At 36.3% G+C, this 143441-nt stretch overlaps 10 protein-coding genes, 1 long non-coding RNA gene and 1 pseudogene across 15 annotated transcripts; 7 read left to right on the forward strand and 5 right to left on the reverse strand.

Annotated features, from left to right (window-relative positions):
- Positions 1-5266: 5266 nt before the first annotated feature.
- On the forward strand, positions 5267-8664 carry LOC126702519 (uncharacterized). The gene is made up of 2 exons (XR_007647769.1): positions 5267-6485; positions 8209-8664. It is a non-coding gene; the product is annotated as an uncharacterized LOC126702519 (long non-coding RNA).
- Positions 8665-20817: 12153 nt separating this feature from the next.
- Positions 20818-21815, reverse strand: LOC126703394 (ethylene-responsive transcription factor ERF112-like). Its single transcript, XM_050402350.1, has one exon. It carries the CDS (start codon positions 21748-21750, stop codon positions 21043-21045), a length of 708 nt encoding a protein of 235 aa, XP_050258307.1. The 5' UTR covers positions 21751-21815; the 3' UTR covers positions 20818-21042.
- An 18181-nt stretch (positions 21816-39996) lies between these two features.
- Positions 39997-40776, forward strand: LOC126704100 (transcription elongation factor TFIIS-like). The gene has a single exon (XM_050403133.1). The coding sequence runs from the start codon at positions 39997-39999 to the stop codon at positions 40774-40776; it is 780 nt and encodes a 259-aa protein (XP_050259090.1).
- Positions 40777-42958: 2182 nt separating this feature from the next.
- Positions 42959-49044, reverse strand: LOC126702432 (uncharacterized). Of its 2 annotated transcripts, XM_050401128.1 has the most exons (8): positions 48810-49040; positions 46311-46460; positions 45399-45575; positions 44712-44800; positions 44563-44627; positions 44299-44401; positions 43322-43432; positions 42959-43238 (listed from the first exon to the last, which is right to left on the reverse strand). In XM_050401128.1, exons 1-8 carry the CDS (start codon positions 48919-48921, stop codon positions 43113-43115), a joined length of 933 nt encoding a protein of 310 aa, XP_050257085.1. In that variant the 5' UTR covers positions 48922-49040; the 3' UTR covers positions 42959-43112. The 2 variants fall into 2 exon arrangements, with proteins under 2 accessions (XP_050257085.1, XP_050257086.1); XM_050401129.1 differs by lacking the exon at positions 43322-43432 and having other exon boundaries at positions 48810-49044.
- A 6125-nt stretch (positions 49045-55169) lies between these two features.
- Positions 55170-59968, reverse strand: LOC126701400 (pentatricopeptide repeat-containing protein At4g20090). The gene is made up of 3 exons (XM_050399479.1): positions 57713-59968; positions 57502-57618; positions 55170-57159 (listed from the first exon to the last, which is right to left on the reverse strand). The coding sequence occupies exon 1, from the start codon at positions 59692-59694 to the stop codon at positions 57721-57723; it is 1974 nt and encodes a 657-aa protein (XP_050255436.1). The 5' UTR covers positions 59695-59968; the 3' UTR covers positions 55170-57159; positions 57502-57618; positions 57713-57720.
- Positions 55304-57072, forward strand: LOC126701402 (cationic amino acid transporter 5-like; annotated as a pseudogene).
- A 2606-nt stretch (positions 59969-62574) lies between the features above and the next one.
- Positions 62575-66058, forward strand: LOC126701401 (calcium sensing receptor, chloroplastic). Its single transcript, XM_050399480.1, has 6 exons — positions 62575-62916; positions 63298-63543; positions 64450-64642; positions 64810-64951; positions 65383-65514; positions 65671-66058. Exons 1-6 carry the CDS (start codon positions 62689-62691, stop codon positions 65909-65911), a joined length of 1182 nt encoding a protein of 393 aa, XP_050255437.1. The 5' UTR covers positions 62575-62688; the 3' UTR covers positions 65912-66058.
- Positions 66059-74589: 8531 nt separating this feature from the next.
- On the forward strand, positions 74590-84823 carry LOC126701465 (probable acyl-activating enzyme 17, peroxisomal). Its single transcript, XM_050399578.1, has 14 exons — positions 74590-74958; positions 76552-76681; positions 76792-77060; positions 78225-78429; positions 78840-78880; positions 78973-79098; positions 79683-79756; positions 80973-81193; positions 82438-82532; positions 82680-82896; positions 83032-83157; positions 83233-83331; positions 84231-84443; positions 84538-84823. Exons 1-14 carry the CDS (start codon positions 74696-74698, stop codon positions 84646-84648), a joined length of 2190 nt encoding a protein of 729 aa, XP_050255535.1. The 5' UTR covers positions 74590-74695; the 3' UTR covers positions 84649-84823.
- A 1228-nt stretch (positions 84824-86051) lies between these two features.
- On the forward strand, positions 86052-89506 carry LOC126702495 (protein CHAPERONE-LIKE PROTEIN OF POR1, chloroplastic). The gene is made up of 5 exons (XM_050401199.1): positions 86052-86318; positions 86397-86482; positions 87548-87930; positions 89071-89147; positions 89248-89506. Exons 1-5 carry the CDS (start codon positions 86248-86250, stop codon positions 89396-89398), a joined length of 768 nt encoding a protein of 255 aa, XP_050257156.1. The 5' UTR covers positions 86052-86247; the 3' UTR covers positions 89399-89506.
- Positions 89507-91327: 1821 nt separating this feature from the next.
- LOC126703338 (tetraspanin-11) lies at positions 91328-92988 on the reverse strand. Its single transcript, XM_050402306.1, has 2 exons — positions 92341-92988; positions 91328-91872 (listed from the first exon to the last, which is right to left on the reverse strand). Exons 1-2 carry the CDS (start codon positions 92848-92850, stop codon positions 91552-91554), a joined length of 831 nt encoding a protein of 276 aa, XP_050258263.1. The 5' UTR covers positions 92851-92988; the 3' UTR covers positions 91328-91551.
- Positions 92989-104890: 11902 nt separating this feature from the next.
- Positions 104891-109022, forward strand: LOC126701926 (enolase 1, chloroplastic). Its single transcript, XM_050400378.1, has 7 exons — positions 104891-105429; positions 106259-106566; positions 106893-107047; positions 107124-107441; positions 107735-107881; positions 107971-108021; positions 108593-109022. The coding sequence occupies exons 1-7, from the start codon at positions 105035-105037 to the stop codon at positions 108656-108658; spliced, it is 1440 nt and encodes a 479-aa protein (XP_050256335.1). The 5' UTR covers positions 104891-105034; the 3' UTR covers positions 108659-109022.
- A 21856-nt stretch (positions 109023-130878) lies between these two features.
- Positions 130879-136492, reverse strand: LOC126701740 (plant cysteine oxidase 3-like). 4 transcript variants are annotated; one of them, XM_050400084.1, is made up of 6 exons: positions 136343-136492; positions 135052-135242; positions 134376-134527; positions 133848-134010; positions 132581-132781; positions 130879-131290 (listed from the first exon to the last, which is right to left on the reverse strand). In XM_050400084.1, the coding sequence occupies exons 2-6, from the start codon at positions 135161-135163 to the stop codon at positions 131157-131159; spliced, it is 762 nt and encodes a 253-aa protein (XP_050256041.1). In that variant the 5' UTR covers positions 135164-135242; positions 136343-136492; the 3' UTR covers positions 130879-131156. The 4 variants fall into 4 exon arrangements, with proteins under 4 accessions (XP_050256041.1, XP_050256042.1, XP_050256043.1 ...); XM_050400085.1 differs by having other exon boundaries at positions 130879-131287; positions 135052-135775; positions 136343-136486; XM_050400086.1 differs by having other exon boundaries at positions 134424-134527; positions 135052-135775; positions 136343-136481.
- Positions 136493-143441: the final 6949 nt, after the last annotated feature.

A 143441-nucleotide genomic window follows, 5' to 3' on the forward strand; every position in this document is an offset into this window, starting at 1 on the left:
TGTCCCGAGGACAATTTTTTTTTTGGTTTAAACCAATTTACCTACATTTTCTTGTCATCTGGATCCACTTTACTTGTTATCCAACTCACTAAAGCCCGGTTTTCCAACCCACTCTCTACAAATTCATTGTATTGAGTTTTTTGGGCCTAAGTTCATTCATCATTTGGGCTAGGAACTCCAACCTGGCAAAATTGCAAACTACACTCCTAAAATTTAGGAGTTTTTGAATTTTACATCTTGAAATTTTAGAATTTAGATTTTACTTCCTGAAATTTGGGGATGATGTTTGAATTTTACACCCTGAAGTTTCAAAATCCAAACACCCCCAAACTTTAGGAGGTAAAATCTAAATTCTGAAATTTTAGAGTATAAAATCTAAACATCCCAAACTTTAATGCTATGTTTGGAAGTTTGAGAGAGAGGATAGTAGAGGGGATGAGAGTAGTGGGGAGGGGAGTAGAGGGGAATGGTTATTCTCCATCTCATTTGGATGTTTTTAAAATTAAGTAAGGGGGAGAGGAATAATTAGTCATTCCTCTTATTTGAAAGTTTTAAAAATTAAGATGGGAAGAAGAGGAAATGATTAAATATATTTAAATAGACAAATTTACTCTTATTTGAAAATGGACTTGCAACATTGGCCTACGATTAATGTAGGGATGAAAGGCCCGAGTAAGGATATTGGGCCGTGGGCCGCACCCAAGGACATCAAAGAGCCTGAGGACAGATAGGTACTAGTGAAGGCAAGTAGATTATTGGGCCGAGGAAGAGGTATGATCATAATAAACAGGTGACGTTGTCCGAGAAGCCACTCTTCCTCAGCCAACAAAGTGGAAGCCCGAAGTCCGACCACCTATCAAGTACTGGGCAGTGGGCAATCGTGCTTGGAAGGATAAGCTTTAGAGAAAGGTGAATCAACAGGAAATTGATAAATATCTGGGAAGAAAGCTGCTACCACTGTATTGAATGCTCTACACCTAACCAACTGATCACATTAATGTGGAAGTGATACTTGAACAATGACTTCTAACCTTTTAGATACCCACAAAGACTTCAAGATGGTGCTGATGGAAAAAGTATCAAAGAAATTAGCAATCTGATCTATATGTGGAAGGCTAAGATGAAAGAAGGGAAGAGAGTATAAAAGGGGAAGGATTCCATTATAGAGGGGATCATCAAAAAACCAAAAAAGAAACCACTGTGTAACCAAGAACTTGAATATTTGTATAAGTCTGAGAAATATCTATAAGAATGTACCATCCTTGGGCATGACTGAGGAGTCTTTTTCTTTTCAACTTGTTCATTCTAGCCATACCAGCACTAATTAACCTACTGTGGCTTATATCTAACTCATTGAACATTCAGTGACAAACTCACTCTCTAATAAATCTATTGTTGTGAGCCTATTGGGCTATTGTCCGAATCTTTTGTACTGTGGACCAAATTGGGTCCTTACAATTAATATAATTAATTTGATAGATTAAATAATTATATGCCTTAGCACAGTGTTAAAAATTGTTTTGTAAAAGGGTCTTTAATTTTTAACATTAATTTTTTGATGCATGTCATTGGTGCAGCATTAAAAAAAAATTTGGTGCATGTCACTAATTTTTAACATTAAAAATTGTTTTGTAAAAATATAATTTGTAACGTTACAAAGAATTTATACGCAGTGAATAATTTTTTGGTGCATGCCATTGGTGTAGCATTAAAAAAAATGTTTACTTTACAAATTACCCTTCACTAATGCTCCTTGCGACTCTTTTACAAATTAATTTAATACCAGTTTGTAATTTTGTTAATATAATAATGGTAAATTGGTCAATTCATTTGGTTAAGAATTTCTATATTCTAATCTCCCTCCAAATCTTTCCAATTTGGGAGAATTAAAAATGAGGGGTTAAAAGTAGTTAGAACCCCTCCAAATTCCTCCTCCTCCTCCTCCCTTAAAAAAACATTCAAATTTAACTTACTTTCCTTCTCTTTACTATACTCCCCTCTATTCCCTTTCAATCTAAACAAAACATAAGTGTGTACTTTGCAATTCATCCTAATAACAACATTTGGGTTGAAGTTAACTTAACTTGTTAAATCTATTGTCAATAAAAATGGAAAAAGACATGTCTTTAAAAGTTTCAAATCTTATCCCCTCTCTCTCTCTCTCTCTCTCTCTCTCACATGACAATTAAATAATGATTAGTGATCACATCATCAAAGTAATAATGCAATATATGTCATTACCATCTTAATCATCTTCTTTTGTTACTCAATGTTATTTTTACTTAATTACCATATTGACCATCCAAACCATCATGTGAGATTATTTTTGAATAGCACTAGATAGCAAAAGAATCTATAAAAATCCAACTGCAACTTACAATGATATTTTCTATTTGCAACAAAAAGAAGTGACGAGAAGTAGTTTATTAAAAATTAAAGTACTAAAATGATTAAGTTTATTGACTTTTCTTCTCCTTCCTCTAATAATTAACTTAAAAAAAGTTAAAATAAAAAACAGTTGAAATGAATACATCAAGGAAATTTAATGGTTTAAATTCATCATGTGCTTCATGACCTTACCGACTGATTGGTCCTGCCAAAGTAAGAGTCACCAAACACGTGTACGGGTACACCAGTTCTTTTGTACGTGAACCAGAGTTAAAAACAAGCACAAAAACAAATAAGTAAAAGCACCAGTACAGTAAAATAATAATAATAGAGATAACGTCAGCTCAATCAGTAAAAATATGTTATCAATAAGAGATTTGATGCTTCTGCCAGTGTTTCTTAGTTAATGATATTTTCATATTTACCAAAAAAAAAAAAAAAAAAAAAAAAGAGATCTGAGAATAATAGATATGAGGTTGGAACTTGTGTATATTTAAGTCTCACTTGCTACATCCATTTAAATATATATTTTTAATTTTTAAATAATATTATATTTTTATCTGTATATACTTTCACACATATTTTCAAACAATAAAATATATATTTTTAAGTGTATGTACTAAACACTCTCCAAATTCTGTGAAGTTTGAACCACGAATAAGGAATTAGTGTTTTAACTTGATTATAAGGATAATTATTATGGAATAAATATTATAGATGAAATTCTACTATGAGTCTATTTGAGATTCACTTATTTTGTTGAAACTAAAATTTTTTTGCTGAAAGTATTGTAGATAAAGGTAAAAGTTAGCTGAAATAGTACAGTGGAACTCGTAAATATCAAAAAGTGCAGTAGAGCTCATGAATAGTAGGAATGACAATGGGTCAGGTTCGGGCTTGGTTTTTGCATACCCGGACCTGACCCACGGGCCAAGACTCGCGGTCCGGACCCGGCCCGCTTACTAAACAGATTTTTTTCCCGAGGTTCGGACCCGCTCCCATGTTAAGCACAAGCAGAAAGGAAGCTTTTTTGAAACAAGCCCCAAACTCAATATCAAACCCACGGCTAACAACCAATCCCAAAAATCCCTTCTTTTCAAATCTCCACAGCCACACCCAAATAAAAAATAAATAAAAAATCTCATTTTTCAATCCTCAAACCCAGAAATAACCAAACCAACAGAGGAGATTTCGGATCAAACAAAAAATAAATATAAAGAAGAAGATAAAAATAGAAATGGAGAGAGAAGAGAGTCTTGGCCCTGAGTTGGAGATCAGAGAGAGAGAGCTTGAGGTCTTCGGCCTTGGGTTTTAGATCTAGAGATAGAGGGAAGAGTGCTTAGGTAACAAGCAGATCATGACCCAAAACCAATTCAAGAGGAAAGTGCTTGAGAGCGAGTGAGTGCCTGTGTGAGCTATGAGATTGAGTGTGAGTGACTTAGAGTGAGGCGGAGGAGTGACTCAGAGTGAGGTCGAGGCATGGTTGCGTGCTATTGTGCGTGGCAGCATGCTCTTGTGCGTGGCGGCATGCTCTTGTGCGTGGCTGCGTGAGTGACAAAGAGATTGAGGGTTAGGGTGAGGGCGTGAGTGACAGAGAGATTGAGGGTTAGGGAGAGGCAGATGGGTATTGGGTTATTGACTTAGGGTTTACAACTACACACACACACACACACACACACACATATATATATAAGGGGGGTTTTTAGTAATTTGACTAATTTCATGGTAACCGAGTCTTATCTGGGTTGAGTTTCAGGCCGGGTCTCGGATTTTTTTGATAAAACCTGGACCCGACCCGGACCCGTTTCGGGTTTTTTTTTTTAAAAACTCATACCCAACCCTATTCTTTATCGAGCTGGGTAAAATCCGACCCATTAAGATCAGGTTGGGCCGGGTATTCGCAAGTCGGATCTAAATTGCCATCCCTAATAAATAGTAGTAAAAATATGCTGAATAGTAAAATAAGTTGGCTTTTTAATTTGAAGTGAAACTCACACTATATTTATATGGATCTGATTAATGTATTTTTTTAGGGCATACATAAATCATTTATTTTAGAAAAATTTTTATGAAAAATTGAAAAATTGTCAAATTTTTTTACAACTTTTTTCAATTTTTCATAAATTTTTTTCTAAAATAGTTTACCAATTCATATCCTAAGAGGTTATGTTAGTAAAATCTTATTTATATAAATCAAATAGATGAGCGCTACATTTACAATATTTTCATAATAAATCCTAGGTTTTTTTTTTTTTTTTTTTTAATTTTTTTAAGAGAGTTTCAATCTATGACGTCTGCTCCTGATAATAATTTTTTATTATCAAACCAAGGCACCAATCGGTTTTTGACGTATGCGAAGATTGAATCTCAAATCTCTTATTCAACTATCATAGACTTTACTAGTTGAGCTAACTGAAACCCACTAATAAATCCTAGGTGGTTCTAATTTAAATTATTTTTTGGCCATCAATAATAATTCGTAACAATTTATCACTTAAGATTTATTGTGAATAATATTGTCAATATAACATTTTTCCAATAAATAAGAAGATTGCGTCTATAACATTTTCAAAATAAATTGTTATAATTATAATTTAAATTCAAAATATATATATTTTCACAGGTTACGGTCACTTTTAAAATTTATGGAGAAAGTGTTATGTTTTTGTTTTTTTCCTAAAAAAAAAAAGGACACGCTATGGACCATTGTACCATCCCAATCATAAGACGACACGCTACTTCGTCCATTTCCTATCAACGAGCCGAAGAAAACATAATAGTCAATTCGATTTAGTTTAAACAGTGGCAATAAGGTAATTCCATAATACATAAAAATAGTAGTAATACTAAAAATATCGTAAATTCAAAAGCTAACCTTAAAAAGTCACTCTGTGTCACTCTCTCAGCAAAGCAAAGAGAGAGAGAGAGAGAGAGAGAGAGAGATTCCAAGTTTCCAACAAAAAGAAGAGAGAAAAGAGAGAGAGAGATGATGGGGCTGGGGGAGAGAGAGAGAGAGAGAGAGGAGTTTGAGAGAGATTGTACGGTAATGGTGACTCTTCAGATTCCTCAGTTTAATCGGTTTTTCTCTCTCTTAAACTAACTTTCTCTCTTTATAAATAAACTAGTACCATATTATGCTATTTATGATTATCGTTGTAAAAGGACAATTTTTTTTTTCCTTCTACTTCTCTATGTAATCAGTTTTTTAGTGTTCAGATCTGTGTTGTTTGATACCATTTGGTTATTGGGTTTTGTAAAAATTTGTACTTGAATATATGTTTGATCTAACAATTTTACTCATTTCATGAATGTTTTTAGTTTTTTAAGTTTTTTTGACTTTGTTGTCAGAAAAAAAATAAAGAGAGATTTTTTTTTTTTTTTTTTTTTCTCTGTTGGGTTAGTTAAGCTTATGGGGTAGTTGTGGTAGTTGAGCGTGAAGTCACTGGAGGCAGCGGTTCATCGATCTCTTCCTGGGAATTTGTTGTGACACTAAAACAAACATGAATCGGTCGATAAACCTCTGCATCCAGCGCTCACCTCTCTCTTTCTTCTTTGTGTCATCTTTTGGCATTTATGGAATCATGTATTTTTGTGTTTTGTTGCTGAAAAATTTGAAGTGAGGCAACAGAAAATGATATAGTTTGGTCTTTTTTACTAGTTGGGATGCAAATGAAGAAAGATAAAAGGGGAATCTTTGCTTAATTGAGCCTTCTAGTCTGGTTTTTTTTGTATTTACTTCACTTGGGAATTATAAAGATCATCAAAACACTAAATGGGTACCTTCTCTCTTTTATAAAAAAGCAAGGGAAGGTTGAATTTTGTTGATGGGGCTCAAGACCCTCCTGCTGCATGTATTACTTACTAAGAAAAAAGAAAAGAAAAAAGAAGAGTATAAAACATCTGGGTTCAAATACTAGTTTTCTGGAATATGCCTCTATTTTTTTCCTTTCCTTTTAATTTTTGCACCACTAATACTTTTTAGTGCATTGTTTTGTGTTATGAGCTTATGATATATTGTTGAGTAATTTGCAGGTTATGAGATGAATAAATTTTGAACCGGCCGGTTTTGAGGAAAGTTGCCTTTGCCTTCAAAGATTGTATGTGCCTTTTTTTTCTACTCTTTTGGTGGAAACAGACTATATATGTCATGAAAATCGTTAACATTATGATGATGACGATGATGAACACTATTTTTAACATCATAATGATGAATACTATGATGCTGATGACAGTGGTGATGATATGATAAACACAAAGATATGTTTAGCTGAATGATTCTTAATCTAGCATTCCTTTTTAAGTACATCTGCATGTAATTTGTGGCCAAATTCATTTCACAAAATTAATGAATCTGTGAATTTCTTATTGTTGGTTCTTTTCAATTGACACGTCTCTTTTTTTGCCTCATCAAGTTCAACTTATTATGTGGATAGATCCCTCCCATTGAATTCTCCAATTCTCACTAATTTTTATTTAGACGTAAGACGTGTCATTCAAAAAACAAATAAATGCCATGTGACTCACATCCAGCCAAAAAAATGAAGGGAATTGGAGAATTCAATGTGAGATCTGAATCCTTTCCCGGGTAATTCTTGTTTGATGCTTGCTGGTTTGGAAACTTCAAGTTTTTCTTGTTTTACATATTTTGTTACCCTCAAGTCCTGTACTTGATGTGCAGTCAACTTGTTAAGCTCTCTAAAAAATGGCTATTTCTTTTTTATTTGTGTTTCACCTTGCGTGAAGTAGCTTTTCTGGTTTTTTTTTTTTTTTTTTTCTCTGCTGAATACTGTTCTTAGATAAGGTGAAAAGTCATCATGGCTATTTCAATGTCACTTGTGTTTTGTTTCTTTTGTGCTAAAGTTATATCTTATTTGACAGTTTGCTGTGTTTCCAAACTCAATGATATATGCTTATTGCATCTACATAACATTTTCACTGTGGAGTCAACTTGGTGTCTCATGTAGTCATGTTTTCCATATTCACCTAGAGCGTTTTCTCTGATCAATCATTCTCTTGTTTTTGGCTCCTAGTAAATTAATGAAGCAAAGATGGGTAGAAAGTACATCAGCATTTTTTTTGTAAAAGCTGGTACACATTTATTTTGGAAAAATTCTGTTTGTGCCACGATTTGCCCATGTGACGAGTTGTGGTTAGTGGAGGTGGTGACAGTAGGTCTATGTGGTACATCTCTCCACCAACCACAACTCGCCCATGTGGCGAGTTATGGCACAACTTGGCACCAAAACTACTCTTTATTTTGCCTATTCAAAGAGCAATGCTCTCTCCTTTTACATGAGGGGTGGGTTTCACGCGTGGGTCCCATCTTGAGGCCCACTTCTCATGTGAGAGAGAAGGGAGCATCGTTCCCGGAGCATGTAAGAATTACCCTCAAATTAGTGTGGCACTATGTCAGTGGTTTGGAATCTTTCCAGAAGTTTCATTATTCACTGTATTCCTTAGATAATAATTTGAGACTCATGGTGCCAACTTCCTTAAGAGGCCCTTTTGGTTTGTCTAGGTAGATGTGAAGACTGTTGAATGAATTTATATATATATATATATATCCTGATAAATAAGGTGATATTTACAGCAGCTTCTTCTTCTTCTTCTTCTTCTTCTTATTCTAATAAAAAAAAAAAAAAAAAAAATTATTTTACCATCCTTGTCTCAATTTTTTCATGATATTTATTAGAATTAACCAATGAGTGGATCAAATGGCCCCCTCCATATTGTTAGAGCAAAGTTTAACTTACCAATAAAAATAAAAAGAGAATTATCGGAATGAATTTTATGCCAATTATGTGTCATTTTCTTGAGCAGGTGGTTGTAAAGTTACTACTTGTTTCTTTCTTTCTCTGATACGGGGAAAGGTATCTTTGAAATAAAGTTTGAAGTGGGAGACATAATATCGTCATTGCTATGTGAAAGTGTGGGAAAATCACAATCGAGTACAAGTTGGCAGAGTATCCTCTATGCAGATGCTCACTAGTAGAATCTGGTATCAAATTCCTTGTACCAAGCTTAGAATGGAAATCAATAAAAGTAGAAATGACTCTACTATACAAAGCAAAACTCTTTTTAAGTTTTTGGTTCAAGTAACACATGTATCAGCTAGAAAAGTAAGGGAGGAAATGAAACTAACGCAAGCTGTCAATATTCCATCATTTTGGTTCCTTATGCTGATTCATTTTGTTGAAAAACCTGCCATGGTGAAATCATCCTAATATCATGGCATAAGAAAAAAATTTCATTTTCATTCGTTCTCTTCTTCCAAAACTTTCTTTCGGGCCAAAGGATCTATCCTTATCCAATGTTTAAATCGAGGGAGATGGAGAAGGGAGGGATATAATATGGAAGTGACAAGAATATACTAAATTTTAGTAATATCTCGGCCAACTTTCTCACTCTCTCGATCCTCTATTCTCGAGAGCGAGATTTGTAAATCAAAGCATATAAACAAATTTAAGGCCATGGATGTAAATCAAAGCATATTGTAAATATAGTTTTAGGATATGAGAACAACTGGATATCGTTTGATTGTTTAGTGCACAAAAATTACATCAGCGGATTCCCTGTTTCAAAGGTATGGGTCCCAAAACAGAATGTAGAGCATGTAATTTGTGCTTCTTTCTAGTTATAGTTTGACTGATGAGCCACAAAAATTGATATTCTTAGGTTTAAACTTTTCCCAAATAGTTGAAAGGCAAATTCATTATGAGACTTGCCCAAGAAAAAAGATCTACTGAGGGTGATCATGAATCACCTAGTCCCTATCAAAAATATTGAAATATGCCAATAATTCTGCAGATAATGAGAATGACATTGATGATGGCAATGAAATCATGGTGATAGCGGTGGTGGTGGCAGCGTGGACTAGTGTCAGGCCTACGAAAATGACCACCATGACATTTACATGTGAGGACAAAGGCCATCTTGTCATGTATAGGATGGTGATAATTGGGCACTTAAATTGCACTATTTTAACTCTACGGACTGTTGGGCTTTCACCCCACAAAATGGTCATTTAAACCAAAAACAAAAAAAAAAAAAATCTCTCCTTATCAAGTGATCAAATCTATTTTTAACCACTCATTTGTTTTTTTTATTTTTAATTTTTTTTATTGTGCCGCTAAGAGTATATTGGTGGACCAGAAAAAAATAAAATTCGGCACTTGCTAAAAGCCAAAAAAATAATATCTATGATCTTTTGGGATTCCTCATTCCTCAGGGTAAGTTAAACATAGATGTCAGTTCAAGGAAAATTTTGGTCCACTAGAAGCAAGTGCGATCTTCGGCAATCATAGTGGTCGTTGGATGGTAGGGTTTTTTTTTTTTTTTTTTTTTAAATTATAATTCTTACCACGGAGAGAATATTTGAATCTTGAACATTTTTATTAAAAATACTAAAAAGTAATAATTGAGATATAATGTAAGATGTATAAATAGATATCTTACTAAATAATGGTCGGTTAGAGAAGTGTTTAGTTTGGATATCGGACTTCTTAGATGTTATCTTGGTAGTAGATTCTATCACTGTTTTTTAATTTTATCGTGCTTAACATTTTGATTCCTCCTTGCTATTCAAATTTGGTATTGGATTGCAATATGTTGCTCTTTTGAGTTTTGGGGACTTCTGTATGACATATATGCGATTCTAAAATTAAAAAAGAAAACGTTAGCTGTGGATGGTTGCCAACAACTTTTTTGTGTGTTTTGCTCTTGCTTGATATGATATATATAATCTTTTGTGAGATGTGATCTTGGTGTAATTTTTTTGTTAATATACAATTCAATAACTTTTTATTGACTTAATATTTTAAAACTTCTATGGATAGATTATATATTATCAATTCTTTATAATATGTATGGGGTTAGAGAATTTATGATCCTGGCCCATTTTTATATTAAGGTCCAAGGCCCGAGCCGAGGTGGTATACAGCCGAGGACATATAATAAAAGTTCAAGTAACTTTGAGACATAGCCGAGGATGACTCTATCCTCGGCATCCCTAAGGTCTTATTGGAAGAAAGGGCGAGAACGGTATAGAAACGGTTTTGGGAGAAACCTAAAATATCTGCGTTGATAGACAAAGGACCCTTGGACAATATGGCGACAAAGGACGAAGGGAAAGCTATCATTACTGCCATTGAATACTCTGCACCTGACAGAGCCATGCTCTTCAGCTTTTACAACCACCCCCAACCACTTTGGGTATGGGCTGATGGGACAAGTATCAATCCTGGAAAATCGAACCTACACGTGGACGTAGGATAAGGGATACAGGCTAATATAAAAGGAGAAGCAAGCAATCCGGAGAAATGGCTGGGAAAAAAGGCTAAGAATCAGAGCCTCCCAGGCCGAACCGGGGAGAAAAACCTCTCGAGCATGCATAGTTTATTTCCGTATGAATACCTTAACAAACCACCGTCTGGTAACCAAGGCCTAGCCTTTCAAACCCACGCTCTACAAATTATATTGTTTGGGCCCTAAACGTGCGAACCCAATACTATCTTGGAGCCGTCACAAATCGAGTCCTTACAATATGCACACCAAATTTCATTTAAATTTGATATTATTTATTATTTGATCCATAAATTAATGTTTTGTGTATAAATTTAAGTTATTTTTGTTTAAAAAAAAAAAAAAACCTTGATTTTTAAACATTTTATGGATGAAATAGTTATTGATCTCTAATTATTTTGATATTTTGTAAGCATGAAAAGTATAAAGAGACAATGTGATCAAATAGTAGATTTGTCAAAATACATATATAGTAAAAAATTATTCAATGGTTGATGTATGGGCCCGAAAATACACTAAGCCCACTTAGGATGATAGAGTTAGGTCATTAGGCCCAATACCATTAATTTGTTTAGAGTAATGGGTTTCCGAGGTCACTTTTAATGCAATCTTATGATCTAAATCTTGTGTTTGAAATAAAAATAACTCAATAAATCATTCGTATAAGACCAAATTGGGAATTAACACTTCCTCGGATTTGGCCGAGGAGCCAATATTAGTATTGAGTTCAAGTTTTTCAGATACAGAGTTTCCCTACACAGTTCTTCTGTTTTCTTACAATTTCTCGTCCCCCAATTTGGAGGGGTTTCCTTTCTTTATATAGTCCTTTGGATTGCATCCTAGTCCTCCACTTGTATAGTTAGGGGCCTTCCTTTGGATACTTGTCCCATCAGGGCTGTGCTGGAGGTAGTAAACTGTGTTGCAAGCTGTGAGGCTACTGTTTAAGGATCATTCCTTTATTAATGCAGCCATTTAAGTTGGTACAGTGCATTAAATGCGGAGGTGATGCCAACTTTATCTAGATATTTCCTTTCTTCTTTGCTCACACGTTTCTTCCACCTTCCTCAGTTTCTTGTCTTCTGGTTCTATCGACTTGCTTGGTAATTCTCGAGGAATGCTTGCTCCTCGGGCTCCTTGGGAGGTCGGCCTCTTCATCTCCTCAGGCTCTAATCCACGGGTTGGGCTAGGATTGATGTGTGGGTGGGCCTTTTTCCCTCCTTGGGCTAGGCCCACAGTTTCTATTTTGTACTCGGCCTCACCCCTCCTACAGTTAAAAATGGTTAAAAGTTATATAATGTATAACTTGAACTCAACCTCTATATCTGTATGTGTGTGTTGGGGGGAGGGGGGTCATCCATTTTTCTTCTTCCTATATTTTTTCCTTGGTATGTTGGTATTATGCATACTTCAAGTTGGACTCTAAATAGGTCAAGTTAACTTAATTGGTAAAGTCTTTGATGATTGAATAAGATATTTGAGATTCAGTCCCCATCTACACCAACAACTAATTAGTGTCTTGATTTGATGATAAAGAGTGCAATTATTAGAATTAGACACCATAAGTTGAAACTCTATGTATTAAAAAAAAAAAGGTCAAGTTTCATTTAATGGGTCATCTAATAAGTTAAGTTGGACTCTACTAAGTTTCATTTTGATAAGGCAAAGCTTAAGTACAACTCTTTAAGTGTAGTACATTAGGTTTATGCAATTAATTTCATACACATGTTTGCATCGACCAATGAAGGACAAACAATGTTCTTTTCCAATCTCATATATATATATATATATATATATCCGAAATTGAGAGAAAATCCAATTAAATTCTAAATGGATCTCAATTGAAGTATAATTTTCCACAATGTGTCAAATTGAGGAGATTGGTAGTTTTATATGACACTACTTTCAATACAAATGATTTCTTTTTAAAATATAATAATTCTATAGAAAATTAAATTTTTAGTTTTAAAAAATTTCATTTATTTAAAAAAAATTAGACAACTCCTTAAAAAGAATTATTTCTTTTTTTAAATATAAGAATTTTACAGCAAATATAATTGAATAAGATAATTCAAGAATATATAAATTTTCTAAAGCTATAATTAAAAAACTTAAATTATAATTATAATTAACATAATCGATATTTTATAATATAACAATCAAAAGCATACTTTATAATACTGACTCTAAAACATAACACAAAGATCAAAGTCATAAAGTAGACATAATAAAAGAAAAAAAAAATGCTACTACAATTAAGGCCAATTATAGTGGTCCAAAAAAAAAAAAAAAAAAGCAAGCAACAAACCAAATAAAATGCAAATTTTTTTATATAAAAAAAAATTGAAATAGTAATACAAATAAACTACAACTATATAGCTAAAGTTAGAGCTACGTGATATCAAATGTGAGATGCCGACAAAATAATAGACGAGTAATTTGTTGTTAAGTGTCCCAATATTTTAGATGGGCTTCAATTGTGCTAAGCGTCATTCCATCTGTAAAATTTTAAATGTGTAATAATGCTTCCAACTATTTAAAACTATTTTTAGTCAATTTAAAATTACTCCTAGCTCATTCTATTTAGACCCCATTTAAAATTGCTTCCATTCTATTTAAAACCTAGATTTTCTTATAAAAACTTATTATTAGTCAAATATAAAGTCAAATGACAAAGTATACTGTGCTCTAAAAATAGGTTGTTCATATCTTAATTGAAAAATGCACGCATGAAATAAATTTATTATATTGCAACAACATAAATAAGTTAAGAAGTAACATTTTTTTTTCCTTAAATAAAATAAACAAGCACAAAATTTGCATTTTCTACCCAATAATAATCTTAAAATGTGGGTTTTTTTTTTTTTTTTTTTTGTAAGAGTTGACAAAATATAATATTGACGATATTTAATTATGTAGGAATTATACTATGCATCTAAGCATATTTTAAAAAGTACCCATGGATATGCATTGAGTTACAAGGTAGTAATAATTAAATTCAATGCAATTGTGTGTAAAAATTTAATTGGAGAACCTAATAAGAAACTGTACCTATGTTTTACATTTTCTGCTAAATCCCAAGCTGCCTAATAAAGGAACCAAGAAGCCAAGAAGTATCAAATTTTCTGATTAAATTTTGTTTAGTATAATATACTAAAGTTAAACGAAATAAACTAGTAGAAAATCTTTACTAAAGGCAAAATGCTATATGAGTGATTGACTGAACCTTAGTCATGCATTAAGGCGTACATTTTGATGGATTAGTCCAATTATATAAGATATTAAAAATTGAAATTAAATTTGAGTTCAAATCCACCTCTCCATCCCCTTATCTATTTATCAATAAAAATTGATATTAAATTTCTTTTTTCCTTTTTCTTTTAATTTTTTTATTATATGTGTAGGGGTAAAATCCCCAGATCAAACAATGGGCCTTGGGCTCCATATAGAGTTCAATCACATCCGAGGAGAAAGTGTGGGCGCCAAAAGGGCTCCCGGCCCGATTTTTATGAGCCCAAACTTATTTAAAAGGCGGTCCGAGGATGAGTGTCTCCTCGGACGTGCCAAGTATGGCTCAAACGTGCATTCTACCAACAATAAAGAATCACTCCAACGAGTATTAGTAGTAGGAACAAGTCCCACAAGCCCGGGAGAGGGAAGAGAGTATCAAATGTCAAGGGAGAGACTACAGCTGTCACATTAATACAGGGCAGCTACTTTTTTGGCAGCATTAATGTGGAGAGGACAAGTGAATAGTGTTACCTTGACCACTACAACTTACAGAAAGATAGGGGAGATGTCCGATGGGACGGGTACTCAAGTGAAGGTCCAGATGATCAACAAGTGTAAGGTTCTGATGACTTCAAGGGGGCTATATAAGAGAAAGGAATCCCCATGAAGAAGGGGGTGGAAGGAAAAAGGAGGAAACAAGAGTAAAAGAAAGAGAAAAAGACCATAGCCTTTGATCAAGAACAGAGGTGCCCCCATGCGTCTCCTCAGACCGAATACCCAGTGGACTTGAAGGGGATATTCTTATGCTCAATTGTTGTATGGCCCAGAGTTAACTAACATTTACTTCGTTAGGGCCTAGTTCTGTAACCCGCTCTCTATAAATTCATTGTCTAGGACTCCTTGGGCCAGAACCACCTACCTTTTGGGCCTGGGCCCCAAAACGAGGCCCTACAGTATGCTTATGGGATATATTTTGAATTTTTGAGAGACAACTATTTTGATTCATTTAAAGCAACCTCCCGCCTTATTGTTAGATGGTAAAATTTTCTCTCAAAATTTTCTGCCTTTTGATGCCACTAAGTTGTTCACTTAGTCTCAAGACTCTCAACCAACATCGAACACACACAAGTATGCACAATAAGCACACATCACATACAGGAAAATTCTCAACCTATTTTTGCTTTATCTCAAAAAATAATACCACTCGCCCTTTGAACCCAAAAGCTTCTCAAAAAGTATGCTGTCATTGGAAAAAAAAAAATTAGAAATGAACATTTATTCCTCCGTATAGGCTGGTCAATTCCAAATTTAAAATTGTGAGTGAGATGAGCTGGTTGAGATCAACATGCCCCAAAAATTGAAGTCATGTGGTTGAGTGACATGCTATAAGGAAAAAAAAAATTGTTTGTTACAATAAAAAAATCATTATAATAAGGAAAAAGTTTGTAGTCAAACTTGGTTATAGTCTAAAGTTATAACTTTACTTAGTATATATATATATATATATATATATTTTTTTTTTATTGAATATGAATTTTGACAAAACTACTATTAGACTACAATTTCTTTTTATATCCTCTATGCTTGCAAAATTTCTAAAAGGCCAAAAGTCAATAGTTATGTCATTAATCAATTGTTTAAATTGCAAGTTTTTGTAGTTTAAAATTTTGCATAAAAAATAAGTTTATGGTTCATATAATAAATAACATCTAATTGGCACAAAATTTGACATGTGTTTTAAGAATGTAGAAGACATGTAATCTAATGATTGGATTTTCAAAATATGAAGTAGTGTTCATTTTTTTTAAAAGGTAGTTATAAGTTATAGCCATAGACTACAACCAAGTTTGTAGCCAAACTATGTTCTTACAATAATATCATAATTGTTGCAATAATGTCAAAGTCATTACAATATGTTGCTATTTCGTCAATTTAATAGTTGATGCAAGGGTGTTGAAATAAAAACCATGGTAATAGGTTTATGCAACAAAAAAATTTCATTGCAATAAACTTTTAGATATTTCAACAAACAATTTGTTGCATTGAATATTTTGTAACAATAGGCTATTACTACACAAGTTTTGTTGCAATAGATTCCAAATTAATTGACAGAAAAAATTTGACTCATTATTGCAATAAAATCTTTGTTGTAATAGATTATTGCTTCAAGAATGACTCCCTCAAACAAACATTCCCATTAGCAAAAACTAACCGCTTTTGTCACTAGCCAATCCCATCCCCTCCATCATCATCACCTCCTTCAAGTCCACCACTCCTTTCCCCTCCATCACAGGTGCCTCCTCCATGTCCACTCTCATCCCCTCTATCACTAATGTGTCCTCCATGTCCACCACTCCCTTCCCCTCCATCAAGGGTGCCTCTCCATGTCCACCATTCCCCTCCCCTCCATTACAAGTGCCTCCTCCTTGTCCACCAATCTCATTCCCTCCATCCATGTCGCCTCCTCCTAGTGGCGGAGCTAGGAATTTATATTTTTGGGGGGGGGGGGGGGGAAACATAAAATTAGACAATTAATTATTTCTGTGTATATATTTATTATATATGTAAGGGATAGATTTGGAGGCCCAAACCCAGCAAGCGAGCGATTCTGGCCCAAAAGACCCTCAACAATGAATTTGTAGAGAGTGGATCGTAGAATTAGGTCTTGACAGAGTAAACGTAATTGTCAGTAAGCCATGCAGCCATTTGAACGTGGGAATACTTCATTAAATTTCCTGGGATTACAGTTCGTGGGGCTGTACCCCAAAGTTTCGTTTACAGAATTCCTTTCTTTCTCTCTCTTCCTTTCCTTACTTTTTTGCTCTCCAACTTCCGATCCCCTGATCATGGGGGTTTTCTTCTCTTATATAGCATCCTTCGAATGATAATGACCCTACACTTGTTGATCATCTGGGCCTCTACTTGAGTGCTTGTCCCATAGGACATCCTCCTCCTTTTCTGTGAGTTGCACTAGCCAAGATAATACTGTTCCCCTGTCCTCTCCACATTAATGCGGCTGGAAAAGTAGCTTCCCTGCATTTAATGCGGCAGTTGTGGTTGCCCCCTGAACGTCTAGCATTTTCCTTTGATTTTGAATGACCTTTCACCATGTAAAGAGTGTGAATTGGACTCCCGTTTGGTGTGTCTGAGGAGGCACTCCTCCTCGGACGCCCCTTAAACAAGCCCGGCCCAACATGGTTGGGCTGGGGGTCCTCTGTCCGTGTTTTCGCTTCCTATTATGATTGGGCTTTGTACGGGTACCATGGCCTACAGTTTACTGGCAAACTTTACCCCCACAATATCCATATAAAAATATGAGAAAGTGAGAGTAGCCTACACAGCTACACACCTGCTTTTGCAGGAAGTATTTTAACCACACACATAGTTATGTAGTGGAGGAAAATTATTTAAGTGTTACCTTTACAATATTTTTATAACAATTTCACAATAAATCCTAAATGGTAAGTTGTTATTAGTTCTAATTTTAATCCACAACTAAATAACCTTTTTGCACACACATAACAGCCAATAATAACTTGCCACTTAAGATTTATTGTAAAAATATTGTGAATATGACATTTTTTTATTAAAATAATTAACTTTACTATATATATATACTAATTTTTTCAAATATTTTTGGGGGGCCAAGGCCCCCTTGGGTCCCAATGTGGCTCTGCCACTGCCTCCTCCATGTCCACAACTCCCATCCCTTCCATCACTGTCACCTCCTCCATGTCCACCACTCATATCCCCTCCATATCATTGATGCGTCCTTCATGTCCACCACTCCTCTCCCCTCCATCATAGGCACCTCTTCCATAGTTCCATGTCCACCTATTCCACCACTACTGCTAGTGCCAACACTTGAGTTCAATGCCCAAGTGCTAGCAAGATTTCTCTGCACAAGGCGCTCATGCATGACTCTATTCAACTTGTGATCACAATAGCTTATTGCTTCATGCTTGCTATAAGGTTATTACAAAAATATTTTCGATATAATAGGCTACCATTTCAAAAATTTCATTGCAATAAATTGAAAAAATAATTGATATTGGGTTATTGAAACTCTATTTTTATTTTAAATTATTGCAACAAATTTTCCTAATGCAATAATGTGTTAAGGCCTCTACTACAACAAAAATATATAAGTTATTGCAACAAATTATTGTCAATGCAATAGTTTACCACTTTTTAAGTTACTATTGCAACAACTTTATAACTTTTAGTGCAAAACTGTGTCTAACCGCTTTATTGTTTTTTGTTGCATTAACACCTTATACAATAGACATATTTTATTATAGTGACATGTATGTAATCCTCATTTGAGGATATGTATGTGTGAAACTGACATGATCGCAAGTTTAAATGGTGATTGAGAGTTTCACAAAGAAATTGATAATGGTGATTTGTTTTTTCAAAAATTGATTTAATCATTGAGAGAGAAAATAGTAAATTTGGATTGCTTAATTATTATCATTGGGACTCAAGTGATAGCCTAGTAGTAATGATATATTTTGTAGTACTCCATATCTGTAGTGTGTGTATATATATATATATATATATATATATAAAGACTTTTATAGGTTTACACCGTACTAGCAATGTAAACTTACATTATAGACACACAAAAGACAAAACTTAGGTACAGTACTTTAGGTTCTTTATTTAAAATTTTGACACTTGTCCATTTTAACAAACTAAGTAAACGGCGTTAAAACTAAAATATCTTTTTTTTTTTTTTTTTTTTTCCTTCCTTGTTCCTTCTTTTAGTTGCAAATGTCTTCTCTTCCAAACCCAAAACCTATATTTCCTTCTTCCTTCTTTTTCCTGTACCTGCAATCGGCTTCTCTTCCAAACCCAAAACCTTTCTCTTCCAAACCACCCATGACCCTTCTCTTCCAAACCCAAAAAAGAAAAAAGAAAAAAAAATTCATGTCTCTCTCTCTCGGTGTGTGTAAGTATGTGTATCTGTTTCCTTTCTTCTTTTCTGATCTATTATTCTTTCTTTTCTGATCTATGACTCTTTCTTCTTTTCTGATCTATGATTCTTTCCTTCTTTCTCTCTCTCTCTCTCTCGGTGTGTGTGTGTGTGTGTGTGTATGTATGTGTATCTGTTTCCTTTCTTCTCAATCGGCTTCTCTTCCAAACCCAAAACCTTTCTCTTCCAAACCACCCATGACCCTTCTCTTCAAAACCCAAAAAAGAAAAAAGAAAAAAAAAACTCATATCTCTCTCTCTCGGTGTGTGTAAGTATGTGTATCTGTTTCCTTTCTTCTTTTCTGATCTATTATTCTTTCTTTTCTGATCTATGACTCTTTCTTCTTTTCTGATCTATGATTCTTTCCTTCTCTCTCTCTCTCTCTCTCTCTCTCTCTCTCTCTCTCTCTCTCTCTCTCTCTCTCTCTCTCTCTCTCTCTCTCTCTCTCTCTCTCGGTGTGTGTGTTTATGTATGTGTATCTGTTTCCTTTCTTCTTTTCTGATCTATGATTTTTTTTCTTCTTTTTTGATCTATGATTTTGTGGAATCTAAACGGATCAAATCTGATTGGTACTGATCATAGCTTCAAGTTTAGGTGCCGTTTTTTGGTTTGAAACCCAGTAAATCTGGCTTTTATTTTTTGATCTTTCTTGTTTGGTTATTGAGAAAATGAGGAAGAAGGATCCCTTTTTTTTATTTGAAACCTGGTAGAAAATGAGGCAACTGGAGATTTGAAGCCGTGGGTTCTTGCAGTACAGGAAAAAAAGGAATAAGGAAAAAAGAAAAAATTATAAGTCGTGGGTTAACGCCCTTTTTTTGGGAGGCCAAATTGGACAGGTGTCAAAATTTTAAATAGGGAACCTAAGGTACTGTATTTAAGTTTTGTTTACATATAAAATGTGTACAATGCTAATGCATTTGTAAAAAGTGTACAATATTGTACATTTTTGTGTGTCTACAATGGAGTGCTCTAACATGCCCTAAAATTTGAAAGCTTGGCTTTCATGAATTATTTATAAGCATTTCTTGATTGTTTAATGTTTATGAGTTTGTTTGTTATAATTTAAAATCTCAACCATTTTTTTAACCCTTTGTTTACGTACATCTTTTTAAAGTCTTAATTTTTTTTTTATAGGTACAATTGTATTTTTACACAATGTATATTTTACACAATAAAATAATGAAAATAAGTTCACCCATACACAGATAGTTTAATTTTTAACTTTTTGGATTAGCATTTGTTTTTTAAGCAAATTTATATGTTTAGGGAATAATTATAAGCTAATTTTTTTACTTATTTTTATATATTGTTTGCGGGTTCCGTATTAGTTTTTGTCTCAACTTTATTTTAAATAATTTAATTTTTAACTTTTTATCTTACCTTTGTACAAATAAACTACATGTCATTTTCAAACAGTAAACGATAACTATCAAGTTTACTCATTGTTATTTTATTCTTCTTTTCTTGTTTCTTTATCCAAGATTTTTTTAATTTTTGAGTCTACTTTAATAGTGTCTGCACGGCTGCTAACATCGAAAACAGGAATTTCAAAATTTTGAAATAAAATATGTATGTATACGCAGTATAGCAGAAATTAGTAATTTTCTTTATTTTTTAAATTTGATAAAGAGAACTATATGACTGCAACGCTATGTTAACTACTCTAGCGACATGTAAATTGCAAAACTAGCAAATTTCTCTTTATCTATCAAATCATTTATTCTGAAACAGACCAATGATCCATTGACAATTTCGGTAGAGAAAGTTATTAAGGATCTGATTCTCAAATAGAAATTATATTTCATATTTTGGATTTTCCACACTAAATATATATATATATATAAGTAGCAAATAACGCCTGGATAGAGCATTCAGTGCAAAGTCAAAGGAAGCAATTGACATTGGACTAAATGAGGCTAAAGTTAAGTTCACGCATAAAAAACTAGTATTACCTTTGTTTGCTAGAAAACTTCCACATCTATTTGACATTCATGTAGACAATCTCTATGTAATTTCGACCAAAGACAAATAGCTTATAAGCTTGGAGGAGAACATCTAATCAATAACTGAAAACAACATGAAAAATAATTTACAAGAAAGAGTACTGGCCACTCTTTGACAGTATATAGAATGAGATATTGAAGTGACTAAGCCTCTTGGCTATTCTTTTGATCTTCTCTTACTTGACATAGAGAAGAACTGAAAGAAGGAGCTACAAAAACAGAAGAATAAACCTTGGAACTACCAAATGAGAGCTGTGAAAGCATATTTCTATCATGATCAAAACCACAGCTTCCAGCTGATTCAGAGTTTGATGAACAAACTATAGTTTCTTCAACAAGCGTATCAAAATGGTTTGAATCCACTTTGTCACCTGTTATATGATCATTCCATGGAATTACCTCATCAGGGAAAAGAGATGGGGATCTTGCATGGTTCTTTGTGATTGCATGCTGAAGAATTTGAAACAGCCTCGGATTCTTTCCCAATAAGCTGCTACTTTCTTCATGTGAGTTCATGTTTCCATGACATGGGAAGTTTGTCTTGGCATTCCTTCCCCTTAGAAGCCTGGCAGCACTGTCATAAGCTCGAGCAGCCTCTTCGTCACTGTCGAAAGTCCCTAACCAAAGCCTCAGCTTCTGAGATGAGTCTTTGATTTCAGCAACCCATCTTCCTGAGGGCCTTTGTCTCACCCCTAGAAACCTTCTTCCATTGCTGTTCACTCTTTTAGGAAACTTCATGCTTCTTTTTTCTTCATTTTCATGGACTTCTTCTCCTTCAAGCGGTGTTTGGGTATAATTTTTGCATAAATTTTGAGGCTCAAAAGGGATTCCTGAGATCTCTAGGCTGTCCATGAGAGTATAGGACGTTTGTTAGCAAATATGGGAGGTACGCATTGATAGTACTATTATAAAACAAATATGACCAAAGAATGATGGTGGGGATGATGTCAAGTTGATTGTCTGGTTTCAGGTTTGTTTTTTACAAAACTAATAACATATATATATATATATATATACGATTAGAATTATATAGTACCTGGGAAACAGTATTTATATTGTAACCTAGGGCAAAACTTCTGAAGTGGTCCTCAAATGTATGGGCCGGGGTTAGTGAAAGCAATTGGGGAGATGTTGATGAAAATTAAACAATTAATTGTTTTAAAACATTGACAGTAGTACTATGGATAGGCACGATGAATGGTGTATTAGGTATCAGCTACTTCATTCATTTAAATAAGAGAGGCATCATCTACTTTTGGTACAATGTATGTTATTGGTATCCTGTACTGGTTTAACTAGAAGCCTAGTAGTTGTTCCTCAAACAAAAAAAAAAAAAAAAAAAGCCTAGTAGTAGTTAAGAGAATATATGAGAAGAACCAAATTTTGCATATTAGAATGATACCCTGAAAGAATGTGGACATGTACTAAGAACTTTTAATTATTTGTTTTGAAAATATATACGTCAAAAATGCTTATTCTTCAATTTGCTTTCACTATCTACATTAATTTTATCATTGTGCATAACAAAATATTTTAAAATAATGAAAAAAAAAAAAAGGTGGTTTGGGACTTAAAACTAAAAAGAACAACTCCTTTGAGCAGCTTATCCCAGCGTCCAAAGGCTGTACACTGTTCAATATATTGAATCTGCTCAAATGTATGTCCATAATTGTATATAGTCCGCCAGAATTTGCAACACACTTTCTCCTTTGATGACTACAATTTGCCAATGATATCTTTTTAGTAAATGGTCAGTTGGATTAAAATGAGAACATAAAGATGATGATCCAAGTAAGTTCAGGTTTTTGCGAGAACTGAGGTTAATTTTTTGTTAAAACTTAGCATAGCTCTTAAATCAGTCTCTTTCAGGTCTCATATAAGGTTGCAGTGACAACCTGTTAAACCTTCCTAACCAATGATAATGACATTACTTAGCAAAAAAAAAAAAAACACATTAATGGCATAATTAGTTGTTAAGTGCTCTGCTAAAAGACTCAAATCATTGGATTCTCCATTGTATTAGGCTGTCCCCAACAATTGGTCAGTAGGTCAAAATTTTACTAACAATATATGTTCATGACATTAGCAGAGGTGGTACCTAGTCTAAACGTTATATACAACATTGTAATAGGGTACCGCCCCTGTGCCTAACGAAACAAAAAATGTCTCTCTCTCTCTCTCTCTCTCTTTAAAATCAAAAATAAAGAACATGGGTCCAAGCTTCAAGCAAAAGCAGGGTAGATTAGTAATGTGACATCCTGCCAAAGTACCCAGATGTTGATTTAAGGTGGAATGTGCATTAGCTCAAGTGGGTTGCAGAAAAAGCCATAGCAATGAAGTGACATAAGCAACGTTTATTGTGATTAGTGAATAGTTTAGTGTTTAAAAAACCATTATTAAGGCTAATTAGTTCCAGACATGACATACATCCAACAACCTACAAACAAAGTCACACCTCAAAAGCTCAAAAACAAACCAGAACGCCCCACGTTTATTTTCTAAACTTCGTCAGGCTCTTAATCCTAAAAAACTAATGTATGACATTTGTCACATTATGGGTGTCTTTGTTATTCCCTCTTAGAACGTGCTACCCCATTCTTTGGCTCACTTATTATTTTTAAAATTTTTTTAAATTATACCTACAATTCCTGTGCACTGCAAAATCCTCAGGCGAACTTTTAGCTTTCATATTTGTTGGATTCTTCATGTACTTTTCTCTCACATTTCTATCTTAATTAAACTCCCACTTCCCCTTTGTGTTAGGTTTGCTTTGTAGTGTTGTAGTTCTGAGGGGCTAAGATCATCGATTCTTCATCATTGCAAGCTGTTAGCTATCTTGTCGGATCCTTCATCCTCTTTCTTCTTTGACAACTACTTCATTAAGTTTTTTTGCACAACCTTACAGGTACTAAACTTTAATGGTTGTAGTATATATATATATATATATACACACAAATGTAGATTGAAATATTTTTAAGTGGTCTTATTTTATGGGGTAAAAGATTGTAGAGAAAGACTTGCAGTTAAAATTGAAAATTTTAAAGACTTGCTCAAGCGTGGCCATTGTGCAAGCAACAGTGCAATAGGCACAAATAGAGTATCAATACTTATAAAGTGCTGAATGACACTTAGCCAAGCCTGCTCAAGCGAGCATCGGGCTAAGGTCAAGCTAAGTACACACGGGATAAGAGAACACGATTTCAATTATAATTGTAAATGATGTACTTTTTCAATTGTGTGGGGGTTGTTAAACATAATCAAATAACATTCCTTTTTTATTTAGTAAAAAAAAAAAAAAAAAAAAAAACTTTTTTGAAAGTGAAACACACGAATAAAACAGTTGGAAATCCTAAACATGATATGGGTCAAAGGATATTTTTATTGTATACATTTATTTTGAACTAGGTTAGAAATACTACATAAATATCCCTGCTCTCCTTCCCCGGGCTTGAATCGAGGTTCCCACATTTCCTCATGAACTTAAAGCATGGCCAGAAAAGTACAATCAGGCACAACTCACTGAATGGCATATTTGTATTGTATATTAAATTGTAATTAAATCGTAAATGAGATGCGTATAAGCACACAATAATAATATTGTAAAAAATAATACTCCGTAAAGAGCGATGTACAAGTAGCAAATAAAGTAGTAGTGTAAAATGGACCTAGACTTTGATAGCCCCTATTGACTAATACTCCAATAATGATAACTAACATTACCCAAAATATTTGGTTTTTTCCAGTAATATTATACCTTTTCTGTCTCATGTATCTTGGTCACACAAGTGACAATTACCATGTCCCACACGTTATGATTTGTGAAGTAAAAAATAAAATGTAAAAAATTTGTTTTGCAAGTATATCTAATTTTTTCTGTTGCCAGTAAATATGGTAAAGAAGATTGATACGAAATAGACTACAGCAGAAGCAGCTATTATTATAATTTTTTGATCTGCTGCAGAAGCAGCTATTAATCGTAGTCATTTGCATTTGCAAGCCACTGGCAAGATGTTCCAAGATGTAATGCTTTGTCCCATTGGAAAAGGTGCGTAGCATGCAACAAGCACATTGGACCAAAACCTGAATAATTGGACAGGACCATAACAATCAGTTTCTGAGGCCTTTCTTATTATAATATTTTTGGCAGAGGCCTATAGATACTAGGTGCCAGTTTGGATCCAACTTCTCGCGTCCACGTTTTGCTTCTTCCGCATTTTTCCTTTTTTATTTTTAGCCCGCATTTGTTGACTTTTTCATGGTGAACAGTCCAACCGTGTACTGTTTACGGACCCACAAATTCCACTTTTTAACAACTTTTTCATTAAAAATGGGTCTCACGGCACTATTTACACATTTAAAAATTATTTTGCTATAATGTTTTCAGTTTCATTAAAATAAGTTCTATCCAAACAGACCCTAGATGTAATCATCTTTCTCCTGAGGTTTGTATTTTATAAGGTTGGTTTAAATGAGATTTGTAACTCAATTGACAACAACAACAACAACAACAACAACAAATTGATGATTTTGGTAGGCACTTGAATACAAAAATCGTTTTTGGAGTGAGGGGATAAACATGAGGGCAAAATATTGTTATTACATACAAATGTGTATAGAACGTGTATTGTATCAGTCGAAGTCATGTTTTCAAAATGTGATTTTAGTCAAATTATAAAACACAATTTCATGATTTTAAAATTATAATTGATATCGCGTTTTCAAAATGCAATTTCCAAAACTATGCCTACGGGTATGGGCAATTAGTTGTATGTAACAAACATTAATGAAGTTAGAAGTATTTCTACACCTTTGGGTAATTTTTTACACTAACTCCGTAGTTTCAATCTAATGTGTTTAGGAACGACCAAATTGATCCTTCCGTCTTACTCTAGTGAGTTTTATAAACGGGAAACTTCATCACTTGTGCAGTGCATGGACCCATTGTTGGGGTTGTAATTCTCATAAAGAAAATTTCTTAGTTCCAAAAGTCCTGTTCAAAGCATGAGTATTTTTATGAAAAGCTGCTATCTGACAATCTCATCAGGTCAGTTGACTAACTTGTTTGCATTTATTTGAGCATTAGAGGCTGTTTTCATCACCCGTAACTCTGTTTTTATCACCCATAACTCAAAATATGTGAATCCCATGGCTGAATGGTTTGTTTGGGGATGTTTTCAATTTTTGTTTCCATCACTCAATTCTCTAATTTTTGAGTGATCAGTTATGGAAACTAAAAACACATTTTAGGTGTTTTCAGTTTCCAAAACTCAGTTTCCATGGTATTTTCATAATTAAACACACATGTATGGGACCCACTGTCAGTGCAAAGTCACACCAGGGGCTGCTTTTGACAAACCCACCAATGGCTCTTTCTCAGTCTTCACACCAAAAATCAACCCACACAAAAATATCCCACATCCAACCTTAGGGCTCCTCTCACACACACCCTTAGCCCAGCCACGCCTACCGAGCAGCCCCACCTTAGCCAACCCGCGCCAACCCGAGCTTAGACAGGCGAACGAATGCCCAGAAAACCCAGATTTAGTACCAAATAGAAACAAACAAAACCCACTAAAATTAAACTTAGAAATCTAAACATATAAGTTCAAGATCAACTCAAAATTTAACATCAAAATCCATAATCAATATTAAAACATGATTTTTACTAGGTTTAGGGATACAAATCTAGAAGAAAAAAAAAATTCAAGTGCTGAAAAAACAAAAAGGGGAAATTAGAAACATTTATGGGATAATGATAATTAGAAAATATCTTCCACAGTTATTGAAATTCATCTTCTCGTCTTTTCCCCACTGTGCCGGTGGCTTTGAGCTCACCATCAGAGCAAACGGAGACCAAGCTGAAGAAGAAGAAGCCGTAGAAGATGAAGATAAAGAAGAAGAAGATCCTTCACTGGGTTTGTTAAGGGTCTTGGGAGAATATATGGGTTGAAGGGGAAAAATAAAGTGAAATAGCCCCTTAAGTCCTAATATGTTACGCGAGTAGGCTAACCGTGGCCTGACATTGTGCTCAGGTATGGATCCCACAAAAAAGTAGAAAAATTGAGTGATGAGTGAAAAAGTGTGCCAAACGGGTGGGTATAGGAAATTAGGGTATTTTAAGTGATGAGTGATGAGTGACGAAAATTGAGTGAGGAATGATGAGTTATAAAATAAAATATATAAATAAATAAAAAATTACATCCTTAAATACTATTTTATCTATTTTACCAACCTATTTTATAATTTATTCTACATCTTAGTTTTTATTTTTACATACAACCCAATAAAATAATATAAAATACCTAATAAAATAATAAAAATTACTATTCTCTCTCTTTTTCCTCTCACTCTCTTTTTCTCTTCACACACAATTACAAGATTAAAATAATATTTTTTTTTTAATAACTTCAAGGGTTAGAATTCAAGTCTCTAGGAGGAAACTTCACACACACATATACACTTAAATTAGGTTAAAGTAGAATTTCTATCTTGCATAAAAAAAATAATAATAATAGAGGTAAAGCTTCATGAATTTTTTTTTTTTTTTTTTCCCCTAAATTCTACCTGTGGGCCAGAAAATTCATGGCCCAGGCCCGCCCTATATCAAGGCCCAAGGCCTGATCTGAGGAGACCTATTGTCAAGGAAGAGTTTAATGCACGGATAGGATAAGTGAAAAGACTACTCATACTGTAGTAGAGAACTCTGTGCCTGACAAGTCCCTATTCTTGACCAAGCTATTCAACCTTTACGTCTACTCCCAACCACTGGAGGTATGGGCGGATAGGACAAGTCTTCTGCCTGAAGAAAAAGCTCACACGTGGACCCTAAAGAGAGGGAGGAATACGAGTATAAAAGGGAACGAAAGCCAGAAGAAAATGGGAGAAGGGGAAGAACTTAATGCTCCTCGGACTAAGTCCGAGGAGTCCAACCCCTCAGGCTACGAAGCTGTAGGGCTTGGATGTTCAGGTTGAACCCCTTTTTTACATGAGTTCCCCTAAAATCAGGACCGGACCATCGCCCCGTGATCAAAGGCAAGCCTTTTAAGCCCATTCTCTACAACTCATATTGTGAGGGATCTTTCATGTGCGAGCCCAACGTCATTCTTGGGCCGTTAAATAATCGTGTCCCTACAATTGGTGCCATCTGTGGGAAGGCTTGCGCGTTGGCGCAGGTGGCGTTTGAGTCAACCTCTAGCAAGCAGAGATTCGCGGATTTTCCCCCATCTCCGGTGACATGCAGTTGTTGTTCCGACATAAACTTCTGCCAGGGGCTACGTCCTGCAGTGCCAACCGCACGGGCAGCTCTAGGGGCTTCCGGCCTCAAGCCAACTCTCCCCGCCATGGTCAAGGGGCTAACCTGCGAAAAAGCAAATAAGTACGAAAAAGTACTCAAAAGAAAAAGCAGCAGTTTTGGACAGAACCAAAGCCTTGCATGGTCCTCGGACTCAAGCCTATGGGGAAACCAAGTACTCAAAAAAGTTTTGGACAGAACCAAGGCCTTGCATGGTCCTCGGACTCAAGCCTATGAGGAAACCAAGTACTCAAAAAAAGTTTTGGACAGAACCAAGGCCTTGCATGGTCCTCGGACTCAAGCCTATGGGGAAACCAAGTACTCAATTAAAAGTTTTGGACAGAACCAAGGCCTTGCATGGTCCTCGGACTCAAGCCTATGGGGAAACCAAGTACTCAAAAAAAGTTTTGGACAGTACCAAGGCCTTGCATGGTCCTTGGACTCAAGCCTAGGGGGAAACCAAGTACTCAAAAAAGTTTTTGACAGAACCAAGGCCTTGCATGGTCCTCGGACTCAAGCCTATGGGGGAAACCAAGTACTCAAAAAAAGTTTTGGACAGAACCAAGGCCTTGCATGGTCTTCGGACTCAAGCCTAGGGGGAAACCAAGTACTCAAAAAAGTTTTGGACAGAACCAAGGCCTTGCATGGTCCTCGGACTCAAGCCTAGGGGGAAACCAAGTACTCAAAAAAGTTTTGGACAGAACCAAGGCCTTGCATGGTCCTCGGACTCAAGCCTATGGGGAAACCAAGTACTCAAGAAAAATTTTTGGACAGAACCAAGGCCTTGCATGGTCCTCGGACTCAAGCCTATGGGGAAACCAAGAAAAATTTTTGGACAGAACCAAGGCCTTGCATGGTCCTCGGACTCAAGCCTATGGGGAAACCAAGAAAAATTTTTGGACAGAACCAAGGCCTTGCATGGTCCTCGGACTCAAGCCTATAGGGAAACCAAGTACTCAAAAAAGTTTTAGACAGAGCCAAGGCCTTGCATGGTCCTCGGACTCAAGCCTATGGGGAAACCAAGTACTCAAGAAAAAGACAAGTTTTGGACAGAACCAAGGCCTTGCATGGTCCTCGGACTCAAGCCTAGGGGGAAACCAACTACTTCAAAGAAAAAACTACATTGCATGGACCTTAAAATCCCTCCGAGGAGAACTCTCCATCAACAATGGGGTTAACTCCTAAACTGCATGGATTCTCAAGTCTACTCTCGGATCCTCAGTACCAAAGGGACTGATGCAATATAGAGCAATATGTTACCAAAAACACAACCGGAGTCCCTTACTGCTCGATTACCCCCTTGGATGAATTATTTAGAGTTTATCGTTCTCGGATGGTCTCCTTGCACTTATTACAGAATATTCAGCTGTTATCTCGGTTAGTTCCTAAGTTTAATTTACTGTGAATTATCGTTATTATGCCTGGTAATGTCGGTAAATTAAAATTAGTTAGATTCTGTTTTAAAGTTTTCCTGCCCTAAGTATCATCGAAGAAAAAACACACATGGAGCACACCCATTCACAAAGTAATATTGCAAGAAAGAAAAATATTCAAAACAAATAAATAAATTTCCCTTTTTATTAAAACAAAGAAATAGTACAGCTTACAATGAAAAGCTGGGGTCAGCTTATATTAAAGCTAAGTACATAATCGAAAAGAAAGATACAAGAGAATAAGATAAAGCCGAGGAGGTAGTACAGATGAGAGGTTGGCTGCTGCTTCAAGACTTTGTTCTTCCTCAACACTTTTACATACCCATAACTCAGGCAGCAAAAGAACCCAGCATGGGACCTGCACCGTTGAAGAAAAGGTGCAGAGAGCGCCCAGCTTTGGGCTAGCGTAGCCGAAGAAAAGGTGCAAGGAGCCCAACTTAAGGCCCACACCGTTGAAGAGAAGGTGCCGGGAACCGGAAGTTGAGGAGCCTACACCAAAATTTGCCTGCAACAAGGTAGACGGCGCTGATGGCAGAAAATCTTTCTTCTGACACACCAAAAATCTGGCGTGACCAGAACCTGCTTCGGATTTTGACTAAAAGAGGGGACAATACCGTCCCCACCATGTCTAAGCGGGAAGACACCTTAAATCTGTGCCTCCCCTGCCCAGGCCACATCACTTTGCGTCTCGGAAAGGTCCGGCGTCTCTGTGGCGGGTGAAGTTCCTCCATCTCCACCCAAGCCTCAAACATACGGCGCAAAGAGAAGATGACACCGGAGGAGGGAACTAGATATGGACAAAGGGTTATGATTCTGAAGAGAGCGGAAGGGTTTATATGCCAGGAGAACAACCACTTGTTCTACTTATATAAAGGGTAAGGAGGGGCCATTTAGTTTAATTTGAGCAGATTCCCAAGACGCTCTGCAGACAAGGCAGCTCTGGCTCAATTTCCCACACCATCCACAACCGTAGGATCTTAAGATCCTCGGGAAGACGCGCTTCAATTGCTGAAACTTCAAGGTACTCGCGAACGAAGGGATGACTCTTGATTTGGCACGTCTCCCATGCAGAATTTGAACGAGTCGTGATGTGGGCCCAAAGTCACCAAAACCCTCCTCCCCAACTAAAAGTCGGGCAGCAGGATTTTGAGGGGTTATTGTGGGCCAGAAAATTCATGGCCCAGGCCCACCCTATATCAAGGCCCAAGGCCTGATCTGAGGAGACCTATTGTCAAGGAAGAGTTTAATGCACGGATAGGATAAGTGAAAAGACTACTCATACTGTAGTAGAGAACTCTGTGCCTGACAAGCCCCTATTCTTGACCAAGCTATTCAACCTTTACATCTACTCCCAACCACTGGAGGTATGGGCGGATAGGACAAGTTTTCTGCCTGAAGAAAAAGCTCACACGTGGACCCTAAAGAGAGGGAGGAATACGAGTATAAAAGGGAACGAAAGCCAGAAGAAAATGGGAGAAGGGGAAGAACTTAATGCTCCTCGGACTAAGTCCGAGGAGTCCAACCCCTCAGGCTATGAAGCTGTAGGGCTTGGATGTTCAGGTTGAACCCCTTTTTTACATGAGTTCCCCTAAAATCAGGACCGGACCATCGCCCCGTGATCAAAGGCAAGCCTTTTAAGCCCATTCTCTACAACTCATATTGTGAGGGATCTTTCATGTGCGAGCCCAACGTCATTCTTGGGCCGTTAAATAATCGTGTCCCTACACTACCCATTCATTTTTAAAAGAGTTAATTGGATTTTGTAATATCAACAATATTTACAAATTGTTAACTATGGTATTATCTATTTAAATTATTGATGAGTAACAAAATCTACAAAACCTTATCTACTTATTTAAAAATGGATGGATATAATTTTAGTAACTTCATTATCCTAAAAACTCAAGAGGATCTTAATACTTAGTCCATAAAATAGATTTTTCCCAAATGCCACCATTTCTCTTATATTTATCTTGTATCAATAATAATAATAATAATAATGGTCACAGATAAAGTCTCATAAAGTTTTTTTTTTTTTTTTTAAATTCTATCCATTCATTTTTAAAAGAGTTAACTAGATTTTGTAATATCATCAATATTTAAATATTGTTAACTGTGGTATTATCTATTTAAATGATTGACAAGTAACAAATCTACAAAATCTTATCTACTTATTTAAAAATGGATGGATATAATATTAGTAACTTCATTATCCTAAAAACTCAAGAAGATCTTAATACTTAATCCATAAAATAGATTATTCCCAAATGCCACAATTTCTCTTACATGTTTTGAATTTCATGATAAAATAAGGATTTAGAATACACAATTGTTTAGAGTTTTTTTGGTAAGAGAATTTAAATACAATTTTTTGTTTACAAAATCAAAAATTAATGGTAGGTCCCACACTTAAATCTATTGTTTGACTAACGTTTTCAGAAAATTGTTTCCTATTCAAAATAGGATTTTGAGAATAGCTTAAGGTTGTTTCCAAGATACGAAAAATGTTTTTAATGGCATAGTTGTAAATAAATTGGAAACAATGAACTCCATAGATTTATCCAAATGCTTCTATCTTTTAAATTAAGGAGCTTATTTTTATCACAATAAAATTCTCATGCTTCAAATTCGAAGCTTATCATTAAAATAAAATATATAAAAAAGTTGCATAAGCTCTATTCTCTTATCATTATCCCAAAAAAATTTAAAAACAAAATTCAATATTTTGAAAATCAATAACAATATATATAAAAGCAAAGACCTCGTGATGGAGAGTATGAGGTTGAGCCATGTGGCGCATTTCTTAAAATTTTCTTTATTTTCTTTATGTTTTTTGGAATAGGACAACATCCTCACAATTCATTAAATAGAAGCAGAATCAAAATACAAAGCTTCCATAGCTGGGGGAGGTGAATCTTCAATCCATACAACATCCTCTACTAGGTCCTTAGCATATCTAACTAGAACATGGGCCGCTTCTTTATTTAGTTTTCCACTTCAACAAAGTTTGCATTTATATTAAAGTATTAGTTCATTGAATTAGCCAATAGAGTAAATGCATATATTAATTATCTATTGTTGTGCATTAATTATTTCTATTAAATGAATTTATATGATTATTTTTAGGAACTCTATATAGAAAATAATTTTTAGTTGGAATAATAATAATAAATTTAAAATATGACATTCTTACTCATGTTCAGTTGTTTTGACAACAATTGTCACAAAAGCCATAAAAAAATAAATATTTTTTTGAATTCATTAAAATTAATCTTAATTCTTTAAATTTCCTAACTCCTTTGTGTGTGTGCGTGTGTGAGCTCGCGCGTGTATGTATGTGTGTGGAAATAACATTGTAGCATGTATTCTATGTAATTAGAAAGATTACTAATATAACAAATAAGTTTATTTTGTTATATTAATTATTTAAAGCTTAATGAAATTTTAATGTCATTTTTCGAAGATTTATATGAGAAACAATTGGTTTTTTTTTTTTATGTGAGAATGATTTGAAATATGGCATTTTTACTCAAATTTAGTTTTTTTTTTTGAAACAATTGAAACCATGTCCAACAAAAAGGGGAAAATTATTTTAGTAACACACAATCAAGAATGTAAAAAAATAATAATAATTAAAGGATATATGCATTTTTTAGTAGGCATGAAACATGCCTATCTATATTACTACTCTTAGTATATTTCTATTTTATTTATATATAAAATAACTAAAGATTACAATATTTTACAATGAAATTTATTGAAATATCTTTTTTTATACATCGATAGTTGTGGGGTGGAGATCTAAATCCTGAATATTTCTATTGGAAATTGAAGTGTCAATCAATTAAGTTACAAGATTTTTGGTACAACTAAATGAAATATTGAAGAAAACTAATAATAAGTTGCATCGCACTTCGTGCGGAAATTTAGCTAGTTGATCTTAAAAGTGAGAGCCAAACATGTATAGTGTAAAAATTATTATTTAAAAAATAATTCCAATTCCAATTTAATTTTTAAAATTGTTTTCATACTACTATTTTGAAAACAAAACAATAATTATCCTACCAAACAACCCTTATACTCCCAATCTCTTTTATTTCAAAGTAGTGACTAAGCATTTCATAGCTTCAAGTTTCATGGTCATCTCTTGTTGTGAGATGAAGTAGATAAGAGCAAGAGAGATTTGGAGAAAGAGAAAGGAAATAAGGTGAAAAAGATTAAAGAGAGGAGAGAAGAATGAAGAAGAAAAGCCAAGAATGGTAGAGAAAGAAGGTGGTGAAAATGAAGAGTTTTTGGATACATAAGAATTTTGGACCCTTGAACAAAAATGAGTCAACTCATACCCGACCCCATAAACACTGGTCGGGTCAAGGCAATCCACAGGTCATGACTTGTTTCACGTTTTTTCTTTATTCTTATTTTTGGGGTTGGCGTGGAATTTTTGACCTTGTGTAATTGTGTTAGGAATTTGGCTATTATAAAAGTTATTTTCTATTATTTTATTTTATTTTTTTAAGAAGAGGCTACTATAAAAGATCTTTTTTTTTTAATTCATTAGGTATTTGACTGTTGTGAAAGTTCACATTGTGCTAACAAATAAAAAATAAAAATCAACTTGAGTTGTATTTTGGAAGAGCCTAGCCCTATATATAACCAAAACCGTATTGCACAGTTTTGGGGAGGGAGGGGCTTCTAACCTTGTGTAACTGTGTTAAGAATTTGGCTATTATAAAAGTTCATTTTTTTAATTCATTATTAGGAATTTATCTGTTATAAAAGTTCACACTGTCGTCACAAACAAAAAAATAAAAATCAATTGGACTTGTATTGGAAAGCATTCTTATAAGATGCTTCTAAATCAATATTAAAACTTTTAATATTGGAGGTAAAATTCTTACTTACGTGATTTTTTTTAAATATTATTATATATAGGTACTAATTTTTGCAAATTTTTTTTCAATGAAATTACATTGTTGCCCTGAACAATATTAATAATTCTTTTAAGAGTAATGTTATAGTTATAAACTTTTCTGCAACATTTTTTCATACTGCTGAAGTAGTAAATTTTTATTGGTTCGCATTTGGGCCCACACTTACATCACTTTTTTATTTATTAATAACCGTGCACTCTTGGCACGATGGTCATTCCACAAGTATAAGTGCTTGTGGGGTGTGGAAGACAAAGACCACAATTCAAGTCTTCAAAAGGGGTTTTACACATATTCACTTAAATTATGTTAGAATAAAATTTCTATTTTGTATTAAAAAAAATAAAATAAAAAACCACTCACCACAGTATCTATTTATAAAAAAGTTTGTAGCTCTAGCATTTTCCTACTTTTAAAGGCCATTAAAAATTTATAAATCTAAAATCTAAAACAAAATATAAAAGTCCAAAAAAAAATATAGCTCAATCAACCAGTTTTATTAACACAAACAACTCAGCCCTTTAAAAAATTTTAAACAATATAATTTTGTTCTTACCCAGTGCAGACACAGTGACACACACATCTCGGAAACACAAAAATAAAAACCCCTTAGCTTTTAACAGATAAGCTGGATACCAGAGCCCCTGCACTTAAAAAACAACATTCTTCATTTGCGCTTGAGTGAAAGTCGAGCAAGTGTCACGCAAAATTTTCTGTTTTCTTTAATGATTTGCTTGAGCGAGTCTTGGTTTTGCTCAACCAAAATTGCTGGTCTTCAGAATCTTCAATCTGCTCTTGACACCTTTTTTTTTAAAACTAACTCAATACAGTACGTGATTACAACCATTTGTGACATAAGTTTCTCACATGGATTTTGTCAATATCTAAACCTTAACAAAAGATATTATATAACTCATTTCGTAACATATTCAAACCTTTTCAATGTTTATTAAATGGCTTTGCGAATTCAGTGAGGAGACAGAATAGCCATGTGGACTCCAATTTCTTTAATCAATAGGATTAAGATTTTTTTTTTTTTTTTTTTGGGTATAAAAAGAAAAGATAAATCAACTCTAATAATTTTATTTTATATTTAATAAGTTACACACACATCAAATGAATCTTAAAACAACAACCTCACTTGTGAAGTTGTGATTCCATTATTAGAAGAGGAATTCTCATATGAGTTAGAGCTCATTGAGATCTAATAAACTTACTTTGTTATGCTTGTTGCTTGTATGTGCATAGCATGTCTATTTATTTATGAAATAGATTAAAGGTTTCTAATGAGTTATGAGAGTAATAATTGAATGAAATAAAGTTTTTTTATGGCCTCTAAAAGTATGCATGCTTGCAGAACCAATGCAAATCAAGTTGTACTCCTTGGCTTCAATCATTATATTCCTCTTACTCATAATCTAAGCAGAAAAAAATGTATATAGCTTATCCAAAATGCTAACAGACAATGTAGTAAAATAACTAATTGTGAATGGATAAACAAAGAATTCACCCATATTTGAGCTCTTAGTAGAGTCTCGAACCCTCTGAAAATGCCTCATATGGCAAGTTTTGGTTTAACCCATCGAGTATATGCCCTCCCTTTGTTATTTGCAACTATCCATTGACAATCCCATCAAAACCCTATAATATTACCAACAAAGAGGAAAAAAATTAGTTCCAGTCCAACTGGTTTTTCTTGTTGCTTAACATGAAATTTTTTCAAAAAAATTTTACCGATAAATGTTAATCAATATTAAAATGATCAGTTGTATAACTTTCAGGGTGATTGGTTAATTTTTAATGACAACTAATTGGGGTCACATTATACAAAGAAGAATAGCATCACCTGTTTAGTGAGCTTATGATAAAAGTCAACAATGTATTAGACAGAAAAGCCTAGACTATGAAACTCAATACGAGCCTGGAAATTTAGATCTTTGGGACTCCAATCTTTTTGTATCTATGTCCATTATAGTGGCTTTGTGGCTACTGACTATGGTTCTTCAATGACCAACAACAATTTGCCAGATTTAGAATCAGAATGTTTCCTGAACTAAATAGAAGACAAATTTGGTCAGGAAAATGCCCTTTTTGATTGGTGATGTATCAGCTATCATCCAATTTGACACATTTAAATTAATCAAGCTAATTAAGCTTGCTCATCAGCTTATGCTTACTTGTGCTAAGTGCAAACTATTTGATATAATGTCTTGTACCAAGTCATGCATCCAAGTGACCCCATATTTGAACACCTGCTAGATTTGCTTAAATGTGAACATCACAAGGAACTACTCAAAGAACATGACACGCCATATCACTGATATCAGGACGTACATTAAAATGCTAATGAACATAAAATTTTGGTAAAGATGAACACAAAGTCATAAGCACAGCTCTTGAGTCTTAAGTATTACATTTGAAGGATCATACCTTGTCATTCCAACCAACATTGGGGTGATCAGGTTATTTAATTAGGCTCAGTTAAAAGGTCAGCCTGTCACTCAACCCAATCATGTCGAGTTAGGATCTCTCCTGCCTATTGACAACTGAGCACTCAATCATAGCCAACCGCTACTCATTCTCAAGTGAGCAGTCAAATTTTGGTCAAGCAACGAGCATGATTTTCAGACTTGTATCGTTCCAAAAACCAGTAAAGGGAGAGGCGAGTATGACCATTGGATTCATCACTTCATGGATTGAGCTTCATGATCGACATAATTCTTCTTAAGTGGGCTTTGTGATCCATAAAATTTCATTACTTTTACGAATTGGGCTTTACAACTCATACGTTTTATTTGATGAATTTGGCTCATAATAATTCTTCATTACTTTATAAAATGGGCTTTACTGCCCATAAGTATAAGTTTCATCAAACAAATCGGGATCATGATTCATTTTCTCTTTCTCTTCGTGGATTGGACTCATGACCCATGTTCTTTCCCCTTTATGTGGGTTGGACTTGTGACTCATGTTTTTATCCTCTTTACGGGTTAGGTCTTAGTGTCCCACGTCTAAAAGCTTTTGTTTATACAAAATGGGCCAATATTAAGGCAAAACTTAAGCACATGGTCTTTTACACCGAACAATCAATGTGCTAGCAAATCCTTAAAGCCCACATTATGTATGGGGTAAGATTAGTGGGATTTAGATTTAAAATTTTTTATTAAAAAAAAACCCTCTCAATCCCCATTCATTTCATTTCTTGCCTCCAATATTAGGAGTCACAGACTCACCATGGCCTTAAGCCTTTCAAACACTTGTCACGACCTCACACTATTTTTTTTAAAAACACTTTTACTCTATTTTAAACTTTAAATTGATTAATGTGTCCTCATTTAATAACACCATTATTAGCAAGTAAACATGGAACTGAGCACCTTACTGGCAAATTAATAATATAAAACTACTTTTTTTTTAATACTTTATTTACACTATCTTAATATATTAGAGAAAATGAGGACATAGTGTATAAAGTCCCTAGCTGACATAGTGTTGTTATTCTGAGTTTTTGACTATTATGCAAGAAATGCATGAGTGATTATTAGGGTTCAATGCTACTTATGCATTTAATGCCTTTCTAAGCTCATTAATTTTTGTCTTTTCTTATTAGATACTAAAATAAGTTCAAAATTATCAAGTGGAGCATAGAAAATGAGGAGGGGTGGAAAAGTGGAGGGATAATAAAATATTTTATTTGGTTGAGTAGAAAAATAAGAAAAAAGATAATACAGTATGTATAAATTTACTCTCATATTCCTATTACATAAAATAAAAACAAATTTTTAATAGTTTATCTTCGTAATTTTCTCCAAATTGGGGGGTTGATTTTTGGTGGGTTTAGGGAGAAAATATCTGGGCCCACCAAAATCTCCACCCACTTTTCCCCTCCAACCAAGCAACTAAGAAAGTGTTTTCCCCCTATTTTCTCCTTTATATCTCCCAAAATCACTCCAACTAAATACACTCTTAGTAATTTCAATCTAGGAGTGGGGTGATCATGCGATGTTTGACCAAAGTTTACTCAATTCAAAGTTCAAGGTTTACTTCATTAACCACTTATTTCCCTTGTGACTAGGGTTCCAAAATAAATAAACAAACAAATAAATAAACAAGCAAACAAAAGAAAAGAAAAAAAAAATCATTTTTCACTTTTAAACTCAGCCTCAATATTTTTTTTGGACATATTTGACTTTTGACCTTTTTGATTTTTTTTTTTTCCATTTTTACTTTTCGCTTTAATTTTTTTATTTGACTATCACATTTAAGTGTAATTGTAATTTCACTTGCGAGCATAGTTTTTAAAACCCAATCCAACCCAACCGGTTGGACTTGTAACTTGGTGAAGCGATACCTAAGCTAATCTAGCTATTTGATCGGATAACTTATGAAATTGACCTATATATTAAAAGTAAAATCCAACAGTTTTTTTGCAACTTGTGCAATCAAAAGGGTAGTTGTGCTCCATCTAGTTTTGTAGTTTTGAATAAAATTACCTTTTTGGGTTCATTGCAGTCTTGTTGTCTTAATTTAGAGCTTAATGAAAATAAGAAATTTCTTATGAGATTGATGCTTGACTTTTCAACAAAGATATAGCTTCAACTTTCTAATCAGATTGTAATTCATGAGATTAGAGTAACATTTGAGATATACAATATGCATTGAGCGTAACTTTGGATTTTGAGATACTCTTATTCCTAGAATTTTAAGAAATATAATATAATAAGATTTATTTAGCAAAGCCTTGGCTACAATATTCTTTTATTTTATACTTTCAACTGTTGTTACTTGTGAAACTTTGAGTTTGTATTATATTAGGTGACTTGTATTTTAGACTTAATTTTAATTAGTAATTAAGGCATGTCATTTTTTTCATATTTATTTTTATGATTTATCAAACTTATTTTCATATTTATTTTAGTTTCATTTAACCATGTTGTTTAATCGATACCCACTAGTTGAACTAGTGACCCAACACTTATTCCTGTCCGGATTTAATAATTATGCGAGAACCAAAATCATCTCTATTTTAAATAGTAAAAAAAAAAGTAGAAAATAAATAATTAAATAAAAAAATATAAATTGACCAAACCAAACCCCAAAACAGTAGACAGTTTAGTATATTCAGGAAGCACCGAAGCACTAATTAGTAATTACCTGGGACTTGTTTAATCTAAAAACCAAACAGCTTACAGCCCAACGGCTAGAAGCCAAATTTAATCACCGCCTTTCTCCAAAATCCGATTCCGATTCCAACTCGGAACTCCTACTCCTTGAGGGTCACGGAAACAACAACACAAGTAGCTTTAAATACATACATTCTGAAATTATAACAGTTGCTACAACGTTGTGTACTTCAATTTAGAGAGAGCAAGGCTTATTTGATTGCGTATTTGTGAGAGGAAGAAGGTAGTTGTGATCATCAACAATCTCACTACACGTTGTGACAATGACAACAGAGACTGAGGTTCTCAAGTTTCGGCTTCCCAATCCTGAAACAGATGTGGGTATGGCTTTTCTTGATCATCAAAATTCCAAGAAACCCATCATCAACGACCGTAAAGGTGGTGGCTTTGAAAAGGATTCCGGGGTTCCAAACAGAAAGAGGCTGATAATCAAGATTCCTAATCCAAAGGCAAAAATAGAAACGACCACAGTGCCTCTGAAGAACAATATTGACGATCATCATCACCAAGATTCCAAACCCATCACCAAAACCTCTTGTTACCGTGAGAGGGTTAGGAATCAGTTGCAATTGGCCTTTTCTAGAGTTTCTTCTGAAACTGATGAGAGCATATCACCAGCAATAGACCCAGTTCAAGTGGCTGTTTCAGTAGAGTCTGCTATGTTTGAAAGGATTGGGTGGTCTAATCCCATCAAGAAGGCTAATTATCAATCCGTCTTGTTCAATCTCAAAGACCCAAAGAACCCAGATTTGAGGAGGAAGGTGCTTCTTGGAGAGATCAAGCCTGAGACTCTTGTAACCATGAGTGCAGAGGAGATGGCCAGTCACAAGAGGCAGAGTGAGAAAATTCAGATACAATTGAAAAGCTTGAAAAGATGTATGCATGATGCTGATGAGGAAGAAAAGGCCACCACTGACATGTTCCAGTGCAGCCGGTGTCGCGAGCGCAAGTGTACCTATTACCAGATGCAGACCCGGAGTGCCGATGAACCCATGACAACTTATGTCACTTGTTGCAAATGCAGCAAACGTTGGAAGGTCTAACCAGGACCAGTAGCTTGAATTAATTGATTGTCAAGAGCACTACGGCTACTGTTGGAAGAAATTATTAGTCTAGGAAATAGGAATTACTTCCATTTTTTGTCCATATTAATGATTCTTGATGTAACTACGTTTTCAGTATTATATGTTAAGATACTGTCTCAAACACAAAGTTTTCTTATCATATGTTTGATTCTCTCTCTCTCTCTCTTTTCCTGGTTGATTAGTTTCTCTTAGAATTTCATAGGCCCACACTATGATTCCTTATATTATGAAATCAATAGCACATTTTGTATGTGCTTTTGAAATTAATATGTTTCCGGTGTGAGTAATTTTTGCTGAAAGCACATTGTTTTAGAATTCAATTTCTGTTTCTTTTTTTAAGTTACGGTTTTTCTTTTTCCTTTTTTTTTTTTTTTTAAGTGACAGTTCTTCAGCCATGGATATCTAAAGAAGTGAACAAATATAAATTAATTGTAAATAATTAGTTTTTTAAAAAAAATCCTCTAGAATTGTTAGACGTGCGGCAGAGCTAGAATCAAGTAATGCAAAAGCTCCATTATAGTCTATAATGACTTGTTCTATAAGATCAAGTATAGTCACAATGATTATATATGAATTCTCATTAAATTTTGATGATAATCATTTATATTAAGTTTCAAATAGTTAGATTTTTTTTTTTTGGGGGTACAAGTTTCTCGCACATTTTGTATGTGCATTGTTTGCCGAATTCCTTTAAGTGAGAGTCCTTTAGCCCTGGATATATAAAATTGTGAGCAACCGATCCATACATTGAGTGGCTGCGAATATGTGCTGGCATAGGATCTCTGGTACCTTTTTTAGCTATATTTTTACATCATGGTTATTAAGAATTCTGTTTTGTATTCAATGATGCAGCGCTAGCTGCTTCTACAAGCCCCTCTGATGGAAACAAACAAATGGTATCTGATATATGGCCAAGTGAATGAGTTTGTATTATCCAAAAAAAAAGAGCACAATGACAGAGAAGCATATATCCCAGCAAAACTGTACAAGCCAGTCACAGCAGATGTACTTATAACCAGGTCAGTAGGATAAACGCCATGAACACCATGCACTAGCAGCCAACAGGTTAATTACCAACCTCTTATTCTGTTATGATATACTAAGCAACAAGTCTTATTGTCAAGAGCACTACGGCTACTGTTGGAAGAAATTATTAGTCTAGGAATTCCATTTTTTGTCCATACTAATGATTCTTGATGTAACTACGTTTTCAGTATTATAGGTTAAGATACTGTCTCAAACACAAAGTTTTCTTATCATATGTTTGATTCTCTCTCTCTCTCTCTCTCTCTTTTCCTGGTTGATTAGTTTCTCTTAGAATTTCATAGGCCCAACACTATGATTTGTTATATTATAAAATCAATAGCACATTTTGTATGTGCTTTAGAAATTAATATGTTTCCTGTCTCAGTAATTTTTGCTAAAAGCACATTGTTTTAGAATTCAATTTCTTTTTCTTTTTTTAAGTTACAGTCTTTTTTTTTTCTTTTTTTTTAAGTGACAGTTCTTCAGCCATGAATATCTAAAGAAGTGAACAAATATTAAAATATACATTAATTGTAAATAATTAGTTTTAAAAAAATTTCCTCTAAAATTGTTAGACGTGCGGTAGAGCTAGAATCAAGAAATGCAAAAGCTCCATTATAGTCTATAATGACTCGTTCAATAAGATCAAGCATAGTCAAAATGATTATATATGAATTCTCATTAAATTTTAATGATAATCATTTATATTAAGTTTCAAGTAGTTAGATTTTTTTTTTTTTTTGGGTACAAGTTTCTCGCACATTTTGTATGTGCATTATTTGCCGAGAGCAATTCCTTTAAGTGAGAGTCCTTTAGCCATGGATATATAAAATTGTGAGCAACCAATCCATACATTGAGTGGCTGTGAATATGTGCTGGCATAGGATCTCTGGTACCTTTTTTAGCAATATTTTCACATCATGGTTATTAAGAATTCTGTTTTGTATTCAATGATGCAGCGCTAGCTGCTTCTACAAGCCTTCTGATGGAAACAAACAAATGGTATCTGATATATGGCCAAGTGAATGAGTTTGTATTATCAAAAAAAAAAAAAAGCACAATGACAGAGAAGCAAATATCCCAGCAAAACTGTACAAGCCAGTCACAGCAGATGTACGTATAACCAGGTCAATAGGATAAACGCCATGAACACCATGCACTAGCAGCCCACAGGTTAATTACCAACCTCTTATTCTGTTATGATATACTAAGCAACAAGTCTTATTGTCTATAAAACATTAGTAATACAAGAAAATATTTTAAAGAGTTCAAGCTGCGGCTTCATCAGCAGAAGAAACCTTCCTGAGGACATAAATAGGATCTCCTACTTTAATGATCTTTCCTTTCCCTTCAGTAAGAGAGTCCTTCCAGACTAAATTCTGACCAAAGTAGATCTGCAGAACCATTTAGCACGCTATTAATGAATAATTTGGATGGAGAGAATAAAATTGTTAGGAGTCAGGGATACAAGATTGACCTTTCCCCGCTGTTTTTGAGTTGGACGCAAGACATTATCTGAGCGGAATTTTTTAAGAGTTTCATTTGGCTCAGAACCTGCAATCCCAGACTCTTGATTGATTGTAGGGACCTAAAAAACATAGAAGTGTCTTTTTAAACATTGGAAGATCGACACAGTCAAGCAAGTGAAATTCACAGCTCCAAGTTGTGATTTAAAAGGTTCAGAGTGTATGAGAAGCCCATTGTGATAGTCATGGAAGCAAATATAACATCAGGACCCAAAAATAAACAAGTCCCCACTAGGATATCAACATGGAACATATAATCTTAGGGTGGTTAGATTTTAGTACTTTTAGTAATTTGCATAGGGCAAAACTTAGGTACAGTACTTAGATGTTGTTGCTTAAGTTCTTCTCTTAAGATTCAGCCATATGATTGTACTTAACTAAAAATACACTTCCATCCCATGAGAAAAAGCCATATGACTGAATCTTAAAAGGGGAATTTAAGGAACAACACTTAAGTACTGTATCTAAGTTTTGTCCATTTGCATATAACTTAGGAGGTGATTAAAACGGAAAAACAAAATGTAAAAACTCTTGTAGAATCAAATGATTTAGATCAATTAGGGTGATGATGATATCCAACATGGATCTACTAGTGATATCATCACCAATAAACATGTTCAACCTGTTTAGCTTTGGGGCCTGAGAATTCACTCATGCTTTTTCTTTGAGCTCACTGCAAGTTGCAGCCATTCTTTTAAATCTTATGTTCAACAGTTCATCTTACCAAGTGACTGATAACATTTTTCATTTCAAGCTAAGTCCACCATAAAGTGAAGATAATTGCACATCAAACTAGAAATTTTTTTTTTTTTTTTTTTTTTTAAAAAAGAAGATTTTTAACACAAAGCATGAGATACACTAATATTTTAATGAAAAATAACTTGAATATCATTAGATAGGCAGAAAATGACGAGATGTAGCTCTTTACCTTACAGCGGGAGCATAGCTTGACACCCTGAAATATGAATTTGTTTATCTTGATCTCTGCCCATAAGTCTTCAGCAAACGATTCACAACCATCAACCAGGATGCTGAGAAATGAAAGTAAAAATTTCAAAGATGGAACCAGTGTTTATGGTATGAACTTATTAACCTTTGGGTCTAAAGCAGTCAATAGTATTGGACAACAGTAAACGGTGAAGAGTACATGGATGCTTTAAACGAAATAAAGAGGTATGATAAGAGCAGATACTTGGGTCTAAAACGGTTGACTGGAATGGGTTCCCTGAGAAGCTTATTTAGTGCATCCATTGATCCCTGCAAAAGATATGTTGAGAGCCACCTTCAAAATTCTATGTAAAAGCAAGAAAAAATTCGATTTCATTTCCCAACTTGACCAACCTGAGATAACAGCATGTATGGATACATGTCAGAGAACATGACACTGTGTCCAGGAGCATACCCAGGTTCCACAGGCCTAGTTTCTGAAGCTGCATTTCAAAATAATGGAATCCATAATTTACAGAGAAGTATATATATATATATATATATATAAAGAAGGAATAATTCCACACTCTGAAGGATTAGAAATGGTCTACGGAGGCTGCCATGGCAAGAGGGGGAATGCAAAACATAAAAGTCTATTAATGAGTGTGTGTGTGTGTGTGTGTGTGTGTGTAAGAGAGAGAGAGAGAGAGAGAGAGTGATACAATCTACAATGCAAAGTTGTACCAAACCATATGGAGTTGACACATATCACTTATCAGAACCAAATGCAGCCAAATCATTATCAATTATTTTGAGTTTGGAAATTTGACAATATGCATAATGACATGTATCATGATGAGTTTACCCTTTTTTTCTTCTTGCTGATGGTATGTATGTATTTGTCTTCTCTAGGGAATGTGTGTGTATTACGATGCCAAAGCACAGGCTTGCCCATGCCCATTCATCATTCAATTCAAAGAATTTTTATTTTCCAATAACACCCCTATCCAAAGTAATTTTTGCTTTTATTGGTATCCCTAATCAATGGATGCAGTGTCCTACACTCCTAGTCTTTTAAGATGCAAAAAGATGAAACACTACCAGTATTAAAACGAACTAGCCGGCTGGGCTTCCCCAAATAATTTGAAAACCATTGTGACGCTTCATCTCCTTCATCCAATGCAGAGCCAGACCATTCCCAGACCGAGACACCATCCGTTGTTTGACGCGGTTTACTTAGAGAAACCTTTAGCACATTCATCCCAGGTGCCTTTAAGACTGTAATGACAAACTTGGTTAACAAGTTGAAAAGGTAAAAACAAAAATGAATAAATAAATAAACTTACTAGTTACCTTTGGTAATGGTATGAAAGGAAACTTAGTCAGATAAGACTTTTATCTCAAAAAAAAAAAAAATTAGGAGAAAATTCACTGTTCCTGGTCTATTAAAAGGCTGAAGTTGCCTTCAACAAATCCAGAATACTAATATCTTCTAATACTGGCCATTAAAATCACAACTTCATAACCAAGCTCATCATACCAACTGACACACGTCATGTAAATCGTGCAAATTTTTATGCCTTTTACTAACATTTCATGATATGTAACGCAAATGACCATAGGCAATGGGAGCTTAATTAGACTTTATTTTAACACATGAGAAAGAACCATTAAGGATTATCTCTGCATAATATTATACTAACACAAGCAATATGATCATCTAGAGCAAAAACAAAACAATTAAGATTTCATTTTGAAGTAAGCTAATAATCTTTATAAACAGTCTTGCCCAAAGGGGGAAAGATCTATAAACAGAGAAACATGATTACTTGATAATCTAGCAGTTAAGTAAACTGTCTGTTGTGAAAAAACATTATGTGGCTTATGTGATGCCCCAAACTATGGTATAAGATGAGGCAACCATCATATCTGAAAGAATTTTTCTAACAGATGATGCAGTAAAAAAAAAAAGGTATATGTGTGTGTGTGTGAATAGATAGACAAAGAATTTACCCATATATGAGCTATTAGTAGGTTCCCAACCCTCTGAAAATGCTTCATTTGGCAGCTCTACCTCAACTAAAGCAAGCTTTGGTTCAACTTTTTGAGTATATGCCCTCCCTTTATTATTTACAACTAACCATTGACGATCCCATCGACATCCTGTAATATCAAGAACCAACAAAGAGGAAAAATAAATCAGGTCCAACTGGCTATTTTTCCGTTAACTACTCCAGGTTTTTCCTGTTGCTTAACTTGAAAACTTGAAAGTTTAACAATATGTTCAGGAAACTTCTCATTATATGTTAATTATTTTAAAATGATAAGATGTACAAATAGCAGGGTAGTTAGTGTTGACTAAAAATTTAAGTACTCAAAGTAATGTTCAATAACAACTGATTGGGGTAGTCTAACATTATATAGAGAAGAACACCATCAATTTTCAGTGTTCTTATGATCAAACTCAGTTATTTATATTCTACAGACATGCTTAGAATATGAAACTCAATATGAAAAAGTTTTGAAATTTAGATCTTTGGGAATCCTATCTTTTTGCATCTATGCCCTTTATAATGGTTTTGTGGCTACAGAGTACAGACTCTGGTTGCCAACTACAATTTGCCAGATTCAGATTCAGCATGGCTCTTGAGCAAAATAGAAGACAAATTTGGTCAGAAAAATTAGGCCTTCTTTGATTGGTGATGTAGCAGCTGTCTTCTAGTTGGACACACATAGGTTAGTCAAGCCTAAGCTTGCTCATCAACTTAACTGCTTGTGCCAACCAGCATGAATTTGTCCAAACTTGAGAATACTTAATCAAAACAGAAAACTCGAGAACCATTACTATGAGTCTATGACCATGAATCACCTCAGTTGACTGCTCAAAATCCTAACTAAAAAATATCGATGTGGCTTTTCGTCTTGTATAGTTTTCAAGGTTGAAATTGAAGATAAAATCTGCCTAGTTTATATGGTGATGAGCTCAAACAAGCTAGCTAGCAAGCCAGTCTCAAATTGTTTATGATAAAATCAATCATTTATAAGAAGCAGCCTACATCATTCATTGTGAAAAAAGCCAATATATTTTTTCAATAATTCTGAATTGCTTTCAAGATAGATATGTAAGATAAAGCAATTATATTGTTGCACAAGTTGCAATCTCTTTTTTTTTTTTTTTTTTTTTAAAGAAGAGAAATACCTTGGATACTTCAAAAATTAAGGTAAAATTCAAGGGATTAAATTGAATTTTAGCCAAAACATAGTGATGATTTTGGGAACTGAGCATAGAAAATTATTGAAATTTATTGATAAAAAATAATATGTAGTAGATACTGTTGGAAAATATGTAATATGTTTTTGTTATGAATTACTCACAATAATTTTTAAATTAGCTTATGATTTGCCATTATCCAAGGTATTTCTCTTCTTAAAAAAAAAAAAAAAATTGCAAAGGATTAAATTTTACCTCAGTTGTAATAAAAACATATAACATAAACATTTTACCTTAATTACACCTTAGGGACTAATTTGACAATTGAAATAAAAGTGAAGTGTGAGAGTAGACCGAACATGAAAAACAAAGCAAGTCATCAACCTCACATTTCAAAATTGTACAGATGGTTAATAAAATGGTTTATAAATTATAGCTAACACCCAATTTCAAAGACTAGATGATACTTTCTTCCCCTCTCAACTTGAAAAACTTAACCAAGAAACTGATTAGAGTACTACAGAATATATTGTTCAGAGTTAAGAATAATTCAAGAAAACAAATAGTAGAACAATCAAATGGGCAGAAAAAACAACAGTGAAAGAACAGGAAATAGAAAAAATTTAAATGGGTGTCAGATGATTAATCAAAAGTTCACAAATTTATCATTCAGTTTCAAAGACTAGACCATATTCTGTCTCCTCCCAACTTGGAAAACTTAACCCAGAAACCGATTGGAGTGGCACACAGTATATATTGTTCAGAGTCAGAGTAATTCATGAAAACAGAGAGAACAATAAAATAAAATGGGTCAAACAAACAATAAAGGAAAAAAATGAAATTATATATATATATATATAATTTCACAACTTTATCACTCAATTTCAAAGACTAGACCATACTCTGTCTCCTCTCAACATGGAAAACTTAACCCAGAAATCGATTAGAGTGACATACAGTATATATTGTTCAGAGTTAGAGTAATTCATGAAAAGAGAGAGAACAGTCAAAAAATGGGTCAAACAAACAATAATGGAAAAAAAAAATGAAATTTTATATATAAAAGTTTACAAATTTATCACTCAATTTCAAAGACTAGACTATACTCTGTCTCTTCTCAACATGGAAAACTTAACCCAGAAACCGATTTGTGTGGCACACAGTATATATTGTTCAGAGTGAGAATAATTCATGAAAACAGAGAGAACAACCAAAAAATGGGTCAAACAAACAATAATGAAAGAACAAGAAATGGAATTATATATATATGTAAATGAAGAATTGAGTCCTATTGGTTTTACCAGTAGGAGTGATGGGTGCTTGAGAAACTGAAATTCCACGACATGACTTTATTGGGTATATGAAAATTGAAGAGATTCTGGCTGTGGGTTTTGATGACAACGCCTGTGCCATTGTTTCTCTGAGTCGGTGTGTGTGCTTTGTGTGTTTTGCTAATGAAATATGGCAAGTTTTTCGCGTGATAAATAGAAGCTAACATCCAGAATATCCAGACCAATTTACACACAAACAAACAAAAAAATAATAATAATAAAGAACATTTTAAAGTTGAGTAATGAGTGACAAAGGCACAGGACACTATCATAAAAATTAAGATTCTTCCCCCCTTCAACCCAAAAAAAAAAGATTCTTCCACCAACCCCCCCACCCCCCACAAAAAGGAAAAAAAAATAAAAAATTTATATGTTAATTGTTTACTAGTTTGGGTGTCGCTGCAAGGAATATGCTGCTCCTTGAATGGAAATTTTATTTGAAAAAGAATGAAACATCGTACTTAGACTTTGAATAACTATTTAACATATAAATATTTATTTGTCATAACAGTTTCTTAGAATTTATTTGCTGAAAAATACCTACTCGTTAAAAACTTTTAAAAATGATGATGAATATTATCATTTTTCAACAATAATAAATTGAGTTTTATTGAGATATTATCACAATATTTAAATTTTCATAATTAATAATTTCATATGCTACAATTGAAAGTCTTCATCAAATACCTGCAATTATCCATAACAAAGAATTTGTTTATCATTTTACATTTTATGAGTCTAACTACAATGTTTAACTTAGTTTTTAACAAATATCCTTTTAAGTAAGAAAAAAAAAAAGACATGTATTATTGAAGTAACCATTAGATAAAGTTATAGGTCTAGAATATTTAAATCTAGTAAACCAAGGTTCTTTAGGTAACAAATAGGACACCTTATATCACCATTTGAATTTTCCAAGCACAACTACCACATAAAACTCAAAATACACGAAGAAAATTTTTGGGAAATTAAAATTTAGTAGGGGTATTTTAGACATTGCACAATGGAATATTCTAGAAATCATAATATTTCGTTATGATTTAACAGAGAGAATAATAGTAGAAGGTATTTGCTCGATTTTAAAGTTTAAGGGTGAATGAAACTACCCCAAACATAAACAGACCTTTTATATATATATATATATATATGTGTGTGTGTGTGTGTATTTATTTTGGTTGCAAAACTGTTTATATATATATATATATATATACACTTTAAACAGTGCATAAAAAAATACGAACAAAAAGTCAATTTAAGAAAATTGTGTGTGAAATAGTGAATTTTGGCTCACCAAATTTGACTAAACCAAAAAAGAAGTCTAGGAATACAATAAAATGTCACAACATTTTCCTAGTACCTTTATTTTCAATTGTGGTGAATCCCAGTCTGATATTTTATATTTTATTTTATTTTGATTTATAAGGAATTTACACCTTAGTAGTTAATTGTTCTGAAAATATTAAGATAACAACAAAATGTCATGATATTTTCACAATAAAATACCTTTATTTTCAATTGTGGTGGATCATGGTCTGATATTTTATTATTTTATTTTATTTTTATCAATAAGGAATTGACTCCTATGTCATAAAATTTTCATAATATCTTTATTTTTAGCCGTGGTTCGTCTGGTCTCATATTTTATTATTTTATTTTATTTTGACTTATAAGAAGTAAACAGCTCAACAATTGTAACTATTTGTTATATCCCTATTTAAAAAAAAAAAAAAAAAAAAAAAAAAAAAACTCTTGAACCAAAATAAGCATATAAATATCTTTTAAAAAAATAAAACAAAAACAAACTGATGTACTTAAAAATAATAATAAAAATAAAATAAGAAACCAACTCACCACCAAAACTTGACTAAACCAAAAACATTATCTTAGCCTCTTGGCTCTTTTTATATAGTTAATAGAAATAGATAAAGAACTAACACCTCAATAACTGTGACAATTTGTTGTATTCGTATTATTAAAAAAAAAAAAAAAAATCTCCTAAACCAAAATAAGCATATAAATATTTATAAAACAAACAAAAATAAATTGACATACTTGGAAAAAAAAATCCAACTCACCAAATTGACCAAACCCAAGCCTCTGAATAAGTTTGAAAAAATGTGTTTTTTAGTAGCATTAGCATGAGTCTAAAACTTGAATAAACCAAAAACACTATTATTCACTCGCTTGACTCTTTTTATATTGTTGATAGATAAAAAAAAAAAATTTAACACCTCAACAACTATGACAATTTGTTATATCCATATAAAAAACTCTTAAACCAAAATAAGCATATAAATATTTAAAAATAAAAAATAAACAAAAATTAATTGACGTACTTGGAAAAAAAAAAAAAAAAAAAGGAAGCCAACTCACCAAATTGACCAATCCCAAGCCCCTAAATAAGTATGAAAAAATGTGTTTTTAGTAGAATTAGCATGAGTCTAAAACTTGACTAAACCAGAAACACTATTATTTAGCCTCTTGGCTCTTTTTCTATTGTTAAGAGATAAAAAACTGTTACCTCAACAATTCTGACAATTTGTTATATCTGTATAAAATAAAATAAAAAAACTCCTACACCAAAATAAGCATTTAAATATTTTAAAAAAAAAACTTATGTGTTTTTTAGTAGTATTAGCATGAGTCCAAATCTTGACTAAACCAAAAGCACTATTCCTTAGCCTTTTGGCTCTTTTTATATAGTCAATAAAAATAGAAATTGTATTGGTAGATTCTCAAAAAAAAAAAAAATTATATTGGTAAATTTTACATTAAAAAAAAGTGATAAATATTGTATACATTTACAAAAAGTGTATAATATTAACCGCTTTTTGCTAATATACGCACATAAATTTACATTATAAAGTATAATGTAAAGAAGAATTTCAAAACCAAAAAAAATAATAATAACAATAATAATAAGTGACAACCAGTCTAACCCGATTTTCCTGATTTAAAAATTATAAATAAATAGAAAGAAAGAATACCCAAAAAGATTTGGGGGAAAAAAGGGAATAAGTTGAATGAAAAGTCACACAACACAGACTTCCAAAAAAAAAAAAAAAAAAAAAAAAAAAAAAAGGCATCCATAAAGTTTTTTTTTTTTTGGCTAAGATCCGTAAAAGTTATTGGGAAAGTAATGGGAATAAGTTGAGTGACCAGGGCATCCATAAAGTTTTGGGAAAACAAGGGGATTTTTTTTTTTTTAGGGAGAAATAAGGAGAATAATTTAAGTGATCACTTCTTTTTCTACCCTCTAAATTGTAAGTGACGGAAAATATAATTAGTATCAATTAAGAGTGTTCACGGTGAGGTGCGGTTTTGGGTCATTTTTAACACCGTACTTTGCAGTGCAGTTTAATTAAAATTATAACTGCAACGCATCTAATTTTTGCTATCACATATGTGGTGCAGTGCAGTTTAGAGTTTAACCAAAATCATAACCACACTGCACCTCATTTTTACAGTCATATGTGCGGTGCAGTGTATAAGATGTAGTTTGAATGGCTTGAAATCGGTATATTTTTCAAATTCTGAGCTTTTCCTACCCAATCCAAAACTAATTTTTCCCTTTGTTTTAGGCCAAGTTTCAAACTATTAAGTTAGTTTTTCTTTATTTTGGGCGGGCTTTCTTAGTCAACACTTGTTAGTATTATCAAACTTTTTTTTTGAAAAATAGGGTTATTAAACTATTAATAATATATTTAATATTAAAAATAAATAAATATTAATATATAGAGAGAGGGTGCGGTGCGGTTTGTGCGGTTTTCTTATTATAAAACTACAAACTGCACTGCACCATGCTGTGCAGTGTGGTGCACTGTTATTTGCAGTGTAGTACAATTATACCATTTTGTGAGCAATTTTAGTGTTATTTTTACAATTTGTACAGTTTGGTGAACCCCTAGTGTCAATAAAGGTACCATATGAAAATAATTCTCTAACAATCATAAATAACTCACCAGCTCAATAGGTTGTGAAATAATAAGGTGAAAAATAAATAACTTTTTTCTTTCTGGCTTTTGTGATAAGCATAAAAAATACAATAGAATATTGGTTATGAAAGTTTCCTACTTTTTGGATATGTCTGACTCTAGTCTTTGTGATAAGAGTGTGGTCCACAGACTCCACACATTCCTATATTTTGGACAAATTGGGTATGTGAGCTACGCAAAATAGATCTTTCATCAGTAAACCAAGGACAAATTATAGGACCATTATCTCTTAAAATAGTCAAATTGAAAAATATTCTAACTATCCATTTGAAACGGTTTATCTAGTTTTTTTTTTTCCTTAAAAGCGTATTAAAATATATTTGTACTTTAAAAAAATAAGATAAAATTTTTGAAAATATAAGATAAAATTTTAAAAAAGCGGTACATAAAACCTAAAAACTAAAAACTAAAAACTAAGCTATGCCACTTTTTTTTTTTTTAATAAACTTCCATCCTTAGGAGTCAAGACATATAACTATTGAAACTTCCAAAATTCTTTCACAGCTAAACAACTACTTATTTTGAGCAAGTATTACACACTGGAATTTAATAAAAAGAGTTCTTTTAAGTACGTGCATAACAAGACACAAGATTAGTGTATATAAAGAGAGAGAGTGTAGTTACCATCATACACCCTTAGTGCGATAGTTACTCTACAAATATAAGTACTTGTGGGGTGTGAGAGGGCAAGGGCCTGGAGTTCAAGTCTCTAAGAGGGAGTTTCATACACATATACATTTAGATTAGGCTAAAGTAAAATTTCTATCTTGTATTAAAAAAAAAAAAAAATCTTGTATCAAAAAAAAAAAAAAAAAAGAGTGTACAAATTGTGAGACACAATAAAATCTCACAATATTCATAGTTTTATATTTGCTAAATTACTTCATTTTAAATAATTTTTGTAATTTTTTATTTTTATTAAACATATTATTTTACCTAGTATACACATTTTAAGAAAAAAAATAATGATACAGCAATAGTTGGGGAGTGAGGAGATTTAAACCCAAAATGTCTCCATTGAAAACACAAACAAGCAAGAGGTACCAGAAAAATTATTAGGTACTTCCGGAGTACCATAAATGTGTACTCTTCCCTCTCACATGAATGGTGGGGGTCCCACCATGAATTTAATTAATAGGAACCCACCATTCATGTGAGAGGAGGGAGTACGCATTTATGATACTCCGGGAGTATACATTAATTTCCCAAGGTACCAATTGAATTACAAGGTTCTTGGTATACATGCTTCCAAATTGATTGTTAAATTATTTTTATTTTAGGCAATTTTGTAATTTTTGGTTGTTATTAATGAGAAATTTGACCTATTATCCAAGTTTCCAAATTGATTATGAATTATTTTTATTTCTTCATTTGGCTTGATCAAGCCAAATGAAGTTCGGCCAGAATGTGAACAAAGCTTCTTCTTCTTCTTTTTTTTTCTTTTTTTTTTAACTCATTTTCTTTTTTCTTTTCATCTTTTCAAAGTTTTCATTTCTTATAACTCATTAATGACATGTTTCTTTTATATTTTTTTCATTATTAATGTGTTTTTCCTTTTTCGTATATTTTACACACGATTTTTTTTTTTTTTTTTTTTTTTTTTTTTTTTTTTTGTGGGGGTGGGGGGTAAGGGGAATTGCTTGACTTGGATCTGCATTTTTTCAAACAAGTAGAATATTTTGTGTGGGGTGTGTCCGTTTGTGTTGATTTACTCATATCGCGATCTGTCTTGACTTAACACAAAGCAAGTGAACTAGGGGTAGGAAAAATAAAACCAACAAGCAAGTCGGGGCTGGCAGCAGTGTCATCTTGTGATGGACAAATCTTGGTTGGATACAATGTATTGTAATGAAAGGTTCATGCATAATTATTCAAAAATCTCATCAACTTAGGGATTGAGCATATGGTTGATCTTTTGGTCAATTGATTATTCTAGTTTATTAACTTGGATCCGTTCAAAATACAAATATTATTAGGGGCTTGTGCTAGTGTCTTTAAAATGATGTCCCACTGTTCCTTACTACTTGGTTTTATAGCAAGTGTATCTGGAATATAAAATATTTCTCATTTGAACAGAAACGATTGAATTTTGCATCTTTCAAATGACAAGGACATTAGTAGTTTAGAACACAATCATCGGAATCTCACACTTGTTTTTTTAGTATTAAACCAAATCAGTGGCCTTTCTACGAGTCCAATTACAGTTTTTTTTTCTAAAGATTTGCATCTTCTCTGCCATTTCTTTTTGCAAATATACTTCATTAACCCACCACAATAAAGAAAACAAGATCCTATTTTGTCATGATTGTCAATTTCAAGTCAACCATTGTGCATGGAGACATAAACTTTAGCTTCATTATCAATTATTGAAGAAAAAATATCTGTAAGACATTGAAACTTATCTGAACCAATCTTCCTATCTTTTTGTCAGTGTGTAGTGTTAGTAAAGAATAAAGGGAATACATTAACATGGATTCCATCGGAGAATTGGGTGATGATGTCCAACCAAGACATTATTGGAAATGGGGCAGACCATGATGTCTTCCGAGAGGAATCCTTTCAAAATGGGGCACCTATCAGTCTGTGCTATCGTATACAAACATGTCTTTGATCAAGGATCATCTCATAAGCAGATCAAATGATGCTGAAGAGATCAGAGAACTTCATGAACAAACCGAGAATGATCTGAAACAATGCCTGACCTGGGGCAATCACACCTGTTTCAGATTTGGCGCAGTCAGCGGTGCAGGCATCTTTGTACTCACTGGCCAAGAAGCGCATGAATATGCTGGACCAGCCAGTGTTTCTTCCTATGTTGCTTCTGGTGTTTCAGCAATGCTCTGTCTTCTGCTACACAGAATTTGTAGCAGAAATCCCAGTAGCAGCATTTGCTTACTTAAGGATTCATTTAGGTGACTCTGCAGCTTTCATAACATCGGGAAACGGCTTGAGAGCAATGTCGGAACTGCAGCAGCTGCCAGAGCATGGGTGTCTTACTTTATGACTCTACCGAACCACCACACTGACTCATTAAGCATTCATAAAGACCTCTGCAAAGGGTTTAATCTCCTGGACCTAATAGCTATCACTGTCCTTGCAATATCCTCAACAATTGCAATGATCAGCACAAGAAAACTTAATACTTCAATTGGATAGCAATATAGCATCAGCAGTTAATACTTTAGCAATTTTATTTGTGATAATTGCAGCATTTGCTCTAGCCAAAATGTCAAATTTGATACCCTTTTTTGTCTTACGGAGCTAAAGGAATATTTCTGGCTGCTGTAATTTTCTTATGGTAAATTTGACAATACTGCCACCATGGCTGACGAAACCAAAAATCCATCCCGAGACAGACCATTAAGATTGCTTGGATCAATGTCCACCATTATGGTGATATATTGCTTAATGGCACTTTCAACAGTTATGATGCAGAAATATACAGACAGACCCAAATGCAGCATACTCTGTAGCATTTCAGAGTGCGGCATGAAATGGGCAAAGTATCTGGTAGCTCTTGCTGCCCAAAAGGGGATGACAACTGTTCTTCTGGTAGGGACACCAGGACGGCACAATACTCATATTGCACAAGATGAAGATGAGGCTAGCATTCCATAATTTTCATTTGATTCAACCATCGTTTGTTTGTCCAACCAAAGACAGGAACCCCCATAAGTACTACACTCTTGTCTTGTTTACCATCTCAAGTGCCTCTATTTTTTTCTTTTCAGGGATGGATGTCTTGGCAGGCCTGTTACCAGTAAGAACACTCTTTCTCCTTATGATGATGGCTGTTGCACTTCTTGTGAGAAGATACTATGTGAGAGAAATCACCCCACAAATTAACCTCCTGAAGCTAGTTATCTTCTTGTTGATGTTTATTGCCTCCTCAATAGCAACTTCACTTTATGGGGGACTAAAGAACAATGGTTGGCTTGGATACACCGTTACCATTTCCTCTTAGGTTCTTGGGGACTGCAGGAATTTCAATGTTTTTTCCTCAACAGAGGACACCAAAGCTTTGTGGGATTCCACCTGTTCCCTGGTTTCCATCCTTGTCAATTGCAACAAATATCTTTCTCATGGGATCTTTAAGTTCTGAGGCATTTATCAGATTTGGAATCTGCAGCCTTGTAATGCTAATATAGGATGTATTCTTTGATCACTATACAACTTGTGATATGGCCCATCAGCAAGAGAAGCTGAAATCCATGAAAGTTGATGGTGCAGGGCCTTGAGATCACCGTACTTCTTTACCTTTCAGTCTCTCAATCCTTAATAAGATCTCCTTCCCACTTGTTTCCATATTAGGATGCTCCATGTGTCTGAAATTAGTAATAGGAAGTCCAGCTAGAATTATGCGAATGTGACAATGATTAATAAGATATAGCTACATAGCACTGAAATGAAGAAGCACAACTAATTGAATATCGAAGTTGATCAATTAATTCTATAATTGAATACTGGTGACTTACTGATCAAAATAAACTGTGTAAATAATGAGAGTGAATCACACAATATCTAATGCAGAAAATTCTAATTACAATATACTCCACAAAATTAGTGACTATAATTCTATCACAAGAAAGAAAATGAAAAAGAATATGAACAAAATAACAAAATAAATCAGAGACCATATTATGTAAAGCCCAAGAAGCACTTTGTACCTGATTAGGATTCCCGGTTTCAGATTACTTGAGAGCAATAATCGTCAGGTTTGTCACAACCATAGCACTTTATTGTCTGATATAGTTTCAGTCTCAAGTCTGATATGGTTTGAGGACCTGGTTAAGGGTCAAGAAGTGGATATAGTCAACAGTCTAACTAAGATTTGAAGGGTAAGACTGATAATAATAAAAAATAAAAAATAAAACTTACTTAAGAAATCAGCAGTATAGGTTGCTCCAACACTTGTCAATGCCAACTTGAATTTTCTTAGGTTTGCAAAGCTCTTGAACAACTTTTTCCCAAGTAGACGCTTTTGGAGGCAAATACTTTTGCAACATCACCTCTACAATTCTAGAAGCACCTACAACTCTCTGCCGCTTAAATAGCCGGACCACAAGCCCATCTAAGAATTCCCTTCCATCTTGAGGTGGGTGTACCTTCTCTCTTAAAGTTCTCAAGAAAATATCACATGTAACTAAATCAGGATCACAACCCCGATCTAGCATACTGTTTAAAAGATCAATGGCACGGGAAATGCTACTCTGCTTGCACAAAGCACTGAAAATTAAATTATAAGTGATCACATCTGGTTGAGATTTAGCCTCCAGAAAAAGCATTTCATTGAAAAGTTTCAGACCCTGCTCTATCAAGCCAGCATTGCAAAGGCCACGAATTATTGAACTGTAAGCCACAACATCAGGTTTAAATCCCTTGCCCAGCATCTGGTTCCACACCATCAATGCCTCACGAAGCTTCCCAACCTCACACAAGCCATGAATTAGTATGCTGTAGCAAACCTCATTACGGGTACAATTATTGTTTGACATCTCATTCCACACATGAATAGCACTATTACTATCACCCATCTGAAAGAAACCCTTCATTAAGGAACTATAAGTGAAAGCATTGGGCACACAACCTTCATTCACCATCTCAGACAGAGCTTCCTTTGCTTCAACCAGCTTTCCTTCTCGGCATAGACCATCTATAAGAGCACTGTAAACAACAGTATTGGGTTTACATCCCTTTTCCTTCATCTCCTTCCACAATTTCATTGCCTCTTCAATCTTTCCCTCCCTAAAAAACCCGCTAACTAGGGCTGAATAAACATACTCATTTGCACGATGCCCTCTCTCCTCCATAGAAATCAGCACACGAGCTCCATCAAGAGATCTTCCTTGCCTGACAAGCCCATTAATGAGTGTGCCATATGTGACATCATTAGGCACGCATTTACTCGACACCATTCGATCCAAAAGACTAACTGCCTTCTCCAACTTACCCTTCAAACACAAACCATGGATAAGGGTGTTAAAGGTCACTTCATTAGGAACACATCCTTTGAGAAACATATTATCCACAAGCTTTGCTGCACGTGCCAAGTCACCCTTCTTGCACATAGCATTGATCAAAACATTAAACGTAGGAGCACTAGGTATACACCCCTCAATTTGCATCTCATCCAACAGCAAAACAGCCTCATCAATCCTATTTTCCCTACACAATCCATCCATCAATGTACCATACGTAAACACATCAGGCGTACATTTCTTATCCGGCATTTCTCTAAACATCTCAACCGCTCTATCAACCAATCCCAACTTACACAAAGCCTTAATAACCAGATTAAAAGTAAGCAAATTTGGCAAAATACTCCCGTTCTTACTACCCATAACACGCGAATAAAACTCCAATGCCTGAGAAAAACACCCTTCTTGTATAATAACATTAAGAACTGAATTAAACGATATCACAGTCCTCCTACATCGAAACTCATCCACCATTCTATCAAACAATTCAACAGCTTTTTCAGGCAAATGGGCTTTCCCATAAGCTCTAAACATAACAACAAAACTTTTCTCAATAAACTTCCGGTTTTCCCGTTTCATTCGATCTAAAACCTTGTCTAATGAGCTAAAATCACCAGAATCAGCATAGTTATGAATAAGTGAATAGAAAGTGGAATCACCCAATTTGTAAGAACCCATATGGGGACTTGACTTGAAAATCTCATTAGCTAATGGGGGCTCAGTTTGAGCATTGGTTTCATCTGGGGTTTTGGGTGATGGAATAGTGAGAACTGAGAAATGAAAGTGAAGTGAAGGAATAGAGAACTTACTACTGCTCGTTGGGAGAGCTTTGTGGACTGAGTTTGTGAGGAGCTTTGTGTGAAAATTTGAGCATTTTGGCATTGGGTATTGGATTGAGAAGCTGAGTTTTATATGGAGCTTGAAATTGAAATTGAAAAATGGTGATTCCTTCTCAACGTTGCTAACGTGAGTCACCTGTGTATGGAGCTGGGGCCGAGTCAGAGCTAGCTCGGACACTGACCAAGTCCCTGTGGGTGTCCTTGAAGATGGGTGGTCGGAGAATGCGACTTTCAGGCGTTTTTCGAAGCCGAATTTGAACCCTATTGGTGAAGATGGTGAAGGGTTCGTTGATGGAGTTGGGTATACTATATGCCCATTTGGTCCTCGTTTAAAAATAAGAAAAACTTAAAAATTAAAAACTTTATAGATTATATTTATAATTTATGCATTGAATAATTAAATACAAAATATTGGTTGAATGGTTTATATTTTGTATAGTGTTTTATAAAAATTAAAAAAAAAAATTATAGTTTTTATACTAAATGTGTGACAAAAAGTTAAAAGTAAGTTTACTTTATTTTCAAAATAACTAATTTATTAAATTTTGAAGAAAATTGAAGCAAACATTGAGTAATATGTTAGAACTTAGCAGTTGTTTTATTGGTATTTATTCAGCTCGGTTAGGAGATGCTAATTATATTTCCCATATCATTAATAAATTTGCTGATATATATATTTTTTGGTTCATATTTTTTGCTGATATATATATATATATAGGTATTTTGGATCTTGTAATAAGCATTCCGTTTCTCTTGGGTTTTTGAACAATTGAGGAAGGATGTTATTGTTCTTGTTTGTTAATAAATTCGGATTAAAAAAGAAAAACAAAACAAAATAATTAGAGAAAAACAAAAAATAATCATCAAATTATTTAACAATCACGTATGCTCCATGTGGTCATTTTAGTGTTTTACGGTAAACCTTTAGTCATGAGATCAATTACCACTAGCCTAAAGTAATAATTTTTATTGATACTTTTTGTTTTATTCTCTTCAACATGGTAGTACTTTATGTGAAGTGGTTATTATTGACTACTCCGAGGGTATACTTATTCTCTCTCACATAGAAATGAGTCTTACCATGGTGTCCATCATCATGTGAGAGGAAGATAGTATACTTCCAGACTATCTAATAAATTTACTTATAGGATATATTATACTTATTTCGACTTGCATTATTATTATTTATAGAGAACAATAATCGAGTAATATTAGAAAATCTTTAAAAATTCTCATTATAAAATTGACAACCTTAAGACCTGCCAATAAGGTTTGTGTTTGATGAGATGTGCCATTTAAATTTTAATAGATTTTAATGTTAGAACTTAGACGAGTATCATTCAAAAAAAATAATAATGGAGAAATATTAAAACAAATTCATTTGCTAATAGAATTAGGCCGAAGGATTGATTGACTCATTTTGACAAAGTGATGAATTAATTTGACAATTGAAGTAAGTTTCTGAGAAGTGAGAATTAGATATTGTCATTGGTGCTGGAATATTTTGACATTCATAAGAAGCCTCCTCAAGTGGTCGTGAGATCAGACCCGGTTCCATGGATTCCCCCATGAGAAGGTTTGTACAAAGCTAAATTTTTTATGCTACTTTCTTTGAAAATATCGGAATGGCTGGTATAGGAGTTGCTGTTCGTGATTTTACTAATAATCTTATTGCTGCTCTAAGTCAAAAGATTCAAGCGCCTCATTCGGTGGAACTTGCTAGGCTTTGGCCTCGAGTCGTGCAATCACTTTTGCTCATAGAGTTAAGCCTCTTCCAGGTTGTGTTTGAAGGGGATAGCCTTCGGGTTATTCAGGCCATAAATAACCAGGGGGAAAATTTCACTTTGTTTGGTCATTTGATAGACTATGCTCCACTTTACATAGCTCTAGTTTTCAGTATGTAAAGAGGGGGTAACAAGTTTGCCCATGTCCTCACTAGACGAGCAGTTTTATTTGTTGACACTATTGTTTGGATAAAAAAGTTACCCAGCGATTTGGATGATGTATTTCAATTGGATTTAATTCATCAATAAAATTACTTACCTTTCTCTCTCTTAAAAAAAAAAAAAACAAAGAATATGTGGTTCACGTTCTATCTTCTCTGAAGCCCTTCCCATAATGTTGTCTAAATGCATTTGATTTGAAATTGAAACACCACAACCAAAAAAACCCCAAACAGTGTCCTCCCCATTCCTGTTCCTCTCTTCATAACACATTACCATTAGTCTTCTTCTTCGGTTTGTAACTGGGTGTAGACATCCAGTGATTATAGGCGAACCAAACGAGTAAGAAAGTGGTTGGTGAGGTCCTAATTATATCTTCTTTTGTCCCTTTTCTTCTAACTTACTCACAAATCTTAAGGAAATATTAATTCTTTATGTCCCTTGAGTTAGAATATAACCCAAAAAAAAAAATGGGGTACGCAAAACTTTGCCTTTAATCTTAGATAAATACATTCTAGAGTTAAAACAATTTTCATAAAATAGTTCACAAATATTAAGGTGATGAATTGTGAATGGTAGATAATAAAATGATATTAATAGTTGATTAAGATGAAAATAAATAAAAACTGTTAACTCAATCATTGTGAAAAATATTGTGACAATTGTTACTTATGCAGCATTAGTCATATCATCTACAAAACTTTGATTTTTGTAGTTTTTGTTGTTTACCAGGAGCTGCCAATGAAGTCCCCATATCTGTTGGGACCACGGGGCTCTACAAAAATCTTTTGTTGGGCAAGTCTCTTTGATCCTTTCTCTTTTGAAGGTACTGGGCTTTGAACCTAGTTGAGACAAAAGCAACCCCAGTTAACATTTGAGACAAAAGCAACCCCTGCCACATGGGCTGAAGTGAGTGGCTAAAGTGAATATGCGAGCCACATTGGACATCAAAGACCAAAGAAGAAAGTTATTGGTTTGTTAGTATTTGCCAAAAGTACCCAGTTTTCCTCCACTTATTTCTCATCACACAATCTTCAGGCAAACACGCTCAAGTACACTCTCCAACCGTGAGTAAGCGGTGGCACAAATCACAAATGGCTATGGAGTTGGCCATCCGAGCTTCAGCCACTCCCAGGCTTTCCCGTCCCACAACTTCCTCGCTATCTTCTACACCCAGAGCTTCTTCCAGACCACAATTCAGACCCACCTCTGTATCATTACCAACATCAGCCACCATATCTCTGTTGGCTCTATTTACTGCTCCCCATGAAGCAAAGGCTCTCAGCCTCTCCAAGGATCAGATAGTCTATTCTATCACTGAAGTAAGTTCACCTAACTTTTTCTCATGTTCTTGCTGAAGTAAATTCACACCAAGTTTGCATCTTTATATGGCATTCTTTGGTGAGTGTATTGGAAGTACCCGTTTTGAATGTCAGAAAGCATGGACAAAGTACTTTCAAAATGCTTATTAGAGGACTACTAAGTTGTTTTTATTCTATTTTCATCAATACCCACTGATAAAATATGGTGTTAAAAGTAATTTTCTTACTCATGAGATGAGAGCAGAAAACAAAGCAATTTATAAACTTCGGAAGAATGAAAAGTGTTTCCAAAAAATGCTGTGGATTGAAGCTTAGGTAATTCTCTTCAAATTTGAGTTCGTGGCCATTTCTTGAAATTGATTGTGTTTTCTGAATTAATAGGTGGAGAAAACAATGGATCAGGTTCAGGAAGTGGGTTCGAGTTTCTTCGATACTACAAAGCGTGTTCTTGAAGGTGTGGGGAATGTTTTGAAGCCAGGCATCGAAGCAGCAGTGCCAATTGTAAAACAGACAGGAGAACAGGCTTTGAAGATAGCTTCCCCGGCGATTTCTGAGGCTTCAAAGAAGGCCCAAGAAGCAATTCAAAGCTCTGGCTTTGACACACAGCCTGTTCTCAGTGCTGCTAAGGTCTCCTTTTTCTCTTTTATTATTATTCAAATGCATTTTTTTGTCAATTATGCATCGTGCTTTTGTTGTTGTAGCTTATTATATTTGCACACCATGTGTTTATAGCAGTGCATATACTGCTTCGCATCGGCATAAAAAGAATCGTAACTGTAATAAGCTGCTTGAATTCTTAAGAATATTTGCTCTGTTCTTAAAATGACTAGTTTTTACAATGAATGTTGCGGGAAATTGATTTGGTTCTTTAAATGGCTGGTTTGTACAATGATGGGTGAGGTGCATTTAGTTGCATGATAATTTTTATATAAATTTGTTTTGATGAGGAGTACAATGTATTGTAATGAAGGGTTGTACTGTGACAATCCTGGCCTCATCAGTTCTCTTGATTTTAACATTTATTAGAATTGATTCTTGTAAAGCAATCAATTGTCTTGGAATATTTGCTTGTTTTCATTGAATACTTCATTAATGTAGTTTGAACAGGTTCAAATTTCATTGAGTGATTTGGAAACTGGATTAGCCCATGAGTTTAGTAGCGTGGGTTCTGAAATGAGGCTACTTGCTCCTCTAAGCGTTAAAATTGTTCAATATGTTATCCTTAACATTCTTTTTTTTTCTTGAAGGAATGCACATTTTATGACTTTGATAAATTAACTTGTGTCCATTTTATGTTAGTTGTCTCTGGTGATGTCTCATATTGGACAACTAAATTATGTATTCAATTCATATGTAAAGCACCATGGAGTTAATAAGTGATTTTAAGGCCTACATACGCCTTGTATTATTTTATTTAAAGTAACACTTACTAATCTCTGGCATTTTGGGAGATATTTTGATATGGATGTAGCTGTGATCATGTTTATCTATTTGCTTGCATGGTCATAAAACAAATTATCTCTTTGTTTGCAGACAGTTGCAGATGCAGCACAGAGGACCACAAAGGTGATTGAAGAAGCCAGGCCTATAGCTTCCTCAACTATTGACACCATCTCGTCATCAGACCCCATTGTGATTGTAGGAACTGCTGGAGCATTATTTCTTGTGTACCTCCTTCTTCCTCCCATTTGGTCTGCCATCTCATATAACCTTCGTGGTTATAAGGGTGAGTTCAATGTTTGATATGCAGTCACTTCATTTACACCTAGAAGTTTGGAACATGGTGAATTGGGCTTTATGAGTTTCTTCTGGTCTAATCCTTCTGAATTTATGTCACACCAAGTTAGTGCTATGTAATGGATCTAAGATTTTGATGATTCTGTTTCTTTGTAGGTGAGCTTACTCCTGCTCAAACTCTTGATCTAATGTCTACAAAAAACCACCTTATGATTGACATTCGATCGGAGAAGGACAAGGACAAAGCTGGTATTCCTCGCCTTCCCTCTAGTGCTAAGAACAGGATGATTGCCATTCCGTAAGTAATCCTACAGTTTCAGTATATTTATTTTCACTCCATTCTTTGCTTATTGAATAATCAACAATATCAATAGGGACTATATGTTAGAATTATGTTAAATGGTTAAATTTATCATTTTCTTTCAATTTAAGCTTTTGGGACAATTGATAATTTATCATGATATTAGAGTAGGAGGTATGAGTTTGATCCTTGTCTCCACTTTACCTCCCATTAAGAAAGTTGAAAATCCCACGTCGCATGTTGTTCGCCTTTAAGTCTCTAGTATTGTCTTTAATGTGAACTGGTGTATTCAGTAAGAACATTTAAGGTTACTTGGGTTTAATGTGACCATGGAAGACATGCACTCAGGACTTTCCTGTACATTAAGGTTATGGAACCTCCATCTGTTGGTCACCTTTAAGTCTCTACTATTGTTTTTAATGTTTCAGTTTGGAAGAATTGCCAAGCAAGTTAAAAGGCCTTGTCAGAAATGCAAAGAAAGTGGAAGCAGAGATAGCTGCTTTGAAGATTACATATCTCAAGAAAATTAACAAAGGCTCCAACATTGTGATCATGGACTCGTGAGTTCTTCCTCGTTGCATATTTCTTATAAATTTATAGTGCATTACCAGATTCAGCATTTGAATTTTAGTCAGATGGACATCCCGGTCACCCTCCCCTCTTTGGAAAAGTTGCATGAAATCATTACATTAATGTTCAATTTTCAACATATTCAGGTACTCAGACTCAGCAAAATTGGTTGCTAGAGCACTAACAAGCCTTGGCTTTAAGAACTGTTGGACTGTAGTTGATGGATTTTCTGGAAGCAGAGGATGGTTACAGAGTCGGTTAGGAACAGATACGTATAATTTCTCTTTTGCGGAGGTCATCTCACCATCCCGAGTCATCCCTGCTGCAATCAGACGTTTTGGTACAACCAGCTCAAGTGGGCAAAAATTACTTCCCGGGGCTGAGTGACAATTTCACTTTTGTTTCCTTTCTTAACCTGCTCTGGGTTATAAATACTTCTGATGTGCATAAATGGTTTAGGTTAGAGCCCTCCAGACTGATTCCTGTAATTCTTTGAGCAATGTCAAGTCAATCAATTGGTCCTTTTTCATAGTCCATTTCGTTACCACTTTTTTCTAGTTTGTTCTGAACATATGGTTTGAACAGTTTACAATATAATGGCATGGAGAAAACTTAGAACAAGCAGAAACATTCTAGAATACCCTACTCAGGTGTGAGTTGGAGAGAGTCAGGGCCTGTTTGGTAGCGAGGTTCAAACAACAGTTTTCACTTTTCAGTGTTTAAACACTGAAAACTATGGGGCAAAAAAAAAAAAGTGTTTGGTAGCGATGTTTTATTATGGGTGTTTGAGTTACAATTCTCAAATAGGGTGTTTAAAACATGTATTTTAAAATCTCATTCAAACCGGTTTTTAGTTTTCAAGTTGCATTGTTTAATGGTCGTTTTATAAATAAGTTGAAAATCATGGAGCCCATTAACAAGACCAAACTCTTTTTTTTTTTTTTTTCCTTTTTTTTTTCTCTTATGAGCCCACCTCTTTGTCATTCTTTCTTCTTCTTCTTTTTTTCTTTCATTTTCTCTCTCCTTAAATAAAACAATATTATTTTACTATGCAATCATCACTTTAAAAAAAAAAAACAAATACACATACAATATACACAATTATGTTTTTTCACATTTTAAAATATGTTATTTGATATATGGTACCAAATATATTTTTTACATTATGAATACTTTAAACTCGTGTTTCCACAACACTTTTTAAATCATAGTTTTTACATCAATACTTAAACACCTTGACGTAGGACAAGGGGGAACAACAAAACCTAATTTAGAACACCAATAGCAGATTTGGTATAGCTTGGCTTGGGTTTTGAAGAATTAGGGTTAGGTTTTGGTGGGAAATAAGCTAGAAAATAATAGGGATTATAGGGTTTCCAAAGGGGACAAGGATTAATAGTGCTTGGGAACGAAAACAAAGGTGAAAATCAAGATTTGGGTTGCTGTGAACTATGATGTGAATGGTAACCATGAATAAAAAAATTCTAAGAATCACACCTAGACTTCCTGAGTATCACACCTAAGCTTCACACTTAGGGTTCCTTGGCATCACACCTTAGAGAAGGTTGCATCACACAAATCAAAAAAGAAAGCTTCATAGCTCTTAAATTCTGAAAACATTTATTAAACATCTCCATAGAAAGTACTACAATTCTTTAAATAGAAGACTAAGAGCACTCTCATCAGGTGTGCTAAATGTGCTAAATGTTATAATATTTGGCATTTGGCACATCAAACTCCAAAATATGAGCTTCATCATGTGTTCTATATGTGCCATTTTTTTGGAACATGCTACAGTACGATCTCAAATTTGAGAGCGTACTGTTCACCTTTACTATAATTTATATTACTTTTTTATTCTTACTGGGCCCACTGCCTCTGTCTCCTCATCTCCTTTTTCTTCCCTCTGTCTCCTCATCTCCTTCACCGAAATGTATCAGCTCTCTCTCTCACTTCATTTCTTTGCTCTCTCTCTCTCTCTCTACTCCACGTCACTGCCTCCCTCTCCAACGAGACTCAGGCCGGAGCATCAAGCCACGCCACGCCACGCCACGTCACACGAACCCGATCTACACTCTCAGATCGTTGTCCACCAACACAGCCACACAATCCGACGAAACTCAGGCCAGAGCATCAAGCCACGCCACGCCACGCCACACGAACCCGATCTACACTCTCAGATCGCCGTCCACCAACACAGCCACACAAACCAGATCGCCGTCCACCAACACAACCACACAAACCCGATCTACACTCTTAGATCGCCGTCCACCAACACAGCCACACAAACCCGACCCACCACATCCACAACAACCCATGGCCTGATCACCACGCCACGCCACACCGCCGAGCTTGTCGTGCCATCCACCACGTCATCAGAACCTCCCACCATCGGATTTCTCTTAATCGGCCTACAGTGGTGGGTTTTGCCTTTGGGTTTGTTTGATTTGGTTGTGTTTTTTGCTGTGTCAATCTCTCTGGTTGGTTTTTTTTTTTTTTTTTATATATATATATATATAATTGAGGCGGCGTTGGTGGATATGGGTTTGTGCCGGTGGTGATTGTTGGTGTTGTTGCAGCAGTGGTGGTTGTGCCGTTGTTGTTGGGGATGAGGATGATAGGGAGTAATTAATATATTATTTTAATATGTAAAAAATATTATTTTAATGTATAGAATTGAAGTATAGAACATCTGATAAATGATATGTTGTAAAATGATGTGTTAAAATGATAAAGTAGGTTTTTGATGTGTTAAAATGACATTTTTTATAAGAGAGCTGATGGGAATGCTCCTAATCCTTTTTTCTTTTTTCTTTTTTTTATTTTATATAAGATAGAAATTCTACTCTAATATAATCTAAGTGTATATGTGTGTGAAACCCCCTCCTGGAGATTTGAACCCCGGCCCTTGCCCCCTACACCCTACAAGTACTTATACTTGTGAAGTGACCATCGCACCAAAAATGTACAGTGGTAATAAGATTTGGATTTGGACCTCTTAGGCTTTTACTACTAAATTCAACTAAATAACCAAACTTAAAATAAACCCAAAAGAAGATCTAATGGACTGTTAGCACAGCCCATTCCAGCATATTATGAAATTACAAAATTTCCCTTGATACATAAAATCAAATAAAATATAATTAATCTGTCTTCCCATTGCCTCTTGCATCACATCTGCTACGAGCCCTTATTGTGAAGGCAAAGAATTAACTAATGGTGCGAGATGGTAATGTGAAATCTTGCTAATTTAAGCATAAGAAATGTTAAGGAATGACCACCTATATCTTGGCCTGGCCTCTAGTGATAATATCAGCTTTGTGAATAGTAATAACTAGTCGCTAACCCGTGCAATGCACATAAAATCTATTGAATATGAGAAGTTGTATTATGCCTAACAATCTTGATGCAAGGATTATTCTCCTATAATACCATTTTTTTTCTTTAAACCTACACGCCAACCTCCTCTACAATGCACAAAGATGTGAATGATAGAACCTACAATATGATATAATTTAGTGCTTAGCACCTGTGTAATTATGAACTCAAATTCATTGTTTCAAACTTTCAATACCATTATGGTTTTACATGCAGCAGCTGCTCTGGATATGGCAACCTATCCTTAAAAAATAGCAACTAACATAAGCATTTGACAAAGGGAAGGAAATCCCAAATGATAACTCTTCCTAGAAGATTTGCCTACTTATGCAAGGCATTTGGCGCAATCATAATCGATGATGAGATCTACATCTCTATTCTGATGAGATCTACATCTCTATTCTGGTTGCACCCACGAGAAATCTAGGTTTAATCTAGTGAAAGCCATAAAAAATTACAGGTAAAATGCCACACATAGTTTGCTCTATTATTAAGATTTGAAGGTCTAGTACATGATCCTTTGAAATGCTTCCATATTCTTTTTAAATTTGTATTGGCCCTAAGCTCCACCAGCATAAAAATCATAGTGCTTTTTTTTATTTTTGGAAGGACTTCCCAACCCAATTATTGGAACTCTTTCACATTAACTGCCCTACCAGATGTTTGTGCTTTCAAGTGGAGTGTGTTGACGGACTTTGGTTAATTATAATATTCACTTTCAGCCATTGAACTACAATCCACAAATAGTCCTTCCTGCCGTCTTTGAACTTTGAGTGCTGATACATGCCTCTTTTAGAAAGGTACAAAAGAATCAAGATCATGCATAGTAAGACTTTGGAGGAAGCCTCTTAGAGTGTGTTGAGGACCAAAATTTCACAAGAAAACCCATTCCAAGAAAAGGAAGGAAAGACCATGGGCCTTAACAAAAGAAGACCCAATTCATGAAGCTAAGAAGGACCATGAAGACCCAAAGTCCCAAAAAGAAGGAAAAAGAAAGGAATAATAATAATAAAGAAAAAAAGAAGAGGATCCCAGTTAGGCCAGAGGAAGGATCTCGGTTGGGCCAGAGGATATGTAGTAAGAAGAAGGATCCCGATCAGACCAGAGGATATGCAGCAAGATGTATGTTCATATTTCCAACAAAAGCCATTAAAAAATCCTATAAAACCAGGTTTTATCTTTGTAACCCATGGTCCAAGCCCATAGGATCCCGAGTGGATAGTAAGGGAGAAATGGTTTGGTCTGTAGGGGAATGATTTCTGGTGAAAGGAGGATCTCGAGGGTTTTTCTTGGTTCATATATTTGCTTGGAATGCATGAACCAATGGAAAACTCAGTTCTCCCATGTGCATGACACTTCCCCACAATTTCCTCTCAATTGTCATTTTCAACTAAAACTGTCACAGTACACTGAGCAGCCCACCCACTCATTTGACTTTCCAAGGAGGAATCTTTCATTTATAGCTAAAGCCAAATGCCCCTTTTGAGTTATAATTGCTTAAATAAGCTAAACCTTTGCCTAATGCACATTTTCAGGTTCCAGAGGACGTGGTTTTACCCAGTAGACTTGGGATGTCCTCGCCTAGGGTACTAGACTAGGTTTGCTATAAAAGGAACACTAAGGAATAACAGCAAGAGGGATGAGGGAGGGGGAGAAAAATGGGGATTTAGAGGGATAGTTCAAAGAGCTAAGGTGAAGGAATTTGTCCCATATCCATGAGATCATTCAAAATATCACTAAGCCTCCAAAGAAATATATGCCAAAACATGTACACATTAGATATTACTCTCTCCTACAAAAATCCTCCTCACCTAACTATCTTGGAAGGCAATGCCCAAGCAAAGCCACTTGGACTTGAGTTCCAGATCCCACAAGTCTTGTGCAAAAGCACTAAGTATGTGAGAATTGGGGTTAGGATCCTCGTGGTTGAATCATTCTCATGAAATTCATTTACATATATGTATATGTATTAAAATGTATATCCTAATCTAAGAAACTAAGAATTATTTGAAGATATGTATATTGTATAGTGTGTTCTTATGTAGGACCTATAAAGGTAAAGGGAAACGACAAAACTCTATTGCATGATAAGCATGGAGAAAAATTGTATAGTTCAGAGAATCAGCATTCTGGATTCTTACAGGCCTAGTACCTTTAGGAACCAAGACAGTACGCCCAGGGTATCACAACAGTATGCCTAGGGTACCAAGTGAAGGAACCTTTTTAAATGTTTACACAATAAAATATAAGCCTCAAATACTCTGTTTCAATCTTTTTTTCATTGTGAATATTATGAATAATTATTTTACTTGTTTCGTAAGAGTAAATGGTCATTTTATGACACTAAAACACTTATAATGATATTTTATTGTTTAGAAGGAATCGCATTTTTGCCTTGAGGATCTTTATGTGACTTGCACACAACTTGGTTCATAATCAACCCCCATTTAGCTGTGGTGAACCAAGCCCAGTCCACCAAACAACAAGTAAAGAGCTCAGGATCTTTGTTTCTACTTGGGCCTGGGTACTGTCCAAAAAAGGACCCTCACAGAGTGATACCACTTGAAAAAAATGTTTTATTTTCATGAATATCATTACTCAGAAAAGATAAAAAAAAAGTACAGTTTTTAAATTTAATGGTATGTGATATACGCTTGCCTCAAATCCTCGAGTCTTAGACCAAGCCTTTCCTTCAGTTTGGCTTAGGCATTTTGTCAAACATTTTGAGGGTGATAAAATTGGCCACCCTTTACATGCGATGATGAACTACCCCAAAAAAAAAAAACTAATTTCCTTTCATTCTTCCTAATTTTTGAAAAAGGTTTTCCACCATTCATGTTGGCTTCTCACCCAACAGAAAATTGGTGTTTTTATCTTAGCCATCCCTCGTTTACTGCTAAATTTGCTGTAAGTTCTTTGTCTGCCACCATTTGTGCATAATATATTTACTTTTGAGAAGAGTAATTGAAAGGATTAGGCATAGATTTGAAGGCCAGTCATGGGTTTTGATCCTAGTGGATGTGATGCAGAGAAAATTGTCCACGTTTGGTGAGAATATTGCAAACTAAAGAATAGAGACAATGTCAAAACTCAAAAGATATGATCTTTATAGATGGATAGAGTTGAATTTGAAAAATAGCAAGCCAAAAACTACAATCCCCCTAAAAGCAACCCAAAGCAATCAAACTTCAAATCCAAATTTGAGTTTCATAACAATAAGTTGAACTATGCAATAATTTTTTTTTTTTTTTTAAGGGATGAATCATCATCTTTGTCATCGTCAACAAAAGAAGGGAAGAAATAGAGAGTGAGAGAGGGGGAGGGCTTCGTCATTGAGAAGAGAAAGAAGGGGAGTAGGCCGGAGTTCAGGGTTCGTTTGATTGAAGGAGTGAAAAAGTAAGAGGATAGAAAATGGTGGGAGAATAGAAAAGATTATAATTTCTCACCTTTTTATTTGGTTGGGAGTGGAAAAGTGGAGGGATGAAAAAAGTGAATTTGTATAAATTTACTCATACACCTTTGTTAAAAAATGATGGCCAATTAAAACAAAAAATGACAAACTACTATTAAAAAAAAAAATCACCCAATTTATTAAAAAATAAAAATCATGTCCCAAAAAAAAAAAAAATCATATCTAGTTAAACAAAAAAAAAAAAAAAGAAGAAAAACAAAACAACCATCACACCCACAGCCCAGGAAATCAAAAAAAGGGGGGAAAAAGAAGAAGAAGAAGAAGAAACACCCACAGCCCAGGAAATCAAAAAAAGGGGGGAAAAAAAAAGAAAAAGAAAAAGAAAGAAGAAGCATGTGCAAGTGTATATAGGCATTTTTGTCCATTAACTAGCCCCATTTTCTCCCTTCAGTTTTTTCTCCATTTTGGGTAGAAAAACTTTTTGGTGGGTCCGGGGAGAAAACACCCAGGCCCCACCATTTATTTTCCTTCCTCCCTACCCAACCAAACACATTTCAAAAAAGTTTTCCTTCCCATTTTCTCTCCAAAGTTTTCCATCCACCCTATTTCACCTCCAAACAAACACCGTAAAAAATGAGAAGAAAGAACATGAAAAAAATTTATCGAGTAATCGACAACTTAAAATAAGCATTAAAAAATTAATTACAAAATTAGTACTAATGTGTAAAATTGTGGAGCTTAGCAAAAAAATCGGAGGTTTTGGTTTTATATATATATACATAGATAGATGATGATGGAGAAAAAGATTCTAGCCCTAATTTTCTTGAAAAGGCTCTGAATAAAATTGATTTTTCATGTATTGTAGTCATCTAAGCTGTTTGTAGTAACTTGTTGTAATAAGTATTACTGTTTACTAAAAAAAAAAAAAAAAAACTCATGCAAATGATGCTCCTTCGTGTAATTGCAATGTATTCCTCAACAAGTTTCAAGTGAACATAGTTGAGTTATAATATGATGTCTAATATACATGTTCTACCTTCTACCGAACGTTGCTAACTGCATCATGTTTGAAAATGAATTTTGAACCAATTAACTATGCAATTCCAAATCCCAACTATTTGGCCAACTTCTCACTTTCTATATTTATTTTTTTTTGAAAAAGATTAGAGGCCAACTTCTAATTAGTCCATCGACATCGACAATGCTAAATGTTTAAGCATGACTCAAGCCAAAAAAAAAAAAAAAAAAGTGTTTAACAAGAAATTTTAATATTTTACATTTAATAATATAATAATTATGGCATGGATATTAATGATAAATAAAAAAATAAAAAACTTGATAACAAACTTATTTAAACATTACTCATTCTAGGTAAAAAGTTTTGTAGCAGTGAAATATGCCAACTTAATTATTGTGAAAAATGTTTTGTATAATTTTTGTGTCTCTAGCAATATTTAAAAAAAAAAATTAAAAGTTAGTGTAAATCTTGTTTACTAGTTTTTTTTTTTCTTTTTTTGAGAAATATGAAGGATAAATCTTCTTTGAAACATGAAGACTCTTAGACTTGAAGCATTGGACAATGAATCCCTCCAAAGGTTAGAGAAAAAAGATCTAAAAATTAGATTTTAATTTCTACAAAACCTAGCTTTTAGATATTTTTTTTTTTATTGATTTTTTTAGTTTTTTATGTTTTGAGAGAAAAAAGATATAAAAGGTAATAAAAATACAAATCTACTCCTATTTTGAATATAAGTGGGCAAAATGTAACATATTAAGGATGTAGTATTTTTTTTTTTTTTTTTTTGAGAAAGTTTAAGGATGTAGTATTCGTATAACAAATATACAATAACATTGTGTTTAAAAAAAAAAAATTGAAAAATATCCGTTTGGTACATGTGTTTAAACACATGTTTTTAGTTTTTAAATAATATTACACATATTTTCATACATTTTTTCACCCACACATATTTCGAAAAAATACAAACAATATTATTAGAACATCATTACCAAACAGCTCTTATACACTGATACTTTGATATAACTGTCTTATTTAACGGACTCTCGTTAGTTGTACTATATGGTTCCACAACTTTTCTCTTGTACTTTAAAGTCTTCTAACATAGTACAGCACAGCTTTCTCAAAAAATAGAAAACATAACATACTGCAGCACAGCTGTAACATCGAATACTAGATAAGAATAAAAAAAGAACAGAAAAAAAAAAAAAAAAAAAAGTGCAAAATGACAAAACACCAATGTAAAATAAATAAATATTTTTATAAACAAAACTCCGACCATCATCATCTACTACTAGCTCATCGCTCTGCAATTTCGACTCTGTGTTTGTGTGTGAGAGAGAGAGAGAGAGAAATTGAATGAATAATGGGTTACAAAGCTCTAGACCGAATCACGAGGTCGGACATAGAAAAAGAGGTTGGAACTGTCGCAGCGGCGGGAGTCGCTGAGAGAATCCACGAGAAGCTAACGGAGATCGTGAGGAATTATGGAGCCGACACGCCGGACACGTGGCGGAGTATCTGCGAGCATGTCCTCAGCCCTGACCTTCCTTTCTCTCTTCACCAGATGATGTATTACGGTTGCTACAATGGCTACGGCGCTGACCCGCCTGCTTGGATACCCGACCCGTAATCTCTCTCTCTCACTCCTCTTATCATATCGAAGTTTGGATATACTTCTTTCAGTTCAGATGTTCTTGACTTTATGGTAATCATTGATATGCTGAAATGTTCATATGGTATGTACTCATGATTTTCAGGCAAATTAGTAGATTAAATTGTTTTTTATTTTTGGCTTAGAGAACAAAGCAATCTTAGGTTCAAATCTTCATAACATTATTTTGACTTTTTTTCTAAACAAAACAAAGTTTTCAAGGGGCATTTTTTTTTTTTTTTTTTTAGTGCTCTTTTATAATTTAAAAAAAAAAAAAAATTATATTTATGTCCTTTGTATCAAACTAAAACCTTAGCCTCCACTAATCTTTTTCTCTTCTATTTTAACTTTTTTCACAATTTCAACTTTCAAACACTTTATTTTTGCTATAGAACCAAATTTTAACTACTTAACTGTCTGTTTGGACTGAGGGGGAGGGAGGGGAGTAAAGTAAAGAAAAGTAAAATTGGTCCAAAATTAGTTTATTTTCAGCTAAATCTACTCTACTCTTCTCCACTCCCCCTCCCTTTCCACTCAATTCAAACGGGCCATAAAAAATCGAGAAATAAATGTTGAATTTTGCATAAATTTTTAAGAGCATTCAACACCATGAGAATACAACTTTGCAACTTTGCAAGTATATTGCTATATTTATCACACTTTTATATTGATTTATTTTCTCAATTTATATTGCATTATTAGTCTATAATTGTTTATTAATTTTGTTATTAACACCGATTAATAATATTTAAATTAATATTACTTTCAATCTTGTCTTTTAATCTTGCCTTCCGAACTGAAATTCTAGCTTTGCCACTGGCCGCGAGGTACCCAGGTGGTGGACTCATTGGTCTGAAATGTGGCGTAAACCCATAAACCTGGAGTTTCAAGTTCAATACACCATATTATCAGTCCATGAAGAGAGTGGAGTAGTCTGGCCAAAGATTGAGACACAATTTCCTTTTATATATATATATATATATATATATAACTTTTCGTGCATTGGCAAACAATTAAGTTGTGTAATTTGTGTATCTATATCATAATGAAGAGACAAAAGATTATATCTATATCTGTATCTATATTATTATTTCTCAAAAAATTCCTTATTAAATAGTTGAAGCCAAAAGAATTTTGTCTAAACTACATGTAAAAATAGTCAAAGTAAACATATAGATAAAAATCCTTAAATTTGGGAAATTGACTGGAAAAAAAAACAAGTAGGGGTAGTGAAAATTTTATCCATCAACTACAAAGTAGACAAATATTAAAAGTTTGTGCAATGTGTTTATGTATGAATCTGAAACCTTGGGTTTATGAATTTTTAAATCTATGTATATAAGTGTATAATATTCCAATTAGTCTGTTGACAATCCATAGCTGATTTTAAACTTTAGATACTAAGGCTTTGTTGTTGTTGTTGTATGTATAATGTAACTGTGGTACTGTGTATATATATATATATATATATATATGAAATTTACATTTGTTTTTTATATTCCTAGTGAAAAAGAAATTTTATGGACATAGATTTCCTTACGTGTGACTGCTGGTTGTTGCATCACCAGCGGAACTGCAACCTTAACAAATGTTGGCCAGCTATTGGAGAGGCGGGGAAAAGAGTTTTTGGGTTCAAAATATAAAGATCCCATATCAAGCTTCTCTGACTTGCAGGAATTTTCAGTCTCAAACCCTGAGGTAGTACTAGTAACATAGCAAGGTTGCCTTTATATATTTATTTATAATTTTGCATGAATTTGGATGGTGAGCAATTTCATATATCTAGCTTCCTCTCCTTTATTTGTTAGGTTTATTGGAAAACTGTTTTGGATGAAATGAGCATATCTTTTTCTGTACCTCCCCAATGTATCTTACGGGATAGTCCATTTGGGAAAAGCCATTCGTCATACCCAGGTGGTCAGTGGCTTCCTGGAGCTTATTTGAATCCAGCGGAGAATTGCTTGAGTTTAAATAGCCAGAGAAGTTTGGAGGATATAGCAGTAATATGGCGTGATGAAGGGGATGATATTTTGCCTGTAAATAGGATGACCGTCCGGGAATTTCGTGCAGAGGTTTGGTATGCTACTTTTAATCCTACTCAATTTTTCTGGTTGAAGTCATTGTGATATATTACTATAATTAGGTTGTCTGATGCTAATTAAATTCTTTGAAAAATGTTTTTGATGCTGTGTTAACTGGCACATCTTGTAATCATGGAAAATAGACATACACTGATATCTACATGCTGCATATAACTTGTTAGTATATTTATATAGCTTTAAGTATGTATTGTTTTTGGCGTGCCCACTATTCTGCAGTGCAGAATATATACATCCAAATTTGTTCAGAACAACTTATTACAGGTAGTATGGCATCATTGGATGTCATTGTAATAGCCTCTTCTTGCAGACTGATGGTGTGCAATGTGTGTGAACATGCAGCCTGCTTTTGTGTTATGCATACTAAGGTCTTCTCTCTATTTTCTACAGCATATTTTTTGTATCTTTTTTCATCTTGCGCTTACTCGGATGTTAAGCCATCATGATTACCTGATTAAACGTTAATATGTATTTTGCAATGATATTTCACAAGTGTTTTTTGATTTGTACTTATCTCTCTAAATTTTGCAGTGCAGATCATGTATGACTTATATGTTACTGATGCATTCATTCAAGTCCTCTTATATAGTGCACATTTAAAGCTTGTGTTTTAATCTGCATTAGGGAATATCAAAAATTGAGTTCCAGAAGCACTGCTTGATTCTCACATCTGTTTTGGTGTTGAAAAGTCATGTGTAGGTCAATGTAAGTTCAGTGACAGGTCATATTTAACTAATGCCATGTTGCTTTTTGTGGGAGCATTGATGTTATTTAACATCAGCAAACATAAAAGCTTGATCTTCTAATGGCATGATAGCTTTAAGCATTCTCTAATTAGGTGGTTCTAAAAGCTCCATTTTCATCTCATAATTATGAAGTTTGTCAAGTTATGCTCCTCAAGTTAATAAGTAAATGACTAACTGTATATGTTTAACTGAAGCAGTAAGAAGGCTTAGATGGTGAACTTCTATGGTTAAATTCATCTATTTCTAGAGTAAATTTGCTGGCTTTATGCTGTGGAAGAGTAGCATATTTTTCTGTTTTAAGGTTTTCAGAGATGTATTCTTCAATTTGTTTACTTGCAAACTTTAAATCTTTAAACATTTGAAACTCAAGGATTCTGTTGGCACTATAATATGTAGGTTAGTTGCACATGCAATCAAAACACTGGGTTTGGACAAAGGATCTGCAATTGCAATTGATATGCCAATGAATGTCAGTTCTGTGGTTATCTACCTAGCTATTGTTTTGGCTGGCCATGTAGTTGTGTCGATAGCTGATAGTTTTGCTCCACGTGAAATATCAACAAGGCTGAAAATATCAGAAGCAAGAGCCATATTTACTCAGGTTATTGCTCTTTTCTCTTTTCAAACATTTCATCTTGAATTTTTGTTTTTATGGATTTGTCTTTGCTGAACAATGTCTAAGCAAAAAATGTTTGCAAGTATTTTTTGGAGCTTTTTAAAAAAAAATATATATTTTCTGGAACATTGTGCTCTTATTCCATTTTCAAATGCATATTTTACTTGAATAAGTTCTCTGCAACTCAAGGCACTATATCTATGAGTTTTGCATTAAGATATGTCAGAGTTCAGTAAGATGATATGTTTATAAGCTGTTGAACTTATCACTTTCAGATCAAGAATGTGCATCTTGTTGAGCCGCATGTTTTTAGTGCATGTGTGTGTCAAAGATTTTATGCAATCCTTGCTTCATCATCTTAATTCTTCATAATTTTTTTCTTTCCATTTTGTCAGGATTTGATTATTCGTGGTGACAAAAGTATACCCTTGTACAGGTGAAGCTTGGTTGTCCTACTATATGATCTAACTATCTACTTTTTCTATTTGCTAGGACAATCAACCTCACAGTGTTTTTTCAGTCCTGCAGTAGAATTGTGGAGGCTCAGTCACCAATGGCAGTTGTTATTCCCGCCAGAGGTTCTAGCTTTAGCATGAAATTGCGGGATGGCGACATTTCTTGGCATGATTTTCTAGGAAGAGTTAAACATTTCAAGTATGCACTTCATAGTAATATTTGATTTATGTTGTCTTTTTAGTTTTTAGAGAGCATCTATTGCCCCCCCCCCCCCCCCCCCCCCCCCCCCCCCCCCTCCTCCTCCTCCTCCTCCTGCTCTGGGGGTGCTTCTTTCTTATTTTCAAATCTAAGAATAAAGTACATATAGCTTGTATTCAAGAATGAAGTTCTTCTGTCTTGAATTGTTATACTACTCCATGCTTTATAGTTTGGAAAGGGCAAACTTGATATACACACACGCACACACATCACTTAAGTAACTAAGGCTATATATTTAACATTTGAACCAAAAGACACTGGACGTTATGCAAATAGGGTTTTGTGCATATATATATATATATATATGTCTGTATGTATGTATTTATATTTCTCTTTCTGCTTTGGTTAGCTTCCCCATAAATTGTTTCATCAACCAGTTAAATTTTTTTTATGTTAGTGTGTTGAATGCACTTCACATCATATTTATCCGCTCATTAGGTAAAAAAAAAAATCATCCAATGTATAATTTCAAAAATACTTGAGTAATATTCTTACAACAATCATGTTTCATATCAAATGGGCAGAGAGTGTGAATTTGCTGCTGTAGAACAACCAGTAGAAGCATTTACAAACATCCTTTTCTCATCTGGAACTACAGGTAACTTAAAAAGATAAAGCTTTCTTTATATTTTTATTTCATTTTTAACATTGCAAAATGGAATTTTCTAGAAGGACCAAATATTTAACTGTTTGTCAATTCAAAGGTTTCGAATTTAATTTGGGTGCCAATCTTCATCCTGCATAAAATAAAAATTGGTGCCACAACTTGAAAAGTCATATGAACTTTTGAATAGTCAAAATTTCTTGATGGCTCATAACTGGGAGGCATTTCATCATACTGGATGACACAGTCTCTTCCTAGTGACTGCCCAGCATGATTTTTTAATATTGGAGTGTCAAAAATATATTGGTTTCAGGTGGTCTTGATCAATTACTTTTTAGCTTGTGCATACATCAGAACAGAATGGACACTTAAAGTGTATAAGATTTGATAGAGAAAGTATGAATAGGAAGTTTGATAAAAGTAACCTTTAATATGAATGTCTTCTGAACTTGAAGAGATTTCTGCCAGTTGCTTTTAATCTGATGGATATTGTTGTTTTGCTGGTGTAAGTCTGTTAGTTTCTCTCTCAAGTGGGTTTTAACAAATTTGTTGCTAGTTCATTCAAAGCCTTTTGCCTTAATGAGGTCTCATTAGAATTTAAGACTAGCTGAGAGTCCTTTTTGTTCAAAGGGTGCAAATAAGTTATTTAAAAATAATTAAAAAAAAAAAAAAAAGGAAAGAGAACAAAGGTTGAAGAATACAAATGCAAGAGTGGTATGGAAATGAGAAAATAAATAGATTAATCATGTGCTTTGAAGATTTGATGTTAAAATATGTATTTAAGGAGTTTGCTAATTATCAAATCAACCAGTTTTTAGTGGTACTTTACAAGTGTTTAAGCAAATAAAAGTTTAGCAGAAAGGACCTTGATGGTCTGGAATAAAGGTTGTGCAGCTCTTCTCTTCATATCTTATCAAGAGGATTAAGAACTAGAGGAAAAATTCTAGCTGATTTGGCTAATAACTGAGGAATCTGACAGAAAAGGTTAACTATGAGAGTCTCACATCTCTGTAGGCAGGAGCATTTTATAGTTTGAACATGTGCATACAGATTCCATCATTATGGAATGCGTGGAACCTGTAAGTGTTTTTTAAGGGAAAAATAGAGCACAATTGGGGAAAATAATTGATTCGGTTCTAATACTAAATTAACTCTGCCTTCAAAATGGGCGACAGCTCAAATGCTTAACTGCACTTATTTTCTGTTTTAGGGGAGCCAAAGGCAATTCCTTGGACCAGTGCAACACCTTTGAAAGCTGCTGCAGATGCATGGTGCCACTTGGATATCCATAAAGGTGATGTCGTTGCTTGGCCCACCAATCTTGGGTGGATGATGGGTCCTTGGCTAGTATATGCGTCATTGTTAAATGGGGCTTCCATGGCATTGTTTAATGGATCTCCCCTTAGCTCTGGCTTTGCCAAGTTTGTTCAGGTGAAATTTTGAATTATGTTTAGCTAATGGGCTTGTTCTAAGTTCTTTTTTCTCATCTGTGGATTTTCATACTTTTCTAACTTCTTAGTTTTATACAGAGTTACCCAAAGTGTTATATTTGTTAGTGCCATAATATGTCAATCACCTCATTATAAATATGTGCAACTAATATGATGAGAAGGCCTCCAATTCTAACTTTGAGATTTAAGTACATTAAGGTATAAGGTGACAGATTTTCATTTTTTTTTATTTAAAATTTGTATATTTTTTCCCTCTTGTTTTTGGGGGGGAGGGTGGTGCTTTGGCTTTTTAAGAATATCTTTTTGGGGGAGGGTGGTGCTTTAGCTAAATTCACCCAAAATTTAGCTACAAAATTTGTTGTATCCTTAGGCTATAATATTACTCAATATCTTTTTATTTTAGGTAAACTTTGACAAATCCACTGTTGGATCACATTTTCTTCTTATATCTTCCATACTTGAAATATATCTAGAAAATTAAAGATCAATTGCTATGTTATCAATAAATTGTTTAAATTGCAAGTTTTTGTAGTTTAAAATTATACATAAAATATAAGTTTATAGATTATATAGTAAATAATATCCAATTGATACAAAACTTGACATGCGTATAAAGAGTGTAAAGAACATTTAATTTAATGGTTAGATTTTCAAAATATGTAGTAATATTTATTTTATTAAGTAAGATTATAGTCTTAAGTTACAACTAATTTTGTAGCTAAACTTTATCCAATCAGAAATCACTAAATTAAAGATGTAATAAATATTAATAGAACAACTCTTCATTCCATGCATTGATTTTTGACGAGCATGGAAAAGTCATGAATTGGTGCAGTTTTAGCAACATATGAATGCTGCTGTTAAGGGGGTGTCAGAGAGGCAACTTTTACCTCTCCTGTGGTCTGGACCATGTATATGGTATTCCTTAAATTTTTCCTACTTTTGTATGTTTAAATCGCTTCTTTTTAACATCCCCCCCCCCCCCCCCCCCCCCCCCCCCCCCCCCCCCCCCCCCCCGTCCTTTCCCAAAAAAAAAAAAAAAAACTAATTGGTTGAGGACTTTGAAAGGAAATTTGTGCAACACATAGGATGTTGAAGTAGCATTTATTGCTATATGTTTAGAGGTTCATAACATTTATGCTACATGTTTTATTATTAGAGTATTCTGGATTTGATTTGATTTGATTATTTATAATTTTCCCCAAATGGAATACTTCCACGCAGGATGCTAAAGTGACTATGCTTGGTGTCATCCCAAGTATTGTCCGGGCATGGAAAAGTACAAATTGTATGGCTGGCTATGATTGGTCTGCCATCCGGTAGGTTAACTTGCAGTTATGACCCTTCATCTTGTTAAAGTACCATATAAGTGTATTATATTTAGATGAAGTTAGGTTGCGCAACTATGGATTTTTATCTCAAATTTGGATGTTTCAAGCTGTATTTGTAATTTTGAAATGTGGCAGTTGCTTTGGCTCCACTGGTGAGGCATCTAATGTTGATGAATACCTATGGCTGATGGGGAGAGCGTGCTACAAGCCTATCATTGAATATTGTGGTGGCACGGAGATTGGTGGTGGATTTATTACTGGTTCATTTTTGCAGGCTCAATCATTGGCTGCTTTTAGCACACCGGCTATGGGTTGCAGTTTGTTTATTCTTGGCAGCGATGGTTATCCCATTGTAAGAACCAAATAACCTTATTTTTAAGGGGGAGAAAGGTTTAATCATCTTGATGAATTTGTAGTTCATCCTTCTTTTTTATCGTACTTTAATACAATGTAATTAAAATAATCCTGTCATCTTTGTCTATTTTAGCCAGAGAATGTACCAGGGATTGGTGAATTGGCACTTGGTCCCCTCATGTTTGGGGGTTCTAATAAACTGCTGAATGCTGACCATCATGATGTCTACTTTAAGGGAATGCCCCTTTGGAAAGGAAGGGTAAGCGAATTCTTCTCCTTCTTCATAATAGTATAGTGTCTAGGCTTCTTGAAGCAGTTGGATTTTCTTATGCAGGTATTACGGAGGCATGGGGATGTGTTTGAGCGTACATCTAGAGGATACTATCATGCACATGGTCGTGCAGATGATACAATGAATCTTGGAGGTATCAAGGTACACATAGTGTCTAATGGAATATGATTTGCTTACTGATGCAACACTATTGTTAAATTTAATTTGACAAATATTTGGACACTTGGGAAAACAATACTCGTTGATGAATTCAGAAATATTCAGGAGAACTGCATCATGCCTTTCTGTTAGAGAAACTTCTAAATCTTACTGTTTTCTTAACAATTTTGTTCTCAAGATTTTTCTAAATTTTCTATAAAGCATCAATAAATTTTTTTGTTGATATACCGGTAGTGTCATGTGTGATACCTTTTCACAGGTTGGAATTGTCGTTCATGTTTATGTTCATCCATATTAGCAAGGGATTGAGTAGGGTGATTTTCTTTCCTTATTTCTCTGAGTTCTGTTGACACCTAAATTACTATTTTTGGTGTTAGTATCACACACAAACAATAGGTATGTTCATGCATATTAGCAAGGGATTGAGTAGAGTGATTTTCTTTCCTTATTTCTCTGAGTTCTGTTGACACCTAAATTACTATTTTTGGTGTTAGTATCACACACAAACAATAGGTTGCTTCTAGGTAGTCAAATTTAAGGTTTTTTTTTTTTTTTTCTCAAATAACTATGGTCTGTGGTCTCCCCCCCTCCATTTTTCTTTCATTAGTATCATGCACAAAATATGGTGTGCCTCCTACATATGTCAATAATTAATAATAATAAAAGTATAAGAAAAATCAAGATCTTTTGCTTTAGAAACCATGATGCTTGACCCACCTGCACATTTTTGAGAGATACAAGATATAATGGATATTTTGTTAATGTTGTCCTTCATGTTTATTCAGAACACTTGCCTTGTATAGGGATAAATATATTAGTTGGATGCATTTCTGAATTACATCTTTATCAATGAAATTATGTGTTCCCTTCTGTTTGGGCAGGTGAGTTCTGTTGAAATTGAACGCATATGTAATGCAGCTGATAACAGTGTACTTGAGACAGCTGCCATTGGGGTGCCTCCTTCTGGAGGAGGGCCTGAGCAGTTGGTAATTGCTGTTGTATTCAAGGATTCAGAAAACACGACGGCTGACTTAAATCAGTTGAGGATATCTTTCAACTCAGCAGTGCAGAAAAAACTAAATCCTTTATTCAGGGTATTGATTTTTGCTCTGCACACAGCTGCCCTTTCTGTTAAAATATGGGACACATTTTAGAGAAACATGCTAACTTGTAAACTCAATTGCGTAGGTTTCTCAAGTTGTGCGTCTCTCCTCTCTTCCAAGGACAGCATCAAATAAGGTTATGAGAAGGGTTTTGAGGCAGGAACTTGCTCAAGGTGACCGAAATCCTAAGTTATGAAGGATGGATGTATGTTATTCTTGATGAATTCACTTTTGTCTGGTATATTCAGGCTCTGTTAAAGTGTAAAATAACTATGTACAAGGGTCTCTATCCCACGAAATATGAACAAAAAATAAACTAGATTGAATGAATAATGCAAAAGGAGAGCTTATATATTGGCACTTTTTCTACATTTTTTGGTGGTTCAAACTTCAAACTCAGCAGCTCTACTCTAAATAAAAAATAGTAACATAGAAATTCTCAGAATGTACATGGGATCTGATTTTGTTCCTCAAAACAGCATAAAATGTGTTCTTTGGAGGTAAATAGAACAAGGACATAAGAAGTTGGCCACAGAGCTAATCAAGCACTATATGATTTATGGTTTTTCTGTTTCTTACAAGTCAAGGAAATACGATAGAAATGAGTCAAATGACCATCATTGTTGATTGTATTGAATTTGAACTATTTAAAGCACCTCTGGTCTGACACATAATCAGCCAAGTGAGTAATTGTAGTATGTTCTTTTTCAAACAAGAAGCTCAAAATGCCCGTGCATTAACTATTTAATAAGCTTACCACCCTAACTAATGTTCAGACTTCAAAGAGGTCAGCTAATCTTCTATCTTCACCAACTCCCTTTATTCGCCATTGACTTGATTCTTGAACAAAACCATGGTTCAAACTTTCAACATTTGGTATAAACACAAATGATTCATAAAAATAAAATAAATAAATTAAGAAAACAAATAAGAATTCTACAAAGTAATAATTAAAGCAACCAATAACCTATTCCATTCATATTTATAGACATTTTTTAATATTAAATTTGACATATCTTCTTTAAATTATCACTTATCTTTATTTAAAAAAAAGGAAAAAATAAAATAAAGAATGTTAAATAAGTGGGGTTTTTTTTTTTTTTTTGGGATGAAAAAGATTTATCTCACTAAAATGAAGAATGAGCTTATTTGAGACGGATTGAGATAGGGGTGCAATAGCATTTATTATGACTTAGATTGAAAGGTAATAATCTTTTTAATTTGATAAATTACAACCCTTGATAAAAAAAAAAAAAAAATTAATTTTTTTAAATTTATTTATCATTTTGGACTTGAATTTGATCTTGTTTTTAGTTGTACTAGATTCATCTGGATGACATATAACATCATCCCAATGAGTCCAGTGCAATTGGACACTGGACCTTTTTCATTCCCTATCATCTTACTTTCTCAACATTTTCCTCTCACAAATGTCATCTTAATTCGTTTCAAACAAATAGTTTCAGAATTCAGAACTACCATTTTTTTTAAGGTTCCCTACATTTATTTAAAAAAAAAAAAAAAAAAACTTATATATATATATATATATATAATTTTGATTTTTATCTTTGTAATTTTTATTTTTAATTTCGTGTGACTGTGTGGCTTAAAACCACAGGTCCCCCAAAATATGAGTTCTTGAGCTCTCCACTCTCCAGCTACCCGAAGGCGGCATTGGAGTCTCAACTCACAACTCACATAACATCACATCACAGCGATAAGAATTAAGAAAGCTTGAATGGCGTCCAATTAGAATTAGGGTTTTGTCTGTTAACACTTCAACAATTAACACATCATGGCTTCCCTCTTCCTCTCTAATCCTACTACTACTACTCCTCTCTCTACTCCATTCCTTCCTCCTAAACCGTAAGTCTCTCTCTCTCTCCAATCAAATCCCCAAATCTTTGCTCTAGTATCTTATTTTCATTTTGTGGGATTTCGCAGTTTCTTCCGCGGCAATACGAAGAACCCAAGAGCGCGTTTCGCCAATTTTGCAAGCCCTAGATGTGCTGTGGATACACCATTCGGAGGTATCTATACATTTCAATTTTAGAAAATCAAATCATTTTTGTCTTTCCATGAAAAGTTTTAATTTTTTTTTTTTTTTAAGGAGTAGACTTTGAAGCAGTAAACACTGTTTGTTTTACTGGGATATAATTTTGGTTTCCCGGGAAAATTGAAACTATGAATTATCTTGTAAATATGTATGTGTGGTATGAATGTTTATGTTAGCCACTTTGATGATTGTAATTGTAGAGTAGGAAAATGGCTCAAGTAGGGCTTTTCCTGCAATGGTTTTTTTTTGCTTGTGATTATGAAATCAATTGTTTGTATCTTCCGGATGATTGTTCACAAATGATGAGTTTTGGGTTATTATTCTTTGAATTTGTTGTTGATTCACTTTCGTCTCACATAAAGTGGACCCTATGTTTGGGAATTAAATGTTGGATTTGGGTTGAGTAAAATTAGTTTCACTTCCACTATTTAGGATCTGAAGTAATGATACTTCATAAGGCTTTAAGAATTGGACTGCAATGGGAAGCTAAGGGGAGATATTCAGGGCATATGTTATAACTCTTTTCTTTGATGACCCCTATGGTGTCGATTAAAAGTTAGTAGAGCATCTTAAATATATTCACATTTTTCAAAAACTTTACTGGCCTTCTCTGGTCCGTTATGTTGTATTGCAATAATGGGGAATGGTCTGGGTAGTCGATGTGTGATTTATTTTGTTGACTGAAACCTACCATATAACAAAAGTGCAGCATAATCTATCTACCTTGAGGGTTCTTAGCAATTAAGTGTATATATATCCTCTTATTTTTCAACTTCATTTGCATTACTCCCGTACGTAATTTTCTTTCATTTCTTGGTGGAATAGAAGAGTTCAAAGTATTTGTGTAGATTGAAAATTATAATTGTTGAGGCATGTTATCTGTGTGTGAATCATTGATCATTTTGCTCTAAAATTTGCGGCCCTTAGCTTGTAACATGTTGCAGTTTCACATGTGTTTCTGCAATCTCTCTATACTGCCCAACTGTTGATTACATCAAAAGATGTATCCTAATTTTATTTTATTTACATTTTTCTTTAGGTAATGTCCAAAAATTTCCTCGAACGAGAGTGTGGGATCCTTATAGACGCCTTGGTATTAGCCGTGATGCCTCTGAGGAAGAAATTTGGGGCTCGCGCAATTTTCTTTTGGAGCAATATTCTGGCCATGAGAGAAGTGCGGAATCAATAGAAGCTGCATTTGAGAAAATACTGATGGACAGTTTCCAACAGAGGAAGAAAACCAAGATTAATTTGAAAACCAAGTTGAAGAAGAAAGTAGAAGAATCTCCACCTTGGATTAAGAACTTGCTCGATTTGGTGGAACTTCCTCCAACTGATGTCATTTTTAGAAGATTGTTCCTGTTTGCATTTATGGGTGGCTGGAGTATCATGAATTCTGCTGAGGGTGGACCTGCTTTCCAGGTTTGTTCTATATTTTCTGTCTTGATTTTCAATTTTTATTTCAAATGGAACCTTATAGGAACAATGCATCATTTTTTGGGTCAAAGTGATATCTTCCCTTCCAATTATGTCCAGTTCTATGAATTGGAGGGCAGTTTTAACTTGCTTGTTCTCTTTAATCAAGTATTTTATCCAAATAAGCTGCCTTAATAAAATGTGGAGCAATTGATAACTGCTAGTTTGATGTCATGCAATCAAATGGTGTTCAAATTGTTGAAAACTGGAAAAAAAACCAATGGCATTGCATGGGGTTAATGGATGCTGAACTAGCCTCATTAGAATGACATTATCCTGGTGTAAGGGAAGATCAGCTAACCATTCTTTTCTTTTCTTTTATAAAAAAAAAAAAGTCATTTTAATCCATTGTGTAGGGTTTTGGGCAGTCACCTTGGTGGACCATTTACTGATCCTCAGGCATATCCAAGCTTGTCTTGTAGGAATTAGTATGTTTGTAAAAACTATTTGGGAACAAAATAATTAGGTGATGAGACAGCCCTTTATTTTGAAATTAGGGTGAACTACAATATAGAATAGGTGGGCTACAGGATTTAGATTTTAGGGATCTTTGATTAAAAAGAAAAGGAAGGCTTTTAAGATTTATCATGGTTTGTAATCTATTTAAAGCAACAAGAAGTTAAACCAGAAGGTGCTGGAAACAGTAATATAAATGGACTTTCTTTGAATATAATGCACCTCCATGTCATGAGCCAACATGGTTCAAATTTAAAAGATATATGGCGAGTTCCTTCTATAGCATGGCTTTGTTTTCACACAGACCTTAAGGCTCTCAGATAAACCTTGCTGCAATCATCAAATGCCTGCCCTCTCTTCTAGACTTGGATATTCTAAGATATTTTGTCTGTGATTGTTGATTGTTTCTTCTACTCCTTTTCTTGGACAATGATAAGAATTGAATTCCAAATCCTTCCCATCTTTCACCATTGCACTAGGATAGTCATGGTCTTTCTTTCCCTTCACTTACAGCAATTATATTTTTGAACATGTGCTACACGGATTGTAGCTTTCTTTCCCTGCACCCTCCCCCCACCCTAAACTCAACATTAACAAAGTAAAAATAAAATAAAATTTCTTTCCATGCAGGTCGCAGTTTCTTTGGCAGCTTGCATTTATTTCCTCAACGAGAAAACAAAGAGCTTGGCCAGGGCCTTCATTATTGGGTATGTTACATGCAAATAGTAACAAAAAATTATCAAATTTCAACCCATTTTCTTTTTCATTTGCTTTTAGATACTGACATGTTTGTTTGCTCCATCACAGACTTGGTGCTCTTGTGATTGGCTGGGTATCTGGTTCTCTCCTGGTCCCCAATATTCCTGCGCTTCTATTGCACCCAACATGGACTCTTGAGCTTTTAACATCACTAGTCGTATACTTATTTTTGTTTCTTGCTTGTACTTTTCTCAAGTAACATTCTGATTACACTATCATCGCTATTCATTTTTACGTGTTATCAGAAAATTGTGGATGAGAACATTCCTTACAACCTTCCTATATTGATTGAATTTTGAGTAGCCAACCCTTTTTTATCTTCTGTATGTGAGTGCGATGATGTGCTTATTTATTTTTCAATCTTTTTATGTTTCAAGTGCACAATTACAAGAAGGCAGAGTTGCCAAGTGAACGATTTGGGGGGAGAATCATTTTCTTGAAACAGCTTACAAATGTCTACTGCCCTGACATTTGAATCCATGGTAAACAAAAGGGCACTTTATGGCCCATTTGGATGGAGGGGGAAGGAAAGAGAGTGGAAGATAGTAGAGTAAAGTTGGCTGAAAATAAGCTCAGTTTTGATCTACTCTACTTTCCCTCCCTCATCCTCAATCCAAACAGACAATTAGGCTCACATAACTGATGCAAGTTGAGTTGGTAACATGCTCATTTTAGGTTGTCTTTTGGAGTTGATTTAGTTAGGATGCATTTGGCCCCTGATAAATAAAGCTCAAACCTTTTGGGGTAAAAAAGAGAGGAAAAGGTATAAAACGGTTCCGTATAAAACATTTTTTCAACGTGACCAAAATTTGGTCATTCTTTTAATTTTTTTTTTTACCCTTGTCTATAAGTGGTACTTAAACTCCTAATAAGGCATAATATTAGAGCATGCAAGGATGGGGTGTAAATAAAAATTTATATCATATAATAAGAGACTGTCATATTAGATTTTTACTTAAAACTCAATACATCATGTTACACATAATAATATCTCAATAAATTCACAATTTAGTTGGATTTTCAAATGGATATTAGAATTGATTGAGTGTAATTGTGCTTATTTTATAATATGTAATATAATGATGTGGCATGTTGGGATTGAAGTAAAACTTGGGCTTTACTTGTAGAATTTAATCTCATTTTAGTATAAGAATCTATTTTACATACTCACTTTTTAAAATGCTTTATACCAAATTATTTATTTTACATTATATATTGTTAGAACGTCAATTTTTCTTAATTTTTTTTAATTGTTTCTTTTTCTATATATACAATAATCATCGTTCACTTTTTTCCTTTATCCTCGGGATACTAAATAGTGTCAGTGTTGGTTTACATGGTTACTGTAACAAATTTGTAAATTTAAACAATTGTATACTAATTGATGTGAGTTATTTTTAGGTAAAACTGTATAAATTTTTTGCATTTTTCTATTATTCACCACTCATTGGAGTGTTCTATGTCACTTTTACATTCCCTCTAAAAGTGCAAAAAACAAGTATTGCTGTTGTATATTAACGTTCTCTCTCTGACTCTTTTTTTTCCCCTAAAGAAGAACAAAAAAAAGCCTTTTTATGTCCAATGGTTGTACTTCAAAATCAAAGTACCCCTCTCTTATCTGAATGAATGTGAGCGGGATTCAAGCTCTCTAGTATAACTGTATAAGCATTGAACTATACTAATAAGATCTTACCAAAGAAGCTATGAACATGCCTGGTTTTTAGTGAACGGAAAAAATCTAAAATCTAACAAACCTTTAGTTTTATAAACGTGCATCCTTCGCTCCTTTTTTTTTTTCTTCTTCTTTAATGACATCCTTCCTTCCCTTTTGTATGTATTTAAAAAAAAAAAAAAAAAACCATTTGCTTGCAAAAGTCAATATTTAAATTTTAAATAAAACGATAAGTAACCTTTTTAGTTTTTCATCACAAAAGAACAATAGGATAAGGAGAATAACTTATACCGATCAAAACATTATTGTGTTTTTTTATTATAAAAATCAACATCTCATCGTTTGGGAAATCCATTTCTAAAATCATTCTCAAATGTCCTCTTTTAAGTCACAAATTAAAAACGGGCTCTTGCAGATCAAACTACTAGAACATGAATTAACAAAAAAAAAACCAGCTACAATAAAATCTACCTTGTATTAAACAAACAACATGAAGAAATTCACCAAGAACTGTAAAAAATAAACATACCATAGTTTGAGAGTTTTGAGTACTAAAAAAAAATAATACATAAAAATAATAAACATCGATACTAATATCACCTAAGCCACAACAAAGAAACAACATCTATTACATTCTAAACAGTAAACACTAACACATGAGAGAGCATGTTATCTATAGCTCAAGGGTATCCTGAGCCACTATGTCTAGCGTACTTAAACTCCGGGCGGTTGTTCTTGGTGGCACAACAGCCAACGCAGTAGACAAGGATGATGAAGATAGTGATAAAGGTGTTGATTATGGCGAAACGCCTCCACTCCTTCCTTATGTTGGCTAGCACTCCTCCCTTGCATGACTTGCAGTCGTAGCATAGCTTATCCTGCTTGTTGCTCCATGTTGTGCAGTCACTGTCCGGCTCGGCCGGCCCGGATTTTGGGACTTGCCAGTATGTTGCATTCTTGTATATGAACTCACAGTACGATGGGGGCTTGCAACAACCAGACTAAAATTGAAAAAAAAAAATTATATGAGTACAATTCCATCAATAACCGTAAAAAGATAAAAAGAACCCAAAATAAAGTGCTAGATCTAAGATCCTCTCACTTATTACACACACTAACAAAACTGTAAAAGCTTTACTAGAAACAATTATTAGTTAAAGAGTCAATTTAAACATGGAAATAGGGAAAAAAGGACACCAAAGGAAAACCGACTATAACAACATTGAAATTTTCAAAATTCTAGCAACTAATTCTTCACACGGTTGATTTGATTAAGTTGGTTTAAGTTATTGTGGAATTTCAATTCTCTGTATAACAATTAACATCTAATTTGACACCAGTAAAACAATAAGAAATTAAAGTAACATCTTTTATAGCATATAATACCATATTATGCAAAAGGGTCATTGACAACCTAAGAAACTGAATCTGGGTCTGTCAAATAAGGTAACAAAACCATGAATACCAACCTGTATAGGAGACAAATTGAGTTTGTAAAAATCAGCAACGTTCATCAGCTTATCGCCTTTACCAAGACTCCCACAAACCCCGGACTCATCCAAACAACTCTTGATCTTCTCCCAGTTCTGGCCTTTGTTCACATACCGCTGCAGCCAGTGAGAGAAGTCTGCCACACGGTACTCCTTGTACCCTCGTCCCGACACGGCCTGGCCTAATCCTTTATTGGTCACCAACAGCGCGAACACGGTGAAGGCGATGAGGCCAACGATCAACAGGAAGACGAAGAACAAGTAGGTGTAAAGGACTGAATTGATCCTGCAAGCAGCCCCTACAATGCCGAGAATAGAGACCACGAAGAAGAAGACCCCGACGATCAAGAGAGGGGTCTGGAGAACCCTCTGGCAGTCAGTGGTGTTGGCGTGAAAGTGGAAATACGCCGAGGAGGAGATGGCGGCCAGGCCCACCACCAGGGTGCAGCAGTTGAGGATTATCACAACCGTGTTGCTGATTCGAAACATGGTATCAGAGCAGGAAATCAACTATTGTGCGCGTTTGTTTGATGAATTAAATGAGGAACCAAAATGGAGCCTTGGATTTGGTTTTTATAGAGAGAGATGGAAATGGAAATGGAAATGGACAGCGAAGAAAGGCGTTTTGAGGATGTGTGTAACTGTTGATATCTTATAATGAAGCGAGGGATTGGGACGTGGGAAACGGTTTAATTCTCGTGGGGGATTTGAATGATGTGGAAATGCCCTTGGTTTGAGTGGTTTATTACGGGGGGATGCCATTGGGTTACGCGGAATTTGAGCGTTGGGGTTGAATAGATAGTTTTTTAAAAATTTATTCTCTCTATCACGTCTCCTATCTCTTAGACCCTCACGTTCTATTAACTCCTTAAAATTAGGCTACAAATTTTTAGCACTCATCCGGACATCTCCAAAATGCTCTCCGTGTCTAACCACTAAGCAGTAACCACCTCAAAAAGTTTTAAGTGTTTAACTGGTTTCTATTGCTTTATCCTTTCCCTAAGAAATCACTAATTTCTATATCATCCATACTTACTCACTCTTCTCCTCCTCCTCCTCCTAAATGAAATTGAAAATAAAAAAACACACTCCTCTTACATTCTCTTCATTTTTATCCTTTTTACTCTTTATTATTGAAATTGAAGAAAAAAAAAATAGATTGTTGAAGTTTGCTGGGAATTTTAGATAACTGCTACTATTTTAGATTGTTGAAGTTTTCTTATCCTCATTCGTCTTGCAAAAAATATACTCTTGGTTGTAGTCTACGGCTTCACTTACTTAAATCACTCATTTTAGCAGAGGGAGCTTTGAAGTTTGAAGGCATCCAATTAAATGAAATTGTAGCTCAATACAAATCTGAAAAGGAAAAACTCTTTACTATCTTACATTCTTCTTTCAATAAGTTCCAGTGTTGTGTAATGATAAATATGAGAATGATTATTCACCCAGCAAATTAAAGAAATTGAGGTAAGGTTATAAAAAAGAAAAAAAAGAAGACAATTAGATTAAGGCTTCATTCGTTTCGATATAAAATATTTTTACCTATAAACACATAACACTCATCAAACCCCTAAGTATTTTTGTGATTCGAAAATATAATAATCCTCAATTATAATATATGCAAATCATTAACCTCTACCCAAAAAAATAGAAGAGCCTGTGCTCAGAGGCTAGTATGGTATAATAATTGTAATTTTATTGCCAACAATAAGAAGAAAGCTGCTCACAACTAAGAAAACAACTATAGGCGTGTTTACAGTTTTTTTTTAGTTAAATTATAACTTGCACCTCCTAACTTTACTTAAAATTTAAAATTTTAATATTTAATTTTAATTTTATTGCCAATAAAAAGAAAGCTTAGTTATTAAGGCTCACAACTAATGAAAACAATTAGTCTCATTGTAGGGCGTGTTTATAGTTTTTTTTTTTTTTTTTGGGTTAAATTATAACTTGCACCTTCTGACTTTAATTAAAAAATTTTATTTTATATTTATGGTATAATAATTGTAATTTTATTGCCAGTAACTCTTTCTTATGTTTCTCTGACTAGTGAATAGTTTCTCTGTGAACTTTTCCTAGGCTGTAGAATATTGTGTCCCTACGTGTAGGTGCTTTTGTTCCTTAGGATAACAAGTTTATCCTTAAGGCTAGTGGGTTTTTCTTTCGGGGGTTAGGGAAACAGTGAAATCATGGAGGATCTTACAAACCATTGTAAAGGTCTATCGATTTCGGACACAGAAGGGCCAACTTTCGACCTTGAGGAGGAATTGGCTACGCCAGAATATATCATTGCCGGTAAATTCTATACAAGAAGGGCTCTGAATATGGAAGCTATAGCTTCGACTTTTATGCCATTGTGGAGATCTAGGAATGGCTTTAAAGTCAAAAACATGGGAAACCACATAGTCCTCTTCACGTTTGATAATAAGCATGAAGAGGACTCCATTCTTTCAAATGAACCTTGGAGCTTTGACAAGCACCTCTTGGTGTTGCAACGTTATGACAAGGATGAGCCAATTGAGGACTTGAAATTTAATAGTACAACGTTTTGGGTCCAAGTACATGACATCCCAGTGCGTTTCATGAATCCAAAGGTGGCGGAAGGGATTTGTAGTACTGTGGGCACGATTGTCCGGAAGTCTGAGACGGAGATGCATGGAGGGAGTTTCATGAGGGTAAGAGTCAATGTGGATGTGACTCGTCCACTAAGTCGAGGAAGAATGGTATCAGTCGGCCAAGGTAGAGAAAAGTGGGTCTCTTTCAAGTATGAGCGCCTACCTAATATTTGCTATTGGTGCGGCTGTCTTAATCACGATGATAGGGATTGTGAGGTGTGGCTTGATAGTGAAGGCTCCCTAAAAGCTGAAGAACAGAAATTTGGCCCTTGGCTTCGTGCTCCACCTGTAAGACGAGTACAAAAAAACGTTATCACAGTGCCTGGAATTTTTCACAACAAGAAAGGGAGCTCGTCTACTCCAAGAGCTCCGGTGCAGTCAAGGCAAGTCCCGGCAAAGTCCACGGTGTCCTCGGCAGCTCCCACAACTCCAGCTGACGTGGACCAATGCAGTGTGGATCAATCAATGGGCCATTTAAGTGGATCGATTACAACTGATGCACTTAAGTCTCCCACGGTTTTTGAGCAGGAAAGTATTCAGGCTGGTCTGTTGGAGAATGAATTAGAGAAAGTGGCAGGTGAAGTAAAGAGGGTTGATGAGCCATCTGTAGGGGAACGGTCAGCTAGCTTATCAGAAATTAATTCACATTTATTCCCTTCTAATAATGACCCGGTTCAAGTGATGAAATTAAGGGAATCGGTGCAAAAGGAAACTTTCCTTTCTGAGCTTGCTGAAATGAATGTGGGGCTATCTAAATTAAAGGCCGGTCCAAATACAGCTACTGACTCATTGATTGCAGTAACTCCAATCAAGGTGCACGTGAATTGTGAGGAAGTAAAGGAGGCGGCTAGGGTTTCTCAAGTCTTAGAGGGTGTCAATCATGCATTCCCACGTGCAGAAAGTAATGAAGCACAGAATAGTTCATCTCCACGACAACAAAGGTCATGGAAAAGGTTGAACAAAGCAGGCGGACCCAGCAAGCAGACCGGAAAATCCAGCACCACTGAGTCTGTGCTATCAACCAAAAGAGAGTGTGAGGATCTATCCAATCCCAATGGTTTACCAAGTAAAAAACGCGCGGTTTCTATTGAGATTATTTCTTCAGAGTTGGCGGAGGCTGATGCTCAGCCCCGCCCTACACAATGAGTCTCTTAGTTTGGAACTGTCGTGGGCTTGGGAACCCACGTACAGTGAGAGAGCTTGGAGATTACATCCGGGCAAAAGATCCTGCTGTTGTGTTTTTAGCCGAGACATGGACAGACGATGCAAGGCTAGATGAAGTATTACGAAATTTTAGTTTCAGAAATAAATGGTCAGTTCCTAGTGGCCATAGAGGTGGTGGTTTGGTGTTGCTGTGGAAGGAAGATCTTCGAGTCTCAGTGGAAGATTCATCAAAGTATTGTATTGATGCACTTATTGAGAAAAACACACCTCAAGAATGGCGGTTCACAGGTTTCTATGGCGAACCAGTGACACATAGAAGGCATGAGGCATGGACAAAGCTTCGAACCCTTAATGATAAGCCACACATTTCGTGGCTGTGTGCAGGGGACTTCAATGAAATCACAAGACAGGAAGAAAAGAGAGGAGGTGTACGACGGGATAACAGTCAAATGCAAGCTTTCCGGGATATTATAGATGAGTGCAGTTTTATGGACTTGGGTTTTATTGGCCCAAATTTCACTTGGGCAAAGCATTACAATGATGGACATTCGATTTGGGAAAGACTAGACCGTGGATTAGCAACAAATCCGTGGTTCTTGCGGTTTCCAGGCACTAAAGTGCACCATCTACCTTGTCTTTCCTCAGATCATTGCCCATTGTTTATCAACCCTTCAGGCATTGAAATTCCATCTTTTAAAAAACCCTTCAGGTTTGAGGAGATGTGGCTAGCAGATAGTAGGTGTGGGGAGGTGGTTGAAGCAGCATGGAGGTCATGTGTATCCTTAGATCCTAATAAGGAAATCCTTGAAAAAATAGAAAAATGTGGCAAAGACCTTACATGGTGGAATTACAATGTATTTGGAAATGTGAGGAGGGAGCTAAAAAAGAAGAGAGATATGCTAGTTGAAGAGGAAGCAGTTGCTTTGAGAACTGGAAGCAATGTACGGATCAAACAATTGCAAAAAGAAATAAATGAGTTACTGGACCGAGAAACAAGGATGTGGAATCAACGCTCTCGAATTCTTTGGCTAAAAAATGGAGATGGAAATACAAAATTTTTCCATAGTCGAGCCTCTCACCGGTTTAGGAAAAATGTGATATTGGGGCTGAATGATAGTCATGGAGTTTGGAAGGAAGGACCAAGTGAAGTAGCAGCTATCCTCATTCACTACTACAGTGAATTGTTCACTACCTCAAATCCGCCCACTCAACATGAAGCTCTAAGCCACATTCCTCAAGTGATCACCGAGGATATGAACAGTGAATTGACTAGTAGTTTTGAGGAGTGGGAAGTACACCAAGCATTGAAACAAATGGCACCTATGAAGGCACCAGGACCAGATGGAATGCCCCCCATGTTTTTTCAGCATTTTTGGCCCATGATTGAAGGTGATGTTACTCACTCGGTGCTATCCTGGTTAAATTCAGGTACTATCCCACACCCACTGAATCACACTTTCATTACTTTAATCCCAAAAAAGAAAAACCCAAACGTAGTGTCAGATTATCGTCCCATTAGTTTATGCAATGTGCTTTACAAAATTTTTGCCAAAGTCCTTGCCAATAGACTAAAAAAATTCCTCAATTCAGTTATAAATGAAAACCAATCTGCTTTTACAAAAGGCCGCCTCATATCAGATAATATCCTTATTGCCTTCGAAACTTTACATTGCATGAAAAATTATAATTCAAGTGCACCGGGTTTTATGGCTTTGAAGCTTGACATGAGTAAAGCCTATGATAGGGTTGAATGGGTGTTTTTAGAAAATGTGATGAGAAAAATGGGATTTTCAGAAAGGTGGATTGGGCTTATTATGGTGTGTGTGCGATCAGTCACCTATTCTATACTTGTGAACGGAGAACCAAAGGGTATGATTCACCCCTCAAGAGGGCTTAGACAAGGAGATCCTCTCTCTCCTTTTCTCTTTCTCCTTTGCACCGAGGGCCTTCACGGCCTTATAAATAGAGCAGCAATAAACGGTGACATCCACGGATTCAGCTTGTGCAAAAGAGGACCCAAACTAACACATTTATTTTTTGCAGATGATAGCCTTCTGTTTTGTAGGGCCAACTCTGAAGAATGCAGTAAAGTATTGGAGTTGCTATCAGCATATGAAGAGGTCTCTGGCCAAAAATTGAATAGGGAGAAGACAGCCTTATTCTTCAGCAAAGCAGTTACAGAAGCAAACCGCCAAATTATCAAAGGCATTCTGGGAGTCCGTGAAATCCATCACTATGAAAAATACTTAGGGCTGCCGTCTTTGACTGGAAGGGGAAAAAAGGCAAGCTTTAATTACATCAAAGAGAGAGTTTGGAGGAAGTTGCAAGGATGGGAAGGTAAACTCCTTTCCCAAGCTGGAAGGGAGGTGCTCATTAAGGCAGTCATTCAAGCAATACCTACATATGCAATGGGTTGCTTCAAGCTACCTTTGGGGTTGTGCAATGAACTTGAGGTGATGGTTAGGAAGTTTTGGTGGGGACAACGAGGGGAGAAGAGAAAGGTTCATTGGCTAAAATGGGATGAATTGAAAAAAGTTAAAAAGGAAGGGGGTATGGGCTTTCGTGATCTAGCCTTACACAATGACTCCCTCTTGGCCAAACAAGCGTGGAGGTTGTTGGAGGATAAAACTTCCCTATTTTACAAGGTTTTCAAACCTCGTTTCTTCCCTAATTGCACAATTATGGAGGCGCCACAATCTAGCCGAGGTTCTTATGCTTGGAAAAGCTTACTTCAAGGAAGAGATGTGATTAAAAGGGGTGCAAGTTGGAGAATAGGCGATGGGCAGAAGGTTAAGGTGTGGCAACATGTTTGGTTACCATCCATACCACTGGTTACAATTTCATCACCCGTTCTTGAAGGTTGGGAGGAAGCCACAGTGGACAAACTCATCAAAGAAGATTCAAGGACTTGGGATGAGGATCTTATCGATGGCCTTTTTGTTCCTGGGGAAGCTGCCATCATAAAATCAATCCCGCTCTCAAGATTCCCCACTGAAGACAAATTGTTTTGGCCATGGACTCAAACAGGGAAGTACAGCTGCAAATCGGGTTACAGATTTTTAAAGAGTGAAGATGAAGTTTCAGGGGAGACGGGTGCACTGGTAGAGGACAGAACTTTCTGGCGCAACATTTGGGACTTGCGTGTTCCTAATAAGATAAAAAATTTCCTGTGAAGAGCATGTCGTGAGGCAGTCCCAACAAAAGCAAACTTGAAGCGACGCCATATTCTGGAAAACGGAAGGTGCGAACGTTGTATGATGGAGGATGAAACCACATTACACGTTCTGTGGTCTTGCAGCAAAAACAAATCTGCCTGGACGTCATCAGAGTGGAATGGCTGCCAGAACATAAACCCGGTAAACTTTAAGGAGCTATTATCGTGGATTTTTAAAAATCATGGTAACCCGGAGCTCTTTGCAATGGTGACGTGGAGTTTATGGAACCAGAGGAATCAGGTTCGGCTCCGTAAGCCTTGCTGCCCATCGGACTTGATTGAAGCACAGGCGAAGGAAAAATTGGAGGAGTTCATGGCTACACTCCCAGACAAACCAGCAACCTTACCTCGACAGAGAATGCACTGGAAACCACCTGGTGCGGGAAGCTTCAAAATAAATTTCGACGGCGCAATCTTCAAGCAGGAAAACAAGAGTGGGATTGGGGTGGTTATTCGTGATCATACAGGGGCTGTTATGGCCTCTCTCGCTCAAACCGTTGCACCTGCCATGCAGCCCATCGAGATTGAGGCAGTAGCTGCGGCTCGGGCGCTGGAGTTTGGGGAAGAAATTGGCATAACAGAGGCTATACTTGAAGGTGACTCAGAGCTGGTTATGAACTCACTTAAAGGAGGAGGACACTCAATAGCTTCAGTGGAGCCGTTACTGCATGATGCCATGGTTTTCTCTAGCCGTTATGAAAAATTGCTATACTCTCATTGTAGAAGAGATGGTAATAGATTAGCACATAGTCTAGCAAGACATTCTATTAATGTCTCAAGCTATGTAGTTTGGATGGAGGGAGTCCCCGATACACTAGACACAATTGTTCAACAAGATGTAGCCAATTTGGCAAGCTATTTTTAATAAAGTATCAATCTGGTTTCTCAAAAAAAAAAAAAAAATATTGCCAGTAAGAAGAAAGCTTAGTTATTAAGGCTCACAACTAAAGAAAACAACTAATCTCATCGTAGGGCGTGTTTACAGTTTTTTTTTTTCTTTGGGGGGGGGGGGGATGAATTAATGTATCAAGTAGCACTGAAATAAAGAAAAATAAAATGGACATTGTCATCAAATTAAAAAAAAAAAAAATTACAATTAGAAGCTAATTTGCATTAGATTTAGATTATTATTATGACTCCACTTTAATATATTATATATAGTATGATAAAATAAGGTTATACCATTGAGCTGCAAAACTCTTAGCTATTGTATGGATATACTTATTGTTGTTAAGAGTATATCCATACAATAGCTAAAAGAATATCCAACACTTAGAATATCCATACACTTATTTGGATCTGTCAAGCTCTTAAATATATTGTTATGTGTGAAATACTTAAAAGGCAAGGAAGAATAGCATCGTCATCAAAACGTTATTGCATAAATTGCCAATAGGCAGGGACCGAGGCAAGCTCTTTCACGTGGGGCAATGGGCCCCCACCCAAATTATTATTATTATTTTTTAAATATTAGTATATACTTAAGTACTAATTTCAACAATTTTATTTTATAAAATTACATTTTGCCCTCCTTTAATAATATCATTAATTTTTTTTAAGAGTAATGCTATTATCACAAGTTTTTCTACAACATTTTTATAAACTGTTGAGATAGAAAATTCATATTGGTTCACATTTGGTCCATTGCTTACACTACTTTTTACTTAGCAATAACCACTCACTACTTTAGCAATTTGTAAAAAAGTTTATAGTTCTAGCATTCTTTCTTGTAAAGACCATAAAAAAGTCTATCGATCTAAAATCTAAAACAAAATATACAAGCCCAAAAAATGAGCACAACAATAAAAATTACCAATAGGTAAATCTAAAACAAAATAAGCTCAATCAACTAATTTTACCAAAAACAAAAAAAACCCAACCCTTTAAAAAATTCTAAATAAAATTATTTTGTTCTTACCCAACAATAACATCAAAGTTACACACACCAAAAAAAAAAAAAAGCCCCTCAAGTGGCTATCTAGTAGTAGAGCAAGAAGTCAGAGCCACCGTACATAGCTAATAATAGGCCCGCCCTCTCTAACTCCAAGTCCTGACTTCGTCTCTGCCAATAGGCTTATAATATCTCCCTTCTTAAAATTAGCAAATGAAAAATACTGTTACGCAAATTGAGTTTATGGAAACTGATATGATATAATTATATGTAATTAGTTCATGTAGCAATTACATAAGTTTTTAACTGAAAAATATAGTAGAATCTACTTTACTTGTTATTAGGATTGTCCAACCCATACCCGAATTCAATAAAACCACTTGACCCGTGTCATCTGAGATGACATCTGCCTGATCTAAGATTCTAAATAGGGAGCCAATAAACAAGTGCAATTTTCAACCAAGTACCATTGAAAATTTGATGGATCGCCGATTGACCATCTGTATTCCACTAGTTGATAATGAGTTTGGCTTTTTAGGACTCAATCCAGTTGGATCGAGTGGCAGCTTAGGTGGAACTTGACCAGACCCGACCCGTGAACACCTACCTACTATTATAAAATTTCTTAGCAATGTATCTTCAACAACAAAGGTTAAGCTTCTACCAACATGGGTTGGCTCAAGTGGTAAGCAGCTTGTGTCGCTTAAGCAAGGTCTCGGGTTCGAGACCTTGTGTATGCAGAATGCCCTGTTGGGAGACTCACCCACCACAGCCAGGTGTGCGACCCGGGTCGACCAACGGATTAGTCGGGGCGAAGCCCCGGATACCGTGGCAGGCAACCAAAAAAAAAAAAAAAAAAAAAAAAAAAAAAAAAAGGTTAAGCTTCTAAAATTTTTGGGAGGTACCAATAGACAATAGTCAATAGTTTACGCGAATATTGGAATTGGACATAGTGAATCTTGGTCCAACTTGGCTTTTGAGGGAAATTTGGGCCCAACCTGCGTAAATAAAATATGGACAAAATATTTTCGGACCAAGCATGGTGTATACAATGGATTTTTTTCTTTCTTTTTAAAATCCAAATATATATATATATATATATTTTAAATTATTAGATTGTTATGACAAATGAGAGATGAGAAATTTAAACCTTAGTTCTCCTTATAAATGAGACTATGATTACCATTGACTTACCTACTTTTTAACGATAATTCAAATGTTACAATAAGGCGGCACTTGGGGGGGGGGGGGGGTGTGGCGGGCGGAGGTTTGCCCGTTAAGCTAATTTTACAAATATATTAGTTATTGAAACATATTAGTTATGTGCTCACTTTTGGAACTTGAGTCTTTAAGATTTGAGTTCCAAAGGGGGAACCATAGACTTGAATTTCATGGAAAAAAATCATGAAATAATATGTATATTTTTAAAAAGTTTCTAGTGGAACTCGAGTATGTGATCACTTTGGTCATATAACTAATATGTTTGCAAAATTAGCTTAATAGGGAAGGAGAATTCAAACTTGTTTTTCCTCAAGAAGAAGATTAGATAATACAATTGAATTACAAAACTCTTGACTCTTATAATAGATTTTTAGACTAGACAAATCCTTCCTTTTTAATAGCTTGGGTGAAATAGAGTGACATAGGTTTCTTTGAAGGGTTTTGTTTTTTTGGAGATGGTAGACAGTGAGGGAGGGGAGACGAGGTTTGAACTATCAAATAGGCCATAACTTGGATGCTATTACCACTAGGCTATTACTTAAACTCCTATTTGAAGTTTTTTTTTTTTTTTTTAATACTATTTTTTATGTAATTGAAAAGTGAAAACATATTATAGAATCGTATGTTGCAAAAATTCAAATGTACGAATTGAGAGATCCTATGAGTTAAGGTTGAGCCCAAATAAGTAAATGTCCAAACTTAAATTTAATTTGCGACTTGGTCTTTAAGAGTCCAACATATAGTCCACCCCAATCAAAAAAAAAAAAAAAAAAAAAAAATCGATAGTGCTAAATATGAGATAGAAGATATGATTATTTGATAGTTCATTTGTTAAATGTGTGAAAAAAAATGAAAGCTAGCTTTTATTTATTTTTGTTTAAGAAGAAGTTAGTTTTGTTATTTATTTTTTTTTTAAAAGGCAGACAGCAAAAAAGAAAAAAATTTCCCAAACTATCAAAATGCACGATTGAGCCCCCAAAGTTATAATTTTGTTTGAATGTCCTCCATATGGTTTGTTTTGGGAATTTTATTTCCAAATAACATTAAATATTAAAAAATTTAGTTAGTTGACACGTTTCAAAACAATGTTGAAAACTAGCATCTCGAGTGTTTAAAACTCGAGTTCCAAGATAAAAATCGAGTTTTAAAGTCTCGATTTGTGGAAATCGAGTTTTTGAGACTCGAGTTCTTCTTCCTCGCGTTCTTCAGAGTGTTAGATCGTTCTTCGTTCTTCTTCTTCGTTCTTCGATGGCAGATCTGAAGACCAGATCGTTCCTCTTCAAATCGTCTCTTCGTTCTTCCTCTTCAGATTAAAGTCAAATCGTCTCTTCGTTCTTCAGATCAAATTGTGCTTCCTCTTTAGATCGTGCCTCTTCAAATCATTCTTCCTCTGTTTTTCTTCAGATCTCCAAATACAAAATCGAGTCAGTTTTTCTTTTTGGAACTCGAGTCTCTAAGACTCGAGATCTATAGATTGAAATCGAGTCTATAAAACTCGAGATGCTAATTTCCAACATTCTTTCTAGCGCATCATAACTTCCGATATACTCCCTCCTCACTGTGTTATTCTGCACATTCCCTCTTTGTTTTGGTATTAACTCTCACAAAATTTAATATTAAAAACCAATTTACCCCTCTTTACAAAATATATGATTGAAGGGTAAATTAGTATATCACTGCTAAATAACAACAAAACAAAATGAAAATGAGTTAAGTATGACTTATTTTTAAAATTGGGGCTGGGCGGGGAGGATTGATTTTGCGTTTCAATTGTTTAGGGGTGAAATGAGGTGTAATCGGGATGATTTTTTGGATGGAAAAATGTAATTATTCTCCAAAACAAAATAAAAAGCATGCATGCATGAATATGAATGGAGTACAAACTACAAAGTAGAAACCTAATAAAAGCTTGGAGTTTGGACACTTCTCCAGCTTTGGACCTAAGTTTGATTGAGCCATGAGTCACAACTCAAAATTCACAAGCATGAAGCATCCATATACCCGGCTGTGTCTTTTACTATTTTATGCACTATGAACCACAAACATTAAAAAAAACAAATGGACCCCACAAACCATAACAAACAAAATTGAACACATGTGGGGACTTGTCACACACCTAACTCTTATTCACCCCCAACCCTGTCTGCTTAATTCTCAACGTCTTTCCGATCCAACCTCTACCTACCTCCAAATTTCAACAACTCATAAAAAAAAACTCCATTTTTCAAACCAATAATACTAGGATTATAACTAAACACACAACTTTGTTACAATTTGTTTATGTGAGGAGTTGTGAACAGTAAAATTGTAGACTTATTTGGACTTATCACTTTAACTTCGCCATTTTCAACTAGTTACATCTAGTTACACAAGTAAGTTGCGGTAAAAATGGTGTGTTTAATTGAGATGGTAGCATTTTTGTTTTAAAAAACACAAACTGTCTGAGACTCTCAACTCTGCTTTCATCGCCCACTCGGCGGACTTTCCCACACTCCTTTTGCTCTTTCCTTCTCTATTAATTCAAACCCACCTTTCACTTTTCGCCAAAAAAACTCAAAAAGAACAAAAATGGCCTTAGCTTCCCAAGCCTCCACGAATCTCCTCCAAAACTCTTTCCTTCCTTCAAAACCCAGAAATAGTTCCACTCCCATCTCTCTCTCCAAACCCCGCAAGCCCTTCACTGTTCAATGCTCCGTCGCAACTACGTCGTCGAGAGACCACGCGGTGAAGTATGTGAAGGCGAGGCAGATCGTAGACAGCCGTGGCAATCCAACGGTGGAGGTGGATCTTGTTACTGATCAGCTTTACCGATCGGCAGTCCCCAGTGGAGCCTCCACGGGGATTTACGAAGCTTTGGAGCTTCGTGATGGTGACAAGTCCGTTTATGGTGGCAAAGGTGTTCTCAATGCTGTTAACAACATTAACCAAATCCTCGCTCCAAAGCTCCTCGGCATCGATGTCCGGTACTTATTTCAACTTATAGTATGGTTTTGCCTATTGGGTGTGTTTGTTTTTGTTGAAAAAGTGTGCGGGAAAGTTTAAAAAGATTGTCTTTTGTTTTTTTGGGTCATGCGTGTAAAATAGTTTACATGTGAATAGAAACAAAACAAGTGTAAATATTGTGGAAGTGGTAAGATTGTTTTCTATGATCATATTAATTACGAATCATTTAGAAGAAAGAAATTTGATTTACCAATATTTGAAATTCCTGTTTCATTGTGCGCAAGTGTTACTTTGATCGACTTCTAGGAGATTCTGGTGTAAGTTGCATTTCCATAATGTGTTTTATGCAGTGTTCTTATCAGAATTGTGTCAAATATTGAGTTACCTTTGGTTGTATTCAAGGGAAGTTTATATTATGATCCTTAGATTTATTAAGAGTCAATGGAATGTTCTTTTAATACGAGTCTTAAGTTATGCTTCTGTTGGGTATGGAAATGTTGTAAGAAGTTTTGCTTGTTAAGAAAGCTTGAAATGATTTTAAAAATTAAAATGAGAGAGGAAAAAAAAAGTTGTACAGAAAACGATGTAAAAAATCACTGGCAAGTTTTTGTTATACAAGTCAAAATAGTATGTGGTTCTGAATGTGTTCACCTCAACTGGACTGTCAGACAATCTGTTGATTTCTGTTGAAAGTTGAAGCCTGAGCTTTGTCAATGTTATCTTTCTTACTCATTGCTTCTTGTAGACCTTGATGTTGTTATACTTATATGTATATTGTAAATGTATACATGATTTATTTTTTTATTTGTGGGTTATGTAGCTCTGAAATTTTTACTTATGTTTTGCAAGGGACCAAGCTGATGTGGATGCTATAATGCTGGAAATTGATGGAACACCCAACAAGTCAAAATTAGGCGCTAATGCAATATTGGGAGTATCCCTAAGTGTGTGCAGAGCAGGTGCAGGAGCAAAGGGGGTGCCCTTATATAAGCATATCCAGGAAATATCAGGAACAAAGGAGCTTGTAATGCCAGTTCCAGCTTTTAATGTGATAAATGGAGGCAGCCATGCTGGAAATAGTCTGGCCATGCAAGAATTTATGATATTACCAGTAGGCGCGACCTCATTTGCTGAGGCCTTTCGCATGGGTAGTGAAGGTATGCGAATCAATTCCTTTCTTGCCAATTTGTCTTTTCTGGGGTGGTATATTCTTCATTGATTCTGTTTTGGAAACCATGCACATGCCTTACTCTTTTGGTTGGCACTTGGATTGTTGGATTTTAATTTATACGGATGCAAATTTGAGTTCAATCCTGCTATTGATTTTCCACACTTATGATCTAGACACGAATTCTTGGGTCATGGCTAATTGAAGACTTGCTTTGTCATGACCATATAGTTGTTCGTAGGCGGTTGTATAATTACAGCATATACCCATTATCACTGATGAGAAAGCTAACGCAGATTTTCTTTTTGAGATCAGTTTATCACACACTGAAGGGAATAATTAAGGCCAAATATGGACAAGATGCTTGCAATGTCGGAGATGAAGGTGGATTTGCTCCCAATGTGCAGGATAACAGGGAGGGACTGGTATTGCTCATTGATGCCATTGAAAAAGCTGGTTACACTGGCAAGGTAGGCGACATTGATTGCCATTATATATATTTTTCGCAGTGGACATTTTTGCTCAATGCGTGGACAAACAATGCAGATTAAAATTGGAATGGATGTAGCTGCCTCAGAGTTTCTCACTAAAGATGGGAAATATGACCTAGACTTCAAGAAACAACCAAATAATGGGGCTCATGTGCACTCAGCTCAAAGCCTCTGCGACCTCTACAAGGAGTTTGTTAAAGAATTTCCGATTGTGTCCATTGAAGATCCCTTTGACCAAGATGATTGGAGCTCATGGGCTTCATTACAATCTTCAGTTGACATTCAACTCGTTGGAGATGACTTGTTGGTCACAAATCCAACAAGAATAGCTGAAGCCATTCAGAAAAAGGCTTGCAATGGTTTACTTCTAAAGGCAAACATCTGTCCTCTTTCTCCATTTTTAATTGGTTGACACTTGTATGATGGAGTTAGGATTTTAATATTTGTTTCCTTTTATTTTTTAATTTCTTTTTTGGTAAATTCCTTTATGTTCTCTTTTTTTTTTTTGATAGTCAATTCCTCTATGTTCTCAGTGAGCTGTCACTGTTGTCTTCATTGTTCTCCAGTTTCACTTTTTATGAAATTTTCATGGATTCATCAGGGCAAGGACAAAGTTCATGTTGATGCTGCATGTAGCTTATGTTTGTTTTATCTATCCAATTGCAGGTTAACCAGATTGGTACGGTGACTGAATCCATTCGAGCAGCACTTGACTCTAAAGCCGCCGGTTGGGGTGTCATGGTCAGCCACCGGAGTGGTGAAACTGAGGATAACTTTATTGCAGACCTCTCTGTTGGCTTGGCTAGTGGACAGGTTTTCCTTGCTGGATTCTTGAACTTTGCCATTTCTCTTGTATTTATGTTATTGATAGAAAGTTGAACATTGTATGCTCTCTCATGTAGATCAAAACTGGAGCTCCTTGCCGAAGTGAGCGTTTGGCCAAGTATAATCAGGTAAACTGGAACCTTTCATTAGGTTTTTCTGAATTTTTTGCTCTCTCTCTCTCTCTCTCTCTTTCTGTGTGTACTAAGGCATACTTTTTTCAGATATGAATTTTAAAAGGTTTCTATAAAAAATAATAATAATAATAAATAAATAAAAAAGAGCTCATATGGGGAGAGTTGTGTATTATCATTGCAGTATCAGAAATGAGTTTGGACTTTTGGATGCCTATCAGCCTATGACAGTTTGTAGGCTATTCAATGAAGTGGGTTACAATACATAGACCCATATTTCATAGCTTGGACTTATTGCATGTTTAAATCACCCCACTTTCTTCAAAAGTATTTGACTGGCTAAGATTGAGGTATTAGACATTACAATTTGTGAGCATGACTTTTTGATGGTCAACTTTTCTAGTTCTACTAGACTCCAAACTGAAACCCGCATATCATTTTAACTGATTCCCTGAAAATGATGGCTGGCTTTCTGTCTTCTGATTAAATATCATGATTGTTACTCTTCATGATAGGCTAATCTCATGTTAATTTCCCCCTATTTTTGGGTGTTTCAATTTGCTTGCAGCTTCTCCGCATTGAAGAGGAACTTGGAAATGTGTGTTACGCTGGTGAAGCTTTCAGATCACCCTAGGTGGAAGAAGTTCCATTTCTCAAAATTTTTATCTGGGAAGAGCAATCTCTCAACCTTTTCTTATGGAATGAGGTACTGGATCAAAGTTTACATCCTGGGACAACTCATCTAAGCTGCAAGTCAAAGCGAATGTAGAAAAATCTTGAAAATTTTTGCTTGAGTTGATCATCTTAAATCTCATCAGAAAGAATTAGTTAGTCTTTTGAAGTGAAACCATTTTGTCTTTGAGTGAATAACAAAGTTCCGCTTTGAAGCACCTATTGGAGTGCATATGGAACTGGTCTTGTGTATCACCTAATTTCGCACCTGAACTGGTATATTTTTTAAAATTTCCTTTGCCGGATGAAGTTTGCTTTATGCGTCATTCTCTTTTTGTGATTTTTTGTTGGTTTTTTGGGGGTGGGGGTAGAGAATATAAAGAACAACAAACCGTTACAAACTGGCAATCTTCAAAGCAGTTGCAAATAATGAACAAGCAACTAAACAACAGCTGCAGACCCCTCCTAATGGAAAAAGAACGGTCAAACTTAAAGGAAAACAACAAGTCTTTAAACAGTGACCTAACCTCCACGAACTTGACGTATTGAAGCTACCCTTTCCTCATGTTTTCTACATCCTGGTGCTCATCATGTTTTGTTCAATACTAATACCCATTCCTTTATAATCATTCTGTAGGACTAAATCTTTTATTTCTTTCCATTGATATTTGATTGGGAATCTATATAAGATATACACATGCATTAAATGTAAAATAAGCATATGCATAAACTTGAGCCCGAATGTATGTAATAGCATCAAGTATCAACCAATCCTGGAAAAATAGCGTTTCTTTACATCTACCCATAAGTGATGGCCAGGCTAATTAAAGGTTTAATGTAATATCTTAAGGAGAAGCACTGGTTACATTTGTCCTATACCTTAAAAGGACTAGTTAAGTTACAATTAAGGCTTCTTGTAATCACTTACAGCGCCAAGATTCATCTTGTAAACATTCAATATAGGACTCAACACATGCCAACACAACACACATTCAAACAATCCAATCCAAATGAATCCACACAATTTGGGGTATCACATTTAAGAACAAGGTTAAATGTCTTAACACGAGTTTGTGATGCTGATTAAAACCCTTAGCTACCAAGTGAGCTATGTAGTGTTCGATAGTGCCATTGACAAGACATTTAATCTAGTGAATCGACTTGTAACCATGTTTTAGGAGGGCATTAAAGTTATCACTCATAGCAACGTGCTTTTTTGAATGGAAGATAGTCTGACAAAAACAAGTGGACTTATCATCAAAAAGAGTGATTTTTTTTCCCTTAATTATTATTATTATTAAGTTTAGTTAACAGATGAGTTTGATTTGAATATATTTCTAAATTGCCAGGAAGCTGAAGAAGCAAACTCACCAAAAACTCTAATGTGAGGTATGAAGTTGGACTCTTTTCCTCTGTTTATGCATCTGATGGTCCTTGCACACTTTCCTGCCAAAAGGTTTAAAAAGAGACATTACAGTGATTTTGGAAATGATAATCTATCAGTCATTGGTTGCAACTGGTGCTACATTGTTGGGGCTTTTTTGCTGGCAGAGAGTTCAGTCTAAAGAAAGTGATGGGTGAGTAGTTTAGATAGTTGGGGTTAACCCTTGTTTAGATGCTTGTATCTCACTGTAAATTTTGTTCATTTTGATGATAAAAATTTCTCATTTGTTAGACTATTGCTGGTAATGTTGGGCAGTCCAGTTTGTTGTTTCTGAGTATACATAGTTGTATTTGGGAAGTAACATTTTCAGTCTCATTGAGTAAGAAAGGCAGCTTGTTGGTAATGTTATTAACAGGGAAGTTTCTTATTGAGTATCTGAGCTGTTTCTTTCTCAGAATTTTGATCATCTCACTCCCTTGATTATCATTTATAATGCTTCCTGTCCAAGGCCAACACTTCAATGAAACTACCCAAAAGGCATAAAAACTTTCAGCCTTCTTTTTAAAAACCCGAATTCAAACTTAATAGTATCAGAGCAATATGTTTGTACTCAATGAAATATAAATCATGGAAAAATAAATATTCAGAGGCCTATTGCAAGAGAAAAACCAAAAAACACAAACTATTAGAGAATATTTTGATCCTTCCAATTGAAAAGCTTGATATTTGGTAATTTAAGATGTATAGTATCATAAATAGGTAGGAAGGGTGATAAATATAACATATTATTTGTTATATTTAATTACAATGATTTTTAAAGATAAATATAACATATTATTTGTACTTATCAACTTTTCTTCTATTGTTTTATCACTTCTTAGGATAGAGTTGTGTTGTTCTTTGTGGATTTTTTAATTTATTTTAAACTTTCTACATTTGATAATTAGGTTTTAATTAAAAAAAAAAATCATATCCTATTTCCTTACAACCATCAATCACCCTTTTTTTTTCCCTATTCATAAGACCTTTTTTTTTTTTTTCTTTTTTTTTCTTTTTTTTTTTATTAATTCCATTTTTGTTTTTAGTATGGTAATATAACACATTGATTAATAATTCTATTTTCAATAAGATTTAAATTTTATAACAAATGGTACTCTAAAAATATATATCCTTTAAAAAAAAAAAATTATCTTATATCCTTATTGCCTCAACCATCAATCACGTTTTTTTTTTTCTTTGATTCTATTCATATGACGTTTCTTTTTTTAATTCTATTTTTTTAGTATGGCAATATAACATGTTGATTAAAAATTATATTTTTAATAGGATTTAAATTTTATATCAAATGGGACTCTAACAATATGTATGCTTTCATTCTAAAAAAAAAAAAACGATACATATATATTTTTTATTCCATTTTTTCAAGAGATAACAACAAACATGTTAATTAGAAATCCTAATAGAGCTATGAAGAAAGGGTGACGTAACAAGACTCATGGCAAAAGAAAGGAGCACTGAAGAGGAAGACACTTTAGAAAGGAGCACCAAGAAGTTTAAAGATGACCACCTAGTGGGAGGCACCTATGGGAGAGGACTTGGTAATGAAACTAAGAAAGGAAGTGCTTCTGGTAGCTATAGAGACCGACTGGTGGGTTCCATCCTAGGTGCCTATGAACAGGCTTTTGGGTTCGAATCAGCTATGGAGGAAGAGATTGAGTCGGATGAGGAGGAGGAAGGTTTATGTGAAGGAATGACAACATTGTCGCTCTCTAAGGAGGAAAAACACAGAATCAGAGAACCTTGGGAACAAGCTATAATAGTTAAAACGTTTGGTAGGAATGTGGGATTCCTTTACTTATCTTCTAGACTAAGATCCATGTGGAAACCTATTGGCTAAATGGATATTATTGACTTAGAGCATGATTTTTTTCTGATCAAGTTTGAACTTAAGAGTGATCTTGATGATGTGTTAAAAGGAGGTTCGTGGTTTGTTGGGTAGCACTTTCTTGCCATCAGACAATGGGAACCAGAGTTCAAAGCCTCAAAGACTTTGTGTTCTTCAGTTGCAGTATGGATACGACTACCTGATCTCCCTATTGAGTATTATGATCCTTCTATCCTTAAGAAAATCGGGAGCACCATTGGGCCTATGCTTCGGATAGACTCACATACCATCAATGGGGAAAGAGGCCAGTTTGCCAGGCTGTGTATTCAGATAAACATCGACAAGCCTCTAATCAATTGTGTCAAGATTGGGAAAATGACTCAAACAGTGCAATATGAAGGCCTCAACTCGCTATGTTTTGCATGCAGACGTATTGGCCACAGGAACTGTCTTGTGCTTATTAGGAAGCTAGACCCATCGCCGGAGGGCCCTGATAGTAATAAGCAGCCATGCACCTCGAGCTCAAGCGGCACCATATCCCAGGAAGAAGAAACATGTGATGGTGAGGAACATGGGAAAGAAAAATACGGTGATTGGATGGCTGTGAAGCGAAAGAAAAGACCCACATGGGGGAGATCACACTATCCCAGTGACACTCTTGGAGCAATGGATAGAATTGGAGTGACGAACATGCTTAGTACACCTCAAGACATGAATTATGACTATGGAAAGGATGGGAAGAGAAAGGTTGTACCTGTTAATGATGTTGATGAGTTACGGGCTGTCACTTCTCAACCTTCATGGCCCAACCGTAACCAAACTAGTTCTAAAGGGAAGAGGAGTGAGCTGGCCTCAACCAAAAGTGGGCCCCAAAAACCATACCAAGGTAAAAAAAGTCTTGACCGTGGTGGAGTTGTTAACTCCAACAGATGGGCTAGCGCCACATGGCCCATTAACCCACCACTTAATGTGAACTCTCACTCTTAAGATATATTACCTCAGTTAAGCTTAAATTTTCAATTCGGTGCTGGGAGTGAAAATAATGGATCTTAAAGTGAAGAAGTGGGAAATATTCCTCAGAGGAAAAGTCATTCCACTAGGAGACAGCACAATAGAGGGGATATAGAGAGACCCAATAGACATCATGGGGTGGTATGAGGCGGAGGCAATGGAGGCGTGGAAAAACATATTCCCTCTGATGGAGGTAAGTGCTCGCCTGGGTTACCTTCCAATGGAGGACGAAGCATGGATCACCACGCCAAACCCGTACTGGGACTTTCTCATGGACAAGCCAAATTTCCACTCCTAGTAGGCACTCCCTCAGCTCATTAAGAGAAGCAATCATGGATGCACCTTTGTGAAAAATCTCTGTGTGTGCTAGAAAAAATCCATCTGAAACTGGTAATTGTTCAGAGGAAAGTTCTCTTGGAAAGACCCATAGAGATGGTGATAATGGGAAATCTATTTACGATCAAGCTCCTTCAGTTCTCTATGTCGACAATTGTATGCACCCTGGTCACATGCAACAACCAAGCTCAAATGGGGATTCTGAAACATGCAGTGAACCTTATCCTAAGGGTATTTAGGGAGAAGACAGTGCTGAGGCAAGCATGGACATTAAGGGAGACAGGGGAGGAGCCATCCCTGGTGATCATAGAGACCAGAGTTGATGGGTTAAGGGCTGATGATATTATTCGGAGGCTACCTTTTGATGGCGCTTACTCCACGGAGACCATTGGCTATGCTGGTGGAATTTGGTTGTTATGGTGCTCAAATTTTGTTTCCATGGACATTCTTTCAGCCACGGAGCAAGAAATCCACGCCATTGTCGAAGTTAGATCCCTATCCCAATCCTGGCTTTTAAGTTCAATTTATGGTAGTCCGAGATTTAGAGAAAAATTTATTTTGTGGAGTAATTTAAAAATCTTGTCAGAAAGGCATAATCTCCCTTGGGCGGTCATGGGTGATTTTAATGATGTGGTTTGTGGTGAACAGAAAAGGGGGGGGGGGGGAATGGAATCTATAGAAGGAGGGTGCTTGAGTATACCAACTATATGGATTACTGTAACCTTTTTGATTTGGGGTTCACGGGTCCAAAGTTTACCTGGACTAATAAGAGAGATCTTCCCGAATTAATTCAAGGGAGATTGGACAGGGTTTGGGCAAACTCGAGTTGGAAGGAGTGTTTTCCCGAAGCTATAGTGAAACATCTTACGTGAATCAACTTTGACCACTGCTTGTTACTTTTATCCTTGGATAATCCACCTAGTGGTTTAGGGGAAAGGCCATTTCGCTTTCAACCGATATGGCTTTGTCACGATGGCTTCCCTCCTATTGTAAGAGATGCGTGGGATGGAAACCAAAATAACATCAATGAGGCAATTAGCACCTTTACTCGATATGAATGCTGTTTGGGAGGGGGATATCAGTGTTGGCATAAGGTGCTTCAACCTGTTCACAAGGATTTTAGTCACAATTTTGTAGATTGTGTTGCAAAGACTTATTGGCCTAGAATGGTTTATGGATTCAGGTCCAAGTTGTTTGGGAATGAGAGCAGTCAGAGTCTTATTGAGATGCTTAAGGATTATCTTCGTTCTAATTTTTTTTTTAACTTCAAATTTGATTGACTCACCCACAACCGTCCAAAACCTTTGGAAAAATCCAGCATGAAGACCATCTGGCCCCAGAGCTTTAAATGCTTTCATAGTTTTTAAGGCAAAATTATTTTTAGCATCTGTAGGGTCTGTAGCTAGGTTTTGTGCTTCTGATTCCGACAGACAGTTTCCCCAAATAGGAATTTGGCTAGGAGCCTTGTGACACATAACCTTCTCCGTCCTATACAGCCTATCAAACCCATTGGTGAAGATATCTTTCACTCTCTCAATGTTCTCTTCCCAGGTACCATCTTCTTTCATAGTTCGAGTAATACAATTGTTGCTTCTCCTTATGAGGGTGGAAAGGTGAAAGAAGGTTTCACCCCTAAGGCGTGCTGGAGTAAGGTATTTATTTGTGAGCATTTAAGCCTAAGGCATATTCGGGCTAGAGGCAATTCTCCAACGTAGCTTAGCCAAAATGGCAGAGTTTCTAGCTTTCATTTCAAAAAGTCCAAGACCCACCCCCCCCCCTCCCCCCCCCCCGCCCCCCATATCAACCGAATTGGTAACCTTGTTCCATCCAACTAAATGAAGCTTTTTCTTTTCCGCCGTAGATCCCCAAAGAAAGTCCCTAGTCATTTTGTTAACATCCTCACATACCTTAGCCGGAAACTGTAGCACTGCATATTATATTCAGGTATTGAGGATACAGCTGCCTTAATGAGTACCAACCTTCCCCCTAGTGAAAAAACCTCACTGGATTGTGCAAGAAATCAGAGGCATATCTGTTGCTGCTGACCCGAACCAAGAGGACATCCTAGTTTGGGCTTACTCTAAGGATGGTTCCTTTTCCCTTAAATCTGCCTACCTCATTGCTAAAGGGTTTAACATGAACCTTGAAACTAGCTCTCATCAATGGGTGTGGAGAGCAAGTACTACACCCAGAATAAAGTTTTTTCTTTGGTTGTGCACTCATCACAATGTTCCTACGAAGGAAGTGCTTGGTTCAAGAGGGCTAATTCTTGACCCAACGTGTGAGTTGTGTGGAGAAAGTCCTGAATCCATCCTTCATACTCTTAGAGGCTGTAAGGTGGCAAAATCTGTGTGGAAAGACTTAGGAATTGAGGAAGGTAACCTAGAGTTCTTTGGGCCAAATCTAGATGCTTGGTTGAAAACTAACTGTGGGATGACTAGCATGTACCCAAGACCCCGTATGCCTTGGAAAATTCTATTCCCTCAAGTGGTTTGGACGCTATGGCTGCATAGGAACAAGGCTATTTTTCAAATTGGAAAAATTGAGGTGGGCACTAGTGCTTGCTGTGTTAAGAAAGGAGTGGAGTTCTATGCCATTGTCCCCAATGGCCCGAACAAACCAAGGCGAACGCAAATCCTAGTGAGATGGCTTAAACCCCCACCGGGATGGACAAAGCTCAACACAGACGAGTCCGTGCTTGGTAGCCCGATGAAGGCAAGTGGGGGTGGCGTTCTGAGGAGCAGTGATGGTGAATGGGTGGCTAGCTTCATGTGCAAACTAGGAAACATGTCAAGCACTGTTGTTGAACTGTGGGCTTTGAAGGATGGACTTAAAATGGCCAAGCAGCTGGGGATTGATAATATTTGCATTGAAATGGACGCTGATTTTATTGTACACCTTGTTTCAAATCCCTCAGTAGTTAATCTAATGCTTGAACCTCTCTTAATTGACTGCAGGAACCTGATAAAGACCTTCCCTAATCACACGGTAACTCATGTGTTCAGAGAAGCTAATGGTTGTGCTGACTGCCTTGCTCGCATGGGTGCAGATCTTAACCATGATTTTGATGTTCATCTTTTGTATAACCCACCGGATGTGGTGGTTGATTTACTGGCTAGAGAGAAAGCCGAAACTGCTTATTGTAACAGACTTATTATTTCTTAATATTAATCCAAGCGTTGTTTACCAAAAAAAAAAAAAAAAATAGAAATCCTAATTAAAATGGATAACAACAAACACTTTAATTAGAAATCCTAATTATAATAGGATATAGTGATATAAATAAATTTTTTATTTTTATTTAAAAAAAATTCTTCAATTTTTCTTCAATTTGGTGCAACCACTTGGCGCAACCACTTGGCGCAACCATAACTTCTAAGCCCAACTTTTATTATATAGTAAATGATATGATATATATATATATATATATATAATTTTCTTATGCGTCTTCTCAATATTTTTTTTTTCTTATGCGGATTATCAAAACAACAAAAAAGATATTAGCAAATCACTTTGAGTTCTCCGTGTAATTCTTAATTGATATCAACTCTTTTATTGATATTTTTTAATTTTTTGATTTGTACGTTGATATATATATATATATATATATAGATATATATATATATATATATTTATATATTTTTTAAATCTATCTTATTTGACCCACACTCCTAAAAAGTTGATAAGAATTATAAAAAGAGTGGTATTAGGTGTTATCTAAAAAAGAGAGTGTGCAGCACGATTTTTGTATAATTAAATTAAGATTTCTATCAACTTAAAAATTATAAGCAAAGAAAGATAAAAATATTAAAAAAAAAAAAAAAAAAAAAAAAAAACACACAAGTGGTGAAGTCACTTTGACAAACCATGGCTTCTAAATAGGTTCATTAACCGGATGTGGCACTAGCAGGGGCAGAGCCAGGGGGGTCGAGGGGGCAGTCGCCCCCCTTGTCTCGCCCAAAAAAATACCTGTAGGGGCACGATTTTGGGGCTCTGGCCCAAAAGGCAGGTGATCCTGGCCCAAAAGCCCCTTAACAATGAATTTGTAGAGAGTAGGTTATAGAACTAGATCTTTGACAGAAGAAACGCAGTTACGACCGTGTCATGCAACCAGTTGGACGTAAGGATATCCCTTCAAACCTTTGGAATGATGGTCCCTGGGGCTGTTTCATATTCTTCTGTCTCTTTTCTCTTTCTCTATCTTTTTCTTTGTTCCGCTTCCCATCCTTTTTCCATGGGGATCTTCTTCTCTTATATAGCATCCTTCCTAAGATCATGACCCTACACTTGTCAGCCATCTGACCTTCCACTTGAGTGCCTGTCCCATAGGCCATCCTTTTTTCTTTTCTGTGAGTTGCACTGGCCAAGATGATTCTGCCTTTCTGTCCCTTCCGCATTAATGCGGCTGGAAAAGTAGTTCCTTGGCATTTAATGCGGCAGTTGTGGTTGCCCCCCTTCCTGGATGCCATGCACCATTCCTTCGTATTGAGTGACCTTTCGCTAGGTAGGAGGTGCGAATTTGACACTCACTTGGCGAGTCCGAGGAGGTACTCCTCCTCGGACGCCCCTAAGCAGGCCCGGCCCATCATAGTTAGGATGGGATATCCTGCGCCCCCTGCCTTTTCTTCTTATCGTGGTTGGGCTTGGTACATGAACTACGGCCCAACATCCGCTGACAGATTTTATCCCCCACAATAGCCCTTCAAAATGCCGGCCTTTTTCTGGGTCCGAGGAGAAAAGGCGGGATTTTGATACCCACTAGACGGCTCGTGGTGAACCACTACTTCACACGTGTAGGGGGTGAAGGCACGCCTTTACGTGCCTCATTAATGCTGTGGGCAGTTAATGACTCTGGGGATAGTAACCGCAACTTTCGAGGTTTTACACTCGCCCAATCCAACGGTTGGAGGCAGGATCTACGGTGGACAGCGCTTCACGTGCTTTAGACGCGAGTGCGTCTGTTCAACTTCTTCCGAGTATAACAGGCTTTGAGGGTATTCGTCCCTCACTTTTGACGAGCCTTTCAGTATTCGGAACTTCTCAGAGCTTATTCCTTCAGTCCGTTCTTACTTCCGCTGCCATTCTTTTGAAGATTCCTTCGTGCCTCTTACCCGTAAGTGCGTGCTTCTTCTCCATCATTCTTCATTAATCATACTGCCTTCAAGTTGTTTTTTTAGGATTAGAGGGGATGGGTAGGCTTGAGAAAATGGTAGATTCTCCGGCCGGTATGGCGGGCTTTAGGGCGAAGTATCGTATCCCACCGGAGGTAGGTTTAGAATACTGTCATCTGGAGGACATTTTGCTTAAACGGAGAACAGAAGAGGTCGCAATTCCAATGATAGCCTTCATGGAAGGAGGAATGACTATTCCGATGGGGAGAATAACTAGGGATTACCTACGTGGTCATAGGTTGGCCCCCCATCAATGCACTGCTAATCTGTTCCGGATCCTGGGGTGTGTCGAAACCCTGAACGGTCAGATGAACCTCGGCCTCTCATGGCACGATGTGGTTCATCTTTATGAATGCCATAAGCTCGGCGACACATACTATCTAAAGTCTAGGAATGACGAAGTGAGGTTGATATCCTGCCTATCGAAGTCCAGCAAAGGCTTGAAGGACGACCATTTGATCGTCTCCGGGCCATGGTTTGACGGACCTCACTGTCCGACTAGGGCGGGAGAGCCAGGTGGGGTGTCGTAGGACTAGATGCCGTGGGGAGGACTTTGGTTTCAAGCTCCTCCCCCTCTTTTTCTTCTTTTCTTTTTTTTTTTATTTTGAACTTGTTGGTTTGGTTGCATGTCTCTTCGGACTAACATAAATCTTTTAACGGCCTTTGCAGACAAAAAACGAACAACTCCTCGGCTGAGCCTAGTCAATGTCCCAGCCTTAAATTACCTCCTGAGGTCCGAGATTTTTGTTAGCACGGACGGACAACTTCGGTCGGCTCCTTTGATTTTGGATTACATTCCGCTCACTCGAGCCCAGGTAGAAGCCGGACAAGCTATTAGAGCCGGTAGTCCGAGATTAGCACGGATTGATGTGTCCATACCAGGGTTCCTCGCTGATACAGATCTGCCTCCTGTTCAGTTACCTCCCCAACGTATCTTTCCCCCAGTAGTTATCCCAGAGGAGGAGGAGGCCGACTTTTCACATTCATCCTTAGAGGATCAGATAGACCAGTTCCAGTTTACTGAGGAAGGGGAGGCTTCGGTCAGAGTAGTAGAGATCTCCGATTCTGACGTTGATTTAGACCGTGCCTCAGCGGCTCCTGGTACTGGTTTGGTCATCGCACAGCCCGACATCAGCGAGGACACAGAAGAGGAAGAAGGGATGGACCTCCAGCCGAGGACTGGCCTCCGGGGTCTCCTATCCAACAGGTCCAAAGGGCAGACCTCTAAGGAAATCCCGAAAGGGCAGGTTGTCTCCAAATCCCCCGCTCCTCCTCCCCCTCCCTCGTCGGGCGCGGCGCTGAAGCCTATGCCTAACCTAAGGCGAAAAAGGCCTGTAGAAGAGGCGGAGGAGGGAGAGGTTGCCCGTGAGAAAGCCGGGCCTAGAAAGAAGGGCAAGGAAACGAAAGAGCCCCGAGAAAAAAGAACCAAGTCCACTGAGAGCCGAGATGAGGCGGTCACTCAGAGGGGACCACGAACATGGTCTCCTCGGATCGAGCTAGATGGCGCTCCAATCCTCTGGGATGCAACCCTATGGGAGTCCCAGCGTGAGCAAGCTTCGTTCATGGCTGAAGCGTTGCAGCAGCCTCTACTCTTGCCCCGTGATATGGAAGGCCTCAGGAAGATTCGTCAGCCAGAGCTTTTCATGTCACTGAAGAGGGACATGGCTGTGGTAAGTGGAATCTTCTATCTTATCTTCGTGTTGAGAACCCTCTTATTGTCTTATCTTGGTATCGTCTTCATTTCCGTCTGAGTGCTGGTCACCCAACAAATTTATGTTGCTGAGGAGTGGGCCAAGCAAGCTCGTGAGGATGCACATAAGGAGGCTCAGTCCCGTGCTACAGCTGAGAGGGCCGCGAGCGATCTCAAACGAGATCTTGATCGTAAGGATCATGAGCTAAAAGAAATGAAGAAGGCCAATACGAGCGCAGAGGCTGGCCTGAAGAATGCTGAAAAGCAAACCGAAGAGCTGCGCAAGCAGCTCCGACACTCTGAGGAAAGACTGTCAGCGGAGCAACAAGCGGTTTCGGAGCTTAAGGCTGAGCTTGCAAGGGCCAAAGAGGAAGCCCGTTTGTCCAGGGAGGTTGCCGAGAAGGCTGTGGCGGCTTCGTATGAACGTGGGGTTCACGATACTGAGGAGAGATTGACCGAGGAAGTTGCCACCGTCTGCAGAGATTATGTCACCTCGACCTGGGGATTGGCCATGGATCGGGCAGCCGTCCCCGTCGATTCTGATCTCAGGAAAGCTGAGAACATCTTTTACCCTGCGGAGATACGTGAGACTCCTGGGGAGGTCGCCTCCACTGAGCCTCTTCCAGCAGATTCCCCCATTCCCGAGACTGGGGGCATGGAGCAAGCTATGCAGGGTCGGTCACCCGAGGACAGTCTCCGCATCAGCGAGATCCTTGCCCAGGCCCAGGAGATCGCCCCGGAGAACCCAGCAGTAGATGATCAGCCTGCCCCAACTCAGGGCCCTTAGGGACGTAGAATGGGAATTCGTCTGTCCCGTTTTTGTACTTTGTTTTGTTTGATCCTTGCTACTATTTCTGAACTAAATTACTTTGAACATTATATGACAAAAGTTGTTTCATTACATATATCGCTGCTTTACTCTATTTTGTTTTCATCATGAATGGATATCGGTTTTACTCTTTTACTGCTTAAAGTCAAACAATAATGAATGAATGCGTTAGAATTGCGACACTTTGTAATTGAGCAACAACGATTACAGTGCTGATTTTTCCCAAGTCCGTGGCCAAGAATCCGCGCAGGACTTGGGCTTCCTTTAACGCTTTTCGTGAATCATAGACGGTTAACCCTTGGTGAAAGAATTGTGTGGTTAATTTCCCCCAAGTCTGTGGTCCGAGGAGCCATGCAGGACTTGGGTTCTGTTTAACGCTTACTGAGGTTGTTGCGCGGTTAATTTCCCCCAAGTCTGTGGTCCGAGGAGCCATGCAGGACTTGGGTTCTGTTTAACGCTTACTGAGATTGTTGCGCGGTTAATTTCCCCTAAGTCTATGGTCCGAGGGGCCATGCAGGACTTGGGTTCTGTTTAACGCTTACTGAGATTGTTGCGCGATTAATTTCCCCCAAGTCTGTGGTCCGAGGAGCCATGCAGGACTTGGGTTCTGTTTAACGCTTATTGAGATTATTGCGCGGTTAATTTCCCCCACGTCTGTGGTCCGAAGAGCCATGCAGGACTTGGGTTCTGTTTAACGCTTACTGAAAATTGTTGCGCGGTTAATTTCCCCCACGTCTGTGGTCCGAAGAGCCATGCAGGACTTGGGTTCTGTTTAACGCTTACTGAAAATTGTTGCGCGGTTAATTTCCCCCAAGTCTATGGTCCGAGGAGCCATGCAGGACTTGGGTTCTGTTTAACGCTTATTGAGATTGTTGCGCGGTTAATTTCCCCCACGTCTGTGGTCCGAAGAGCCATGCAGGACTTGGGTTCTGTTTAACGCTTACTGAGATTGTTGCGCGATTAATTTCCCCCAAGTCTGTGATCCGAGGAGCCATGCAGGACTTGGGTTCTGTTTAACGCTTATTGAGATTGTTGCGCGGTTAATTTCCCCCACGTCTGTGGTCCGAAGAGCCATGCAGGACTTGGGTTCTGTTTAACGCTTACTGAGATTGTTGCGCGGTTAATTTCCCCCAAGTCTGTGGTCCGAAGAGCCATGCAGGACTTGGGTTCTGTTTAACGCGTACTGAAAATTGTACAGTAGAACAACATCAAGTAGAATATTTTTCATTAATAAAAGTACATTTTCAGGTTATTTACATTCCATGGACGTGGCACTACACGTTCGTCCAAGTCTTCCAAATAGTACGCTCCAATGCCAGCCACAGAGGTGATACGGTATGGACCCTCCCAGTTTGGCCCAAGCTTTCCCCATGCAGGGTTCCTCGCATTGCCCAGGACTTTCCTCAGCACCAGGTCCCCAGGCGTCAAGGGCCTCGACTTCACCTTGGCGTCATAGCCCCGCTTGAGCTTTTGCTGATACTGAGCTAGATGCACCATCGCGCAATCCCTTCTCTCTTCAAGGAGGTCCAAGCTTTTCTCTAGAAGCCCGTTGTTAACAATAGGGTCGAATGTAGCAGTCCTCTGGGAGGGAAAGTTTATCTCTAACGGGATGACGGCCTCGGCCCCGTAAGTCAACGAAAAGGGGGTTTCTCCCGTGGATCGGCGGGGCGTGGTGCGATACGTCCACAAAACATGGGCGAGCTCCTCAACCCACCTCCCTTTCGCGTCGTCCAACCTCCTCTTCAGCCCATTCACTATGGTTTTGTTAACTGCCTCGGCTTGTCCGTTACTTTGCGGATAGGCTGGTGTAGAGTACCTGTTGACAATCCCCAATTCACTGCAATATTCCCTAAAAGCCTTGCTATCAAATTGCAGACCATTGTCCGAGATTAGGGTATGCGGGGTTCCGAATCGGGTGACAATGTTTTTCCAGATAAACTTCTTGACATCAACATCCCTAATGTTCGCCAGCGCCTCAGCCTCAACCCATTTCGTAAAGTAATCGGTGCCGACGAGAAGAAACTTCTTGTTCCCGGCAGCTTTGGGGAACGGACCTAATATGTCTAGGCCCCATTGTGCAAATGGCCAAGGGCTGGATAATGGGTTAAGTACCCCACCCGGCTGATGTATATTCGGAGCGAACCGTTGGCATTGGTCACACTTCTTCACATATTCCAGAGCCTCCTTATGCATGCTCGGCCACCAGTAACCCAGCGTTATAGCCCTGTGGGAGAGGGACCGGCCCCCCGTATGGCTTCCACAAATCCCCTCGTGCAACTCCTCCAGAATGAGTTCAGTAGCACTTGGGTGCACACACAACAAGTATGGCCCCGAGAATGAACGTCTATAGAGCTTGGAGTCCTCGGACAACCAGAATCGAGGAGCTCTCTTCCGGATTTTGTCGGCCTCAACTTTGTCGTCCGGTAAGGAATTGTTCTTCAAGAATTGGACAAGAGGGTCCATCCAGCTTGGTCCCTCACCGACGTTGTGTACCCGAATACCGTTAGCCTCCTCTTCCGTGGGGTGGTAGAGGTCCTCGACCAAAATAACCCGCGGAAGGGGCTAAGCCGAGGATGTGGCCAGTGTTGCCAGAGAATCGGCGTGGGTATTCCCGCTTCTGGGTATATGCGTTAAACTGAGGTCGTCGAAGTGGGCACATAGGCGTTTAGCTCGGGCAAGATACCGTCGCATTCTTTCATCTTTCGCCTCCAATTCCCCGCTTACTTGCCCCACTATGAGTCTCGAATCCGAGAATATGCTCGCGCATTTCCCACCCAGCTTTCGGATCATGGACATCCCCTCCAGCAGTGCCTCATACTCAGCTTCGTTATTCGTTGCTGGGAATCCCAATCTCAACGACTTCTCCAAGGTTATACCTTCGGGAGAGATCAGAACGAGCCCCACTCCGGAGCCCTTTTGGTTTGCTGCACCATTAATGTATGCTTTCCACTTATCGTGTTCTTGCACAGAAATCGCGCTGATCAATCTCCTATCGTCATTCGGTGATTCCTGCACTTCCACCCCTTCCAAGGTTGGCTCTGCAAATTCAGCTACCAGATCGGCGAGGACTTGACCCTTTATGGCGGTGCGTGGCATATATCTGATGTCAAAGGCGCTCAAGATGGTTCCCCATTTAGCTATTCTCCCAGTGTAGTCGGCGCTACGGAGCACTGATTTCAATGGAAGTTGGGTTAGCACAACAACTGTATGCGCCTGAAAATAGTGGGGAAGCTTCTTTGTAGCTTGCACGACAGCCAAAATTGCCTTTTCGAGGGGGAGGTACCGGGTCTCTGCCTCCTATAGCGACTTGCTTACGTAATACACGGGCCGTTGCGTGCCGTTGTCCTCTCGGATCAGTACTAGGCTAACCGCATGATCGGCGACTGCGATGTATGCATAGAGTACCTCGTCGGCCTCGGGACTGGACATGATCGGAGGTCGGGCGAGGTATTCTTTGAGCTGTTGGAATGCTACGTCACACTCCTCAGTCCACTCGAAACCCTTCCACTTATGCAATAGGAGGAAAAAAGGTCTGCATCTGTCCGCCGAGCGGGAGATGAAACGGTTCAAAGCTGCTATCATGCCGGTAAGCTTCTGGACTTCTTTGGGATTCCGAGGAGGCTGCATACTATGAATGGCCCTTATTTGGTCAGGGTTAACCTCAATCCCCCGATGGGTTACCATGTAGCCAAGGAATTTCCCCGATCCCACTCCAAATGAGCACTTGGAGGCGTTCAGTCGCAGTTTGTACCTTCTCAGAATGTGAAACACCTCGTCAAGGTCCCTGATGTGCTCGGTCACCAGTTTACTCTTTACTACCATATCGTCTATATACACCTCGACAGTTTTTCCCATCTGCTGTTCAAACATCCTAGTCATCATCCTTTGATAGGTCGAACCGGCATTCTTCAGGCCAAAAGGCATCACCTTGTAATGATAGTTACCAATTGGGGTGACAAAGGCAGTTTTTTCCTGGTCTTCCGCGGCCAAGGATATCTGATGGTAGCCCTGGAAAGCGTCCAAGAAACTCATTCGGGGATGCCCGACAGTTGCGTCGACCAGTCGGTCTATCCGCGGCATTGGGAAAGGATCCTTTGGGCAAGCCTTGTTTAAGTCCGTGAAGTCCACACAGACTCGCCATTTCCCGCTCTTCTTCTTCACCACGACTGTGTTCGCCAACCATTCGGGGTAGAACACTTCCTTGATAGCCCCAGCTCTTTTCAATTTTGCTACCTCCTCCCTCACAGCGTCTGCATGCTCCCTTGATGGGCGCCGAGGGGGCTGCTTCTTTGGGGTAATGGCCGGATTAACGTTAAGGTGATGGCGTATTAGGTCTGAGTCAACCCCAGGTGCTTCATAAGGATCCCAAGCGAATACGTCCTTATTTCGGCGCAGGAAATTAATTAGCGCCGACTTCTCCTGTGCTGGTAGCTCCGAGCCGATCTGGAAAAATCTCTCGGGGTCTGATCCGACGAACACCTTCTCCAGCTCTTCACAGCTCACTTCCATGGCCGGTCCTTCATTACCTGTAGATAGGACCGGGGTTCTTGATTGCTATAAGGTATTCCCGGTTGAAGTGGAGGGCACGTTGCTTAATTGTCGAGCAATTGCCGACACCATGCATCGCCTGGCCATTCCTTGATCCCCCACTATCTCTTTGATTCGGCCCTCTGACGGATATTTCACTTTCTGGTGCAGGGTAGACGACACAGCCCCTAGCGTATGAAGCCATGGCCGTGCCACAATAGCTGTGTAGGGTGAGTATGCGTCCACCACAATGAAGTCCACTTCCACTACTTCTATGTCTGTTTGCACAGGCAATCTGATCATGCCCTTCGGGATGACGATTTTTCCCTCAAAACTAAGCAGGGGAGCATCGTATGGAGACAGGTCTTCCTGCTTTAAATTCAGCCCCTTATACAAGTCTGGGTACATCACCTCCACGGCGCTACCCTGATCAACTAACACCCTCTTCACGTCATAACCTCCTATTCTGAGAGTCACGACTAGGGCGTCGTCATGGGGCTGAATAGTTCCCTCCTTGTCTTCCTCCGTGAACCCAATTAATGGCGGGGTCCTCCCTCTAGCACTCCTGGACTCCCTTCCACCTGGCTCTGCCGGGGACTTACCCACTGACATTACTCTGAACGGGCCGGAACCGGTTCTCCCAGGTGCGGCAAGAATGACATTTATCGTGCCTATTGGTGGCCTCAAAGCGCTTTGCCTGGTATCGACATTTGATTGCTCAGGGCGTTGCAACAGATGCCTTAGCTTCCCTTCTCGGACAAGCCGATCCAAATAGTTTTTCAGGTTCCTGCATTCGTCAGTAACGTGACCAGGCTCTTGGTGATACGCACAATATAGATTCTGATTGCGTCTTGAGGAGTCGCCCGCCATCTTATTCGGCCATTGGAAAAAGGGTTCATGCTTTATTTTCTCCATGATCTCGTGTAATGGCTCTCGGAACACGGCGTGGACTACTTGAGCCCCTGTGGATCTCGATTGTTCCATATAATCTCTTCTCGGCTTATTACTGCTACTGAAGTGGTCCGACCTGGAGTCCCTTCTCTCCTGAGGGACAAACTTCGCCTTTCCCTTCCCGGTTTGCTGGTCCTCTTCGACCCTTTTATACTTGTCTATCATGTCCATGAGTTGCCGAACGCTGGTGGCTGGCTTCCCCGTAAGAGACTTTCTTAAGCCGTGCTCTGTCGGCAAGCCCCTTTTAAAGGCACTGATGGCGACGTCATCGTGACTTCCTTCTACCTCGTTGTGCACCTCCCAATATCTGTCCGAGTAGGCCTTCAGTGTTTCTCCTTCTCGCATGGACAGAGATAAAAGGGAATCGAGGGGTCGAGGGACTCTAGTGCTGGTGATGAAGCGGGAGCCAAAGGCCTGCGTCAACTGTTTAAAGGAGTCTATGGAGTTTGGTGGGAGGGCATCAAACCATCTCATGGCCAGGGGCCCCAGGCTGGAGGGAAACACTTTACACATTAACGCCTCGTCCCTAGAGTGGACGGCCATCCTTTGGTTGAACTGGCTCACGTGCTCCACTGGGTCAGTTCGACCATTGTACAGGGTAAACGTTGGCTGATTAAATCGTCGAGGGAGCACCGCCCGCTCTATTCTACGGGTAAATGGCGACTGGGAGATTCGATCCAGGGCCTTGCTCATGGCGTCATTGACTAAGCCTTGGTAAGGTGGGCTTTTGCGGCCGCGTTTGTGAGGCCTCTCTTCCTCATAGGAGAACGTCCCGCTTGGAGGGGTCCTCGTCCTTCGTCTGTATTCATCATCCTCACCACTGCTAGTATCCGAAATGGGCAAAGGACGTTTTTGCTGGGCTCGCCGCAGCCTTTTCTTCAAATCCTCAATCTCTTGCTGTAGAGCCTTCTGCTCGTTGTGCTGGTGGGACGCATGATCTTTCCCTTTCGAGCGACTTCTACTCGCGTGAGAGGTGTTCACACTGCCCTATCGTTGATCATTTTGGTCCTTTGCTTGTTCAAGGTTTACAAAGTTGTCCTGTCGTTGAGATTCTGTACGTCCGGTTTGGCGCGGACCTGATCCTTCCATCCCTTGCTGTTTCACTTGTCGAGACGCAAGTTCTTCCCACAGACGGCGCCAATTGTAGGGGCACGATTTTGGGGCTCTGGCCCAAAAGGCAGGTGATCCTGGCCCAAAAGTCCCTTAACAATGAATTTGTAGAGAGTAGGTTACAGAACTAGATCTTCGACAGAAGAAACGCAATTACGACCGTGTCATGCAACCAGTTGGACGTAAGGATATCCCTTCAAACCTTTGGAATGATGGTCCCTGGGGCTGTTTCATATTCTTCTGTCTCTTTTCTCTTTCTCTATCTTTTTCTTTGTTCCGCTTCCCATCCTTTTTCCATGGGGATCTTCTTCTCTTATATAGCATCCTTCCTAAGATCATGACCCTACACTTGTCAGCCATCTGACCTTCCACTTGAGTGCCTGTCCCATAGGCCATCCTTTTTTCTTTTCTGTGAGTTGCACTGGCCAAGATGATTCTGCCTTTCTGTCCCTTCCACATTAATGCGGCTGGAAAAGTAGTTCCTTGGCATTTAATGCGGCAGTTGTGGTTGCCCCCCTTCCTGGACGCCATGCACCATTCCTTCGTATTGAGTGACCTTTCGCTAGGTAGGAGGTGCGAATTTGACACTCACTTGGCGAGTCCGAGGAGGTACTCCTCCTCGGACGCCCCTAAGCAGGCCCGGCCCATCATAGTTAGGATGGGATATCCTGCGCCCCCTGCCTTTTCTTCTTATCGTGGTTGGGCTTGGTACATGAACTACGGCCCAACATCCGCTGACAGATTTTATCCCCCACAATACCTTTAGTCTTTTTTTCTTTTTTTTTTAGGGTGAAAAAATACCTTTAGCTATTAAATACCCCTACCTACTTTTTGTTTTTGGGTTTATTAAATGCCACTTTGTTTCATTGGTCTTGAAAAAGAGCATAACTTCTAAATAAATTATTGAGGAACCTTAAGTCCTACACTAGATGCTTTGCATTGAAATTTTTTTAGGCTCCGCTTGGGAGTTCATAAGGGAAGGGAATGGAATGGAATAATCATAAGAGAATGAAAAGGAATTGAATGTATTTAAGTAAGGGAAATGAATGGAATTGAATGAAATTAAGTAACCTTGATTGGATGTTTTAAAATAAACGAATGGAAAAGAATGAAATGTAAGTAATTTTGTTTGGGAGCAACATGGAGGGAATGAAATGGAATCATTTTATGACAATATTACTATTAGACTCCTATTTTAAAATAAAGAATTGAATATACAAGTGTATTTTGGGAGTTTTAGTAAAAAAATTATTAAATCTTATTCCATTCTCTCTCATTCCTCCCAATTTCGAGGGAATGAAAATTTGAGGTTTTAAGGGAATAGAGAGGAATGAGTGTTTTCTCCTACCCATTTCATTCCCTTGTAATTAAACTCCCAAATAAGGGAATGAGCTTTCCATTCCCTCCATTAAAACTCCCAACAAGGGAAGGGAAGAATATTCTAAAGTGATTCTTTTCATTCATTTCCATTCCATTCCATTCCCTCCTAGTCCCGAAATTTTATGTTCTTATTATATATTTGAAGTTTTTAATATGAGAAATGCTAATAGATGCCTTTAGAGCAATGATTAATAATCCATTTAAAGAAAGTTTTTATAAGAAAAGAAAAAAAAAAAAACAATTAATGTTTTGACAGTTTTTTAACCATTGTCCTAAGAGGGCTCATTAGCATAACCCTTCTAATATTAGGGTCATGCTAACGAGTGCTCTTAGGGCACTTGTTAATAATCTATTTTAAGAAAATTTTGACATCATTTTTATGGGAAATGAAAAAAATTGTCAAAATATTAATTTTTTTTTTCCCATAAAAACTTTCTTTAACTGAATTCTTAACTAGTACTCTAAGGACACTCATTAGCATTTCTTAATGTTATTGTGTCTATCTTAATTTCATGGATAAGCATACATAGCATATTATATACTACAAAGTTGATCTTGTTCTTGACATAATTGATTTAAATGCAGATGTGGGACTTGTTTCTGCCATAAATGTGAAGAAAAGGACGTGGATTCTCCTACTCAAAGGGTTTCTAGGCTTGATGATATGGTTATGCCTAGGTTTATATTTTGGAATAAAAAATATTTACGTACCCAATTTTATTCCATGCCATTGAGCTTGGAATTTAAAAAGCACCCGTGTAAGAACTCCAAAGCGGCACTAGATGATGTAATTTTTTTTTTAATGATTTACAATCTTGCTCCCATTCTCCTTTCACTCTGATTTTTGTTAACTCTGTTCCTCCTTTACTTTTCTACTTACCTTCATTCTTTTGCTTTGTTTTCCACGTATTACAAAAATTTCTATTGCTTTCTTATGTGGTTGTGGTGCTATTGACTTGGGCAACATTTGGGACCTGGTTGGAGATTTTTAGTAACGTTGTTTAAAATGATGTGAAAATTTACAGTATTCATAAAACAAAAAATGTGTTTGGTACTATATTTCAAATAACAAGTTTCAATGTGTGAAAAAACATAATTGTTTTGTTTGGTATGTGCATGTTTTATTTTTTTTTAAAGCCTGACAATCATAATACAATTTAATTTTTTTTATTTGAGGAGAGAGTATTTTTATTTATTTATTTGAGAGGTGAGAGAAGTTAGTTTATGTTTTGTCACATCAAGTGGGTCCCATAGCTTTTTTTTTTTTTGGGTTTCCCACAATGTATCCTCAAAGCTTTCAACCAGAGACTAATCACTGTTCGTGCCGGGTCGGTCCACGAAGGGGTAAAGCACTGGCCCAGGGATTCTTTTCAAAGTGCAGGTAGCAGGACTCGAACTAGGGAGCACACCTAGTCGAGCCAAGTACAAGCACTCTGAGACCAAGCGCCGAACCGCTTGGCCAACCCCACTGGGTTTGTCCCATAGCTTTCAACATATTTACAAAAGTGTTATTGAGCAACGTTGTTTAAAAACTAAAAATCAATAAGAAGGGTTTTCTAAATTCAATATTTAAACATCTTAAAATGAACAACAAAACTCAAACACTTCAGTAAAAAACACATTTATCAAACGCGTTGTTTTTTTTTTTGAGCTCACAATTTTCAGTGATTAAATACAACTGTTATTCAAATACCCTAACCAAGCAGGCCCTATCCTCTCACATTTTCATTCTCCATCAAACGAGCTTATGGAATGTTTGAGCAATTCAAACATACTAGGGATATGCAAGCTTTTGACATAACAGAGGAGAGGTTGGAGTAGTTTATCCAGATTAATTATATCTATTTTCATGAAAAAGTAAAGAAAAGAAAAAGCATAGTAGTGTAACAGCCAGCCCTTGTTAATAAAGGAAGACCAAAAATAAACAAATCATTATTGACGTGATTGAAATCCTTGAATAATAACCAAAATGGCCAATTAACTTGGAGAATAGAGATGGATTTCGAAATGACTTCATGTTAAAGTTCGGTAGGTGATCATCTATAAAGCACCCTGCATCAGCATTTTATAGTACCTCTTTTGTAAGACTATGGCAGGAATCAAGGCATTAACATTTTCTATGGTCCAAAGCTAGAACTGAACGCAAATGAGAATTTTGAATTATCTAAACAAAAGTGATGAGACAGCTAGAGCTCAATGGCTGGGCCAGCATATTTTCCGTCGCAGATATTGAGATCATCTGGTGTTTCTATCGCTGCAAGCCATGCATAGTCCTCTTCTTTCCCATCTGGTGTTTCTATAAAAGCTCTATTTCCTGCTGCTGCATTAACATGTTCAACAAGCCACTCAAGTTGTTCTCATGTAATATAAGACAAGGATAACTTACATACAATACCTCAGGTTTGAACTTGATTTTAAACTAAACATGTGATTTTCAAATATTTCAATGTCAATTGTGTACTTATAAAGTTGCGACTTTTCACAACTGTGAGACCCTGTTAGCTGGGACTAATGGAGCACTGACACTCATGTGGGGTGTTAAAATAAATAAATAAAGCGCATAGAGCATGACATGGTCAAAAGCTCCAAAAAAATCTGTTGTTTTATTGAAAGTAAATAAAATTGGACAGGGTTTTACTCCAACTCACAACATGTTGATTATGTATTGTCACCAACTTAATAATCATGTAACTTGCTTAGATGAATTAATGGGTCATCTGGTTAAAATACACTTGGATAGTCATCTAAATTGTCATGTAATAGACTGGAGAAAATTCTTTCAAACTAATTTGGAGAAAAACTTCATCTAACATTATTCTCTTTCACCATCACATTCCCTCACTAAAGTTTTTCCACTCTACTATTGGTCATATTGAAAATCTCTAGCTCATAAAATCAAAAAGTAAATGTGAACAAATTTAGGAAGACAAGTACAGGTGTTGCTGAACCAATCAGAGATGAGGACACGGAAAACAAATAACAAGAGAGCAGTGGTTAAAAGAACTACAGCTCTAAAACTCAAAAAGAATAGCTCATGAGGAGTTTACTGTTGGTCTCACTAGCTTTTGAAGTGATGGTGGTGGTTATCTAAGGACTTACGTCTCTCAGTGCATAGTGGTGTTTTATTAAAATCATAATAGTTGACTATATTTAAATTTCCAAGTTCCAACATTTTCTTATTCTTTGGACTTTTATGTTTCAGTTTCTATGTCATAATATTGGATATCTATTCATTTGAATACATGAGTGCTTTTTTTTTGTGGGGAGGGGGGGGGGGGGGGGGGGGGGGGGGTGGTTGTTGAATGGGGTGTGTTGTTTGTGGTCCAATATCACATGTGGTTCACAAGCAATAGTCCTTCTCCAATATTAGGGAAATCACATGGTCAATATCTTAGAAATTTAGAAACTTGGGGTTTAATTGGAAATCAAGGTGAAACCATGGGATTCTCTATGTCACTTCCAAAAAATTAGTCAAAAAAGAAGACGAATAAGAGGGAGGAAGAAGAAATATGAATTAAAGAGCTATATGTGCATAATCATAGTATAGCACAACAGAAAGAAAAGAAAAAGGAAATAAAAATAACATTAAAATTACTTTAAAGATACTTACAGAAGGTAGAGTAGGGGTAGTCATGGTAGTAGCTATATTTTCTGCCTGGTTCTTCTCTGTATGGAGGTGAGAGGATGTCAAGTACAGCACAAGGGGTGACTGCAGTCAAACAATGCAAATTACCCCCACTTTTTGGGTACAAAACTGTGGCCTCACATGGTGCTGTCAAAACTTTATCAGCCGACAACTTTGCCAATCTTACTGCAAATCAGAAAATTTTCATCAAAAGTTCCAACTACTGATCCTATATCTGAAAATCAAGAGCAAGACCTTAGACTATAGATGACAACAACAAAATCTTAATCGCAAAATTTTGATACGGCCTCTCAGGCTTCCAAAAACAAGATAATGTCAATTCCACTCATGAAATTTGGCTGCTTCACAGTCAAGGAAATAGAAATCATGCTGCTTTTCAGACAAGAAGAGTGAAGTTGCTATTCCTCTTTCAGTAAAAGGTGACAATGCCCAATTAGAGATACGCAGAGCAGCTGTTGGCTGGGGATTGGTGATTACAAGTAAAGGAGATTGTAGAGACAAGCCCACGTTTCACAATGATGTGGACAGCGTAAGTATACAGGCGAAGATCAATATTGTAACAGTTATCTAATTGGCTGATATATGGCATAAAACCGAATTCATAGATATGCAGCTCCAATCAACAGGGTAAAATTTAGACCATGGAAATGACAAACCTGCCATTAGAGCTGAGGCATCATGAATACAATACTTACATCAACAACTAATTGGAAAATTAAAAAAGAAGAAAAAAATCTCCTATCATATATAATATACACTGTTTCTAATCAAAATCCTACAAAAGATAATCTGTCTTTGATATCTTTTTCTCCTTCACTTGGAACTGAGAATAGTAATTTTCATATTATTAGCATGCAATTTCCTTCTTTATCATTTTTTTGGTTTTAAATAGGCCCCATAGAACACATCCTAAATTAAACACCACCCCCCCCCCCCCCCCCCCCTCTTTTCTTATTCAATGCTGTACACATCAAACTTATACTGCTTCTAGATCATTTCAAAATTACAATTCAATCTGTCCATCATTGCAGGGGATTGAGAGATTAAAGCTCCATAGCATAAAAGTGCGTTTTAAGTTCTATTCTCATATATTTTCTTAAAGTAGGATAGGAATTTCATACAAGAAAACATCATAAGGGATATACATATTAATCGAGCTAGAATTGGCTTTAGGTAATTAAAAGTCCTAGAATCTGTTGTGACAAGCTGAAAATGAAATGAGAAAACAGACCTGGAAAGGAACTAGGTCCTTTTGTTTCCTGGATTTGGGCAGGCTCAACCCAATCATAAGCTTTCACATGCACAGAGCCATAGAGAACTTTGCTAAAAACAGTCATCTCAGGATGGTTATGGAGTGGAAAAACTGCGGAAGTAGGAAGGCAAAATATACACATCTACAAATAAAAAAGCAAAATAGTTCTTACTCAATACTTGAGTAATATATTTGAAACAGCTTGTCACATGCACACACTGGCCACACAGATAACGTCAGACGCATGCAAAGAGGTAGGTTTAGAACCTACTGATAAATGATCTTAACCAATCTGTACACTAATTTCATAGAAATTTTATTTCTAATCAAGGGAAAAAATAAATGCTAGAAATAAGAACAAATCAAAAGAATTGGGCAAAGCATTAAACTCCCATATTTTCAAGGTCTGTAACAGCAACACTAAGAATTACAAACTTGCAATGAGGTGAGCATGAACTGCAGGATTCAACGAATTTTCATTCAGGATAAGAAGATGCTAGAGCTTACAGTAGAACTATGACATTTATATACTTCCAAATAAGTTATTGGTTGTGCCCGTCGTTCTGCCCTGTCTAGTTGGTTAATTCCAAAATTTCCATGTTCTAGATCATCATCCGAAAGTTCCACTTTAAGCCCAACATCAGCTGGACCAAGTGTGTCTGTAATAGAGTGAAAACCATATGTTAGAAGCATAAAGCTACATTTTACAACAAAATGTTTATGAAAATACATAGAATATAGCTTCATGGGAAACTATTACAGCCCTTAGCTATAAGCAAGCTTTAAGCAGGCACGAAGTTATTAATCTCTATACTTTAATAAAATTTACTGTAGTATTTAGTAAAACTTTCCCTAGAAATGGCAGCTGGATTACACTTTATGCCAACTATCAATTAAAAGAATTCACTAACACATATTGCAAAGTCAATATTATGGCCCAATTTCATGTCTATTTCATCTCTACTCATGTATATTGAGATTTTTAAAAATATTTGACTCCAATGTGACCCTTACAATAGGATACCACAATCAAATAAAGAAAACTCAAAACAAATTCACATATGTCCAATACCCATTTCCTCAACTGAGCCAAAGTGCCAAACATTGCAAAGTGCACAAATTTTTTTCAACTTGCACATAAAAGAGAATGCAATTAGAAGAAAGGAAAGAAATTGAGAAATACCCAGAAGAGAACAGATACTCTGGGAAGCTTGAGGAGAGGGAGAGGTAGAGGGAGTGAAGGTGTTGTTGCAGTGGTCATAGAGAGCCTGAACTTTGGAGTTGTTCTTAGTCATGCTTAGGTGCCTTAACAAACAAGGTAGCTGTTATGACCCCCTCCATGGCCGCGTGCAGATCCTCTTTTCCCTCGAGGGGCTATGGTTAGATTTAAGGATTTTCAGAAATAAAACAGCAGACAAGAGGAAATTTATAGTTATACTTCGAGGGATAACCAAGACCTCCTTAACAAGCAAAGCTTGATTTTTACTAAAATATTCTCATATCCCTTTATTAATCATAATAGGCCTTACAACTGAACGTAAAAACAAATCCAACACCTAAACGATAGAAACAATTCCTACAATCTAGCCTACTAATCTGATAAGGATAAAGGCAATTGTTATCCCATTAAATAACAAATACTTGAAATATTAGATAACAATCAATAGCTAAGATAAAGATAAACTCTTAAGCAAATTCAAAAGCTAGAACCAATCTGGTAGGACAGCTGGTACGTAACAGTAGCTTTGTTTTGTAAGAATCTCCTAGTCTTATCGGTTGCTTTGTGGATTTTTGAAAACATTGCTTGGTTCAGGCGAGAAATTATAACGAGTGAAGGTGTGCTAGAATTAGAAACCCTTCTCTTTCGTGGTACGGATAAATTTTGTAAGGTCCTCCACAGACGACAGCTGGACCACCAAAAGATTGACGCGTCATCAATTATAAATAGACAATTTATATATTTAATTATAAGGTGTTAAAGCTGATCACATTTATTATTACATTAATTTGTAACCTTCATACAGTAAAATTTGCAGCTCGACCATCTTTCTCTCTATGTATATATAAACTGAAGTATATTTTTGGTCTTAAAGCAATCTAGTCCTACTAGGATTGGAATAGGGTTCAATAGGTTTCGTATAAACACCATGGTTTTGAAATCCTTACCAGACCATATGGTCCGACCCGTTTAACCAAAAACCGTCCCTACAGACGGTTTTTTTAACCCCAAAACCCACTATACACAAAAAACATAGTAAACCGTTCGAACCGCGGTTAAACCGCCCGGATTGCAGAACCGTGGCCGGGTCTCACGGGTCAGGCCGAAACTGGAAAAAATAAGAAAAAGAAGAAGCGTTGTGCCATTTTCTCTGTTGAACTTTGCCTTTTTATCTCTCATCCTCACCACAAATCCGAAAATGCAGTCCCAAAACACATTAAGTCCACAAAATAAAAAAGAAATGAAAAGCACAAACCTTATCTTTACCCCTTCTTCTACGTTTTCCAATTCTTCCTTCTTCTCCGTTCTTCTGCGTTTATTCTTCTTTTGTTTCTTTGGCGTTTCCTTTCTTCTTTTGTCACTGGTGCCCAAAACCAAAAGGAATCGAAAGTTTAATAAAGTTGTCTACCAATATGGCAGACACTACCCCTTCCCCATGAAAAAGTTGGACATGTGGCCACGATTCAACCATTCATTTGCTTTTAAATATTTAATTGCATTATTTATTGGTACTACAAACCCACATATTCGTATATTAAATTCATGTATGGTTCTTCTCAACAACCATTCATGTACTGTTATTGTAAATTAGGATTTATATTATAGATTAAATCTGTATAATATTACATAAATTTATAAAAAAGTGTACAATATTATACATATTTACATAAAAATATATAACGTTGTAGACATTCATTTTGTTTATAATATAAATTTATTTTATCTTGATAGAATATGTAAACTAATAATTTTTTTTAATTATTATTTTTAACAATTAATAATAATAATCCATTGATTTTTGAAACATCATAATGAAAGTTATGATATAAAAAATACATTTGAATGATGGTCTTTATATTTATTAGAATTATTTTAGTTAGTTTTTCTATTTATACTAATTTATTATATTTATCTATATTTTAAATAACTATTAAATTAATTATGACAGCATCACGGTTCGACCTCGATCCAACCTTGAAAACCTTAAACCTCTTCATTCTTCGGTTCTTTGAACGGTCCGATTTTCAAAACCATGATAAACACTGTCTAATGTTCAGTTGTATAGTAAAATCAATGGTAAATAATGATTTTGGTCTCTAATGTTTACAATATGTATCAATTTAGTTCCCAATGTTTTAAATGTGTCAAAATAGTTAATATTGTTGAGTGATGATGGAAAATACTGATATGGTTAATGGTGGTTATTAAAATTGTTGAGAAATTTAGACCCCGGTTGATAGAATTAACAAATTTTAAATCCAAATTGTTAATTATGAATAAAATTTGTTAAAACAAACAAATATCAATATCATGTCAAAATCATGCAGCGGAAAAGTAAATAAGACAAGATATGATAACCCAGAAAAACCAATGAAACAAACTAGTTTCACAGTAAAAAACCTAGGGGGAAACCTTCCCGAAAAGCAATCAACTATAGTAAAGAGAAGTTTCAGATCTAGTACAAAACCTTTGTCCCTAGACTCTACAATCCCTGCAGATGAACTCACAGCAGAAACCTTTCACCGCTTCAGAACCTCTGAACTCTTTAATATATGAACGCCACCCTTTGATGCACGAATCCCAGTACGTGACTAACCAATTGCGCGGATCCCAGTACGAAACTTAATCACCAACTAGAAGAAGATTGTTGGCTGCAAAGTTCTTCACTTCATCAACAATGAAGATCAAGAAGCACTTGGTTAAAAAACCCTAAGGCGCAAAGACGCAGTAGCTTCTTTCAGAGAGAATAAGGCATCGGTCACCTTTTGCATATGTTCTTCTTGTATTCTCTCATGTGACAGCCTCTAAAATAAGCCTTATATATGTCTAGGGTTGTGAGAAAAGAAACCCTACACAAATACATAAGCTTGGGCTGAAAATCAGATCTGGAAATCTGAATTCCCGTAACCTCGATAGATACCTCGATAGATAGTATCTGTCGAGCCTCATTAAACCTCGATAGATACCTCGATAGCTATTTGTCGAGCTATCTGTCCAGCTTTAGTGAACAGCTTTTCTTCATTTGTTTCTTGGTCCAATCTTTATGGCTTTAATACAAGACTTGAACAACATGTTTCTTGAAGTATTAAACACATCCTAGATCTACCCAAATACAAGTAAAGTGCGTTTTGTCAAAGGATTAGTCAATTACATAAAATAGTGACATATGTTCCTAACAAGTGAATCACATATATCCTAACAAAAATATCAATTTTATGTCACCTAAGTTGTCATATGTGTTGCAATGTGGGCTAAATTATTTATTAAAAATTTGATATTTTTATATCAATGTTAGACACATTAGCAGTTTCCATCCATCACTTAACAATGGGAAAAATATATTTTGGTACAATATCAAAAGGTTAGAAACTAAACTGACACATTTGAAATGTTAGAGACCAAATTGATGCGTAGTATAAACATTAAGGACTAAAGTCATAATTATCCTAAAATCAATTTATTTTGCTCTCTTTTCACAAACAATAGTAGGAAGCAATAACATAAACCAACTACAAGGAGCAGCAAGTGTTTAATAAAAAGATTAGTTGTCCATCAATTTATTAAGATTGTTTCCAAGGCCATGGACATACAATTTTTTATATTAAGCACAAGATCGGGTTCGATCTAGGATTGCATGTACAGTTTTTTAATTTAAAAAATTAGTGGTCACATCAATTAAAAATTGTCATATTATTGCTTTGCAAGACACGTAAACAAGAAACTAACGGAAGTAAACAAAGGAACCTATATCTCTCATTTTTTGAAAATTTAGGAATTAAAAACACTCATTTGAAACGTCATAGATCAAAAAGCACTCATAAGGTAAACTTTAGAAATCAATAATATATTTCAACTTTTTTTTTAAAGAAGAATTTGGTAACATTCTCCATAGCAAGTTCCAAAGCCCCCTTCACAACCTCATGATGGAAGAAAGTAACACCCCCAACTCCCTTGTGCACCTACATGCTGGAGCAAACAGGTAATCAATTATGCACATCATACTTTCAATTCATTGAGATACCACAGTAACATGAAAAACGTTTTACCTATTTTTCTTCGCGTGCTAAGCTTGTATCATCTTTCAGTTCTCTTCGATTTTTAGGCTAACCCTTTGAACCAGCTGCAAGCAACCTTTTTTTTTTTTTTTTTTTTTCATAACAGTGAAGTGTAGATAGAAATCCTTAAGTTCAGGACGATCCTATGATGCACGGGTACAAATACGAGTATGGGTACATGCGGGGATGGGTAAAAGAATACGACATTTTTTGAAAAACTTAGGGTACGATACGTCAGAAATACGTGTATTAATAACTTAGGGATAATTACACATAACCCACCTGTGGTTTGGGCGAAAATCACTTTGCCTACCCGTGGTTTGAAAAGTGTCACTTAACCCATCTGAGGTATGTTTCCGTCAATCTCCGTAACCCACCTCGGTCTCTGTTGTTACAAAAATACCTTTTAACCCCAAAATAGAACATAACGCGAATCAAAACACCCAAAACTCAAAAACTTTTCGAGAGAGAGACCTGAGGTGAGATCAGCTTGTTCTTCGTGGTTTGAAGCGTCTGGAGGGGGAGAAAACACTTGTTTTGCATCATCGAAGCTAGGCAAGGTATATGTGACTGCTGTTCATCGCGACCCACCCACGTATTTGTGTCTGTTCTTGATTTAGGGTTTCAGATTTTGTTCAAGTGCGAACTTACTGTGTGAAAGTCTAAATTTGTACTTCCCAGGAATCGTGTTATGTTGATATGTCTTCATCAAGTGGTAATTTCTCGGGTTCATGTGGACATATGTCCAATGAGTAGACTTGTGTTTTAAGAACAAGTTTGAGTTTGTACAATTTTGGGAGGAGGTTCTTGGGTTGTAGCCGTTATAAGGTTGGTCCTAAGTGTCCTTTCTTTGTTTAGGTTGATAACCCAACCTGTCCTCGTGGGAATGAAACTGCACCTTTGGCTCTAGAGAGGATGTCTAGGCTTCAGAGTGCTCTCCAACTAGCCAATGAGAGGGAAATGACAGCTCTGGAAACGACAGAAGAAGCTAGACAAATGGCAGAAAAGGCTCTTGAAGAGGAAGCCAAAGCCAAGGAGAGGGAGAGAAAGGCTCGAACTGTCTGTACAAAAGCTAAGGACAAAGCCATGTTTGTTGAAGAGAAGCAGAGAATGTGGAAGTTTGCATGCATTTTGTCATGGATCTTTTTTGTTATTGTTATGTTGTTGTGTTTTGGCTCAATTGAGTTCTTTGGAGTGAAGAGACCTAGATTGTTGCCCTGAAGTAGTTAATTGGTTAGTAGAGATAGTTATGGCAATGGTGTTAATGAATTTGCATTGTAATAGCACTAGCCTACTGATGTAATGTTTTCATGTGTCAATGAATGAAGAATTGGTCAATTATTGAGTATTTTGTGCATACCATAACAACCATTCAATGGAAGAAATATTGGTCATGCCACTAGTCTGTGGGCATATAATGAAAGAAGTATTGGTCAATTATCAATGACTTGTGCATACCATAACAACCATTCCACAATAACAACTTCCATACACTATATTGGAAAAATATACTTGGACACAATCTGTAGTAGCAATAAATAAACTTCCATATAATCTGGTTTGGACAAATAATGTTCCATACAGTTACCTGCGCATACCATAACAACCATTCCACAGTAACAACTTCCATACAATCTATATTGGAAAAATCTACATGGACACAATCTGTAGTAGCAATAAATAAACTTTCATATAATCTAGTTTGGACAAATATTGTTCCATACAAACTGTAATACCACAACTTCCATATAACAACCTGGAGTGTATTGTACCTTAATTACAAAAAAGCACATTCCAAGGCCAGCTATATATATATATATATATATATATATATATATACACATACATATAATTGCTCAAAACAAGGTGATTGTTTTTGACACTAATTGATAATTATAAAAAGCCAACAGTGATCTTCACAAAAAAACAAAAAGGCCCACATGTTCCCACTAGCTTTACTCCCAATGCTGGCATGCGTACCCACTAGCTTCATTCATTTCTTGCCTTTACTCTTTCCTCTTTCCACCCATTGAATTCATTTTTGGTGGCCTTTGTGCAGCAAGCTGTCCTCTAGTCCTCACACCACCAATGCTCCTATTTGCATGTGAAGGCTACAAAATAAAAAATAGATCCACTTTGTTAAAAAATATCCCAGTCTATACAACCATCCAGGAAAGAGGTTACTCAACTAAGTTACCTATGAAGAACTTGGTAAGGTATCCCAGGTCTCCCTAGGTGTGTGAAACTTCGACTGTGAGGAAGAGAACCATTCTGCTCTCCTGTGAGATGGCCTAGCTTGATTTCCTTGCTGTGAGGATGAAGGCTGAGTGGCAGACATCATGTTGTAGGTCTGGGTAGGCTGCTGGGATGGTGGTTGGGGTGCAGGCTGAGGTGTAGATCTAGGTGCAGGCACCCCTCCCCTTGCCTGTAACAAAACCCAGTTTCAATACATAAATACCTTTGTAAGTTTAAAAACAAGTTTTTTTTTTTTTTTTTTTTGCCATTTAAATCCCAATTACTTAAAGCTTTTTCTCTTTCAAGTCCCTGTCTCCTCTGCCATGGTGTCTCCCCAGTGATGCCAGCCTTGTTCAGCCGACTTGCTTTGTAAGGGTTCCTAGGCTCATCAGAAGCCCTCTTTCTTTGCTTGGGTGGCCTGCCTGGTGGTTTGTATATGTGAGGTGCTAGGGGAGTAGGCTGTCCAGTCTCAGCCCATTCTAGCTGGCCAGGCATGGGAGGAAGTACCTCCTTGTATATCTCCATGTAAGTTTCTTTGAAGTAGCATGGGTGGGTATAGTCTTCTAGTGTCTCAATGTTTGTATAAATGGTTGTTATGGCATGTTTGCAAGGAATGCCATTTAAATCCCAAGACCTACAGCTACATGTCTTCTTGACCAAATCAACTACATGCCTCTCATACTGACTGCCTACCTCATAAAGGAAACTGCCAGTTGGGGTAGCACTAAATGGCTTACTTTCAACCTTCAATTTCTCCAACCTATCTTGTATGCTTGGACACAACTTTCCAGCATACTTCAGTATCCCTTCCCTTTTTGTGTAAAGCCTACTCATAAGTCTAACCCTAATCCACTCCAACATTGCCAAGATAGGCTTGTCCCTAGACTTCAATATCATTGCATTAAAAGACTCACTCAAGTTATTTACCAAACAATCTGTTAAGACCCTAGGAGTGAAGTGTGACCTTGTCCACTGTGCAGGTGCAATGTTTGCAAGATACTCATATGCCTTTTCATCCAAATCCCTTATGTACTGCATGCATCTCTCAAACTCCATTACTGTTGTGGCAGCAGCACACCTCCACAGTGCATCCTTCAGCTCCAATCCCTTGTGATCAACTTTGAAATTGTTGTAGATGTGTTTCACACAGTATCTATGCTCCACAGTAGGGAATAGTGTCTCTATTGCAGGTAGCCCCTGCAAATAAGCAAATAAGCAAACAAAACAAGTTAGTTCAGCAAACAAAGTAAACTATTCAAGTGTAACTGAACAAAACAAAACTTGCATACCTTTTGCCTATCAGAAATGAAGACCAACTGAAGCTCCTCTGGCCTCCCTATATCATCAGCAAAAATTTCCAAAAACCATATCCAAGACTCCCTGGTTTCTTGTTCCACAACAGCCATGGCTACTGGAAAAATGTTGTCATTTGCATCCTTGGCAGTGGCAAATAAGATTTGCCCACCAAATCTGTGCTTTATGTGACAACCATCTAAACTTATAAATGGCCTGCATCCATCTAAAAATCCAACCTTTTGAGCATTGAACCTAACATACAACCTCTTAAATTTTGGTTGGGAAGTCTTATCAGCCATTTCTGTTTGCAGTATAACCCTACTCCCCTTGTCTACAGTGTTTATCATTTGTGCATAGTCCCTAAGGACACCATATTGCAGTTGCTCATCTCCATTGATCAAATCCTTTGCCTTTCTCTTTGACCTATACACTTGGTTTACATTTAGTTCAACAGATAAATTTTGCATCACATGGTTGTATACACCACTCACCTCCCAATTTGGATTTTTGCTAAAATCCTTAATGAACCTCTTAGCAACATAAGCTGATGTTGCTTGGCTGTTTTTAAAAGACTTGGGGCAAGTACAGTCATCAGTCAAGGTCTTAATTTGAAATGTTAGCTCTCCACTTATTTGAGATGCATAACATCTCCACCCACACCCATTCTTGCAGTGAACTGATATCTTGGTCCTCTCATTAAGCTTGAATTTGATGTCAATAGGTTTTTTGATTGCATACTCTCTCAAAGCAGCTCTGAACACCTTTGCA

This window comes from Quercus robur, chromosome 10, assembly GCF_932294415.1.
Source record: "Quercus robur chromosome 10, dhQueRobu3.1, whole genome shotgun sequence".
Lineage (NCBI taxonomy): Eukaryota > Viridiplantae > Streptophyta > Magnoliopsida > Fagales > Fagaceae > Quercus > Quercus robur.

Bases quoted from the DNA above. Each gene is read 5' to 3' on its own strand.
- LOC126702495 (XM_050401199.1), top strand. From the start codon at position 86,248: ATGGCTTCCCTCTTCCTCTCTAATCCTACTACTACTACTCCTCTCTCT. The intron at 87,931-89,070 runs GTTTGTTCTATA...CTTTCCATGCAG, and splicing joins AGGGTGGACCTGCTTTCCAG to GTCGCAGTTTCTTTGGCAGC. The intron at 89,148-89,247 runs GTATGTTACATG...GCTCCATCACAG, and splicing joins GCCAGGGCCTTCATTATTGG to ACTTGGTGCTCTTGTGATTG.
- LOC126702432 (XM_050401128.1), bottom strand. From the start codon at position 48,921: ATGGCACAGGCGTTGTCATCAAAACCCACAGCCAGAATCTCTTCAATT. The intron at 46,461-48,809 runs GTAAAACCAATA...TTGATATTACAG, and splicing joins AGCACCCATCACTCCTACTG to GATGTCGATGGGATCGTCAA. The intron at 44,402-44,562 runs GTATCTGCTCTT...TTCATTTCTCAG, and splicing joins GTCAACCGTTTTAGACCCAA to CATCCTGGTTGATGGTTGTG.
- LOC126701400 (XM_050399479.1), bottom strand. From the start codon at position 59,694: ATGCCAAAATGCTCAAATTTTCACACAAAGCTCCTCACAAACTCAGTC.
- LOC126703394 (XM_050402350.1), bottom strand. From the start codon at position 21,750: ATGGACAGCCTAGAGATCTCAGGAATCCCTTTTGAGCCTCAAAATTTA.
- LOC126701401 (XM_050399480.1), top strand. From the start codon at position 62,689: ATGGCTATGGAGTTGGCCATCCGAGCTTCAGCCACTCCCAGGCTTTCC. The intron at 63,544-64,449 runs GTCTCCTTTTTC...CTTTGTTTGCAG, and splicing joins CTGTTCTCAGTGCTGCTAAG to ACAGTTGCAGATGCAGCACA. The intron at 64,643-64,809 runs GTGAGTTCAATG...GTTTCTTTGTAG, and splicing joins TAACCTTCGTGGTTATAAGG to GTGAGCTTACTCCTGCTCAA.
- LOC126701465 (XM_050399578.1), top strand. From the start codon at position 74,696: ATGGGTTACAAAGCTCTAGACCGAATCACGAGGTCGGACATAGAAAAA. The intron at 74,959-76,551 runs GTAATCTCTCTC...TTGCATCACCAG, and splicing joins CCTGCTTGGATACCCGACCC to CGGAACTGCAACCTTAACAA. The intron at 81,194-82,437 runs GTGAAATTTTGA...ACTTCCACGCAG, and splicing joins GCTTTGCCAAGTTTGTTCAG to GATGCTAAAGTGACTATGCT.
- LOC126703338 (XM_050402306.1), bottom strand. From the start codon at position 92,850: ATGTTTCGAATCAGCAACACGGTTGTGATAATCCTCAACTGCTGCACC. The intron at 91,873-92,340 runs GTTGGTATTCAT...TTTCAATTTTAG, and splicing joins TCAATTTGTCTCCTATACAG to TCTGGTTGTTGCAAGCCCCC.
- LOC126701740 (XM_050400084.1), bottom strand. From the start codon at position 135,163: ATGACTAAGAACAACTCCAAAGTTCAGGCTCTCTATGACCACTGCAAC. The intron at 134,528-135,051 runs GTATTTCTCAAT...ACTCTATTACAG, and splicing joins GAGTATCTGTTCTCTTCTGG to ACACACTTGGTCCAGCTGAT. The intron at 134,011-134,375 runs GTAAGCTCTAGC...TTTTATTTGTAG, and splicing joins ATAAATGTCATAGTTCTACT to ATGTGTATATTTTGCCTTCC.
- LOC126704100 (XM_050403133.1), top strand. From the start codon at position 39,997: ATGACAACAGAGACTGAGGTTCTCAAGTTTCGGCTTCCCAATCCTGAA.
- LOC126701926 (XM_050400378.1), top strand. From the start codon at position 105,035: ATGGCCTTAGCTTCCCAAGCCTCCACGAATCTCCTCCAAAACTCTTTC. The intron at 105,430-106,258 runs GTACTTATTTCA...ATGTTTTGCAAG, and splicing joins CTCCTCGGCATCGATGTCCG to GGACCAAGCTGATGTGGATG. The intron at 106,567-106,892 runs GTATGCGAATCA...TTTTGAGATCAG, and splicing joins CTTTCGCATGGGTAGTGAAG to TTTATCACACACTGAAGGGA.